At 44.1% G+C, this 144,179-nt stretch overlaps 1 protein-coding gene and 1 non-coding gene across 5 annotated transcripts; one reads left to right on the forward strand and one right to left on the reverse strand.

Moving 5' to 3' along the window:
• Window positions 1–2,484: 2,484 nt before the first annotated feature.
• On the reverse strand, window positions 2,485–119,237 carry Vrk1 (VRK serine/threonine kinase 1). Of its 4 annotated transcripts, none has more exons than XM_045155467.1 (13): window positions 119,129–119,237; window positions 69,284–69,448; window positions 60,620–60,675; window positions 56,746–56,815; window positions 55,888–55,975; window positions 51,251–51,359; window positions 51,030–51,122; window positions 45,599–45,731; window positions 44,825–44,945; window positions 44,415–44,473; window positions 39,372–39,550; window positions 6,256–6,340; window positions 2,485–2,924 (listed from the first exon to the last, which is right to left on the reverse strand). In XM_045155467.1, exons 2-13 carry the CDS (start codon window positions 69,441–69,443, stop codon window positions 2,893–2,895), a joined length of 1,185 nt encoding a protein of 394 aa, XP_045011402.1. In that variant the 5' UTR covers window positions 69,444–69,448; window positions 119,129–119,237; the 3' UTR covers window positions 2,485–2,892. The 4 variants fall into 4 exon arrangements, with proteins under 4 accessions (XP_045011402.1, XP_045011403.1, XP_045011405.1 ...); XM_045155468.1 differs by lacking the exon at window positions 119,129–119,237 and adding an exon at window positions 118,795–118,812; XM_045155470.1 differs by lacking the exon at window positions 119,129–119,237 and adding an exon at window positions 97,265–97,280.
• Window positions 95,302–95,428, forward strand: LOC123462631. Its single transcript, XR_006638417.1, has one exon. It is a non-coding gene; the product is annotated as a small nucleolar RNA SNORA18 (small nucleolar RNA).
• Window positions 119,238–144,179: the final 24,942 nt, after the last annotated feature.

A 144,179-nucleotide genomic window follows, 5' to 3' on the forward strand; every position in this document is an offset into this window, starting at 1 on the left:
GCAAACTATTAACAGATTTTTGCAAAAAATGTAATCATGTAAATATATCGCTATAGGGTGAACCAGCACAGTGACACTGCATTTCTTTGCCTGTGGCTGAGCAGTTCACCTCTGGAAATCTAACAAATTAGCCACACATTTTTCTATGTCCTAGGCTCTCTGATTTTTTTTTTGGGGGGGGGGGGCAGTTCTGAGGTAGGATTTTGCTCTAGTCCAGGTTGACCTGGAATTCACTAGGTAGTCTCAGGGTGACCTTGAACTCACAGCGATCCTCTGACCTCTGTCTCCTGAGTGCTAGGACTAAAGGTGTGCACCATCACACCCAGTGGTCTTGTATTATTAACACACTCTGAAACAATGCTCTAAAACAATGCCCAATGACACAGACACACATGAACAGACACACAGCAATGTGCACAGACGATATGTACAGACACACACCAATGTGCGTCACAGACATGCACAGACGCGTGCATGTGTACAGGCACATAGACACATGCATATATACACACACATGTAGATATACACACAGGCACATACATCTCCATCACTAAGGTATTGCTATGCAACTTGGGTCTTTGAGTGTACACTGAAAATAAAAATTGGGCTTCATGAATCCTGTGTGTTTCTATTACTGTTTTGTCATAAGAAATTGCTGTTGAAGAATACCAAGGGGTCATTCTCCCTCAGGGCTCAGTCAGTCACTGGCTGGTTTGTAGGAAACATACGGCATATGCAAACCCTTTTGTGTGGACCTGCCATGGCTGAGGGTCCTAGGGGAGAAGAGCCCTTGGCTCACTCACTAAGAGCCCGAGGAGAGAGCAGGGAGGGCTGGACCAGGTGCGAGCGTGCGCGTGTCACACTGGAAACTGGGCTGTGAAGGAAATGAAGATAGCAAATCCACTCACTTAGGAACTAGCAAGAAGGTAAGAAACATGGCCAGGCATGGTACTGCATGCCTTTAATCCCAGCTTGAGGGAGGCTGATGCGAGAAGATTGCCAGGAGTTTGAGGCCAGCCTGGGGTACAGAGTAAGTTCCAGGTCAGCCAGGTATATGGAACTGAAAAGAGTTAAAAAAAAAAAAATCTTAACTAAATGACAAGGAAGTTGCTTAACTATTTTTAAAAATGAAGGGTGTAGGAAAACCAGCACAACCGAGGGAATGCAAGCATAGGGGATATAGCTGATAAATTAGGCGGGCTACTTCTGGCTAGTAGCTTTTCATTAATTTCTGTAGTTCTGCCAACAGAGTAACATTTGAGAAAATGTCAGCATTTGTTTAAAACAATATGTGAGCAAACATTTGTTTTCTTAATATTTAACCAACAGGTTGTGCTGTTTTGTGCTTTAAAAAAATAAAAAAGCTAAGGCATAGAGACAAAAATGCAACACACACATTTTATCCTATTTTAAGCACCAATGTGTTTAAGACAGAACTTGAAGGTTGATTTATGTGTTACAAATAAACTTGGGACCATACCATTGATGTTTACAACAAGCAGAAGTCTTTCCCCAAAATTAAATTTTCAACTCTGTAGACATTAAGTTCAGAGAACACTGGAAGATGAACTTTTAAGGGAAAACCTGGGCATTTTCCCTATGACATAATTAGTGATAAACACTTTCCACGACAACTACGCCGCCACAGAGAGCTTCAAGTTACAGCTCTGTGTTGGTTGGGTTTCTCAAATTTGATGCCACCTTTAAGGTTTCCGCTATATTCATACCCACCTGCAAAATTATTTGCTTTCTTTAGAAACAGACATCTATTTTAGGCTTATCCTAAGTACTAGAGAAATCACTAACTATAATTTGAACACACATTAATAAGACTTCATCCACACACCACTGAAAGCACAGCTTATGCTGTAAATGTTCAATCCACTGGAAACTATGTCCAATTTCTCTAACAAAGTAAATTTTGAGGAATGTGTCTTAAACTTGTTCACAATTACATTAAAATCTTGGCTTTTAGTAGCTAAGCCAACTTAAAAACTCCCACATCTTAAATTTCTAATCATTACAACTCTCTAACTGGGTGTGGTAGTACCTACCTATAGGACTAGCACTTGGGGGGAGGACCAAGTGTTGACGGGCAGTCTGGGCCTGCCTCGCTACACAGACCCAACCTCACAGAACACGGAAGCAAGCAAACACACAGCGGACGCCCACAGCACTTGGTTTACTATACAGGTATCACTCGCTACAAGAATGAAACACCATGTGCATGAACAGGGGGCTCACAGGACGTCAAAGGAGCCAGGCCAGGCCGTCTCTGACCATGCCCCGCTTGATCACGTGACACCCATCTTCTTGTCATACAGCCTGCACAATGCTACAATCCTATGCTACCTACCTCTAAGATAGGCATACGTTTTTCTCTCATCTACACCATGTACCTATCCCACTTTTTTCCTTTCTTATTTCCTGCCTTATTTGTGTCATAAAGCAGGTCTTGCTAAGTGCTTGTGGAGAAATACAGAATCCATATAATCCAAACTTTATTGCCACAACGTAATGTGTATTTACACCAAACCAAAATTTATCTAAGTTTTGCATTTCCTTAAAAGTGAGGACTCTATCAAACACTTCCATCCTCTGAGAAGTTTCCAATGTTTAGGAAAATGCTTGTCAGAGTCATTTTCTTTGACATACTCCAAAGCCTCAAACACAGACTTGAATGGCTTCAAGTCCAACCTGAAGACTTGGGGATCTAACAAATTAGCTTTCAATAAACTGAACAAAGTATTCACTTTAATAAGGTTCGCTTTTCAAAAGCCTATCCATTTAATTAATACTCCCACCCCACAAGATTCACACAAAGAGAAGACAAGACAGAAAAGGGGAGAAAATGCAATGAAAAGGAAGAAATGTCAATTTCCAGCATCTGATTTACTTCCGGACTCTCTTTCTGGCTCTTGAACCTAAAAAAAGAATTAAAGAAATTTCATTTTTTGATGACATAGTATTTTTAAGGCTTTATTTGAGAACTTGTTAATGTCTACAAAAAAAAAATGAAAATACTGTCACTGTGACACTGGTGTAATGATATGATACTTCAAAATCAAGTGCATTAAACAATACTGTAGCACTTCCCTTTCAGTTTAAGTTTTGAATTTAAAGTCACATGAAAAAGATACAGAACTGTATTATAGCTACATTCAAATATTACTGCTCTGATAATAAATATCCTAATTGGATATTTAATTCTTAAACAATTTGCTTATGTTCTACAAGTTCAAGCTTCTCCCTGTAATTCAAAATGCCATCCATGAGCACTAACTACCTGGAGTCTGAGCTGTATGGATCAACTAGTATTTCCCCCAACCACCAACTCTGACTACTGTGAAACCAAGATCTATCTTCAAGTCTCTTTAATTTAAAATGTAACTATGTTCATAATACAATACTACTGGTAACAGGTTCAATCATAAACCCAATGTGTGAAATCTGACATTTGAAAAATCACATGCAAGTTTAGGAAACTCTTCCATCCTTTTTTTTTTTTAAAAAAAAAAAAAAAGGTTTATAAGCATGCAAGTGGAAAACTTTCTTTACAGGATGCTTATAAAAACATCCATTTCTTCACTCATGCTTTCCCAAAGAATCCCCGGGAATGAACAACTTGGTTTACTATGCAGGTATCATAATGAACAACCAAGCAGCCTCCTCTGTAGGCACAGGAGGGACACAATACATGAGCCATACATATCATGGCTACATTAACTCATTTTTAGTACAATTCCAAGACACTGGTATGGTTTTGAAATGCCAGAATATATGCTTTAAAAAAAAAAAAAAAGGCTTATCATTTTGTAAGGAGGAAAATCCCTTGCAGCAAATAACCAAATTTTCTCAATTGGTAAAAATTATGCCTTGCATAAAAATAAAAGGACTGGAGGCCTCTGTTCTCTAGAGCGCCAGCCTGCCACCGTCTCTTCCTCCCAGAAAGCCCGTCCAATACACACGCAGAAAGCTCTCAGAACGCGTGCCTGTACAATAGACCCCCAACTATTCAAAATGAGTTTAGGTATATCAAGAAAATTATACACGTCTTTAAAATGGTCTAAATAGATATTAAAGGAAAGTTGTTCCCATTTTGCTAGGCATAGCATTCTAAAAGATCACACAGTGAGAAAAATCTCTTACCATACTGTAACCCACAAATTGTGTTTGAAAATAAAATTGTTAATGAAGAAACTGACATTTCTTAAGCTGCTGTTCGGGGTAACCCTTCCTGAAACACATTTATGACACAAAACCTTAAAGCCCTAAATTGTAAAATTTTATGTTAAAAAAAAATCTAAATGTAATAATGTGCTTTCTTCAAGTTATTTTAAAGTGGTGAATATAAATAATGTGTACATTTTCACAAACCCTTGGCTTTTTTTTTTTTGCTAGAAACAATTACATTTTATCATTTCAGAAAATGTTTTTATGAATGTTTTGATAGCAAAATAACTACCTTTGTACATTAGAGAAAAACCAAACACAATGAGAAAATTTTTTTAATCTAGCAAGGCAATTCAGAGTATTATGGAAATAGAATTCAGGGCATGGATGGGTATAGGGAGTTCGGAGTGTACGTGAGTATTAAAGAACCTGTATCACAAAATTTGCTCTTAAATTATGTCTAGTTATGTTAATTATATTTTATTAATAAAATAAAAAACCAATAAACGTTTGTATAAAAAACTATGAAGAGTACAACCTGTTATCCAAATGGTGAGCACTAAGCACATTTTCTTCGTTAAAGCGCGACTCTAAAGTCACTCATCTATCAAAGCAAAAGCCTCTGGCGCTCATTAAACCGCTCTTACAGCAGTGCACGACCTGCAGGCAGCTGAGAGCCCAAAGGTGAGGGCCACCACGTGACTGGCCTGTCGGCCCTACTAGACAGTGCAGGGCTCCCTACACTCCAGCTGCTAGGCTGACACCCCAGGGATTTAGTTCCAAGCAAGACTATCACTATCGCTCCAAATGCTCCTTAGTTTTGTTCTCACTCACTGTCACAGCTGCTGCGCTAGCCTCTGGCTGAGACATGCCTCCATGCACTGCTCCTTGGGACTCCTCACTTCCTAATAACAAAATGAACAAGACAGAGGTGCAGGGAGTAAAGTAACAAAATGGCAAATGAAGACAGCGGCAGAGAAAGAAGAGTCACTACTTCAAAGCCCTTGGGCTGCAGAGTGAAGCACACACACTCCTGGTACGGTAAGCGCTCTTGGGTAAATGCAGGTAACCTGACCACCCATAGCATATAAGGAGAGATGTTACTAAAACCAGGACAAGGTGACTGTCTTCGAAAGTGGGATACCTGCCTTTCCACATACATAGGGCCGCTGTCAAACGGAAAGTAAAATATAGACCTGAGTCAGTAGGGTGTTATGCTATAATGAAGTTTTTATCAAAATAAGCCTTATCATTAGAAATATTTCCGGACCAACAAATTAATAAATAAACAGAAGGAAGTGGGTAGAAAAGAAATTTTTAAAAAGAAAACAATGCTGTGGACAGAAGTGAATCTCTCCACGGAGTCAGGAAAACATTTGTTATGGCACACAAGTCCACTTACAAATGCTGCCTTGGCGAGCATCCTTTCCAGAACAGATGCACTGTGGGCAATAATGTCAGGACCAGCTTACAAGCCACTTAAGAAAGACCTTGCTTTGTGCATCAAGCCCTTTAGAAAAGTGAAGTTTTTCAGCTTTAAGTCGTTGCCTCCTAAGTGGTTAGAGAAGGGCTGCACACCAGGGCCTCCCAGGCAAGTCTGCGCACAGCTAAGACCGCCGACCTTCGCCACCATCCCTGGAGTCGTGGGCTCAGTGTGGGGTGTGGAAAGCTGCTGACCCACTGGCAGGAGTTGTGGGTTCTACCATGCACCCTTTCATAAACCCTCTGCCGTTTGAATGCTCAGGTCTTGGCTTCCAAATCTACAAAACGAGGCCAACTCCCTAGCCCCAGCTCCATAATACTGTGAAGAGCAAATGGCACGATGTGTACAGAAGACACTCTGATGCATGCAAAAAAAACACAACAGCTTCTCTGTATGTTCTCCTCTTTGCTTCTTTTAATCTAATACTTTATCCTCTTTCTGTCTCTTAATCTAATAAAGTCTCTTTAAACCTTTTTTTAAAAAAAAAGATAACATCTATTTGCATGATATCTGATAACTAAATCAAAATGGCCAGTCCTCATCCAGTGACCAGGGCTTGCCTATGTATGAAAGAGGCTAAGCAAAGCTCATCAACTCACGTGTTTGTGCGGCTTCCTCTGTCACTGTACTTGAACATTCCATGTCTTCAACAGTAGACACTGTGCTTTCTTCTATCTTTCTCTTCTTACATATGAAAATTTTAAGAGAGAGAGAGAGAGAGAAGTAAGATGACCATGTAAGTAAGCACACAGACATAACATAGATTAGCATACAGGCAGGCCTCAAAGCAGACCAGAGCAGTCTTCACTTCAAGACAGTAGTTTTCTATGGGAAGGAATGGGAGCTACAGGAAGAGAACTTTCAGCCTGGACAGTGGGAATATCATGAATCAATATGGGCACTTTTCTAATATTTCCTTCATGTGATTTGTATTAAAAGCTTACATAAGAAAGCCATGAATTTTACTATAAATGGGTAACACTAAAAGTACAAAGCTCTCCTGCAGTCTGATTTTCTCCCCCTCTTAGGTCTGTCCTTCAGCCAGCTCCGTGTGACTCTGGAACCTAGGCTGCTCTCCCCGCGCCGCAGCCCCTCATCCAGCTCTGGCGCGGCATCCTCTACCTGGCCAGTCTTGGGCATGGTTCTGACTACTGAGCATCTCTCTATATAGGTATAATTAGAGGGGGACAAACTTTACGGCTTCCAATTTAATTATATAAAAGTCCACACTTTAGCCCAGTTTCTCAACGGTTCCTAAGAAGTTTGTATCACTTAGGAAAGCATCAGAAATGTCTGACATTTCACAGAACCACATGCAAGATCGTGTCCCCACTTATATTTTCTCATGTCCCCATTTATATTTTCCAACAATTAAAATTAAGGTAGACTTCGTCTGAGGCTGTTCCTTACTGTAGGCCATTCTGTGCACGGCTATAAGAGAATTCCTAGTGACAGCACACTGCTCTTTTCCCCAGTGGCAACCCTGGGCTCTGCTCCACAGAACTGCTGCAAAGCCAAACCTGAGCAACATGTTCTATCAACCTCACGGCCGTAAAGGGCGGGAACTGTTACCCATGCATCACAACCGACCTGACTGCTCTCACACACGTGAAGTGGCTGCACCAAGAACAGAACGCAGACAAACCCATCGTGTACCTGAAGAGAATGCTTCACATCCACAAAGAACAACCCAACTATAACTTAAGAAACTTTAAAAGGCATTCACTTAGCAGATTCGTCTATGCAGGTATTACCTCTCGAACTAGCGGAGAGTGGCTATAACTTCACATAACTGATGAGGGAAGGGGAAAGTGCCTTACATCTTTCTTTTCCAAAGTGTTGCTTCATGATTACCATCTAAACCCTGCTGGGCTGAACAGATTGGCTCGATAATTACATACAATAACTGCAGTGGGCAGGTAACCCTCAGCTGGCACAGGGCAGCTCCCCCGTGAGAACTTCCATATGCAAACTGCACTGATGGAGTGCATTAGGTACATCTTTGCTGCTGGTGCCCAGGCCTGATTAACGCAGCCAGGACTCCAAGGTTAGCATGTCAGCAGATTTGTGATGCATTAGGCAGGAATAAACACAGACACTTTTGTTCGCTCAGACCAAAATTAAGGAGGAGCATTTCAGTACTACGCTGCTTTCCATTCAGGAGAGAATGCATTTTCTAGGCTTGGGAGGGCAGGTTTTTAAGTACGCATCATACGGGAGCGATCCAATGTTTCTGCCGAAGAACCCAGTGCATTCATCTTGTTTCTAGGGTTATTTAATACAAAGGAGTGTCTTACTCTTCATGCAGGTAAATGACAAGGAATGAAAATCAGACAGCATTCAACCAACAAAAGGAACACGTGTGCTGTGAGTGGCACAGGTCAGGGAGCACCAGGTGACACAGTGCACACCACGAGCTGATCTCCTGCCTGACTTGGCTGGCGACGCAGGTCATGTGGAAGGGAAGGGTCCTTGGTCGAAGCACCACCAGCTAGCAGAACAAAACAACCTTCCAACTTCACAGGCACTGGATAAGGCAATGCACATAAGTCCAAACAATGCACTGCCAGGTTCTTTGGATTATCTTGGTGTCTGTCAACATCCTCAGGGCCTACGCTGAGTGCCTCTGAATTAAAAACAGCGTCGCAAAACTGACTGTGTGAACCTCTACCAGGTTTCACAGGTGCCTTTACTTGCATTTATAAATGAAAGCAAGATCTTGTGTGACACACAAAAAAAACTTACAAAATACACTTTAATTCAGCATAGCTAAAATATCCTGAAGAATTAGACTTATTTGAAAGAATATGTATGTATATATATATATATTATATCACATTGTTTTTTGAAGTATTCAGATATACTAGGTTACTTTAGTTAATTAGTTGTGTTTCACTTCCAGGCTGGACACAGGCTAGACACATCTGACTGGTAAGTCACTAGGGGTCTAACACTCACTGGAGCCCAGTCTCCCTGCCTCAGTGTGCCCAGTGTGAGAGGCGAAACCACAATCCAAGTTGTGGCTTCCAAGTCAGCACAGAATATTGAGTCCAGGTACATCTGCAGCCTTTAAGAAAAGCAATCAGACCCAGGGCTGTTTCCAAGAAGAGGCTTAGGCAATGCTCCGGGCCTTGCCCCTTATTACACACATCAGACATATTTATTTTTAAAACTGACACTATACAGCCTGAAAGGTCCAGGTTCATGGTGCTTATTACACAGGTCATAGGACCGCAAGCACACACAGACACGCATGCATGCAAGACACACGTGCACACATTGGGAAACTTCACTTAGTCCATCAAACCATTTACAGTCACCATATAAACATGCAATTGATAAATCACTACTGAATTCCTTAAGAGTAATAAAAAATAGGTTATTAGTTACATAAGAGCAATGGAGGGAAAGGAAGTAAAAGAAAAGCAAACATATGGCATATCACAATTATTTACGTTTTAGAGGATTTAGTTAGGATCTACTAGACCAACAACAACCAAAAGACAGTCATACGAGAAGAGGACTTGCCTAGTGTTTCTGAGCTAGTGGCAAAGACTAGAACTCAAGAGCCGCTGCTTCTCACAACACTTCTCCACAAAACTATGCTGTCTCCCCACGCAACTTTTTAGCATGAAGCAGCGTTTCTGTTGAGCTATGGTTCCACTGTGGTGTGTTTAGTTTCTGAAGAGGTACAGCGCACGGCATTGTGAACTTGGTGGACACAAGCCTCACGACCCTCTCTCCCGTGGGTCCATGTGCTCTTCCCGGCTTAGGAGGGACGAGGGCTGCATGCTCTCCCTAGCTCTACTTAGTGGCTCTGTCTAAGCAACGATCCAGTGACTCCAGGAGCAGGAGATTCTTTACTACCTCACTTGAAGTCCCTCAACAACTGAATAAAAAACTACCACAGATTTAAAAACAAAAACATGAATAATATTTAAATGGACATTAGATGACCAAACACGTTTTTAAAAGATCTGATATAATTACCTGAAACTAAGATGGGAAGGACGTTAGGAAATGAACAAATAACTTTTAAAGGGGACAGATGACGTTTGAAAACCAATTTAAATACATGGTTAGAATACATTAAAATGCTTTAGTATTTGAAGTGAGTGGAAGTGAGGAAGCTGGAGGAAGAAGTACTGTAACTTCTCCCACCACAGCCCCAACCACCTGAACATCAATCCATGGCACCAGCATGTCCTCTGCAAGCACCCACTCTGCGCTTGGCACTGGCACTGGCTTCATTCTCAATGCTGACAAACAGACCCCTCCCTTGTCTTTCTGAAAGTTGTATAAGAAATCCCCTTAGCATGACACAGGGGGTGTTCATGGGTGAACACTACAATCATGCTCACATGAAAGTTCATTTTCTTGAAGTTTTAATTCCTTTGTTTTGTTTCTGAGGTAAAGTCTCACTCTAGCCCAGGCTGACCTGGAACTCATTCAGTAGTCCCAGGCTGGTCTCAAATTCACAGTGTGGGCCACTAAGCTCAGCCTGGAAATATTAATTCCTTTAAAAAAAAATTTCACTTTAGAGAGCACAAGAGCGAGAGCAAGAGTGAGTTGGCACACCAGAGCCTCAGGCACTACAATCAACCTCCAGATGCTTACGCCACCTAGTGGGCATGTGTGACCTTGTGCTTGCCTTACCTTTGTGCATCAGGCTTATGTGGGGGATCTGGAGAGTTGAACATAGGTCCTTAGGCTTCGCAGGCAAGCACCTTAACCGCAAAGCCATCTCTCCAGCCCTAGAAATATTAATTCTTATGCAAATGCAACACATCCATGCTTCACAGTCAGCTCTTAATTTTGTTCAGTTTATATCTCTACCAACAATTCTATGATCTGCTTTAGAGGTGCAACGAAGAAATATAACTCAAGTATTCTGCTAACTATTAACAGCTCTGGGGTAATTTTAAATACATATATAACATAAAAATTTGGAATATAGGCAGCTATGGCGGCACATGCCTTTAGTCCCAGCACTTAGGGGCAGAGGGAGGAGGACTGCCATGAGTTCTAGACCAGCCTGAGACTACATAGTGAATTCCAGGTTAGCCTGGGCTTAAGGGAGACCCTACTTCAAAAAATAAAAACAACAAGTTTGGAATATCAATGATCTTTCCTAGGTCAAGCTATCCACTCTTGCAACACTATGAAAAACTAAGAATTTAAGTATCTGAAAAGAAGTACACCTAAAAATTCTCACTGATCCATTCAAGTGTGTCCAAAAATGCTGGCACTGTTTTTTTCTTTTTCTTTCTTTTTTGGTTTTTCAAGGTAGGATCTCACTCTAGCTTAGTCTGACCGGGAATTCACTATGTAGACTCTAGGTGATCCACCTACCTTTGCCTCCTGAGTGCTGGGATTTAAGGAATGCACCACCATGCCCAGCCTAAAAAAAAAAAAAAAAAAAAAATGCTGGTGCATTTATAACGTGGATCACAAGAAATAAAGGAGGGCTAGTTCAGCTGGCTGCTCTTAGAGCTGACCACTTTACTCATGGACACCACTGGCTAGCCAGAGCATTGCTCCAAAAGGGCGTGCCATCAACTGCGCACACCCATCTGCTATTCTGCAACATGTTCTTACCTGTTCAGTGGGGCTTCCACAGGGCCTAGAAAGACAGATACTTCCCTTCCATTCACCTTTATCCTAGAAAGAATCAGCCAGTGAACAGACAAACTGAGATGCAGCTAGAGGAGCACGGCACATACCAGATCCTACTCTCATCGAAAGTCCATGGAATCACTGGGCATGGTGGCGCACACCTTTAATCCCAGCACTCAGGAGGCAGAGGTAGGAGGATCACCGTGAGTTCAATGCTACCTTAAGACTGTAGTGGTTGGAGGACTGTTGCGCCAATTCTCTCTTGTGCTCTCTCATTAAAAAAAAGAGAGAGAGAGAGAGGAGGAGGGGGAGGGAGAGGAGGAGGAGAAGAAAGAAGAAAGAAGCAGCAGCAGCATGCCAATAAATTAAACTACCAAAACATAAAAAGGAGAAATTTATGAATATTTATAGCACATAAAAAATAGCTTAAGTGCCAGGTAAGGTGGGCAGGGTATGGCTATAATCCCAGCACTTAGCAAGCAGGAGGACCATAAATTCAAGGTCAACATGGGTTACAAAGCTAGTTCGAGGCCAGTCTGTACTACACACTGAGGCTGTCTTAACAATACCTAAATGAACAAAGTTGAAAAGTCTTACTCTGAAAGAACAATTATTCACAAAGGAACAAAATTTTGGAAAAGTTATTAAAAGTTAAAGAAAACAGATTTTAAAAGCTGATTTAAAAATAAAAACATTTTAAAGCATGGTTGTAGTGCTGGGAAGATCTTAGCAGTTAAGGCATTTGCCTGCAAAGTCAAAGGACAGAGGTTCAATTCCCAGGACCCACGTAAGCCAGATGTACAAGGTGGCACATGCATCTGGAGTTCGAGTTCGTTTATAGCGGCTGAAGGCCCTGGCGAGCCCATTCTCAATATCTCCCCCCCTTCTCTCCCTCTTTCTCTCCCTCTCCCTCTCTCTCTCTCACCCTCCCTCCCTTCCTTCCTCCCTCCCCCTCTTTCTCTCTCGTCCTGAAGTAAACAAATAAAATATTTTAAAACACGTTCATAATCTGAGCCCTCAGGGGTCAAGGGCAAGGAGGTTTCAGGGTGCCTTCAAGAGCATCCTTGGCTACTCTGCCTTAAGGAGGATCTTTATTGATAAAGGCAAACAAAGAAACTACTGAGCTAACCAAATCAAGCAGTAATTACTATGGAACTTATATATTAGAAATAACAAAGTCCAGCTGACAACAGAGTGGCATGAAGCAAAAGTTTGGGATTATCACAGGTGACAGAAAAGACAGAATCAAAATGGAGCCATCAGAACTAGAGCTGAGACAGGTATGAGCTCTACAAAGAGGAGACTGCAATGCACCTGAGATGGAGGAGTGACCGTCTAAATGAAGGTGGGTAGACTTTATTCGGAAAAGGAACTCTGTAGAGATGTCAGTTCTCCCGAAATTGGCCTCCTGAGTCAATGCAAACTCAATCAAAATCTCAGAAGTACTCCTGTGGAAATTACTGGTGTTTATAACAAGGGAAAAGTTTCAAGGGTCCCCAAACAAAAAAAAGACAATCTTGAGGACCAATGCTGGAAAAGTTACACTGTCAGATATAATCATGAAGCCGAGACCAAACAGGATGGCATTAGCACAAGAACTGGCAAGCAGGCCAGTGAAAACAACTGGGGGCCCACAAACAGTCAAAACCACACAGTAGGCTAGACATAGTGGTGCACACCTTTAATTCCAGCACTTGGGAAGTGAGGTAGGAGAATTGCCATGAGTTCAAAGCCAGCCTGAGACTACAGAGTGCATTTCAGGTCATCCTGGGCTAGAGTGATACCCTACCTCAAACAAACAAGCAAACAAAAAATCCTCTATAGTTACGTGACAGTACTGCCTGCAATACTGTGAGGACATTATGTTCTTTCCAATATACATTTCAGATCAAGCAGCTACCCAGAAGAAGAAACAATACTAACTGGCATCACATAAAATCTGTCTTCTACTGTTGTACACCTAAAGGCAATGGATAAAATTTCTATAAGACAACACAGTATCACAACTTTGAGGCAGACAAAAAAGTTCCTTAAATAAATATAAAAACATAAACCATTAACAGAAAGACTTATAAATTGGGCTCCATTAAAACAAAGAACAGTTCAATCAAGATATGCCATCTGAAAGTGATGGTACACACAGCGCACACACCGAATGCACACGCAGATGCCTTCCTGAGAGTGGCGGCACACGCAGTGCACACACCGAATGCACACGCAGATACCTTCCTGAGAGTGGCGGCACACGCAGCGCACACACCGAATGCACACGCAGATGCCTTCCTGAGAGTGACGCAGGTTCGATTCTCCAGGTCCCATGTAAGCCAGATGCACAAGGTGGAGCATGCGTGTTGAGTTTGTTTGCAGTGACTAGAGGTCCTGGTGTGCCCATTCTCTGTTTCTCTTCTTCCCTCCCTCTCTCTGTCTCTAATAAGTAAATTTAAATTAAACATTTTTTAAAAGGTGGGTGGCATTTCTGGAGGCGACACAGATGCTGTCTGGTCACTACCCCCCACACAAACAACAAACACTTGCACATGCATGCATACACCTACAGTAAATTTTAAAAAAAGGATAGCAAAGGAAAAACACTGTTAGCAAATACTGAGTTCTACAGAACTATGAGCAAAGTATTAGGGAACAGAAATAATCGGCTTCAACAATATACATTTATATGATTAAATTAAAACACAGCACATCTCTATGACCAGGCATGCTCAAATGCTGACAGACTTTCCCCCAGCTCAGTGACGTGCATGGGGCAATGTGACTTAAACTGTGGCACACGGTGGTGCACGTGGCCTGGCCACCCCCTCAGAGAGGCAGCTGCAAATCTGGGACAGGACGCTCTGGCCCTCTTCACCACCAGTAGCCTGTGGCCGAGGACCCCATGGCTAGGGCTCATGCAGGTAAGGGCCAGAAGGGAGTTATCAGTGGTTGGTGATTTTTTCAGAGAAACTGGAGAAAGAACAACTAGCATTAGCACAACCGAAAAAAAAGAAATGAACTTGAAATACTAGGAGACAAAACAGAAAGAAGGGTATGGGCATGTCATTCATATACTGTCAGAAACCGAAAAACCAAGCTAGGCCTGTTGGTGGGTACAGAACCCTAGCTTGCTGGGAGGCTGAAGCAGAGGAGCAGAAGCCCTGCTTATGCTCCACAGTGAGCTCAGGACTAGTCAAGGCAACTTAGTAAGACCTTGTCTCAAAACAGAAGTTTATTTAAATGGGGGAGGGGCAGTTAGAGAATGCTTGCCTAGTGTACATGAAGCCCTAGGTTCAATGCCCAGTACTATGAAAAGAAATAAAAATGAGACCTACTCAATGAATCCTTATGGGTGAGACACAGGCTATTCCAATCTGCATCTCTTTCTGTGGAGTTGAGAAGGCAGCTTAATCAAAACTCTACAAGATAATAGCTAATGGAGGTATTAATGGTCTTTTAACTTGCCAAGTTCCTTGTAGTAAATTAAGCTGTTCTTAACCCCGATGGGATAGGGAAGAATTCTTCACGGATGGGACTACACATTATTGATCTTTGAAGCCCCAGAGAGCTAGCCTAGACGAGGTATCTATATTACATCTTTTGCATTGCTATTTTATGTTGATTTAAGAGTGAGTGTGCACTAAATCCAGTAACTATGGGGATACGGTGCCAGATTCTAGTGAAAGGTTTCAGTCTTATCAACAAGGCACATTTTAACTCTGGTTTTGCTTTTATGTGTGTAGTAGTGGGAGTTGAACCCAGGGTCTACTGAATATTAAAAAGTGTTCTACCAGATAGCAAATCCTTAGCTGTCTTTTTACTTTTTATTTTTGAAACAAGGTCTTCCTAAGTTACCCAGGCTGGCCATGAACTCACTGTATACCCCAGGCAGATGCTGAACTTGTGATCCTCCCTTTCAGCTGGAGTTATAGGCCTGCATCAGGCCCAGCTAGCTTGACTTTTCAAGGACAGGTTTATATGCTTCTATTTGATCTCTTACTTCTTGAGCCTTAAACATTCTGAAGTGCTATGCCTTAAAAAAAAAAAAAAAAAAAACCTTTGGCTATTGAAAAGAACACAGTCCTAAGTGGGTAAATTCATATTTCACTTTTGTTTTCAAATATCCTATACCATAATCAAGCACGCTTACAAAAGCATGGAGAGAAACTTGCTTCATTCTTTCCATTCTTAACCAATTCATGTTAATTTTACCATAAGAGACATCTCCCGGGAACTTAAAGAGAAATTTATATTGAATTGATTAACTTAGCCCTTTACAAAAGATAATAGTCTGGTAGCTACAAGCACATACTTTATACTTCCAAAGAGAAAAGGAAGAGGGAGCAAATATGGTAATTATAAGAGTTAAAAGTGTTTCTAGAACTAAATGCCACACTTAGTTCTGAGCCTCCTGGCAACCAAAGCAAAGAAAGAAAACAAAAAAAAAAAAAAAAAACATGGAATTATAGACCTTGCTAAGAAAGTGTAACTGTTTCTCAAATGTTTTTCCTTGTAGGAATTCATCCCAACTTTTAGATGAGAATTTACAATTTGTATAGAAAAAATGTTTTGTGGCTTACAAAAAGAAAAGTCTTTATAAAAAAGTTGGTGGTGGGCCTGGTGACATAGTCTACAGTCACAAAGCCAGAAGGCTAAGGCAATAGGACTGTGAGTTCAAAACCAGTCTAGACTGCACAGTGAGTTCAAAGCCAGGCTGGGCAACTTGGCAAAACCCTGCCTCAAAACTAAAAAGGAAAGAGGGCTGGAGATAAGCGTTTAGGAGTACAGTGCTTGCTGAACACTTAAGAGCCAAAGTCCAATATCTAGTACTACCAAGAAAAAAGGAAAAACAATCGGTCTAGTTCAAGCATTTCACTTTACAAACAAAAGGCCAACAAAACTAACACAAATCATTTCAAATTATTGACCAGCAAACAGTTTCATAATTTTTTAAAAATTTATTTGCAAGCAGATGATAGACAGACAGACAGACAGATAGGCAGGGAATGGGCACACCATGCATGCGTCACTTTCTTACATGAGTCCTGGGGAGTCAAATCCAGGCCGTCACACTTTGCATGAAAGCGCTTTTAGCTGCAGAGTCACCTCCACAGCCCCAGTTTCACAATTTAACCAAGATCTGTTCTTAATTTTTCGTTTCTTTTCACTACAAAAATAGCCCTTGCAAGCAATGAGAATAGGAAAAATCAGTAAACTAATGAAATAAACCTTCTATTCACTTAACTAAACATGTATTTGTTTCTGCTTTAAATGAAGCTTTATACATGTATGTAACCCAACAGGAACATATGAGCCTTGTAAACCTCAAAGACACAGGAGAATGACAAGGTCACTGAGGTTAGCTCTGCAGCAAGCTGACCCATGTGGGTGTGAAGCCATCCTTCCGGCCTGCACATCTAAGCACCAGGAACTTGCTGACAACACAGTCTCACTGCATATCTTCTCAACCAACAACATTTTTGGAGAAGCATTAAAGAAACTAGCAATAAATATTCATGAAAGAAATGTGTGTGAGCAAAAAAGATGTGTATTGTATGCTAGCATAAGCGCAAACAGCTTAACGTCTCAGTGAATGCTTCTCAATGCACACCTCACCCTTACCATTTCAAACCTCCGTCTGGCCTTTAAGCACACTTGTGGACCACAACACTGGAGTAGATAAAATTATGTCAACCTTGTGAAGGAAAACGTGCACAAGTACATAGATATGTACACCGCCAGATTCTGTGACATTACTAAAAGCCAGCTTCCTTCCAAAGAAAGTATACTTTATAATCTGATCTTCAAGTACCTATTTCCTTTGTAAGTTTAGGACTTCATGAAAATCTCTGAGTAAGCTTTTCCAGATTTTACAGATTATTTTCAAATCTTTTTTCTCATATTTGGAATACAAGCAGTCAGGGAAATCTGAAATTTACAGAGTTAATTAACAACAGTAAACTTAAAAATGTGAAAAATATTTTTCTTCTAAAAGTAGATTTGCTCTCCAATACAAAGCCAATACATTAAATAATTTGAGATGATAAAGGAATAAACTTATCAATTATTATAAAAACTATTATAAAAAATAACCAATAGTAAATGAGCAAGTTAATGAAGACCTAAGAAACCTAAACTTTTTAAAGTGATACTAGGGATTCTTCACATGTTTATATATTATTTCCATCATAAAAGTAATTATTTACTAATATTCTACTCAAAAAAAATTCCATAAAGTGCCAATAAAACCAACAATTCTTTAAAGAGTAAGTTAATGTTTTAATATAGACACAGAAAGCCAACAAGAAGTTTCCATATGCCCACATATGTCACCGCATCCACCAACAAAGAAAGCCAACACCCTGAAGAGGTGGCTTAAAAGAAAACATAAATGATAAATTAAGTGTCCCATCAAAATCTCTGACAGACAACAGCATCGCAAATTAAAACCACTTTAGGTGTTCAACAACCAGCTGGCATGTGGAAGAAACACCAGGTACTTATCGTCCACAACCCTCTGCACACTGCTCTACCATCATTGAGAGACTGCCGTATACAGTGGTGACAACTATTTCCTTACTAAGGCATCGGTATTCCCTCCCTGAGCGGTCTTTCCTCCTAGCAGTGGTGGTCTGATTCAGGTGTTCCCCATAAACTTATGTGTCCTGAAGGCTAGGTGCCCAGCCAGTGGCAAGCTGGGAATTCGAGCCTCCTGGAGGTGATGCATTGTTAGGTGCAAGCTTATGGCTGTTACAGCCAGCTTCCCCTTGCCAGTGTCTGCACATTCTCATGCTGCTATTGTCTAGCTGGTGTTGGCCAGGAAGTGATGTCCACCCCTGCTCATGCCATTGTTTCCCCTTCCTCTCCAGTCTATAAGCCAAAATAGACCCTTTCCTCCCTCAGGTGCGCTTGGGTGTGTCCCTTGTGCGGCAACTTGAAACTGACTACTGCACTAGCACTATGCATGGTCTCATCATGACTACTGCACTAGCACTATGCATGCTCTCATCATGACTACTGCACGAGCACTATGCATGCTCTCATCATGACTACTGCACTAGCACTATGCATGGTCTCATCATGACTACTGCACGAGCACTATGCATGGTCTCATCATGACTACTGCACGAGCACTATGCATGGTCTCATCATGACTACTGCACGAGCACTATGCATGGTCTCATCATGACTACTGCACTAGCACTATGCATGCTCTCATCATGACTACTGCACTAGCACTATGCATGGTCTCATCATGACTACTGCACGAGCACTATGCATGGTCTCATCATGACTACTGCACGAGCACTATGCATGCTCTCATCATGACTACTGCACGAGCACTATGCATGGTCTCATCATGACTACTGCACTAGCACTATGCATGCTCTCATCATGACTACTGCACTAGCACTATGCATGGTCTCATCATGACTACTGCACGAGCACTATGCATGGGTCATCATGACTACTGCACTAGCACTATGCATGGTCTCATCATGACTACTGCACTAGCACTATGCATGGTCTCATCATGACTACTGCACGAGCACTATGCATGGGTCATCATGACTACTGCACTAGCACTATGCATGGTCTCATCATGACTACTGCACTAGCACTATGCATGCTCTCATCATGACTACTGCACTAGCACTATTCATGCTCTCATCATGACTACTGCACGAGCACTATGCATGGTCTCATCATGACTACTGCACTAGCACTATGCATGCTCTCATCATGACTACTGCACTAGCACTATGCATGCTCTCATCATGACTACTGCACGAGCACTATGCATGGTCTCATCATGACTACTGCACGAGCACTATGCATGCTCTCATCATGACTACTGCACTAGCACTATGCATGCTCTCATCATGACTACTGCACTAGCACTATGCATGGTCTCATCATGACTACTGCACGAGCACTATGCATGGGTCATCATGACTACTGCACTAGCACTATGCATGCTCTCATCATGACTACTGCACGAGCACTATGCATGGTCTCATCATGACTACTGCACTAGCACTATGCATGGTCTCATCATGACTACTGCACTAGCACTATGCATGCTCTCATCATGACTACTGCACGAGCACTATGCATGGTCTCATCATGACTACTGCACGAGCACTATGCATGGGTCATCATGACTACTGCACTAGCACTATGCATGCTCTCATCATGACTACTGCACGAGCACTATGCATGGTCTCATCATGACTACTGCACGAGCACTATGCATGCTCTCATCATGACTACTGCACTAGCACTATGCATGCTCTCATCATGACTACTGCACTAGCACTATGCATGGTCTCATCATGACTACTGCACTAGCACTATGCATGCTCTCATCATGACTACTGCACGAGCACTATGCATGGTCTCATCATGACTACTGCACGAGCACTATGCATGGTCTCATCATGACTACTGCACGAGCACTATGCATGCTCTCATCATGACTACTGCACTAGCACTATGCATGCTCTCATCATGACTACTGCACGAGCACTATGCATGGTCTCATCATGACTACTGCACTAGCACTATGCATGCTCTCATCATGACTACTGCACGAGCACTATGCATGGTCTCATCATGACTACTGCACGAGCACTATGCATGGTCTCATCATGACTACTGCACTAGCACTATGCATGGTCTCATCATGACTACTGCACGAGCACTATGCATGCTCTCATCATGACTACTGCACTAGCACTATGCATGCTCTCATCATGACTACTGCACTAGCACTATGCATGGTCTCATCATGACTACTGCACTAGCACTATGCATGCTCTCATCATGACTACTGCACGAGCACTATGCATGGTCTCATCATGACTACTGCACGAGCACTATGCATGGTCTCATCATGACTACTGCACGAGCACTATGCATGCTCTCATCATGACTACTGCACTAGCACTATGCATGCTCTCATCATGACTACTGCACTAGCACTATGCATGCTCTCATCATGACTACTGCACGAGCACTATGCATGGTCTCATCATGACTACTGCACTAGCACTATGCATGCTCTCATCATGACTACTGCACGAGCACTATGCATGGTCTCATCATGACTACTGCACGAGCACTATGCATGGTCTCATCATGACTACTGCACTAGCACTATGCATGGTCTCATCATGACTACTGCACGAGCACTATGCATGCTCTCATCATGACTACTGCACTAGCACTATGCATGCTCTCATCATGACTACTGCACGAGCACTATGCATGGTCTCATCATGACTACTGCACTAGCACTATGCATGGTCTCATCATGACTACTGCACGAGCACTATGCATGGTCTCATCATGACTACTGCACTAGCACTATGCATGGTCTCATCATGACTACTGCACTAGCACTATGCATGCTCTCATCATGACTACTGCACTAGCACTATGCATGGTCTCATCATGACTACTGCACTAGCACTATGCATGCTCTCATCATGACTACTGCACGAGCACTATGCATGGTCTCATCATGACTACTGCACGAGCACTATGCATGCTCTCATCATGACTACTGCACTAGCACTATGCATGCTCTCATCATGACTACTGCACTAGCACTATGCATGCTCTCATCATGACTACTGCACTAGCACTATGCATGGTCTCATCATGACTACTGCACTAGCACTATGCATGGGTCATCATGACTACTGCACGAGCACTATGCATGGTCTCATCATGACTACTGCACTAGCACTATGCATGCTCTCATCATGACTACTGCACGAGCACTATGCATGGTCTCATCATGACTACTGCACTAGCACTATGCATGGTCTCATCATGACTACTGCACTAGCACTATGCATGGTCTCATCATGACTACTGCACGAGCACTATGCATGCTCTCATCATGACTACTGCACGAGCACTATGCATGCTCTCATCATGACTACTGCACTAGCACTATGCATGCTCTCATCATGACTACTGCACTAGCACTATGCATGGTCTCATCATGACTACTGCACGAGCACTATGCATGGGTCATCATGACTACTGCACTAGCACTATGCATGGTCTCATCATGACTACTGCACGAGCACTATGCATGGGTCATCATGACTACTGCACTAGCACTATGCATGGTCTCATCATGACTACTGCACTAGCACTATGCATGGTCTCATCATGACTACTGCACTAGCACTATGCATGGGTCATCATGACTACTGCACTAGCACTATGCATGGTCTCATCATGACTACTGCACGAGCACTATGCATGGGTCATCATGACTACTGCACTAGCACTATGCATGGTCTCACCATGACTACTGCACTAGCACTATGCATGGTCTCATCATGACTACTGCACTAGCACTATGCATGCTCTCATCATGACTACTGCACTAGCACTATGCATGCTCTCATCATGACTACTGCACTAGCACTATGCATGGTCTCATCATGACTACTGCACTAGCACTATGCATGGTCTCATCATGACTACTGCACTAGCACTATGCATGGTCTCATCATGACTACTGCACGAGCACTATGCATGGTCTCATCATGACTACTGCACTAGCACTATGCATGGTCTCATCATGACTACTGCACGAGCACTATGCATGGTCTCATCATGACTACTGCACGAGCACTATGCATGGTCTCATCATGACTACTGCACGAGCACTATGCATGGTCTCATCATGACTACTGCACTAGCACTATGCATGGTCTCATCATGACTACTGCACGAGCACTATGCATGGTCTCATCATGACTACTGCACTAGCACTATGCATGGTCTCACCATGACTACTGCACTAGCACTATGCATGGTCTCATCATGACTACTGCACTAGCACTATGCATGGTCTCATCATGACTACTGCACTAGCACTATGCATGGTCTCACCATGACTACTGCACTAGCACTATGCATGGTCTCATCATGACTACTGCACTAGCACTATGCATGCTCTCATCATGACTACTGCACGAGCACTATGCATGGTCTCATCATGACTACTGCACGAGCACTATGCATGGTCTCATCATGAATACTGCACTAGCACTATGCATGCTCTCATCATGACTACTGCACGAGCACTATGCATGGTCTCATCATGACTACTGCACTAGCACTATGCATGGTCTCATCATGAATACTGCACGAGCACTATGCATGGTCTCATCATGACTACTGCACGAGCACTATGCATGGTCTCATCATGACTACTGCACTAGCACTATGCATGCTCTCATCATGACTACTGCACGAGCACTATGCATGGTCTCATCATGACTACTGCACGAGCACTATGCATGCTCTCATCATGACTACTGCACGAGCACTATGCATGCTCTCATCATGACTACTGCACTAGCACTATGCATGCTCTCATCATGACTACTGCACGAGCACTATGCATGGTCTCATCATGACTACTGCACGAGCACTATGCATGGTCTCATCATGACTACTGCACGAGCACTATGCATGGTCTCATCATGACTACTGCACGAGCACTATGCATGGGTCATCATGACTATGCACTAGCACTATGCATGCTCTCATCATGACTACTGCACTAACACTATGCATGCTCTCATCATGACTACTGCACTAGCACTATGCATGGTCTCATCATGACTACTGCACGAGCACTATGCATGGTCTCATCATGACTACTGCACGAGCACTATGCATGGTCTCATCATGACTACTGCACTAGCACTATGCATGCTCTCATCATGACTACTGCACGAGCACTATGCATGGTCTCACCATGACTACTGCACGAGCACTATGCATGGTCTCACCATGACTACTGCACGAGCACTATGCATGGTCTCATCATGACTACTGCACGAGCACTATGCATGGTCTCACCATGACTACTGCACGAGCACTATGCATGGTCTCATCATGACTACTGCACTAGCACTATGCATGGTCTCACCATGACTACTGCACTAGCACTATGCATGCTCTCATCATGACTACTGCACGAGCACTATGCATGGTCTCACCATGACTACTGCACGAGCACTATGCATGGTCTCACCATGACTACTGCACGAGCACTATGCATGCTCTCATCATGACTACTGCACGAGCACTATGCATGGTCTCACCATGACTACTGCACGAGCACTATGCATGCTCTCACCATGACTACTGCACTAGCACTATGCATGCTCTCATCATGACTACTGCACTAGCACTATGCATGGTCTCATCATGACTACTGCACTAGCACTATGCATGGTCTCATCATGACTACTGCACGAGCACTATGCATGGTCTCATCATGACTACTGCACGAGCACTATGCATGGTCTCATCATGACTACTGCACTAGCACTATGCATGGGGTCATCATGACTACTGCACTAGCACTATGCATGGTCTCATCATGACTACTGCACTAGCACTATGCATGGTCTCATCATGACTACTGCACTAGCACTATGCATGGGGTCATCATGACTACTGCACTAGCACTATGCATGGTCTCATCATGACTACTGCACTAGCACTATGCATGGTCTCATCATGACTACTGCACTAGCACTATGCATGGTCTCATCATGACTACTGCACGAGCACTATGCATGCTCTCATCATGACTACTGCACTAGCACTATGCATGCTCTCATCATGACTACTGCACGAGCACTATGCATGCTCTCATCATGACTACTGCACTAGCACTATGCATGCTCTCATCATGACTACTGCACGAGCACTATGCATGGTCTCATCATGACTACTGCACGAGCACTATGCATGCTCTCATCATGACTACTGCACTAGCACTATGCATGCTCTCATCATGACTACTGCACGAGCACTATGCATGCTCTCATCATGACTACTGCACGAGCACTATGCATGGTCTCATCATGACTACTGCACGAGCACTATGCATGGTCTCATCATGACTACTGCACTAGCACTATGCATGGGTCATCATGACTACTGCACGAGCACTATGCATGGTCTCATCATGACTACTGCACGAGCACTATGCATGTTCTCATCATGACTACTGCACTAGCACTATGCATGTTCTCATCATGACTACTGCACTAACACTATGCATGTTCTCATCATGACTACTGCACTAGCACTATGCATGGTCTCATCATGACTACTGCACTAACACTATGCATGTTCTCATCATGACTACTGCACTAGCACTATGCATGTTCTCATCATGACTACTGCACGAGCACTATGCATGCTCTCATCATGACTACTGCACTAGCACTATGCATGGTCTCATCATGACTACTGCACTAGCACTATGCATGGGACATCATGACTACTGCACGAGCACTATGCATGGTCTCATCATGACTACTGCACTACCACTATGCATGCTCTCATCATGACTACTGCACTAGCACTATGCATGGTCTCATCATGACTACTGCACTAGCACTATGCATGCTCTCATCATGACTACTGCCCGAGCACTATGCATGGTCTCATCATGACTATGCACTAGCACTATGCATGCTCTCATCATGACTACTGCACGAGCACTATGCATGGTCTCATCATGACTACTGCACTAGCACTATGCATGGTCTCATCATGACTACTGCACTAGCACTATGCATGCTCTCATCATGACTACTGCACGAGCACTATGCATGGTCTCATCATGACTACTGCACTAGCACTATGCATGCTCTCACCATGACTACTGCACTAGCACTATGCATGCTCTCATCATGACTACTGCACGAGCACTATGCATGGTCTCACCATGACTACTGCACGAGCACTATGCATGGTCTCACCATGACTACTGCACGAGCACTATGCATGGTCTCACCATGACTACTGCACTAGCACTATGCATGGTCTCATCATGACTACTGCACGAGCACTATGCATGGTCTCACCATGACTACTGCACGAGCACTATGCATGGTCTCACCATGACTACTGCACGAGCACTATGCATGGTCTCACCATGACTACTGCACGAGCACTATGCATGCTCTCATCATGACTACTGCACTAGCACTATGCATGGTCTCATCATGACTACTGCACGAGCACTATGCATGGTCTCATCATGACTACTGCACTAGCACTATGCATGGTCTCATCATGACTACTGCACGAGCACTATGCATGCTCTCATCATGACTACTGCACTAGCACTATGCATGGTCTCATCATGACTACTGCACTAGCACTATGCATGCTCTCATCATGACTACTGCACTAGCACTATGCATGCTCTCACCATGACTACTGCACTAGCACTATGCATGCTCTCATCATGACTACTGCACGAGCACTATGCATGGTCTCACCATGACTACTGCACGAGCACTATGCATGCTCTCACCATGACTACTGCACTAGCACTATGCATGCTCTCATCATGACTACTGCACTAGCACTATGCATGGTCTCATCATGACTACTGCACTAGCACTATGCATGGTCTCATCATGACTACTGCACGAGCACTATGCATGGTCTCATCATGACTACTGCACGAGCACTATGCATGGTCTCATCATGACTACTGCACGAGCACTATGCATGGTCTCATCATGACTACTGCACTAGCACTATGCATGGGGTCATCATGACTACTGCACTAGCACTATGCATGGTCTCATCATGACTACTGCACTAGCACTATGCATGGGTCATCATGACTACTGCACTAGCACTATGCATGGTCTCATCATGACTACTGCACTAGCACTATGCATGGTCTCATCATGACTACTGCACTAGCACTATGCATGGGGTCATCATGACTACTGCACTAGCACTATGCATGCTCTCACCATGACTACTGCACTAGCACTATGCATGCTCTCATCATGACTACTGCACGAGCACTATGCATGCTCTCATCATGACTACTGCACTAGCACTATGCATGGTCTCATCATGACTACTGCACTAGCACTATGCATGGTCTCATCATGACTACTGCACTAGCACTATGCATGCTCTCATCATGACTACTGCACGAGCACTATGCATGCTCTCATCATGACTACTGCACTAGCACTATGCATGGTCTCATCATGACTACTGCACGAGCACTATGCATGGTCTCATCATGACTACTGCACTAGCACTATGCATGGTCTCATCATGACTACTGCACTAGCACTATGCATGCTCTCATCATGACTACTGCACTAGCACTATGCATGGTCTCATCATGACTACTGCACTAGCACTATGCATGGTCTCATCATGACTACTGCACGAGCACTATGCATGCTCTCATCATGACTACTGCACTAGCACTATGCATGGTCTCATCATGACTACTGCACTAGCACTATGCATGCTCTCATCATGACTACTGCACGAGCACTATGCATGGTCTCATCATGACTACTGCACTAGCACTATGCATGGTCTCATCATGACTACTGCACTAGCACTATGCATGGTCTCATCATGACTACTGCACTAGCACTATGCATGCTCTCATCATGACTACTGCACGAGCACTATGCATGGTCTCATCATGACTACTGCACTAGCACTATGCATGGTCTCATCATGACTACTGCACTAGCACTATGCATGGTCTCATCATGACTACTGCACGAGCACTATGCATGGTCTCATCATGACTACTGCACTAGCACTATGCATGGTCTCATCATGACTACTGCACTAGCACTATGCATGGTCTCATCATGACTACTGCACGAGCACTATGCATGCTCTCATCATGACTACTGCACGAGCACTATGCATGGTCTCATCATGACTACTGCACGAGCACTATGCATGGTCTCATCATGACTACTGCACTAGCACTATGCATGCTCTCATCATGACTACTGCACTAGCACTATGCATGCTCTCATCATGACTACTGCACTAGCACTATGCATGGGGTCACCATGACTACTGCACTAGCACTATGCATGCTCTCATCATGACTACTGCACGAGCACTATGCATGGTCTCATCATGACTACTGCACTAGCACTATGCATGGTCTCATCATGACTACTGCACTAGCACTATGCATGGCTCTCATCATGACTACTGCACTAGCACTATGCATGGTCTCATCATGACTACTGCACGAGCACTATGCATGGTCTCATCATGACTACTGCACGAGCACTATGCATGGTCTCATCATGACTACTGCACTAGCACTATGCATGGTCTCATCATGACTACTGCACTAGCACTATGCATGGTCTCATCATGACTACTGCACTAGCACTATGCATGGTCTCATCATGACTACTGCACGAGCACTATGCATGGTCTCATCATGACTACTGCACGAGCACTATGCATGGTCTCATCATGACTACTGCACTAGCACTATGCATGGTCTCATCATGACTACTGCACGAGCACTATGCATGGTCTCATCATGACTACTGCACGAGCACTATGCATGGTCTCATCATGACTACTGCACGAGCACTATGCATGCTCTCATCATGACTACTGCACGAGCACTATGCATGGTCTCATCATGACTACTGCACGAGCACTATGCATGGTCTCATCATGACTACTGCACTAGCACTATGCATGGTCTCATCATGACTACTGCACGAGCACTATGCATGCTCTCATCATGACTACTGCACGAGCACTATGCATGGTCTCATCATGACTACTGCACGAGCACTATGCATGGTCTCATCATGACTACTGCACTAGCACTATGCATGGCTCTCATCATGACTACTGCACGAGCACTATGCATGCTCTCATCATGACTACTGCACGAGCACTATGCATGGTCTCATCATGACTACTGCACGAGCACTATGCATGCTCTCATCATGACTACTGCACTAGCACTATGCATGGTCTCATCATGACTACTGCACTAGCACTATGCATGGGCCTCATCCATGAACTACTGCACTAAGCACCTATGCATGGTCCTACATCATGACTACTGCACGTAGCACTATGCATGGTCTCATCATGACTAACTGCACTAAGCCCCTATGCATGGTCTCTCATCATGACTACTGCACTAGCACTATGCAATGCTTCTCTTCATGACTACTGCACTAGCACTATGCATGCTCTCATCATGACTACTGCACTAGGCACTATGCATGGCTCTCATCATGACTACTGCACTAGCACTATGCCATGGTCTCATCATGACTACTGCACGAGCACTATGCATGCTCTCATCATGACTACTGCACTAGACTATGCATGCTTCTCATCATGACTACTGCACTAGCACTATGCATGCTCTCATCATGGACTACTGCACGAGCACTAATGCATGGTCTCATCATGACTACTGCACTAGCACTATGCATGGTCCTCATCATGACAACTGCACGAGCACTATGAATGGTCTCATCATGACTACTGCACGAGCACTATGCATGGTCTCATCATGACTACTGCACGAGCACTATGCATGCTCTCATCATGACTACTGCAACTAGCACTATGCATGCTCTCATCATGACTACTGCACTAGCACTATGCATGGTCTCATCATGACTACTGCACTAGCACTATGCATGGCTCTCATCATGACTACTGCACTAGCACTATGCATGGTCTCATCATGACTACTGCACTAGCACTATGCATGGTCTCATCATGACTACTGCACTAGCACTATGCATGGCTCTCATCATGACTACTGCACTAGCACTATGCATGGTCTCATCATGACTACTGCACTAGCACTATGCATGGTCTCATCATGACTACTGCACGAGCACTATGCATGGTCTCATCATGACTACTGCACTAGCACTATGCATGGCTCTCATCATGACTACTGCACTAGCACTATGCATGGTCTCATCATGACTACTGCACTAGCACTATGCATGGTCTCATCATGACTACTGCACGAGCACTATGCATGGTCTCATCATGACTACTGCACTAGCACTATGCATGGTCTCATCATGACTACTGCACTAGCACTATGCATGGCTCTCATCATGACTACTGCACGAGCACTATGCATGGTCTCATCATGACTACTGCACTAGCACTATGCATGGTCTCATCATGACTACTGCACTAGCACTATGCATGGTCTCATCATGACTACTGCACTAGCACTATGCATGGTCTCATCATGACTACTGCACTAGCACTATGCATGGTCTCATCATGACTACTGCACTAGCACTATGCATGGTCTCATCATGACTACTGCACTAGCACTATGCATGCTCTCATCATGACTACTGCACTAGCACTATGCATGCTCTCATCATGACTACTGCACGAGCACTATGCATGGCTCTCATCATGACTACTGCACTAGCACTATGCATGGTCTCATCATGACTACTGCACGAGCACTATGCATGGTCTCATCATGACTACTGCACTAGCACTATGCATGGTCTCATCATGACTACTGCACTAGCACTATGCATGCTCTCATCATGACTACTGCACTAGCACTATGCATGGTCTCATCATGACTACTGCACTAGCACTATGCATGGTCTCATCATGACTACTGCACTAGCACTATGCATGGTCTCATCATGACTACTGCACGAGCACTATGCATGGTCTCATCATGACTACTGCACGAGCACTATGCATGGTCTCATCATGACTACTGCACTAGCACTATGCATGCTCTCATCATGACTACTGCACGAGCACTATGCATGCTCTCATCATGACTACTGCACTAGCACTATGCATGCTCTCATCATGACTACTGCACTAGCACTATGCATGGTCTCATCATGACTACTGCACTAGCACTATGCATGCTCTCATCATGACTACTGCACGAGCACTATGCATGGTCTCATCATGACTACTGCACTAGCACTATGCATGCTCTCATCATGACTACTGCACGAGCACTATGCATGGTCTCATCATGACTACTGCACGAGCACTATGCATGGTCTCATCATGACTACTGCACTAGCACTATGCATGCTCTCATCATGACTACTGCAACGAGCACTATGCATGGTCTCATCATGACTACTGCACGAGCACTATGCATGGTCTCATCATGACTACTGCACGAGCACTATGCAATGGTCTCATCATGACTACTGCACTAGCACTATGCATGGTCTCATCATGACTACTGCACTAGCACTATGCATGGTCTCATCATGACTACTGCACTAGCCACTATGCATGCTCTCATCATGACTACTGCACGAGCACTATGCATGGTCTCATCATGACTACTGCACGAGCACTATGCATGGTCTCATCATGACTACTGCACGAGCACTATGCATGGTCTCATCATGACTACTGCACTAGCACTATGCATGCTCTCATCATGACTACTGCACTAGCACTATGCATGCTCTCATCATGACTACTGCACGAGCACTATGCATGGTCTCATCATGACTACTGCACGAGCACTATGCATGGTCTCATCATGACTACTGCACGAGCACTATGCATGGCTCTCATCATGACTACTGCACGAGCACTATGCATGGCTCTCATCATGACTACTGCACGAGCACTATGCATGGTCTCATCATGACTACTGCACGAGCACTATGCATGCTCTCATCATGACTACTGCACGAGCACTATGCATGGTCTCATCATGACTACTGCACTAGCACTATGCATGGTCTCATCATGACTACTGCACTAGCACTATGCATGGTCTCATCATGACTACTGCACTAGCACTATGCATGGTCTCATCATGACTACTGCACGAGCACTATGCATGGTCTCATCATGACTACTGCACGAGCACTATGCATGGTCTCATCATGACTACTGCACTAGCACTATGCATGTCTCATCATGACTACTGCACTAGCACTATGCATGCTCTCATCATGACTACTGCACGAGCACTATGCATGGCTCTCATCATGACTACTGCACGAGGCCACTATGCATGGTCTCATCATGACTACTGCACGAGCACTATGCATGGTCTCATCATGACTACTGCACTAGCACTATGCATGGTCTCATCATGACTACTGCACTAGCACTATGCATGCTCTCATCATGACTACTGCACGAGCACTATGCATGCTCTCATCATGACTACTGCACTAGCACTATGCGTGCTCTCATCATGACTACTGCACGAGCACTATGCATGCTCTCATCATGACTACTGCACGAGCACTATGCATGGTCTCATCATGACTACTGCACGAGCACTATGCATGGTCTCATCATGACTACTGCACTAGCACTATGCATGGTCTCATCATGACTACTGCACGAGCACTATGCATGCTCTCATCATGACTACTGCACGAGCACTATGCATGCTCTCATCATGACTACTGCACGAGCACTATGCATGGTCTCATCATGACTACTGCACTAGCACTATGCATGGTCTCATCATGACTACTGCACTAGCACTATGCATGGTCTCATCATGACTACTGCACGAGCACTATGCATGGTCTCATCATGACTACTGCACTAGCACTATGCATGTTCTCATCATGACTACTGCACTAGCACTATGCATGGTCTCATCATGACTACTGCACTAGCACTATGCATGTTCTCATCATGACTACTGCACTAGCACTATGCATGTTCTCATCATGACTACTGCACTAGCACTATGCATGTTCTCATCATGACTACTGCACGAGCACTATGCATGTTCTCATCATGACTACTGCACTAGCACTATGCATGTTCTCATCATGACTACTGCACGAGCACTATGCATGCTCTCATCATGACTACTGCACTAGCACTATGCATGGTCTCATCATGACTACTGCACTAGCACTATGCATGGTCTCATCATGACTACTGCACGAGCACTATGCATGGTCTCATCATGACTACTGCACTAGCACTATGCATGCTCTCATCATGACTACTGCACTAGCACTATGCATGCTCTCATCATGACTACTGCCCGAGCACTATGCATGGTCTCATCATGACTACTGCACGAGCACTATGCATGCTCTCATCATGACTACTGCACTACCACTATGCATGCTCTCATCATGACTACTGCACTAGCACTATGCATGGTCTCATCATGACTACTGCACGAGCACTATGCATGGTCTCATCATGACTACTGCACTAGCACTATGCATGGTCTCATCATGACTACTGCACGAGCACTATGCATGGTCTCATCATGACTACTGCACGAGCACTATGCATGGTCTCATCATGACTACTGCACGAGCACTATGCATGGTCTCATCATGACTACTGCACTAGCACTATGCATGGTCTCATCATGACTACTGCACGAGCACTATGCATGGTCTCATCATGACTACTGCACTAGCACTATGCATGGTCTCATCATGACTACTGCACGAGCACTATGCATGGTCTCATCATGACTCCTGCACTAGCACTATGCATGGTCTCATCATGACTACTGCACTAGCACTATGCATGCTCTCATCATGACTACTGCACGAGCACTATGCATGTTCTCATCATGACTACTGCACTAGCACTATGCATGGTCTCATCATGACTACTGCACGAGCACTATGCATGGTCTCATCATGACTACTGCACGAGCACTATGCATGGTCTCATCATGACTACTGCACTAGCACTATGCATGGTCTCATCATGACTACTGCACAAGCACTATGCATGGTCTCACCATGACTACTGCACGAGCACTATGCATGGTCTCATCATGACTACTGCACGAGCACTATGCATGGTCTCACCATGACTACTGCACGAGCACTATGCATGGTCTCATCATGACTACTGCACGAGCACTATGCATGGGGTCATCATGACTACTGCACTAGCACTATGCATGCTCTCATCATGACTACTGCACGAGCACTATGCATGGTCTCATCATGACTACTGCACGAGCACTATGCATGGGGTCATCATGACTACTGCACGAGCACTATGCATGGTCTCATCATGACTACTGCACGAGCACTATGCATGGTCTCATCATGACTACTGCACTAGCACTATGCATGCTCTCATCATGACTACTGCACGAGCACTATGCATGGTCTCATCATGACTACTGCACTAGCACTATGCATGGTCTCATCATGACTACTGCACTAGCACTATGCATGCTCTCATCATGACTACTGCACTAGCACTATGCATGGGACATCATGACTACTGCACGAGCACTATGCATGGTCTCATCATGACTACTGCACTAGCACTATGCATGGTCTCATCATGACTACTGCACTAGCACTATGCATGGTCTCATCATGACTACTGCACGAGCACTATGCATGGTCTCATCATGACTACTGCACTAGCACTATGCATGGTCTCATCATGACTACTGCACTAGCACTATGCATGCTCTCATCATGACTACTGCACGAGCACTATGCATGCTCTCATCATGACTACTGCACTAGCACTATGCATGGTCTCATCATGACTACTGCACTAGCACTATGCATGGTCTCATCATGACTACTGCACTAGCACTATGCATGCTCTCATCATGACTACTGCACTAGCACTATGCATGCTCTCATCATGACTACTGCCCGAGCACTATGCATGGTCTCATCATGACTACTGCACGAGCACTATGCATGCTCTCATCATGACTACTGCACTAGCACTATGCATGGTCTCATCATGACTACTGCACGAGCACTATGCATGGTCTCATCATGACTACTGCACGAGCACTATGCATGCTCTCATCATGACTACTGCACTAGCACTATGCATGGTCTCATCATGACTACTGCACGAGCACTATGCATGGTCTCATCATGACTACTGCACTAGCACTATGCATGGTCTCATCATGACTACTGCACTAGCACTATGCATGGTCTCATCATGACTACTGCACGAGCACTATGCATGGTCTCATCATGACTACTGCACGAGCACTATGCATGGTCTCATCATGACTACTGCACTAGCACTATGCATGCTCTCATCATGACTACTGCACGAGCACTATGCATGGTCCTCATCATGACTACTGCACGAGCACTATGCATGGTCTCATCATGACTACTGCACTAGCACTATGCATGGTCTCATCATGACTACTGCACTAGCACTATGCATGGCTCTCATCATGACTACTGCACGAGCACTATGCATGGCTCTCATCATGACTACTGCACTAGCACTATGCATGGTCTCATCATGACTACTGCACGAGCACTATGCATGGTCTCATCATGACTACTGCACTAGCACTATGCATGGCTCTCATCATGACTACTGCACTAGCACTATGCATGGTCTCATCATGACTACTGCACTAGCACTATGCATGGCTCTCATCATGACTACTGCACGAGCACTATGCATGGTCTCATCATGACTACTGCACTAGCACTATGCATGCTCTCATCATGACTACTGCACTAGCACTATGCATGGTCTCATCATGACTACTGCACTAGCACTATGCATGGTCTCATCATGACTACTGCACGAGCACTATGCATGGTCTCATCATGACTACTGCACTAGCACTATGCATGCTCTCATCATGACTACTGCACGAGCACTATGCATGGTCTCATCATGACTACTGCACGAGCACTATGCATGGTCTCATCATGACTACTGCACTAGCACTATGCATGGTCTCATCATGACTACTGCACTAGCACTATGCATGCTCTCATCATGACTACTGCACGAGCACTATGCATGCTCTCATCATGACTACTGCACTAGCACTATGCATGGTCTCATCATGACTACTGCACGAGCACTATGCATGGTCTCATCATGACTACTGCACTAGCACTATGCATGGTCTCATCATGACTACTGCACTAGCACTATGCATGGTCTCATCATGACTACTGCACTAGCACTATGCATGGTCTCATCATGACTACTGCACGAGCACTATGCATGGTCTCATCATGACTACTGCACGAGCACTATGCATGGTCTCATCATGACTACTGCACTAGCACTATGCATGCTCTCATCATGACTACTGCACTAGCACTATGCATGGTCTCATCATGACTACTGCACTAGCACTATGCATGCTCTCATCATGACTACTGCACTAGCACTATGCATGGTCTCATCATGACTACTGCACTAGCACTATGCATGCTCTCATCATGACTACTGCACTAGCACTATGCATGGTCTCATCATGACTACTGCACTAGCACTATGCATGGTCTCATCATGACTACTGCACAAGCACTATGCATGGTCTCATCATGACTACTGCACGAGCACTATGCATGGTCTCACCATGACTACTGCACTAGCACTATGCATGCTCTCATCATGACTACTGCACTAGCACTATGCATGGTCTCATCATGACTACTGCACTAGCACTATGCATGCTCTCATCATGACTACTGCACTAGCACTATGCATGGTCTCATCATGACTACTGCACTAGCACTATGCATGGTCTCATCATGACTACTGCACTAGCACTATGCATGGTCTCATCATGACTACTGCACTAGCACTATGCATGGTCTCATCATGACTACTGCACTAGCACTATGCATGCTCTCATCATGACTACTGCACTAGCACTATGCATGGTCTCATCATGACTACTGCACGAGCACTATGCATGGTCTCATCATGACTACTGCACTAGCACTATGCATGCTCTCATCATGACTACTGCACGAGCACTATGCATGGTCTCATCATGACTACTGCACGAGCACTATGCATGCTCTCATCATGACTACTGCACTAGCACTATGCATGGTCTCATCATGACTACTGCACGAGCACTATGCATGCTCTCATCATGACTACTGCACGAGCACTATGCATGCTCTCATCATGACTACTGCACTAGCACTATGCATGCTCTCATCATGACTACTGCACGAGCACTATGCATGGTCTCATCATGACTACTGCACTAGCACTATGCATGCTCTCATCATGACTACTGCACGAGCACTATGCATGGCTCTCATCATGACTACTGCACTAGCACTATGCATGGTCTCATCATGACTACTGCACGAGCACTATGCATGGTCTCATCATGACTACTGCACGAGCACTATGCATGGCTCTCATCATGACTAATGCACGAGCACTATGCATGGTCTCATCATGACTACTGCACGAGCACTATGCATGGCTCTCATCATGACTACTGCACGAGCACTATGCATGGTCTCATCATGACTACTGCACTAGCACTATGCATGCTCTCATCATGACTACTGCACGAGCCACTATGCATGGTCTCATCATGACTACTGCACTAGCACTATGCATGCTCTCATCATGACTACTGCACGAGCACTATGCATGGTCTCATCATGACTACTGCACGAGCACTATGCATGGTCTCATCATGACTACTGCACTAGCACTATGCATGCTCTCATCATGACTACTGCACGAGCACTATGCATGGTCTCATCATGACTACTGCACGAGCACTATGCATGGTCTCATCATGACTACTGCACGAGCACTATGCATGCTCTCATCATGACTACTGCACGAGCACTATGCATGCTCTCATCATGACTACTGCACTAGCACTATGCATGCTCTCATCATGACTACTGCACGAGCACTATGCATGGTCTCATCATGACTACTGCACTAGCACTATGCATGCTCTCATCATGACTACTGCACGAGCACTATGCATGGTCTCATCATGACTACTGCACTAGCACTATGCATGGTCTCATCATGACTACTGCACTAGCACTATGCATGGTCTCATCATGACTACTGCACTAACACTATGCATGTTCTCATCATGACTACTGCACTAGCACTATGCATGCTCTCATCATGACTACTGCACTACCACTATGCATGCTCTCATCATGACTACTGCACTAGCACTATGCATGCTCTCATCATGACTACTGCACTAGCACTATGCATGCTCTCATCATGACTACTGCACTAGCACTATGCATGCTCTCATCATGACTACTGCACTAGCACTATGCATGCTCTCATCATGACTACTGCACTAGCACTATGCATGCTCTCATCATGACTACTGCACTACCACTATGCATGCTCTCATCATGACTACTGCACTAGCACTATGCATGGTCTCATCATGACTACTGCCCGAGCACTATGCATGCTCTCATCATGATTACTGCAGTAGCTCTATGCATGGTCTCATCATGACTACTGCACGAGCACTATGCATGCTCTCATCATGACTACTGCACTAGCACTATGCATGCTCTCATCATGACTACTGCACGAGCACTATGCATGGTCTGATCATGACTACTGCACGAGCACTATGCATGGTCTCCTCATGACTACTGCACGAGCACTATGCATGCTCTCATCATGACTACTGCACTAGCACTATGCATGGGTCATCATGACTACTGCACTAGCACTATGCATGCTCTCATCATGACTACTGCACTAGCACTATGCATGGTCTCATCATGACTACTGCACTAGCACTATGCATGGTCTCATCATGACTACTGCACTAGCACTATGCATGGTCTCATCATGACTACTGCACTAGCACTATGCATGGTCTCATCATGACTACTGCACGAGCACTATGCATGCTCTCATCATGACTACTGCACGAGCACTATGCATGGTCTCATCATGACTACTGCACTAGCACTATGCATGCTCTCATCATGACTACTGCACGAGCACTATGCATGCTCTCATCATGACTACTGCACGAGCACTATGCATGGTCTCATCATGACTACTGCACTAGCACTATGCATGGTCTCACCATGACTACTGCACTAGCACTATGCATGCTCTCATCATGACTACTGCACAAGCACTATGCATGGTCTCATCATGACTACTGCACGAGCACTATGCATGGTCTCATCATGACTACTGCACGAGCACTATGCATGGTCTCATCATGACTACTGCACTAGCACTATGCATGCTCTCATCATGACTACTGCACTAGCACTATGCATGGTCTCATCATGACTACTGCACGAGCACTATGCATGGTCTCATCATGACTACTGCACGAGCACTATGCATGGTCTCATCATGACTACTGCACTAGCACTATGCATGCTCTCATCATGACTACTGCACTAGCACTATGCATGCTCTCACCATGACTACTGCACTAGCACTATGCATGTTCTCATCATGACTACTGCACTAGCACTATGCATGGTCTCATCATGACTACTGCACTAGCACTATGCATGCTCTCATCATGACTACTGCACTAGCACTATGCATGGTCTCATCATGACTACTGCACTAGCACTATGCATGCTCTCATCATGACTACTGCACTAGCACTATGCATGCTCTCACCATGACTACTGCACTAGCACTATGCATGTTCTCATCATGACTACTGCACTAGCACTATGCATGGTCTCATCATGACTACTGCACTAGCACTATGCATGCTCTCATCATGACTACTGCACTAGCACTATGCATGGTCTCATCATGACTACTGCACTAGCACTATGCATGCTCTCATCATGACTACTGCACTAGCACTATGCATGGTCTCATCATGACTACTGCACGAGCACTATGCATGCTCTCATCATGACTACTGCACTAGCACTATGCATGGTCTCATCATGACTACTGCACTAGCACTATGCATGCTCTCATCATGACTACTGCACGAGCACTATGCATGGTCTCATCATGACTACTGCACTAGCACTATGCATGGTCTCATCATGACTACTGCACGAGCACTATGCATGGTCTCATCATGACTACTGCACGAGCACTATGCATGGTCTCATCATGACTACTGCACGAGCACTATGCATGGTCTCATCATGACTACTGCACGAGCACTATGCATGGTCTCATCATGACTACTGCACTAGCACTATGCATGGTCTCATCATGACTACTGCACGAGCACTATGCATGCTCTCATCATGACTACTGCACTAGCACTATGCATGGTCTCATCATGACTACTGCACTAGCACTATGCATGGTCTCATCATGACTACTGCACTAGCACTATGCATGGGTCATCATGACTACTGCACTAGCACTATGCATGCTCTCATCATGACTACTGCACGAGCACTATGCATGCTCTCATCATGACTACTGCACTAGCACTATGCATGGGGTCTCAGTCACGAGAAGCCCAAAGCCACCCACTGTCCACACTCACCTTTGAAACTGATTTTGCCTTCAACCCTCCATTCTCCACAGCACTGAAGTCCAGCCTGCCATCATCCTTGCCTCCTATAGCTTTTAGTCCTTGCGAAAGGATGTCACGTAGATTTTGATAAAGAGGTTTTTCAGTATAGCCCAGTAGTTTCACAGTTTCCATGTATTTAGCAATCTCACCTAAAAGAAGAACATCACTGCGTCACCTTTCATCACAAGTCTAATGTTTTCCCTTATTTCTCACTGATAAAGTTTGAGCACAAGTACGTGTTGCTAAGATATGGCTTTATTTTAAGAAATGTTTTTCAATCACTTGTCCAATCGAAAGCGTACTTTTAAACTTTATTTGGAAGCAGAGAGAGCTACAGAAGAGAGATATAGAGAGAACTGGTACTTCCGCACCTCCAGACAAATGTGCCACTTTGTGCATTTGGCTTTGTGTGAGTACTAGGAATAGAATTTGGGTTATTAGGCTTCGCAGGCAAGTACCTTAAACACTAAGCCATCTCTCCAGCCTGGAAAGTATGTTTTTACATTCAGACATTACTAGATAAGTAAAAATGACTTTCAGATAGAATGTAAAAGATATTTTATAATTATATACTTAAAATATATAAGCTTAAATTTTAAATGTGCATCAAATAAACATAAACTTCAAGATATAAAAATACAGAAGGAATTCAAAACAGAAAACATCCTTAAGCTTAATGACTGTGAAAGCCAATGTATATTGGCCACAGAAGGCAACATTCCATTGTATTCTTTGATAACAGAAACTAGAATACATGAGGAACAGGCTGAAGCAAAGAGCGAGCAAGGTCTGGTGTTTCCATAAAAGAACCAAATGAGCCTGTGAGTGACAAAGGCCGACTGACTACTTACTGCACACAGAACCAGGACCAGAACCAGGCCACAAGAGCCTTCCCGAAAAGACACCACATCTCAACACTACCACTCCCCTGGGCAGAAGAAGTTCAAACAGACCTTCCCCTGATCCTCAGACCTGTACCCCCATTGCCTCAGCCGAAGAGGCAGACACTAACCCCAAACCGGCTCCCTGTGGTTGTCCCTGTTCCCCGTTACTGAAATCCCATCTCTTTCATTCAAGCTGACATCTGAGCCAGTCTGCCTTGAATCTTTTTTCTTCCTACCCTACACCCAATAAATACACCAAGGCATCCTTCCTGCCCATGTTAGACCCACACAGACACAGACACAGACACACTCATTCATTCCAATACTGAAGTGCCACGACATCCCACTTACTATTATGGAGGCTTGGGGTGCATCAGGAGAAACAAAAACAAAAATTGTCAAGTTTCTGCTGTCTTAATCTGATAAAAGGGATCTACAGAACATCTGAAATAAATATCACTGTACTTGGCCAAATACTGAAAACTTTCTCAGAAAAGAAAACGGCAAGGACATTCACTTTCATCACGTTCCATTTGGCATCAGTGTAACCGCTTGGTCACATATGATCTTAGCCAGGTAAGACAGAAAGGGTTTTGTGTTCCATGTGGAGTCCTTAGTCACAAACAGTAGTCGTGCCTGGGCATACGGTGCACACCGCTACACCCAACTCTGAGAAAGCGAGGCAGAAGTCCAAGTTCAAGGCCAGCCACAGCTACATAGAGAAACCCAGGTAAGAGGACAAGGGCAGGGGAGAAGAGAGGAAATAAAAGGAAAGAACAAAGAAAAAAATTCTACAGAAACTACAAAAAAATCCTAAGAAACTCCTAGAACAAATAAGCAAATGGAGCACAGGCACAGGATACAAGGTAAAATATACAAAAACCCAGCCGGGCATGGTGGCGCATGAGTTTAATCCCAGCACTCGGGAGGCAGCGGTAGGAAAATTTTGATTAGTTCAAGGCCACCCTGAAACTACACAGTGAATTCCAACTCTGCCTGGGCTAGAGACCCTACCTTGAAAAACATTAAAAAGCAGGGGGGAGGGGGACAGGCTGGAGAGATGGCTTAGTGGTTAAGGCACTTGCCTGTAATGCCTAAGGTTTGATTCCCCAGAACCCACGTAAACCAGATGCACATGATGGCTCATGTGCCTGGAGTTAATTTGCAGGGTCTAGATGCCCTGGTATGCCCATTCTGTCTCTTGCTCTCTAATAAATAAATAAAAATAAAATACTTTTTAAAAGAAAAGAAAAAACAAATTCCTACACCTAATCTCTTTGTAGGGACAAGAAAGGATTTGTGAGAGCTACTTAAAGTATGGCTAAAAGATGGTTACACACATCAAATTGTCCCTACATTAACAATGCTTATTCCAGTTAAACTATGCTGACTTCACTCTCCCCTGGAGAATCTGTTCTCTTTTTTTCTTTTTCAGAAGGTGGCGAGACCAGAGGAGGTAAACCACCCCTCACACTTCAGCCAAGCCCAGCTGAGGGCAGAGGACCTGGGGAGACGAGCATGAGCACTGCCTCCAGGCAGAACCTGACCATCAGCGCCGGGGAGGAGACGGACCCTGAGGACACTCAGCGCCTACCAAAGCAGGGATCCACAGGCTCCAACGAGCTCACCACTGAAGTAGATTTAAAACTCATCCACCACAGCTCAGGGAATTTTGTGGAAGAGGGGGCGGAAAGATCATGCCCAGAGACATTCCGCCCTCCCGAAAATAACTGACTGCTGCTCCCATAATTCAAAACCCACAGCCCCATGGGAAATACCTACAACGCCACTGAGGAGTGTCCCCAAAGGAATGGGGGCAGGGACAAGGGAAAAGACAGTATCAACACATGATGTATCCACACGAAAAATGTTATTAATAATAATAATAAACATTTTAAAAGACAGTGAAAAATAAGTGTGCATGTACACACACACACACACACTTATCTTCATCCTATTTCTGTATCCTATCAAAAAGCAATTAGATTGATAAAAGCTTTAAAATAGGGCTACAGAGATGGCTTAGCAGTTAAAGGTGCTTGCTTGCAAAGCTTAATGGCCTGGGTTCAATTCCCAGTATGCATATAAAGCCAGATGCATACAGTGGTACATGAGTCTGGAGGTCATTTGCAATGGCAAGAGGCCCTGGAGCAGCCATATTCTCATTCTCTCTCTTTCAGATAAATACATAATTAAGGGGGGAAAGTCTAACTGAGATTAGGGGAAGAGATTGAATAAAGGAAAGATGGAGGGAGAGCTAATCAAAATGTAAGAGGATATAAATAAATCAAATGGAAACCTACTGTTTTGGACAATGGAATACTCAGGAGCCAAAGATTGTTAATAGAAAATTTTCAGTGCCAGGGATGGGATAACTTCCAGTGAGTTGTTGGCCAGGGAGGTCCCTGATGCCCCCAAAACATTACAGGCCATCAACGAGGCCCTTGATTTCCCACCAGGAATAGATGGTAAGACCCTACTGCTGAAGAAGACTCCCACATACTTGGGCTGCAAGGCCACAGAGACATCCTGCTGGAGCTGAGCTGATAACCTCCTCCATGTAGACCAGCTGACAGAAAGCTGGGAAAAGCCATGCTGCATGCAGTTCAATGGGAGAGAAAGAAATCACCAGTGAAGATACTCAAGAGTGGACACTGCAAGCCTTCTATTTGGCCAGCCAGGCCAAATGAGCCAAGAGATGCAATAGTGGCACATCTGTTATGGGGTAACCAACTGTCTTCTACTTTGACTGGAGGCCCACTCCATGGGAGGGAATATATCCCTGATACTGAAAACCTACAACACGGGTAGTCATGAGCCCTAGGGGTGTAACGTCTACTGCTGTCTGGCTAAATGTATATACTATGCTAATAGAACTGCCCAGTAAGCACTTCTCTTAATGTTCATACCCATATATTAATGCTACTCTCACTTTTGGTTAGAGTAGCTTCTCTTTTCAGATGGCAGTGACCTTGGGATGACTCAGAAGGCACCATGGTGCTGAGAAGGCTCAGGGTCCATTGCGGAAAAGGTGGCAGAAAGAATGCAAGAGCCAAAAGAAGGGTAGGACTCCTTACAACGTGCTCCTCCAGACACAAAATGGCCTGGATATCCATGACCTCACAATGCCTGACACTACCTACACAAGACTATCATAATAAGAGGAAAAGATCATGACATCAAAATAAATGAGAGACTGACTGAGAGGGGGAGGGGATATGATGGAGATATGATGGAGTTTCAGGGAAAGTGGGGGGAGGGAAGGATTCCTTATCTTCCCCAGACTTCCACACAGCTTATTCTCCCTCCTCCTTCCTACAAGTGCTCCAGTGTTCCTTCCTCAGAGGATGTCTTTGGCTAATCTGCCAAAAAAGTTAATTCTTACCACCCCTTAAGTTCCCTATCCCATTTTCAACCCCCCCCCCACATTCTCTGCTTTCTTATTTTCCACAGGACTAATGATGTAACATTCTATAAAATTCAGTTATTTAGGGCTGGAGAGATGGCTTAGTAATTAAGGTATTTGCTTGCAAAACCAAAGGACCCAAGTTCAATGCCCCAGACCCATATGAACCAGATGCACAAGGTGGCACATGCCTCTCTATCTGCACCCCACTCAAATAAATAAATAAAATATATACTAAAAAAAAAAAAGTTTAAAAAAATTCAGTTATTTATTACCTATACCTCCCAACTAAAATGCTAGCTAGCTTCCCTACAGCAGGAGTCTGTCTGTCTTTGGTTTACTGATATTTCCCCAGTGTTTTTAAAAGTCACTGACCTCCACTGGGTGTGGTGATGCACACACTTTAACCCCAGCACTTGGGAAGCAGAAGGAGGAGCAGCGCTGTGAGTAGGAGGCCACCCTGAGACTACAGAGCGAACTCCAGGTCAGCCTGGCCTACAGCAAGATGCTACCTCAGAAACAAAACAGAAAGTTCTGATTTCCTTTCCTAAAAGCAATGAATAACTAAGTGAGATTCAAATACTCATTTAACCACTCACTGGTGAAACATACTGTTTTTGAAGAGAACCAGCTTTAGAACAAGGATTAAAATAAAATGTCTAAGTTCAGATGTTAAGGGCAATTCATGGACATCATACCTTTCCTCTCAGAAGTTTTTCCTACCTGGTTTGTTTTTCTCAGGAAAACATTTCTCCATCAAATCTGCAATATTTTCTCTGTATCTGTTAAAAATTAAAGAATGAGACACTATTTGAAGCTTGTCACAGATCAGTGCTGAGTCACAGTACACATCACATGGAACAGCTCTGCATCAGTAACTCAAGTACCTCACAGACATTCTGCACATAAACTGAACAAAGTCTAATAATTTTACTCTTCAACAAGTACTTTCTTATTTCCATATTACCATCACTTAAAACTATAGTTCTGAGCACCCGGGTGGATAACCAAGAGAAACCCTGCCTTGAAAAAAAAAAAAAAATAGACCCACCATCAACAAAGCCCTGCAGTGTAGGTAACAAACAGAAGAACGCTACAGGCCCCACAGCCCTACCACTCAGGCTAACCACTACCTGATTTTGGAATCTCGCACATAGTTAGGGTCTTTCAAGTTATCATCCCATGGAAGACAGCCACTAAGCCACTGGATCATGCAGTAACCAAGGATCTCCAAATCACCACGTCGAGATGGAGCTACAAAGTGTTAAGCACACTAAAATGTGAAGGCATAATATCAAGTACATAGAAAGCAATAAGGTACAACAATACGCTCAAGTCAATCTTGCATCCTAAAATGTTTTAACATGTAACAGTATATTGAATACTGAGCTACATTAAAGAAATCTTTATCTCCAACTGTTATGCTTACTTTAACGTCCAAACTGGTAAGACCCAGGATTTCAAACTATGATGTCTAAGAAACAAATTAAAAATACTTCTCATATTTAATAATATCTTTGAAAAACCTGAAGATACTAAAACTGAGCATTTGACATCATTCACAGTGATGTGCACAAAAAAAGACTGCTAAAAATAAAAAGCTAACTTACAGATTTTGTAAAAGATACCTGTTATAAAGACTCCAGAAAAGAAAAACCAACATGCCAGTTGAGCTACAGGAAAGCGGCCCGAAATCCCAGCCGCGGCTGAATGAACACCTGCCACTGCAACCTTCCCAGTTGTCTTCAGGGCAGGAGACACACACAAGGACAGGGTCCCGTCATCACAAACAGCAGTCCAACCTCTGCCCTCTTTCTTCATGCTGCTTTGCCTCAACTCTTCTTAGGCATAAATCCAGAATCACAGAGAAACCCAGCAGAAAACAAGAGCATGTGCCATGAACATACCCACGCCATTGTGCGCGTCGATGCTGGTGAACTCGATTGTGCCATCGTGGCATCTTCTTGGATCTTCTTTGTATTCCCTGTGAACTCCATCCGGGCAGTACCGGTAAGCAAGGCCGTAGTCTACCAAGTACACCTGCAAAGGCGTCAGCATCCAATTAGAGCCAAAATCACAGATGCCACCTGGAAGCACCCAACACTGTCGCTGGCGGGTAGGTTCAATCCCACAAGGGCCAACAGCAGCTCTGCAAGTTAAAACTAAAATGCACACAACAGAGAGCACTCAATGCTAGCTTTCAACATTTTAAAGCTTTCATTCTGTCTGCAGTACTCGAGCTCAAACAGAACTCAGAGTCAGGGCCTAGCACGCGTGCGGTAAGCGTCCTGCTGCTGTGCTGGACTCACCCCAGCGTGAGAGTTTGTATTTTGGGGAACAGAGAGATGGGTTGGCAGTTAAAGGTGCTTGCTTACATGAGCTTTTATTTTATTTACTTGAGAGAGAGAATCAGGCAGGTAAAGAGAATAGGCACACCAGGGCCTCCAGCCACTGAAAACAAATCCCAGATGCATGCATCACCTTGTGCATCTGGCTTACATGGGTACTGGGGAATCAAACCTGGTCCTTAGGTTTTGCAGGCAAGTGCCTTAACCACATCTCTCCATCCCTAGTTTTTATTTTTGATGAAAATGTCCAACAGGCCAGGTGTGGTGGCACATGACTTTAACCCCAGCACACGGGAGGCTGAGGTAAGAGGAGGGCTATGAGTTCGAGGACAACCAGAGACTAATTCCAGGTCAGCCTGGGCTAGAACAACACTGTAGCTCAAGAACAAACAACAACAACAACAACAAAAAGCCAAGAGACTTACAGGTAGGATGGCAGCGTAGTAGCCACTCCAAAGCAGACAATGAGGGAAACAGCAGAAAGATAGCAAAGCACACTATTCTACCCCAAGCGAAGGAGCATAAGGATTTATGAACTTCAGCAGAGAAGCAGGAGAGCCAGAGCCTCCAGCAAGCAGAGAGGCAGGCAGAAGCGGCTCTGCAGGGCCGCAGGTCTGTGCGGGAGAAGCGGGGCAAGGGATTTTCCACTCACACCAGCCTCTCACAAACTCAAGACCCTGAAGGAGAGATAGCAAGGACTACCTGAGCGGCTTGTGAGAAACAGGACCATGGCGACCAGCTATGCAGCTCCAGCACAACTTCAGGTACCCTTCACAGCCTCCCCACCCGCAACTGCCAGTGCCAGCAACCACTGGAGACGTGGGGAAGGGAACTCAGCTACGCAGCACCCAGCACAGGTGATCAGAACAGTGGACCCCCAACCCAGCCAGTGTAGCCCAGCCCACAGTGCAGTAAAGTTGCACTTTACTGCAAGCAGGCACTTGGCATAGCTGAGACCAAAGTTATCCCAGAAAGTAACAGGGCCTTCTTACAACAGGTCAGTACTGGCCACAAAGCCTGGTCCATAGGTCTGCACTGAAAGTGCCAATTGCACCTTCCATGTCAGCACAGGTTATGTGTTAAGATTTCACTGATGGTCCACTTTGTCATTCTTAAATGAGCTGTCTTTTGGGGATATCCTTTGTTGCTTCCTGATTTATAGTGTCTTTGTCTTCTTCTGTCATTCATGGGGGCAGGGTCTCACTTGGCACCAGGCTAACTGGAACACTTTACAGACCAGAAATCTCAGCCTTCCAGATGACAGGATTAAGGGGGATTAGGGTGTGGGGCAATACGCACCTTTAGGGATTGTGACTCTGTTAGATTATCTTTTGGTTGAATCCCTACTCTCACATGTACCCATGCTAGGTTTGACGGAACGTAGGTATTGCTTCGCTGAATTACAGAATTCACCTGTATTTTGTCCCACCCAGCCTACTAGAATATTTGCATAGCGGGCAAACCCAACACCTAGGGTCACTTCTGCTGTTACTTTGGAAGTCATGTAAGAGCCACATCTGGCACCTTAAACTCCTACCCTGAAGATATGTAACATCAGATTTACATGTTCAAGAGTATGGCAGATAATCAGAAAGCCCAAGCATCAAATTAACCAAAGATGCAAAAATCTCTACATTATAATACAAGAAACACAAAAGTCAAGACAATACAGTCCCACTGAAAATTATAAATCCATCATAAATGTTCTCCAATGAGAATGATCTAGATGAAATGCCTGACAAAGATTTCAAAAGAATGATTATAACTATATTCAAAGGAATCAAAGAAGAAAACAAATTCTAAAGGAGAACACAGGAAACCAACCTTATAAAGTAAGGAGGCCAATACAAGACATGAGTAAGAAAACAGAAATACTGAAGAAAAACCAATCAAAAATACTAGAGATGAAAAGCACACTAAGTCAAATAAAAAAACTGTAGAAAGTCTCACCAATAAAAAGGACGAAGGAGAGGACAGAATATCTAAGCTAGAAGACCAGGTGGCAGATCTAGCAGAGCCCAACAAGGAGAAGGACAAGCTAATTGGAAGTATGACTGGGAACTTCAAGATATCCAGGACACTATGAAGACTAAGAATTCAATGTATAGCAGAGGATGAAGAATTTTACTCCAAAGGCACCGCAGGTGTTTTCAATAAAATCGCGGAAGAAAGGGATGCCACTGCAGATACAGGGGCCTGTACACCACCAACTAGACGAAGCCAGGAACGATCCCTTCTCCCATATTACAATTCAACTACCAACACACACAGCAAGGAAAATACATTGAAAGCAGTTAGGGAGAAATAGTAAGTCACTTATAAAGGTAAGCCCATCAGGATAACAGCAGATCACTCATCACAAACTTTAAAAACCAGAAGGGCTTAGAATGATGTATTCCAAGTTCTGAAAGATAATAACTGTCAACCCACATCACATTATCCAGCAAAGTTATCCATCCAAATTGATGGAGAAATAAGGACAAAAAAACAAACGAACAAACAAAAACCAGGCTAAAGGAATTTATGGCAACTAAGCCAGCTCTACAGAAAACACTTTAAAAAAAACACTTTTTGAAAAATTTTTATTTTTATTTGAGAGGAACAGACAGAGAGAAAGAGGCAGACACAGAGAGAGAGAATGGGAGCACCAGGGCCTCCAGCCACTGCGAACGAACTCCAGACACGTGTGCCCCCTTGTGCATTTGGGCTAATGTGGGTCCTGGGGAACTGAGCCTCGAACTGGGGTCCTTAGGCTTCATAGGCAAGCACTTAACCGCTAAGCCATCTCTCCAGCCCAGAAAATACTTTTTATTTAGTATTTATTATAACATATTTATAAATAAATGTATAGTATTTATATATAACTCTAAATACTATCATAGAAAAGTATGTGTTAAGTTTGTAATAAACCTTAGTTCCTAGAGATGAGCAAGGCTTACAGATCTTACACTCTGAAAATCTTAAGAGTCTAGAACAAAATTTTACCCAAAGTAAAATATCAACACACTTTCCAAAACAGAAAAGCAAAGAGTAAGCCCAACACAGTTAAGACATGACACAAGTTATTTCCAATCCTTGATTTTTTACTTGAAAAAAATTCAAATATATACTTATTTCATAAGAAATATCTCAAGGTTTATAAAAATGATCAAGACACTAGGTGTTATAGTGCATCCCTTTAATCCCAACACTCGGAATGCTGAGGTAGAAGGGTTACCATGAGTTAGAGTGAGTTCCAGGTCAGTCTGGGCTATAGTGAGACCTTGCTTCAGACCACACACCCCAAACCACCCCAACTTAGACGACATCCTTATCTACACAGTAACGCTGAGCCTTCATGATGAAGCTAAATCTGAGTACCAGATGCGTGACCACCTGTGGGACTCACGCTGTTCTGATGAGCAAGCACACGGCACTAACACACTCGGCTTCTAGTCTACAGCCACATACCACATCTCTCGTTCTGTCACATGTGCTCGTAGGCACGCGGAAACAAGGGGAACTGACATAGGAATATAGGATGGATGTAATACTGGAAGAGTACTCTCATCCCAAGCACACTCCTGGAAGAGAACAGCATGTGTTTCCACATAAACAAAATCAGCATGATGAAGTAGAGGGTAAGCTAATAGGAGATATTTACATACACACACATACATCACACGTGCATGAACATGTATATGTAGATGTGTGTGCCCAATGAGTGCCCACATAACACAAATGCCAGGAGAACAGCAGATTTCCTCATAGTAAATTTTCTTGAAAGTCTGTCTCTCAACTTGGAGCTGCTGTCCATCAGCGAGCCCCAGCAATTACCTGGTCCTGTCTCCTACCTCTCGCCTCTCCCACACCCAAGCAGACTGGGGTTACAGAGGTGCATGGCCACACCCAGCTTCTTACATGGGTTTTGAAGAGTCTAAGTGGGTAGTCTGGCCTGAGAAACCCTCATGCTTAAGTGGCAAGTGCTCTTAACCACCAAGCCATCTCCCCACCCAGGAGTTTTATTTTTATAATGTTATACAAATCCAGACTACTTCAGTTAATGGCCATTATGGTTCAGCACCTTAGTGATACTTTGGTTCTTTTACAAAGAAACATCTAAAAGTGGCCGGAAAGAGCTGAGATGAAGTCTGTCTGCCGTAAAGACCTCTCCATCAGCCCAGCGCGCGTAGCACAGAGCATTCTTGACTCCACCACAGCGACCCCTTGTAGCCATCATGGTTAATGTGACAGAAAGGGGGCAGACTTAAAGAAAGAAAAGCTAAGCAAACAACTGTACAACCCAAGATCCCCACTCACTCAAACATGATTCAACCTTCCTTTTTCATGTAACATAAAATGAACCGTGAGAACACATGGTAAGTAGCATCCTGAGTACTAAACAAGCCTGACTTTCACAAAAAAACAGAGAAATAGCTACAAGAAAATGTACAAATGTTCTACTCCAACCAAACTGACCCACATAACATTATACATTATTAGTCCACTCCTCTTAAAGCGTATAATAGTTACAAAAAGTAAAAAAAAAAAATTACATATTTGAATTCTAAACATTAAGCACATACAAATTTACAAAGCTCAGATATTTCTGTGAAGCAACTGATTTGAATAATCAACATGTTAAAGATCAAATTTTCCAAGAAACCGAACACTCACATTTGATGGATCTCTTAACAAAGGAAATAAAGAGTGACAAAGCAGACAGCAAATATAATTCACTGGTGTACTATGCAATTTTAAGCTGCCACCCCCAAACAGCTATTTGAGATTCATTTTGTATCACAAGAACTTCTTCTGAATATTATTTAGGGTAAAATAGCCAACTTGATAAAGTGCCAGCAAATTGTTAACAAGATAAAAGTGTCAAGATGAAATACTCCTACTGCCACGTCGACTTCAAACGGTGGGACTCCCGTGCGGTCGCAGAGTTCACGGCAGCCCTGTGTGTGTGCAAGCGCGCTTTGACCAGCAGAAGCAAGCGATAGCCAACCTGGTCCGGGCGCTCGCAGCTCAGGAGCAGGTTTGAGGCCTTGATGTCCCCGTGCACGTACTCGTGCTCGTGGATGTACTCCAGGATGTCCAGCTACGAAGGAAACACAGAGCACGTGAGTGCAGTGCCCAACTCCAGCCAGCAGAGGACCAAGCTGCAACATGCACAAGCCTTTGACGCACCAACCACGTTGAACAGCATGAGTAAAAGAGCTCACGTACAATTCTTAAGCTTAGCTGCAAGACTGTTTTCCGGGAAAACCTTTTGGCATTTGCTTCATATATTTTCTGTAGGTCACTTCCAAAGCGGTCCATGACCATGAACCTGTAACTGAAGACGAACAAGAGGCGTCAGTGACGGAGATGTAACACAGGGAAGAGACTCTGCCACGAGCACTCACCATGCAAAATGATTCTTTTCACAGTAATGTTTAAAATATTTTGAAAGGAGCCAGGGGTGGTGGCGCACACCTTTAATCCCAGCACTTAGGAGGCAGAGGTAGGAGGATCACTGTGAGTTCAAGGCCACCCTGAGACTACACAGTGAATTCCAGGTCAGCCTGAGCCAGAGTGAGATCCTACCTAGAAAAGCCAAAATAAATAAATAAAATACTTGTTAAAAAATATTTTGAAAGGAGAGAAAATAAAATCCCTCTACAATACAAACGCAGTTCTGACTAAGAATGAGGACACTGCCTTTCTCCTAAAGCTAGCTTATGTTTCTGGATAGCAGCTTCCTTCCTGACTCTGCCTCTGTTTTAAAGGTACATTTTAGTAGCATCAATATTCTATTAAAAACAAGGCTGTTAGGAAATGCTGAACTAGCTACATTCAATAAAACTGCTTAAGATATTTGATTTTGCCATCAATTAGCTATGTCACTTTGATCAAGTGATATTAGTTACACAGGCCATAACTTGTACAGAAGTCGTGAGCTAACAGGGACTCTTCCTTCCTAAGGCCTTTTCTAGCTCTCACATTCTGAGACAGACAGGGTACCCTGAAATATCACTGAGCATTACTGATTCGCAGAAGCGCTGTTCAACTTTTCTCTCCAAGTTTACCAACCTCTAACTTGTCTGGTTAAATCCCGCCGCCAAAAAAAAAATCAATAAACATGAAGAGCACATTCTAAGCTGGGTCCCAGCACTTTAGTCCCAGCACTTGGGAGGCAGAGGTAGGAGGATCGCCTTGAGTTTGAGGCCACCATGAGACTACACAGTGAATTCCAGGTCAGCCTGGACCAGAGTGAGACCCCACCATGAAAAACAAAACAGAAAAGAAGAGAAGAGTAAAGCAGAGCAAACTGTAAATGCATCAAACCCTGCAGCGGAGAAAACGCAGGAGCCACACTGGCAAGCATCCCCCTAGAACACAGTCTGAACGTGTTAGAAAGTCAAGTGTGCATAACCCTGCGATGCCCCTGTGACAGTCACTCGTAAGTGGCAGGGCCTTGCTTTTCACCACTTTAATCGAACTCCAGACACTTGCACCACCAAGTGGGCATGTGCGACCCTGCGCATGCCTCACCTTTGTGTGTCTGACTTATGTGGACTCAGGAGAGAGATCAAACATGGGTCCTTAGGCTTTGCAGGCAAGTGCCTTAACCACTGAACCATCTCTCCAGCCCTTGTTTATTTTATTTATTTATTTTTTTTTTTTTTGAGGTTAGAGTCTCACTCTAGTTTAGGCTTGCCTTGAACTCATGGCAGTCCTACCTCTACCTCCCAAGTGCTGGGATTAAAAGCATGTAGCACCATACCCAGCCCATACATCTTTTAATAAATAATGACTTTACAGGTAAAGTTATTTGTCCCAAGTCACCAATTGTTGGTGGCAAAATATATTTATTCATTTTTATAAAAATTCCTATTAACCTGATCTCTGAAATAAAAATTAAAACAGGGAGCTGGAGAGATGGCTTAGCAGTTAAAGCACTTGCCTGAAAGCCAAAGTATCTAGGTCTAATTCCCTAGTACCCACATAAAACCAGAAGCACAAAGTGACACATGCATCTGGAGCCTGTTTGACAAGGCTACAGATCCTGGTGCACCCATATTCATTCTTTCTTTTTCTCCCCCTTTCTCTGCTTGCAAATAAATAAACCATTTTTAAAACTCAAAATAGCAATTTTAACTTCCTGATGCCCTCTATATAGTAGGTTTTGAAGATGAGATATATGTTTGCTTTTACAAATAAGTTATGTGTGTAATTAGTATAATTATGTACCAGTGACAAAAAAAAACTCATGCTGACAGTCTGAAAAAGGGTTAAAACACAACTGATTAACTAAACACAGGATCTATTAGTAAATCATATAAAACAGGTCTTTGTTTTTATATATAGATCACCCCACTAGCTCTAGATAACCCTTTAATCGCCTCACCATTTCTAACCTATAAACAACTGAAGCATGATTCTACAAACTGCATACAAACCATTACCACATTCTCCTGGAAAGACAGCGCTATCATTCAATAGTAGAATGAGAGTCATTTCCAAGTAATTCCTCTGAAATCTTTGGTGCATACTTATCTGGGAACTTGGCTAAATAATTCTAGGATGGGGAAAGATAAACCAGCATAAATGACTTCAAAATGGTTGTAGCTAATATTTTACAAGCCTACTGTTCTCTAAGCTATATTTATCTAGTTATCCATCCATCCATCTTCCCACCCCCAATAACATCACAGGGAAAAGTAAGGGTTTCTGGCAGGGGAAGAAGCTGGAAGAGTATTTTGACTTTCTATTCTTTACATCTGATTTCCACTGATTATTCTGAAGAGCTACAACCTAGAAAGCCAGTCACTGCTTCACGTACGACTAGCCTAAGTCATTTGACCCTATGAAGTAGAGAGCTCTACCAACTCAGATTATGAAAAACACGAGCTGAGAGATGAGGTCACCACTAGCAAGTGGTAAATTAAGACACAAGCTGGGGCTGGAGAGATGGCTTAGCGGTTAAGCGCTTGCCTGTGAAGCCTAAGGACCCCGGTTCGAGGCTCGGTTCCCCAGGTCCCACGTTAGCCAGATGCACAAGGGGGCGCACGCGTCTGGAGTTCGTTTGCAGAGGCTGGAAGCCCTGGCACGCCCATTCTCTCTCTCTCTTCCTCTATCTGTCTTTCTCTCTGTGTCTGTCGCTCTCAAATAAATAAATAAAAAAAAATAAAAAAAAAAAGACACAAGCTGAAGATGTTCAGTACTAGCCACGGGACTCAAGTTCCTCTGAAGTGTCCCCTAGTAGTGACCTCATGAGGCAGATTACAGTCAGCCTTCAACGGTCCCCAGGTTCTGGTCACCTCACAGCAAATGTGTTTCAGCAAAACCACACACAGTATGCTACACGTGATTTCTCAGGGAGCCCCCACCTCTGACAGATGCACAATCTCAAGCAAGCAGTGCTGGTGGGCCTGCACCACAACCTCCCATTCTCAGTCTTTCCTAGCAGAGCACGGAGCTGGTTTTGGTATTCTATCCACTTCCATGTAATCGTATGTTTCAACAAGACAATCATTATGACCGCTTTGCTCTTGCCAGTGACTGGTTTCAGAATGAAAATAAAGTGGCACTGTGGTGCACACCTTCAATCTCAGAACTCAGGAAGCAGAGGTAGGAGGATCTCTGTGAGTTCAAGGCCAGCCTGGGACTACAAAGTAAATTCCAGGTCAGAATAGGTGAGAGTGAGACTCTGTCTCCCTCCAACACCCCCCCCCCCACCAAAGAAAAATAAAGTAAAGAAAACTGAGCTAGGCATGGTGGAGCACACCTATAATGCCAGAACCTAGGAAGCTGAGGAGGATCGCCATGAGTTCAAGGCCAGCCTGGACTACAAAGTGACTCTAAGTCAGACTGAGCTAGAGTGAGACCTTATCAGAAAACCAAGAAACAAACAATAATCAATAAAAAAAGAAAAATGAAAATGAGAAAATTTTGGTTTAAAAAAAGTCCTAAGAGGAAGTCTACTACAGGACTCCAGGAAAGGCCTCTGCTACAAAAAGACCACCTCTGCCACTGGGCACTGTTTTGGCATGTGAATTCTGGAAACAATACAGTCTCCCTACAATACACCAAAGTCAAGATGGTGGCAAATGCACCTGTCAATTAGAACTCAGGCAGTTCAGAATGGACACAGAGAGTTCAAGGCCAGCCCAGGAGAGGCAGCAAGACTCTATCTCAAAGCAGCACAAGGCAAAGGGTGACAGACTGCTTAGGACAGCTAAGTCAAAGTTTTCCTATACTTGCAATTAAAATCACTCTAACTTGCACACCTCACTTCTAACTAAACCTGTTCTTCATCTCTCTCCTACCAGTTTTACTCCATAAACTTCTATTCATTCATTCAGTCAGTCAGTCAGTCAAATATTTCAAAGAATAGATCCTGCATAAAAGTACGAGGAGTTTTCTCCAAATCTAATTTGCAAGGCACCAATTCCCAAGACAGATCGCACAAGCTTGCGTCTAGCTGTCTTCTAAATGCTTATACCTTAATCTCTTGTCACTATAGGACTAAAGGCCACAGGCAAGCTGTGCATTTAACTCAAAATGTACGGACTCTCTTTGGCATAAAGACATGGGAGGACCATATGGGTGCTGGTCACTTTTGGCTTTGTTCCTATTGTCAGTAGGAGCTGACACTGTTCCATGGGAGACTCCAGATTTGAGAGGCACCTCACTCTGACAAGGAGTCAGCCTGATGGTAAGGACACAAGGCCCCTCCTCTTTTGCAAATGCTCCACACAGCCCACACCACATGCAGCCCCACAGATACTGTGTGTACTCAGTTAATAATTCCTTAATAAACCTACTGGATAGGAAATGCTCAAAAAGAGAGACAGCAAAACAAACCATGCGGTTTTTACCTTTTTCCATTTTTATCATGCAGACCAGATCCCCAATACTTAGGAACACCAAGATACTTCAATTTATGAGTACGAATCCACTTCTGAACTGGAAGTTAAACAGAGGCTTGTGATTTCAACTGTCACACACAATATTCTTTCACAAGTCATCAGAAGCAGAATGTACCTACACACGTAAGAAAATCTCACCTGTACTCATCAGACAGGAACGAAAGAATTCAGTACAACCAATTAAGAAAAAGCACTTTCTGATCAAAACACTTTTATTATTACAAACCTGCTCTCCTACCTTCAACATTCTGCACAAAGCAAGGGCAAGTGCTGGGGCTGCAACTGGCCTCCACCTCTGTAGGTGGCCCCACCTCTACCCTAACCTACAAACGTGCAGGGTTTCATTTTTAATTGTTTATGTCTTTCCTCAACTAGCAAATTAAGATGGGGGAATGCAAGCTTTGCTCCCCGCACAGTAAGTTTGGGATCCAGAGAGGAGAAATAGGCAAGAGGATCAGAGCACTAAAGTAGTCCTGTTCTCCAGAGACACACACTGTCCAATGCTTCATATGCCCCAGCTGACAGGCCCCAGAATTCACTAGCATATGCACCAAAAGCTGGGGAGCCTGGAATCGAACACATGAGTTAAGGCTAATTCACTATACTTCCTGCACTGTCTTTATTTTATCAATAAATCTTACAACCTATTAAGATGTCAGAAGTATTTTATGCAAATACCACTTAAATGGAATTTATTTACAAAGTAAAAGATAACAAAGTAAAGATACAATGCTCTAATCTTGGCTCATACAAAACAAAATAAAGAGTTCATTTAAAAAATATAAACACATTCATTTTGTTTCTTACTTTGCTCTGGTTTAGCAGCTCGCTGGTAGAACTTTAATTCTGTAAAGAGAGGTCCGTTGTCACTGGGTTCCTTAAAAATGTAAGAGTTAATTAGTATCAGCTCTAGTTAAAACCGTCAAGTGCTTATCAGTGAACTTTCAAAAGCAAACTAACATTCACTTTCCTTTGATTCCTAAATTTAGCGCTATTGAAAGACTAAGTTCTCCTCTTTTAGAAATATTTTAGATGTTCTCACATTGGACTTCAAGCTTTGTATTTCTCTTACACTCACTTTTCTTAAGTAATAAACTATATAAAATTAGATATATAAATTCAATTTTTGCATAAGTTTAAGAAAAATGTTTAAACCAATTTTCATCCTTAGTAAGTTTTCTATTAATCAAAGACTAGCAACCAGTTAAGTGTACCACCAAGGGACTACAAGACATTTCTGAAATTTCATGAAATTCCAATGCCTGATTTAACCAATTAAATGCCAAATCTTTCTCCTTTCCGATTCCTCATCATTATTACACGTATGCCGTAAGGACCAGCAGGGATATTTCTGAATTTCCAAAGCAAGAGAACTTTGTCCACCGAACGGAAGGTGATATCCTTTCCTTCCTGTTATTCTACGTTTTCAAAACAAACCCTACAACATTTTAAAGTAAAAAGAAGTGACATTAAGTAACAGTTGTTTTTACCCAACTGTACCAGACAATATACATTTCACATTTCAAGGGATATTAAAAATCTGAATTATTTGTAAAGAGGCATACATTCGCCGGGCGTGGTGGCGCACGCCTTTAATCCCAGCACTCGGGAGGCAGAGGTAGGAGGATCGCCAAGAGTTCGAGGCCACCCTGAGACTCCATAGTGAATTCCAGGTCAGCCTGGGCTAGAGTGAGACCCTACCTCGAAAAACCAAAAAAAAAAAAAGAGGCATACATTCACAAAAAGGTATTTACACAACAATAAACATCCAGCATAAGGTTTCATCTCGTTTAATAAGGGAAAGAAATGGCTTACAATCTTATGGACTTTTAAATAATGAATTTTTGCTGATAGATAGAGTAGTTTACTTAGTGTTTTGATATTCTGTATTATTATCTTGTTTACTGAGAATCAGAAAAAAATTAACTGTGACAACTTCAAACATGAAAGCAAATGTTTCTAAACCAGCAGGAACAAAGTATTTTGGACAGAAAACCTGCCTAACTAGTGTTCAAAGTTCCATAGTATATTAAGAGAACTGATAAATGAGGCCCATGAGCATCAGTGAGCAAATCTTACAGACCTTTTGGCTGCTGGAGATACTTTTCCCAAATACTTCAAGTACATTCACCTTTCTTCGTAAGAACCTCAACTGCCACAGACATTAACTTGCTCCTTGAGGCTTTGATAAAATCCTTTCTCACACATACAGTTCTATTACCTCAGATTTCTAGGACTTCCATAGTAGGTAACTCCATTAAAACACTCACAGACGACTGCCCCATCTGTACGCAAGTAGTCCCTAGTCATGAACAAGTGCTTAACCACAACAGAAGACCTAGCCTTAGCAACATGTGGATCAGAGCTACACAGAAGCCTGTCGCATCTGTAAGGGCTACTTTGCAGCTCTGCGTCAGAACAGGAAGAGTGGTATACATGGGCCCAGCATGCCACCATCTCTGTCAGTAGGCTATGTGCCAAGCCCCTGACCTGTGTTCAACACATGCCTCTTCATAAACCATGGCCCATTCCTAGCAGCAACGGTTGCCAAATGTGAATGTCTCACAAGCCAATGACCAAGCAGGAGTCATACCATCTTAAGTAAAGAAATAAAAAAATAAATTAAAGAGAGGAGATTTGGGTTAACTTTTTACAATTGCTCATTAATAAAATTCAGGTTTAAAAGTGCTTTCCTAAGACAAATTCTGGCTTATTACCAACAGTAAAAATAATCTGATTTATTCAGTTCCAACCTATGCCATATCAACCTTAATTTTCAAGTTTTCCTTCAGGCAATAATTTATTAAACTTAAAATAATGAGAATCAACCATATAAATCAGGCCATTACAATAAAAGCCTCAGTACAATGAAGGTTCTTTGAGCTCATTTCATACTTTTTCTAATCCAATAAACTTCCATTATGACAAAATAAAGGAGACACTTCCTTGGTACTATACTCTAGCCAAAGCTAGCTATTTCTGTTGAAGAAAATACCTTAACTCATAACTAAAATTTTATTAACATATTTCAAATCTAAAATACTTTGCCAACTCTATAATGTACAAGAGTTAGAAAAGAAATTGGGACTGACATTTTAACTAGAATATCACTAAACGTTTCCTTAAGACTTGTAAGTGTCAAAATGAAGATGACAACAGAAAAAAAATTAAAATGTGATGCATTTCAATGGCACCATCTAAAAGCAACTGGCTGCCATTTAAAGAAGAAGCAGTACAGAGTTTTCCTTCCTACCAAAAAAGAATGACACTGAAGGAAATTCAATTCCCTTCTCATAACACCAATGAATAAAAATGGAACATCAGTCAGCAAGCTTCTTTAAGGGAACTCTGCAGTACAGAGTGCCACCAGTTCACACTGAAACACACCACCACTGAACCATCTCTCCAGCCCTTAAGATTTTATTTTTCTTAGTTTTTGTTTGATTTGTTTGTTTTTGAAGCAGGGTCTCACTGTAGCCCAGGCTAACCTAAACCTCACTCTAGCCCCAGCCTGGGGAGGTGACTCCGAGGGTAAGAGGACTTGCTGTGCACACCTGAGGACCTGAGCTTACTCCCCAGCACCTATGTGCGAAGCCGGGCACTGGCTGCATATACCCGCGGCCCAGGTGAACAGAGACAGGAGGATCACTGGGTCTCACTGGTCAGGCAGACTAGCCAAACAAGGGCGTCAACCCCAGTGCAGACAGACCTGTCATCACAAGGAAATAAGGCACAAGAGTCATAGAGAATACCCACTGTCTTCCTCTGGTCTCTGTACACATGTGCACGGGACAAATGCATCTATTCCCATACATGTGCATACACTGCAGAAACATACACACAACAATGCAAACAAAAAAGAAGATGCATAATTGACTTTTAAAGGGGGGGGGGGCTGGAGACATGGCTTAGTGGTTATGGCACCTGCCTGGGAAGCCTAAGGATCCAAGTTCAACTCCCTAGAACCCACATAAGCCAGATGCACATGGTGGCACATACATCTCAAGTTTGTTTGCAGTGGCTAGAGACCCTGGAGGCCCCATTTTCTCTCCCTCTCTGTCTATCTCAAATAAAATATTTTAAGAAAAATTTTAAAAGAGTAATTAAAACTTCTTTTAGTTCATCAACCTGAAAATGGTCCTAGCTATTTAATGCACTTCTGTCCCAGAGGATGACACCAGCCTCTACGCCCTGCAAGCAATCCCAGCCTCCGAACAGCAGAAAGGGCTCAGCAAACACAGAACTGACCCTCAGCTCATTGAGCAGGGAGGGGAAGGAAACCGAGAAAAGGCACCGTGGAAAGAGTTGGCCAGGAAGTCCAAGTAAATGCAAAACAAAACACAATGCAACTACCCTGGCAGGGTTCAGTCGTGCAGGATATAAATGAAGAGCATCTTGTCTAGGGTAAACAGCCAAGATAAAAGAGCTGACTATTGCTAGTCCACCTCTGCTACCTCTGTGCTCTCACGCACGTGTCCCCAAGTGATGCCACTCCAGTTCACAGGAGAGCACACTTTCTGAACTCAAGTTATTTGAAACTAAAAGGCTACTTTTGTGTCTCATTAAATATTTATTGAAAATTTAATGTCTTATGGTTTAATTAATTCTAGTTATCAAAAGATGTTTTGCACAATAAATACTAACATACTATGAAAAGAAAAAAATTAATGAAATTTCTTACCACTTTTACAACACAGGGTGCATCACTGCCAACCGATTTAGAAGAATTAGTATCAGCTGTTTGAACAAGTAAAATATTTAACATCAGAACAAGTAGCATTAATTATAAATTTTTATATCACTATTTAAATCTATCTGTACCTCTTGACAGAAAATTTCAATTCATAAAATATGTTTCAGGATCCTATTACAGTATACTTCATCTATTCTAAAAGACGTTTTTTGCATGTTTAACATGTTGAAATTAGAACGCATCTTAAACTTTTTGATTTCTTCAATTTGGTCATCCATTAACTACAGAAAACCCAAGTTACACAAAATTGTTTCTTTAACTCAAAAGTACTATAGTGTTTGATATGCTTTTATTTATATATATCAACTTCCCTAGAGGATGATAATTGGTGTAATTTCTTGTATCTAACAAACTATCCTTTTAGGAAAGAAGATCAGAAGGGCAAGAAAAGGAGCTGCAAAACAAAAAACCACTAGTTTGGTAAAAAATTCTCAGCCAGATCAGTCCTTCAGGGCACTGGCAGGAGAAACTTTTAACTACTTTCCAGAATAACCACATATGGCTGTTTGTATTTCATGCAGATAAAACAACGTAACTCAGATAGACTTAAGAATACAAAACTTAGCCGGGCGTGGTGGCACATGCCTTTAATCCCAGCACTTGGAAGGCAGAAATAGGTGGATTGCTGTGAATTCGAGGCCACCCTGAGACTCCAAAGTGAATTCTAGGCCAGCCTGGGCCAGAAGTGAGACCCTACTTCAAAAAACCAAAAAAAAAAAGAATACAAAACTGCCCATATTCATTAACAAATATTTACCAAATACATGATGCCATCTTCTCCACAACAGGAACTTAGTGAAAGACCCCCTTCCACCCCAAAGCCCCACTCTGAGTGACGCGAAGCAAAGCGTATGTCAGACAACAAGGGTAATGGAGGAGATGGAAAAAATAAAGATTAGGGCAGAATTAAAGAAATAGAAACCCCTCAAAAAAAATTATAAAAATCAATGAACCTAAGAGTTGGTTCTTTGAAAGGATAAACAAGATAAACACTTAGAAAATCTGAATAAAATAAAGAGGAAGAGACACAAATTAAGAAAAAGTCACCATTACAACAGTTACCAAACAAATTCAGAAAATCCTAAGAACATACTTTAAGAACATATACTCCACTAAGTTTAAAAATCTGAAAGAAATGGGGCTGGAGAGATGGTTTAGTGGTTAAGATGTTGCCTGTGCCCATTCTCTTGCTCGCTCGCTCTCGCTCTCTCTCTCTCTCTCTCTCTCTCTCTCTCTCTCTCTCTCAAAAGATAAAAATAAAGAAGAATCTGAAAGAAATGGATAATTTCCTAAATTTATATAACCTACCAAAATTGAATCAAGATGAGATACACCATTTAAATAGACCTACAAACAAGCACAGAGATCCAAGCAGTTATTTAAAAAAAAAAGAAAGAAAGAAAAGAAAAGAAAAGAAAATCTCCCAAGCCGGGCGTGGTGGCTCAGGAGGCAGAGGTAGAAGGACAGCCATGAGTTCAAGGCCACCCTGAGACTACACAGTAAATTCCAGGTCAGCCTGAGCTAGAGTAAAACCCTACCTCGAAAACCCAAAATAATAAAAAAATCTCCCAACTAAAATAAGTCCAGGCCCAGATGGATTCACTGCTAAATTTTACCAGTCCATCATGGAAGAACAAACACCAATACTTCTCAAACTTTTCCACAGAATAGAAAAGGAAGGAATTCTACCAAACTCCTTCTATGAAGCCAGCATCACCCTGATGCCAAAACCAGACAGATAGAAAAGCAGAAAATTACACAACACTCTCCCTCATGATCATAGATGCAAAAATTTTGAACAAAATATTGGCCAACAGAATATAAGAATATATCAAAAAGACCATTCACCCCAACCAAGTAAGCTTTAACCCAGAGATGCAGGAATCGTTCAACATACACAAATCAGTAAATAAAATAATATACTATATAAATGGAATGAAGGACAAAAATCACATGATTACCTCAATAGACACTGAAAAGGCATGACAAAATCCAAGGAACACATCAACATAATAAAGGCTGTTTATGACAAACCTACACCCAACATAATATTAACTGGGGAGCAACTTGAAGCTTTTCCACTAAAATCAGGAACAAGACAAGAATATCCACTATACCCACTTTTATTTAATACAGTAATAGAAGGCTTAGTTATAAGGTAAGAGACAAACATAAAAGGGATACAAATTGGAAAGGAAGAGATCAATATGAATGATCTATACATAAAGGACCCTAAAGGCTCTACAGCAAACAGTTAGAGCTGATAAACACTTTTAGCAAGTAGCAGGACGCAGGGTGAACACACAGAAATCAGTAGCTTCCTACACACTAACAACAAGCATGCTGAAGAACTCAAAAGAATCTCCCATTCACAGTTGCCTCCAAAGAAAAACAGAGTATAACAGAATAAAACTAACCAAGGAAGTGAAGATCTCCACAATGAAAACTTTAAAGCACTCAAGAAAGAAATTGCAGAAGACATTAGGAAATGGAAAGACATCCAAACCAATATTGTGAAAATGTAAATCTTACCAAAAACAATCTACACATTTAATGCAATCCCCATCAAAATTCCAATGGCATTCTTCACTGAAATAGAAAAAATCCTAAAATTCACTTGGAAGCACAAGAAGTCTCGAATAGCCAAAACCATTTTGAGCAACAAAAATAAGGCTGGTGGTATCACCATACCCAATTTTAAGCTATACTATAAAACCATAGTAACAGAAACAGCATGGAACTGGCACAAAGGCAGATACGTACATCAATGGAACAGAACAGAGGACCCAGATATAAATCCAGGCAGCTACACCCATCTGATTTTCAACAAAAATGCCTAAGACATTCATTGGAGAAAAGACAGTCTCTTTAACAAATGGTGCTGGGAAAACTAGATATTTATATATAGAAGGATGAAAACAGATGCATGTCTCTCTCCCTGTACAAGAATCAAGTCCAAATAGATCAAAGACCTTAATATTAGACCCGAAACTCTAAAACTGCTAGAGGAAAAAGTAGATGAAACACTTTTCAACAGATTAGCATAGGCAATGACTTTCTGAATATAACCCCAGTTGCTCAGGAAATAAAACCACTAACAACCACTGGGAGTTCATGAAATTAAAAATCTTTTGTACAGCAAAGGACTCTGTAAATACAGCAAATGGCAGCCTACAGAATAGGAGAAAACCTTTGCTAGCTACACATCTGACAGAGGGTTAATATCTAGGCTATACAAAAACCTCAGAAAACTAAATAATAAGAAATCAAACAACCCATTTAAAAACTGGACCATGGAACTAGAAAGTTCTCAAAAGAAGAAATATAGATGGCATATGAACATCCCAGGCATAAGGACTCATCGCACTACCTTAGAGATACGTGCTCAACCATGTTTATTGCTGCTCTGTTTACAGGAGCTAGGAAATGGAACCAGCTTAGATGTCCCTCAACTAATGAATGAATAATGAAGATGTACATTTATACTATGGAGTTCTCTTTGGCAGTAAAGAAAAATAAAATTATGAAATTTGCAGGGAAATTGATGGATCTAGAAAGGATTATACTAAGTGAGGTAATCCAGGCCCAGACAGCCAAATGCCACGTTTTCTCCCTAGCTACAAATGTGTAGACTTGTATGTGAGTTGAAATAAAAATCAGTAGCAGAGGGCCAGGAAGCTCGAGAAGGGCAAAAAGGAGGTAGGAGAGGGGAGGACTTAAGGGAATGGTATTGTACGTATGTAAGCAGATGAACAGATTACTAGGAGTGGAATGGACTAGGTGAGGCTCTGGGAAAGACTGAGTAAAAGTAGGGTTGGAGGAGGGTTAATCAAAATCTAAGATGTTATGAATAAGCCATATGGAAACCTACTTTTTTGGATAATAGCACATCCAGAAGCCATAGACTGTTACTAGAAAATTTTCAGTTCCAGGGATAAGATACCTTTCAGGGAGCTGTTGCCCAGAGAGGTCCCTGCTGCCCCCAAAAGACTCCACATGCCTGAGCTGCAAGATCACTGAGAAATCAAGCTGGAGCTGAGCTGAAAACCTCCTCACTATAGACTAGTTGACAGAAATACGAAAAAAGCTTCACTGCATGCAACCCTATGGGAGACAGAATTCATCAGCAGTGAAAACAGTAGAAGCAAGCCTTAAGGTTGGCCAGCTAGGCCAAATGACCCAACAGGTGCAATAGTGGCATGCCTGTTATAGGGGATACCAACTACTCTCTAAATGGGTTAGAGGCCTGCTCCATGGGAGGGAATACATACCAGGTACTGATACCTAAAAGCCCATGGCAAGCTGAGCATGGTGGCGCACACCTTTAAGCCCAGCACACGGGAGGCAGAGGTTGGAGGATCACTGTGAGTCTGAGGCTACCCTGAGAATACTGAGAATACTGAGTGAAGTCCAGGTCAGCCTGGACTAGAGTGAACGAAACCTTACTTCAAAAAAACAAAAGCCCATGGCAGGTGTGGTGGTTTGATTCAGGTGTCTCCCATAAACTCAGGTGTTCTGAATGCTAGGTTCCCAGCTGATGGAGATTTGGGAATTAATGCCTTCTGGAGGCAGTGTATTGTTGGGGACAGGCTTATGGGTGTTATACCCAGTTTCCCCATGGCAGTGTTTGGCACACTCTCCTGTTGCTATTGTCCACCTTATGTGAGCCAGGGGATGATGTCCACCCTCTGCTCATGCCATTGTCTTCACCTGCCATCGTGGAGCTTCCCCTCTTGCCTGTAAACCAGAGTAAACCTCTTTTTCCCACAGGCTGCTCTTGGTTGGGTGATTTCTATCAGCAATGTGGACCTGACTGCAACAGCAGGGGAGATCATGAGCCCTAGAAGTGTAATGCCTGTTCTTGTCTACTTAAACGCATACACTATGTTCACCAAACTGCCCTGTAAGCACTTTACTTAATGTTCATACCCATATATTAATGGTATTTTCACTTTTGCTTTGAGAAGCTTCTCTTTTCGGATGGTGGTGACCACTGGGGTGGCCCATAGTGGCTCCACAGTGCTGAGAAGTGACAGATGAGTCTTTAGAACTGACATCTCTATCACGCCTTCCAAGGCTCAAGGACCATTGCAGAAGAGGTGGAGGAAATAATGTAAGAGCCAAAGGAAGGGTATAGGACTCCTTATGATGCAGTCATTCACACACAAACTGGCCTTGATATCCATAACCTCGCAGTGCCTGGCACTGCCTTCACAAGACCTTCCTAATAGGATGAAAAGATGATGACATCAAAGTAATGGAGAGAGGAAGGGGATATGATGGAGAATGGATTTGTAAAGGGGAAAGTGGGGGAAGGTAAGGAATTTTTATGGCTTATTGTCTGTAATTATGGAAGTTGTCATTAAAAACAGAGTTAAGGGCTAGAGAGATGGCTTAGTGATTAAGCGCTTGCCTGTGAAGTCTAATGACCCCGGTTCGAGGCTCGATTCCCCAGGACCCACGTTAGCCAGATGCACAAGGGGGCACACGCATCTGGAGTTCGTTTGCAGTGGCTGGAGGCCCTGGCATGCCCATTCTCCCTCCCTTCCCCTCCCTCCTTCCCTTCCTCCCTCTCTCTCTCTCTCTCTGTCTTTCTCTCTGTGTCTCTCTCTCTCAAATCGATAAATTTTTTTTAAAATGAACAAAAAAATTTAAAAGAAAAAAAAAAACAGAGTTAAGACATGCGTGTTTCCAGGGTTTGGCCTAAGCAACCAGGGAGCAGCACACGCTACTTACTCCCAGGAGAAACCGCAGGGTAGCATCTCTTCCCTACCTGGTGGTAAGCTTTTGGGAACTTTCAGCAAGTGTGGCCTAACCAGTAGGTCACTAGCTAAGCCCCTTTAAAAGTGACAGTTCAAAAAAAAAAAAATGTAGAAAGAAAGAGACAGTCTGCTGCTAATTTTGACCCCTGTCCTCTGCTTCCTAGCCTACTGCACTGGAGCGGCTGTCCTGAGCCACACAGTACTGCCACCATCATGTTCTGCTCAAGTGCATGGTTTGCTTCTCAAAGCAAAGATACACCAAACTGCTGAAACTATGAAGCAAAATAAATCCTCCCTCCCTCAAGTTGTTTCTGACAGGCATCTTGGCCACAGCAACACAAGTGACTAATACAGATGTAAACAGGCAGTCCAAGTTAGGGACTGTTGCAGTCAGGTTCACACTGCTGGTAAAAATCACCCAACCAAGAGTAGCTTATGGGGAAAAAAAAAAAGGTTTATTTTGGCTTACAGACTCCAGGGGAAGTTCCATGATGGCAGGGGGAAACAATGGCATGAGAAGAGAGTAGGCATCACCTCCTGGCCAACGTAAGGTGGACAACAGCAATGGGAAAGTGTGCCAAACACGAGCAAGGGGAGCTGGCTATAACACCCATAAGCCTGTCCCCAACAAGGCACTGCCTCCAACAGGCAGTATAATCCCCAAATCTCCATCAGCTGGGAACATAGCATTCAGAACACCCAAGTTCATGGAGGACTTGAATCAAACCACAATAGGGACATACACAGACAACAGTTGAGAACACTGTTCAGTGTTAAAAGTATGTCCTACACACACAAGGCACTAGGTGCAGTCTTCGCCATAGGGAAACAAGAAGACAATTTATTTAAAGCCCTGAGACTGGGAGAGATCCTTTGGGGAATGAATATTGACCAGCACCTCATAAAATCATGACCTTGAAGAAACATGGGCATTTCCCTGTTCACTGACCAGTACATGCTGCTAAGAGATGGAGGCATTTCAATGCTCACCAACAGAGGGGTGAATACGTACAGAAAATACGGTCAATAGCATGCAACAGTGTTATGATTTGATCATACTCTAAAGGGCTCTTTTGTTTAAAATTTGGCCTCCAGGGCTGGAGAGATGGCTTAGGGGTTAAGCACTTGCCTGTGAAGCCTAAGGACCCAGGTTCGAGGCTCGCTTCCCCAGGTCCCACGTTAGCCAAATGCACAAGGGGGCGCACGCGTCTGGAGTTCGTTTGCAGAGGCTGGAAGCCCTGGCGCGCCCATTCTCTCTCTCTCCTTCTCTCTTTCTCCCTGTGTCTGTCACTCTCAAATAAATAAATAAATAATGAACAAAAAATATTTAAAAAATTTGGCCTCCAAATGATGGCACTGTTGAGAGCTGGTAGAAACTTATGAAGCGAGGTTTGGTGGAAAGAAATTAGGACATCAGGGGCTTGCCCTTGAAAAGTATTGGACCCCAGCCTCTTCCCTCTCTTTTTGCCTCTAGGCTGCCATGAGGTGAGCTTTGATGCTTTGATGCATACCATACTGTGATGCTGTTTCTCACCTCAAGCCTCAGAACCACAGAGCCTACCAGCCACACACGTGAGTCAAATGTTTTTATCTGCTGCTCTTTCTCTAGGGCATGTTGACACAGTGACATAAGTTCATTAACACAACAGAATAGAATTCTTATTAAAAGGAGGAAGTGGTCCTAGAGAACAGAAAGCTAGTCACAGGACAATGCTGCACAACTATAACCAAGCAAAGGTAGTGATGTGTTCACAGTGGCGGCTCCCAACGCCTGGGAAAGAGGACGAGGAATTCCTAACCAACAGGAGTAATTTCATTTACACAAGATGAACAAGTTCTCGAACCTATAATTCAACACAGTACCTGTACTTAACACGGTACATTGTTAACCTATAGTATTTGTTAAAAGAGACCCCAGGTATATTATAAGATAGGAAGAGGGGGAAGACAAGGGGTGGGGCAGGAAAGGATGATAACTCTCAGAGGTGATGGATAGACTTATTGCCTCAGTTGTGGAAATGAGTTTATAAGTCACAGACATCAAAACATTAATTATAGAAGCTGTTGTATAGCAATTATATCTCAATAAACTTACTAAAATGTTTTTGAGGCTCAATATAAAAAGGTAAAATATTTTAATAATTTATGTAGAAATGATTTATGTTGCATATAGTGTTCAAATAAAATATATCATCAAAATTTTAAAACACAAGCCGAGTGTGGTGGTGCACACCTTTAATCCCAGCACTGAGGAAGCAGAGGATTGTTGAGAGTTCAAGGGTACCCTGAGACTACAGAGTGAATTCCAGGTCAGCCTGGACTAGTGTGAGACCCTACACCTGGGGGGAGGGGATATTTTTTAAAGCATATCATATATCAAGATAAGAGACAAAAGCCGGTCATGGTGGTGCACGCCTTTAATCCCAGCACTCGGGAGGCAGAGGTAGGATGATCGCCATGAGTTTGAGGCCACCCTGAGATGGCAGAGTTAATTCCAGGTCAGCCTGGACTAGAGTGAGTCCTTACCTCGAAAAAACCAAAAAAAAAAAGATAAGAGACAAAGGGCAGCTTGATGGCTGAAGCACAGATTTTAAGGAGATAAGAAGGATGGAAATAAAAAGGAAGAGCAAGTTGGGAAACAAAAGCAGCTGATATGAATCATATATTCTACAATGATCAAATGGTGTGTTCTAGGTCTACATGAGGGACACAGTTCTGCTTAATCACATGACATCGGGTGGACCGCAGATTAGGAACATTGGCAAAGCTCACAAATGAGCAAGCACTTTCCTAAGTGCGGACTGGAGACTGGAATACATCAGGCACTTACCCAGATATATACAGCCAAAGCCACCTTGGCCAATGGGCAGCCCCAGCTTCCACTCCTTTTTTGCCATGTCAGTTATCACCTCCCCCGCTGCGAAGTGCTCGGCAAGCTGCCGCTCGGCAGGGCCCCGTCTTCGAGCCTGAGCTCCTTTCACACGAGGCATTTTCACTGGAACGCAAAACACAGCGGCGCTCACAATCTCAGAAGTGCTCAAACCGTCCCCTACAGAAGGCGTCTACGTGACACATGCTGCTCCCATCCCAAAACTCAAGTGAGGGCCACCTGCTAATTCTAGACCATAACAGTTCAAACCTATTTAATTATCTTGTTTTGAAGGAAACAATAAATAAAAAGTCTGTTAGTCTGGGACATAATTGCATAAATAGTTCAATTTTAACAACAGACATGCTAAATATATACAAATACATATACAAAAATATATACAAACTGTATTAGACTGGAAATTGTTAGAAAACAATGACCCATTATTACAGCACATATACAAATCCCACATATGTAAATAAAGATGTCTTATTAATTTACTGGGCATTTTTAAATTTAACTTTTCCCTAGAGAATACTTAGTGCACCTCCATAATCTCACACTTCTTATGGTAAAAATGCACCTTCTCAGCTAATGGTATTTCTTCCTGTCAACTATCTCTCAGTCTGTGAGCTTTAATCCAGGGTAAAGTCTTGCTCAGCTAAACTACACATAGTGCCAACCATGGTAACCCCAACTCAAAGCAGCACATGAGACTAACTTCTGCACCCATGGTGGGAGAGCAGTGAAGGAAGCGTGGAGATGCACATGGTTCTAAACAGGAATGGGGATTTCTTAAGAATTGTATCCACTACCACAGTAACCTTCTAGTTGATTTGTGGGCTAACCCACAGACTTCCAGAACACTACACAAAAACAAATCAACAGCTCTAAAGACAGACATCAGGGCACCTGGGCCACACCCACAACTAACTGAACACAAAGGACTACTGTTGTAGACCTCAGCCACGGAAGCGCCTTGTCCCACACAGTTGTAGTACACAGAAAATATCCCTTCAGAAAAACACTTATCAAACAGTATTAGCTATATAAAAATAAAATAAAAAGCCGGGCATGGTAGCGCACGCCTTTAATCCCAGCACTCGGGAAACAGAGGTAGGAGGATCACCGTTGAGTTCAAGGCCACCCAGAGAATACAGTGAATTCTAGGTTAGCCTGAGCTAGAGTGAGACCCTGCCTCGAAAAAACAAGAAAAATAAATAAATAAATAAATAAAATTTTTCTGCTGGTTGTGGTATTGACAGGGGATCAGATAACGTTGTTAGATAGTTTAGTGGCTGGGCACCAAAAGTAAAAAGCATTTCAGTGAAAATGCCTTAAGTCTGCCCTTGAAACCTCCACTTTAAGAGAAGGCTCTCTTCTCTCCTTGTCTCTGGATTAAAGGAGTTCCCTAGATCTGTTTTTCCATAAATATCCTGAGCCTCTCCCAGGAAGGGTGTGCCCCTTTCCTAAGATCTAAACTGATCCTAGCACTGTGGTTGGCTAAGCTCAGCCCCAAAACTTGGCACCATGAAGGCCTCTTCCAGAGCCTGCCCCTTGAATCCACACCATCAGCTCTCAGACTCACAGCGTTTCAGGGTGAAGCCCACCACGCTAAGATTATACACAGATCCTTCCAAGGTGGGCACGCCTGGTCTTTGCCAGCTGCTCGCCTCTCCTGAACGCTCAGGCCCGTCCCAGAAGCCTCCCGCTGGCACGGAGACCAAACTCGCGGCGTGTATTACAGCCCGCTGCTGTCTCTGCTTTATGCTTAGCTGCTGTCGTCATCACTCCACATCAATGCTCATCAGCATGTACGCATAGGTAAACATACAGTGCAGTTCTAGCCACAGTTTCAGAGCTCCACCAGGGCCCTTGGAATGATGCCTCAGAGAATAAGGGAGAGCTACTGTAATTAGATGATATCCTTAATCTATTATCTCCTTGCATCCTTAAAAATGACAAATATGGGCTGGAGGGATGGCTTAGCGGTTAAGGCATTTGCCTGCAAAGCCAAAGGACCCAGGTTTGATTCCCCAGGACCCACATTAACCAGATGCACAAGGAGGCACATGCGTCTGTAGTTTGCTTATAGTGGGCTGGAGACCCTGGTGGGCCTTTCTCTCACTCTCTCTTCCCTCTTTCTCTGTCGAATAAGTAAATAGATAAATACAAAATATCAAAAAAATGCTTATCTTTTATGAAAAGTATCTAAATAACTACACAAGCCTTTCTATTTTCCTACAGTCATTTAACCAAAAAAACGCCTGGAAACAATACCCAACTCAGTCAAAAGCATTCCAGGTGCATGGACTAATTCTTGAGACACTAGCTCCATTAAAGGAGACCAGGCTCTTTGATTGCTCTGGTCTAGAGCTGAGACTCTTTGTTTTATTTACTTATTTCACAGAGAAAGAAGAGGAGAGAGAGAGAATGGGTGAGCCAGGGCCTCCAGCCACTGCAAACGAACTCCAGACACCTGTGCCCCCTTGTACATCTGGCTAACGTGGATCCTGGGGAATGGAACCTGGGTCCTTTGGCTTTGCAGGTAAGCACCTTAACCACTAAGCCATCACTCCAGCCCCCAAGCTGAGACTCTTTAATACAAGCTTGGAACATCCTGTCACTCAAAACCTACCCATGTTTATGTCCAACACACTTAAGGAGAGAGCTTGGACAGTGCTCCCATGGAGCAAGGTTGGTCAATTTGAGCAAATAAAAGATAACCACACAAAACAACCACAATTCATGGTAATAACCACAATGGATTGAAGCAAATAAAATGGGTAAATGTAAGAACTCATAAAGGAAAACCTAAGTGGATAAGTACTGAATAACAGGAAACTACTCCATGATAAAATGTGGTGAATAAAGAAAGAGAAAGAACCAAGCATTTATTCTTTCTTTCCTATGAATTATACCACTGGGTCATCACACAGAGGATGACTTAAGAAATGTCTTCCTACAGAAATGTTTTCTGTCAAGCCAGGCGCAGTGGCATATACCTTTAATCTCAGCACTTGAGAAGCAGAGGATAAGATGGCTGTGAGTTCGAGGCCATCCAGAGACTACATAGTGAATTCAGGTCAGCCTGGACTACAGTGAGACCCCACCTTGAAAAAAAACAAAAAAAAAGTTTTCTGTTGATACAAATATGATTTTGGGTTAGCAACATTGTCACCAATTCCATCTGCACACAAATCAAAAGGCCTAGGCATTAAACATTAAGACACGAAAGATACCTATTTGCTTCCTGATCAAAGAACATACCTGTGAGGGAGTCATGCCAAAAAAAAACAAGCATGAAGAAACTGAATCTGGTCTAGCTACCAACATGTAACAGGAAAGTAGAACAAACAAAGGAATGCAATCAGCAAACTTGGGGAAACTCAGAAGGACAGACAACCCCGGTCCTTCTCAAAGAAAGGGAGGGCATGGAAATGCGGCAGAAGAGAAGCTACACATTAGTGCAGTGCCTGGGCAGGGGACATAAAAGCAAAGCACCTGCTACACACACACAGGTGATGGTGCCATCATGAAGCCTGTCGGTCTATACAGCACTGTAGAGAATCTTAAGAGCTGGAGGAATGGCTTAGTGGTTAAGGCCTTTAGCTGCTAAGCCGTCTTCCCCAGTCCCAGGTTTTACTTCTCAACAGAGATGATGTGCATGAGAATACTTTATAATTCATTTAAGTGTGTATTTTAAAGTTTTCTGTAGTGTGTAATTGTTGGACCCTGAAAGGCCCAGGCATGAGGCCTAGTGGAACTTCCTGAGCCTAGCTAAAGTTTGGCAACCTGTCTCTGGCCAGCTAAGACTCAGCAAGACGCCTAATGGCTTCTGGCCTGCTACCTCCGCATGGCAACTGTAATTACCATTTCAATAGTTAAAGTTTACTATTGGCCCTTACCTCTTCCCCCATCCTAAAATCCCTGCCTTCATCCCCAACATGATGTAAGCAACTGCTCAGAGTAATAAAGCGAGTTGTTTTTGTGAGTTCCTGCATCGAAAAGACTCCCGACTCAGTGTGGTTTTTCTCCGGTGGCCAGGAGAGGTTTCTGAGTCGTCGACATTCATCGTCCTCCTCAATCTCTATGGAGGAACCAGCCGGCCTGGTCCTTCCCTCAGCACTACCTGACCGGGAAGGAGCCTGGCATCTGGCGCCCAACGTGGGGCTCTGGGACCCCAGCAAACTAGTGCACCCCATGAGAGGCAGTCGTTGAGGAGGTACTTGGTGTGTGCGGGTGAGCATACCCTCATGAGTTAGGAGGCAGTCTTCATATTTAGTGCACTAAACTTTGCTTCTATAACCTGTACTTGTCGACATCTCTTCGTTCCCTTTCTCTTCCCCTTCACCTTCGGTTTGCTGGCGGCTTTTGTATTTCTAAAGGCTTGTGCTTCTCTCTCTCTCTCTGCTTGGGCCTGTGAAGGCAGGCCAGCTTTGTCTGTCATTATGGAACTTCCCCTGGATCTGTAAGCTTCAATAAATATTCCTTCATCCATAACTGTACCTGGTCTGGAAGTTTATCTCAGCAAACCTAAAGCTGTCTGATGAGCTGAGATGAACCTGACCATGTGGATGTTAATCTTTTGGAACCTCTGCTTTAAAAAAATAGACATAAACTTGATGCTTACAACTAAAGGTGTCTTCTGGAGTGGTAAGCCAAATTTTATGGACTATTCAGATGAAAGTTTAAAAATTCTAAGTACAGACAGCATTAAACTTCGAGGCTTAGCTTATAAGCTTTGTAAGAGGAAAGAAAGACTACAAGGGAAATTCGTCGGAACTGGGCTACTGGCATAACGGCTGGCTACGTCCTGCTGCCCAGGCCCAGAGAGTTTAATCAAGGTTAAATTTGTAATAGACTGATATGCTTTGCTAGAGATATTGGATTAAAAAATTTAATATTTGTTTTTTCTTTGTTTTGGTTTTTCAAGGTAGGATTTCACTCTAGCCTAGGCTGATCTGAAATTCCCACCTCAGGGTGGCCTAGAACTCATGGTAATCCTCCTACCTCTGCCTCCCCAGTGCTGGGATTAAAGGCATACACCACCACGCCCGGCTAAGACGTAAGATTTTAAGCTAAAAAAAATCTCAAGCAAGTTAAAATTACAGGCACTGAGACAAATTTTAGGTTATGATGGTTAGTTTACATTGTTTTAGTCTCTCCTTGCTATTTCCTTATACCAGTTAAAAATGTTTACTCTATGCCTTTAAGTGTTTAATTTGTTTAATTTTACAGATCTTAATATCTTAAATTGGTCAAGACTGTGGAGACCTTTAAAATTAAACTAAGTACAGTTTATAATATATGATAGTTTTAAATCTATTGGGAGCCAGGGGGGACATTTGGTAATTTAAATAGATGGCTCCCCTCCTGGCAGCTTGCGCCTGACCCTCCCCTACTGGGAAATGGCGGGCAATCCACTTTCTAGGAGACTGACACGTGGCCCCCTTGGACTGACCCAGGTGGGGACAAGGGAGACATCCGCCATCTCGTGGTGACTGGGTTCACTGACCTTTTCCCGCGCCTACTGGGCATTGGCACATGCCGGAAAAAAAAAAAAATCTAAACATGCCATTAGTTATATGCTTCAATGTTTCGCCACTCTTGGGCTGCCTGATCAAATTAAAACAGATAATGGTCCCTACTTCGTAAGCAAGGCCTTTGTAGATTTTCTCCAGACCTGAAAAATCTCACATTCCACAGGCATCCCATACAACCCCTGGGGCCAGGCTATTATTAAAAGATATAATCATGGGCTGGAGAGATGGCTTAGAGGTTAAGCGCTTGCCTGTGAAGCCTAAGGACCCAGGTTCGAGGCTTGACTCCCCAGGACCCATGTAAGCCAGATGCACAAGGGGGCACATGCGTCTGGAATTCGTTTGCAGTAGCTAAAGGCCCTGACATGCCCATTTTCTCTCTCCCTGTATCTGCCTCTTTCGCTGTCTGTAGCTCTCAAATAATTAAATAAAAATATTTTTAAAAAAGATATAATCAAACTCAAGTCTCAATTACAAAAACAAAAGGGGGAATCCTTACCCCCACACGACCAACTAAAAAGGGCCTTATTTACCCTAAATATTTTAATTTATTCTAACAATTTATAATGTGTGATGGTTATAAATCTACTGGGCTCCAGGGGTGGAATATGATAATTTAAATAAATGGCCCCCAATATATTCAACTGTTTATCTTAAGGTGTGATGGTGGGTTTCAGATTTCAATCTAAAGATATACAAAGTGTGCCTAGCAGGAGTTCCTAAAATGTGTTGTGGTTTTTGGCTTTAGGCTGTACTTTTAATGTCTAACTATCCTTCATACTCACAGCTTTAAAGTAGTTCCTGAGAAAGTTCAACCTGTACCTCCCTTTAAGATCTTGGGCTTGATCCTTACCATAGATATATACATAGATACCTGTTAGATGCTCTCTATATAGGGTTAAAAGTTAAAACTCGTTTGGAGTGTCATGTAGATTTTCAATGATTTGTGTTACTTCTAAAAATATATAATAACAGCTAACACCGTTGGGAAAACACATTAAGAGATATTTGGCACAATGATAATATTTCCTTAGATCTAATTCAGTTACATTCAGAGATTTTGTCTTTACAAAATAATCATCTTACTTTTGATACAGCTAAAGCTGCTGATGACTTAATATCTACTTTTAAGTCTGCCTTGCCTAGATAAAATTCTCACTTCTTGGATGGGAAACTTTGCTGCTACAGGTGTTTGTCTTTTGCTCATTCTGTGTCTGCTGCCCATACTCGTTAAATGCCTTTTAAGATCCTTTATGGATATCCATACAGAAATACATGTGATACAGCTACAGACCCGACCCCGGCTTCCTGAGACATTATCTTAAAGCCCCTGCAGAGGCTGGTAGTCAAAGACAGGTAAGATTCTCTCGAGTTAGGTCAACCTAAGACAGGGCATGAATGATAGAATTCATGTACCGATGACAGGCAAGGCCTAAATATCGTAGAGAACAACCTGAGACAGACACAGTCTTTCTACACCGAGGCCCGGAGGGGCCCGGTTCATAAAAAATAATAAATAAAAAGGGGGGAATTGTTGGGAGCCATTTTGGCTGGACTTGTATCCATAGCTCTGGGCTTTCCACAGCAACACTTTAGCAAAACTATAGCAAGGCTTTAGCAAAACTATAACACCTACAGTAGGCAAGATTATGTATATTCCGTGTCAGAAAGCTGTTCTGGCAGCAAGACATTAGCACCTACATGTAAGCAAGATTATGTATATTCAATGTTGGAAGCCATTTGGCTGGCTTTAATAGTCTTTTGTACTGAGAAGTAATTAAAATACAAAAACTCTGTAACAGAAAGGAGTTTTTTGATAGAAATTTATGTGAAGCTCATAAAATTTTTGTCCATGAGAAAACTTTGTAAAAAGAAAAAGACCCATTTGGGTACCAGTGAGAGACCTAAAATATTTGTCCCAACAAGGGGACACTGACAATCACTTCTCTAGGGAGTGTCCCACCCCTGAGGACTGTTCCTAAAATGGTCCTTCACCATGCTAAACTAACTCCCTCCCTTGCATAGGATTGCGGGCTTTGCCTCTGTGGCTAATTACAGTACAGTTGTCCATATGACCTAAAAAAGCTGCTCAGCCACCTTCCCCAACCCTGTCCAGCTTTTCCCAATGTTTCCTCTGGGCATTTGGGCCCCGCCTTCCCCTAATAATTCCCATATAGATGTGGGATACATTCATCCTTCCTTAGCACTTTTTTTTTTTAATTTATTTATTTGAGAGCGACAGACACAGAGAGAAAGACAGATAGAGGGAGAGAGAGAGAATGGGCGCGCCAGGGCTTCCAGCCTCTGCAAACGAACTCCAGACGTGTGCGCCCCCTTGTGCATCTGGCTAACGTGGGACCTGGGGAACCGAGCCTCGAACCAGGGTCCTTAGGCTTCACAGGCAAGCGCTTAACCGCTAAGCCATCTCTCCAGCCCCTCCTTAGCACTTTTAACACAACTGAGCCCAGTTCTCAAGGCTGCCCGCCTTCTGGAATGGCTTGTATTTGTGGAGGCGAGATGGCCTGTAACTTTCTGCCCACCAATTGGATGGGCCTTTGGGCCCCAGCCACCTTAATCCCAGATGTAGATATCATTCCTGGAAGCTAGCTTCACTGGCTGTGGTAGTCCTACAAAACAGGAGAGGACTAGACCTACTATCGAAAAGGGAGGCGTATGTTTGTTTTTACAGGAAAAATGCCACTTTTATGCCAATAAATAGGGAATCATCCAAAACAAGATTAAGAGGCTCCAGGAGGACTTGGAGAGGAGGCAAAGGGACCCCCAGGACAACCCGCTGCGGACGGGCCTACATGACTTCTTACTTTACCTCCTCCCTCTACCTGGTCCCCTCCCCCTCCTTCCCCTTCTCCTTATCCAGTCGGGCCTTGTGTAATTAACAAAATTACACAATTTATTCACCAGCAGCTAGAGGCAATAAAACTTCATCAGGTCGAGATATCACAGGCTGGCAACTCAGGAATTAAGTTCCTCAGATGACCCACTGCCACCTCCCCTGCCCTCCATGTGACCAATGACAGGTAAGATCCCCAGAGGGGGACCACCTAAGACAGGCCATGGAGTGGGTACTCAGCGAGCTAAACACCTGGTACTCAATGACGGGTAAGATCCCCAGAGGGGGACAACCTAAGACAGGGGCCACGGTAACCAATGCTCTTACAAAAACAAAAGGGGGAGATGTTGGGCCCTGAAAGACCCAGGCTTGAGGCCTAGCGGAACTTCCTGAGCTTAGCTAAAGTTTGGCAACCTGTCTCTGGCCAGCTATGACTCAGCAAGACGCCTAATGGCTTCTGGCCTGCTACCTCCGCATGGCAATTGTAATTACCATTTCAATAGTTAAAGTTTACTATTGGCCCTTACCTCTTCCCCCATCCTAAAATCCTGCCTTCGTCCCCAACATGATATAGGCAAGTGCTCAGAGTAATAGAGAGCTGTTTCTGTGGGTTCCTACATCGAAAAGACTCCCGACTCATTGTGGTTTTTCTCCGTTGGCCAGGAGAGGTTTCTGAGTCAACCCCTAGGGAGGAACCAGCAGGCCTGGTCCTTCCCTTGGCACTACCTGACCAGGAAGGAGCCCAGCATGTAGAAATTTATCATTTTAATCATTTAAAAATTACTGCCTGGCCCATAATTAACAATCCCCACAGCGTCAAAACTGGGGACCTTATCACACGTAATGGGCTTGTCTTACCTTCATGATGATAACCATTCCTAGAGAAAAAATTTAACGCTTATTGATGATTTCCCATGAGCTGCTGGATTTTATTTTGCTAACATTATATAGAAACATAACTCATAAGCCTGACATGTACATATTAAACTTTTTTTTAAGTTAGGGTCTCACTCTAGCCCAGGCTGACCTGGAATGCACTATGTAGTCTCAGGGGGCTACAATCTCACGGTGATCCTCCTACTTCTGCCTCCTGAGGGCTGAGATTAAAGGTGTGTGCCTCCACACCCTTTAATGTTTTTGTTTTGAAATCAACATTATACTCACTTCACACACATGCAAAGTCCTTGCGAGTTTTTCTTTTCCCAAAATCAAAGATATTAAAGTAGCAAGTGAATGATCCAGTTCTTAAGTCTTGCAGATCTCAGTGGTGAATCTGACGACAGCAGTGCTGGTAAGAACTGTCACATTCATACTGCACGTACACGGTCGCAATTAAAGTCTGGCCGACAGCATGCCCACTTCCACATGCATCCATGAGCCAAAGGAAAATACACCACCACAAGACAGTGCAGGAGTAACAGCAGATTTATTTGCAAGAGCCACTGACTAGAATCCCACATGCCCATCGAGAGAAAAATGGGGAACAAGGGAGAAGTGGACAATTTAATAAGATGGATGAACCTCCTCAAACACTATGTTGAGTTAAAGAAGACACAAAATAGCATATTTTATGACTTTCATTGAACAAACTAACCACTGGTGACATCAGGTGACCACCAGTGTTGTGAACATCAGAACCTGGGCCTTGGCAACTGTAACAAGCTAGGGTCACCCACCCATCCTCAACAGGCCAATTAAGCAGATAAGTAATAGTGAAAAGCAAAGAAATATTTACTCAACATGGCCACAATGGGGAAAGGTTCAAAAAAGAGATTCAGTGTCACCCTCCCCCCATAATCTTTGGGACCCCAACATGAAGTTTAAATTTAAACAGAGGACACTGACCCAGTCCACTCCTGACACACTGTCAGCGCTGTGTATAGTCTCTTTTCAGGAGACAAGTTCCCCTCTGGCTGGAACCAGGCCTTTCCTTCTTCAAGCATGATATTTCTGGGGAAATTCCAATTCTTTGGCGACCTTGATTTCAATAGTCTGAGAGCTAATGAACAGGGCACAAGTGTCTCCTTAAAATTCCTTCATCTGCCAACTGTCAGAACCCCGAACCTCCCGAGAATGCACTTAGCCCCAGCAGCAGGGCATCCAGCACAGCAGGTCAGAACACCAGATTCACAGCACAACAGAAAGGGGGTCGAGAAGGGCACTCAGCATTGGTGAGATTTGAAGCCACCCCAAAAGGTAACAAGGCCGACTGACAAAAAGTCAGGTACACAGGCCTGCACTCAAAGTGCTAATAATCTCTCTTTCCATGTCAGGAAGGGTACGGTTTACATATTCGTGATTGTCTTTACCATTTTCAATTAAGTTGTATTTGGGGACTGGCTATTATTGCCTCTAATGCTTTTCCATTCATAGGGCCTTTGTCTTTTTCTTCTGTCATTATTGGGGTCAGGGACTAATTCAGACCCAGGCTAACCTGGAACCCATTTCAGAACAGAAATCTCAACCTCCCAGCAGACTGGTATAAGAGTAGAGCAAAAAACGCCCTTAGGGATTTTGGCTTTATAAGGTTATCTGTTTGTTTCAATCCCCAGACTTGCATACTCTGTGCTGGTTTTTAATTGAATGTGTCTATTGCTGAGTTGAATTTTAGAATTTTGCCAGTAAATTGCTCTACCCAATAGAACACTTGAATAGCAGGCAAATTCAACACCTAGGATTACTTGTACGGTTGGACTGGAGTACAAGAGCTACACACACTTGGCACCTTAAACTCCTACACTGAAGGAACATAAAGTTGGATTTCCAAGTATAAGAGCACCACAGATAGTTAGAAAACCCAAGCGCCAAATCAACTCAGGATGCACTACATTATAATACAAGAAACACAAAGAATCAAGACAATACAACCCCACCAAAACTATAAATCCATCAGAAGTACCCCCAATGAGACTGCTTTAGATGAAATGCCTGACAAAAATTTCAAAAAAAAAAACAAAAGATTTCATTTATACTCAAAGAAATCAAAGTACTCAAAGACAAAAACAAAGGAATTAAAGAAGAAAACAAACTCATGAAGGAATTCCAAGAGAACAAAGAAAACCATCTTAATGAAATAAGGAGGTCAGGGCTGGAGAGATAGCTTAGCAGTTAAGCGCTTTCCTGTGAAGCCTAAGGACCCCAGTTCAAGGCTCGATTCCTCAGGACCCACGTTAGCCAGATGCACAAGGGGGCACATGCATCTGGAATTCGTTTGCAATGGCTGGAGGCCCTGGCATGCCCATTCTCTCTCTCTCTCTCTCTCTCTCTCTCTCTCTCTCTCTTTCTGCCTTGCTCTCTGTGTCTGTCACTCTCAATTAAATAAATTAAAAAATGAACGAAAAAAATTTAAAAAAAAAAAGGAGGAGGTCATTACAAGAGTAAGGAAATAGAAATACTGGAAGAAGAAAAACAGGCAGAAACTCTAGCACTGAAAAGCACGGTCAAATAAAAACTATGGAAAGTCTCACCAGTAGAATGGAGTAAGGACACAACAGAATATCTAAACTAGAAGACCAGGTGGCAGATTGAATACAGTCCAACAAAGAGAAAGACAAGCTAATAGGAAGGTATGAATGGGAATTTCAAGATACTCAAGACACTATGAAAAGATCAAACATAAGAATCCAGGGTATACAAGAAGGAGAAGAATTCTAACCCATAGGCTTAGTAGGCATTTTCAACAAAGTCATAGAAGAAAACTTTCACTAAATTGGGAAAGAAATGCCAGTGCAGATACAGGAAGCTTTTACAACACTCAACAGACAAAACCTGGAAAGAACCTCTCCTCTCCATGTCATAACTAAACTATTAAACACACAAAACAAAGAAAACATATTGAAAGCAGTTAGAAAAAGCAAGTCACCCATAATAGCAAGCCCATAAGGATCACAGCAGATTACTCAACACAAACTTTAAAAGCCAGAAGGGCTGGCTGCAGTGGCACATGCGTTTAATCCCAGCATTTGGGAGACAGAGGTAGGAGGATTGCCGTGAGTTCGAGGCCACCCTGAGACTCCATAGTGAATTCCAGGTCAGCCTGGGCTAGAGTGAGACCCTACCTCAAAAAAAAAAAAAAAAAAAAGTAAAAGCCAGAAGGGCTTAGAACTATGTATTCCATGTTCTGAAAGACAACAACCAAGATTACTTTATCTCACAAAGCTATCTATCCAAATTAATGGAGAGATAAAGACATTCCATAACAAAAACAGGAATTTATGACAACTAAGCCAGCTCTACAGAAAATACTTGAAGGAATCCTTCAGACTGAAGAGAAAGCAAAGCATACACGTGAGGAAACAGGAAAAAATAAACCATACCCAAATAACAATCAAAACAAACGAGTAAAGAGAAATCAGAAAGCACTACAAAATAAGAAGAATGGTAAGAATAAATACATACCTTTCAATAATAACTCTTAATATCAATACCCTCAAGGTCCCAACCAAATGACACAGGCTTGCAGACTGGATTAAAAGTCAGGATCCTGCTGTTTGTTGCCTCCAGGAAACTCATCTCTCAATAAAAGATAGACACTGTCTGTCTTAGGGTGAAAGAATGGGAAAATGGTATTTTAAGCAAATGGGCCTAGGAAACAAGCAGAGGTTGCTATCCTAATATCTGACAGGATAGACTTCAAACCAATTATTTGTGAGGAAAGATAAAGAAATCATGCTATACTGATTAACACTCCAACAGGAGGCCATTACAATCCTAAACACAGATGCACCTAACATGGGGACTCCCAATTTCATCAAATAAACACTGAAGAAATCAAAAGGGAAATCAATAAATTCATAGAATCAAATGATGATGAGAATACAACATACCAAAACCTGTGGGACACAATGAAGGCAGTCATAAGAGGGAAAATTATAGCTCTAAGTGCCTACATTAAGAAATTAGAGAGTTCAAGTAAAGACTTTAATACTTCCCCTGAAGGCCTTAGAGAAAGAAGAACAAGGCAAACCAAAAATCAGTAAGTGGGAAGAAATGATAAAGATTGGGGCAGAAATTAATGAAATAGAAACCAAAAAAAGCAATTCTAAAAATCAATGAAACAAAGAGTTGGTTCTTTGAAAGGATAAACAAGATTAATAAACCCTTAGCTAATCTGACCAGGAGAGAGACAGAAGAGAGAAAAATTAATAAAATTAGAAATAAAAAGGCACTATTACAACAGATAACAAAGAAATGCAGAAAACCATAAGGACATACTTTAAGAATATATACATCTTTAAGTTTGAAAATCTGAAAGAAATGGCTGATTTCCTTGATTTATATGACCTACCAAAGTTAAATCAAGATGAGATAAACCGTTTAAACAGACCCGTGACAAGTACAGAGACCCAGGCTGTCATACAGTCTCCCAACTGAAAGCGCTCAGCCTAGAAGGACTCACGGGTGAATTTTTACCAGACCTTCATGGAAGAACTAACACCAGTGCTTGTCAAACTTTTCCATAAAATTGAAAGGGAAGGAATACTACCAAACTCCTTCTACAAAGCCAACATCACCCTGATACCAAAACCAGGCAAAGACAGAACAAAAAAAGAAAATTACAGACTACTTTCCCCCATGAACCTAGATGTAAAAATTCTCAACAAAATATCAGCAAACAGAATACAAGAATATATCAAAAGAGATCATTCACACGTAGGCTTTATCCCAGAGATGCAGGGATTGTTCAATATATGCAAATCACTAAATGTAATACACTATATAAACGGACTAAAGGACAAAAATCACATGATCATCTCAAGGGATGCAGAAAGGCTTCTGACAAAATCCAACACCCTTTCATGGTAAAAGTCCTCAAGAAACTGGGAACAGAAGGAACATATCTCAACATAATAAAAGCTATTTATGACAAACCTATAGCCAACATAATACTAAATGGGGAAAACTTAAAGCTTTTCCAATAAATTCAGGAATAAGACAAGGGTGTCCACTACCCCCACTTTTATTTAATATAGTACTAGAAGTCTTAGTTATAGCAATAAGGCAAGAGACACTCATAAAAAGGATACAAATTGGAGCCGGGCGTGGTGGTGCACGCCTTTAATCCCAGCACTCGGGAAGCAGAGGTAGGAGAACTGCCATGAATTCGAGGCCACCCTGAGACTACACAGTGAATTCCAGGTCAGCCTGGGCCAGAGTGAGACCCTACCTCAAGAAAAAATACAAAAAAAGAGGGGGGATACAAATTGGAAAGGAAGAGATCAAATTATCATTATTTACAGATGATATGATTCTATACATAAAAGACCCTAAAAACTCTACAAGCAAACTGTTAAGAGCTGATAAACACTTTCAGCAACATAGCAGGATACAAAATACACAGAAATCAGTAGATGTCCTACATACTAACAACAAACATGGGGAGGATGAGATCAGGGAATCTCTCCCATTCACAATTGCTTCAAAATAAATAAATAAATAAAGTACCTTGGAAACCTAACCAAGGAAGTGAAGGATCTCTGCAATGAGAACTTTAAAGCAAGAAAGTGCAGAAGACACTAGGAAACGGAAAGGCATCCCATATTCTTGCATTGGAAGAACCAATATTGTGAAAATGTCAATCTTACCAAAAGCAACCTACACATTTCATGCAGTCCCCATTAAAATTCCAATGGTTGGGCTGGAGAGATGGCTTAGCGGTTAAGCGCTTGCCTGTGAAGCCTAAGGACCCCGGTTCGAGGCTCGGTTCCCCAGGTCCCACGTTAGCCAGATGCACAAGGGTGCGCACGCGTCTGGAGTTCGTTTGCAGAGGCTGGAAGCCCTGGCGCGCCCATTCTCTCTCTCTCTCTCTATCTGCCTCTTTCTCTCTATGCCTGTCACTCTCAAATAAACAAATAAAAAAAAAATTTAAAAAAATAAAATAAAATAAAATAAAATTCCAATGGCATTCTGAAATAGAAAAAAAAAAGTCCTAAAATTCATCTGGAAGCACAAAAAAAAAAAAAAAAAAAAAAAAAAACTCAAATAGCCAAAACAATTTTGAGCAACAAAAATAAGGCTGGCAGTATCATCATAGCTGATTTTGAGCTATATTACAAAGCCATGGTAACAAAAACAGCATGGGACTGACACAAAGACAGACATATAGATCAATGTAACAAAACGGAGGACCCAGATGTTAATCCAGGCAGCTATGGCCACCTGACTTTTGACAAAAAACACCAAAAACATTCATCAGAGAAAAGACAGTCTCTTCAACAAGTGGTGTTGGGAAAACTGGACATCTAGAATATGTAGAAGGATGAAAATAGATCCTTGTCTTTCTCCGTGTACAAGAACCAAATCCAAGTGGATCAGGGACCTTTATATCAGACCTGAAACTCTGAAACTGCTAGAGGAAAAGGTAGGGGAAACCCTTCAACATATTCACATAGGTAATGACTTTGTGAATATAACCCTAACTGCTCAGGAAATAAAACCACTAATCAACCACTGGGATCTCATGAAATTACAAAGATTTTGTACAGCAAGGGACACTGAATAGAGCAAAGAGACAACCTACAGAATAGGATAAAATCTTTGCCAGCTATATATCTGGCAGGAGATTAATATCCAGAATATACAAAGAACTCAAAAAAAAAAAAAAAGAATAAGAAGCCAGGCATGGTGGCGCACGCCTTTAATCCCAGCACTCGGGAGGCAGAGGTAGGAGGGTTGCCATGAGTTCGAGGCCACCCTGAGACTCCATAGTGAATTCCAGGTCAGCCTGGGCTAGAGTAAGACCCTACCTCAAAAAACAAAAAAACAAAAAAAAAAAAAAGAAGAAGAAGAAAAGAATAAGAAACAACCCAATTTTAAAAATAGAAAAAAAAATAGGGTATGGATGTAAACAGAGTTTTCAACAGAAGAAATAGAATGCATATAAATATGATAAAGTGTTCTTTAGCCATCATAGAAATACAAATTAAAACTACTTTGAGATTCCATATCATCCCTGTCAGAATGGCTATCAAACAAATGACAATAAATGCTGGTGAAGATGCAGAAAAAGGGGAACCCTTCTACACTGTTGGTGGGAATGTAGTCTGGTACAGCCATTGCGGAAATCACTGTGGAGGTTCTTGAGACAGCTAAAAGTAGATTTGCCATATTATCCAGCTATAGCACTCCTAGGCATATATCCTAACGACTCTTCTCACTACTTTAAAGATACCTGCACAACCATGTTTACTGCTGCTCTATTTATAATAGCTAGGAAATGGAACCAGCCTAGATGTCCCTCAACAGATGAATGGATAATAAAGATGTGGTACATTTACACAATGGAGTTCTATTCGGCAGTAAAACTGAAATTATGAATTTTGCAGGGAAATGGATGGATCTGGAAAGGATTATACTAATAACCCAGGCTCAGAAAACCAAACGTCGCATGCTCTCTCTCATACGTGGATCCTAGGTACAAATGTGTAGACTTGTGCGTGAGCTGGAACCAAAAATCAGTAGCAGAGACCAGTAAGGTAGAAAAAGGCTATAATGGAATGAGAAGAGGGAAGGACTTAAGGGGATGGTCTTATATATATGTAAGTAGAAGAACCGAGTACAGGGAGTGGAATGGCCTAAGTGAGGCCAGGGGAAGACACTGAGTTAAAGAAGGGAGAGGGTCAAACAAAATTCAAGATAGTCTAAATAAGATATATGAAAGTCTACTTTTTTGGATAATGGCACATCCAGAAGCCATAGATTGTTAGTAGAAAATTTTCAGTGCTGGGGATTGGATATCTTCCAGTGAGATGCTGGCCAGGGAGGCCCTTGTAGCCTCCAAAACACTACAGGCGATTGCCAACGCCTTTGGTTTCCTACAAGAAACACATGGTGAGACCCTATTGCTGAAGACGTCACATGCCTGGGCAGCAAAGTCACTGAGAAATCAAGCTGGGGACTGAGCTGAAAACCTCCTCCTTATAGACCAGCCAACTGAAAGCTGGAAAAAGCTGCACTGCATGCAGCCATATGGGAGACAGAAGTCATCAGCAGTGAAAACAGTGGACAGTGGAAGCCTCAAGTTTGGCCAACTAGGCCAAAAGACCACATGGGTGCAATAGTGGCATGTCTGTTCTGGGGGAAACCAACTGCTCTCTAATTGGACTAGAGCTCTGCTCCATGGGAGGGAACACATGCCTGGTATGAAAAACATAATCAAAAGCCCATGGCCGGGGAGGTCATGAGCCTTGGGGTGAAGCCCGCTCTTGTCTGGCTAGGTGCGTGCATTGTGCTCACCAACCTGCCCTCCAAGCACTACACTGAGCGTTCATATTCTTACACCAACACTACTCTCACTTCCGGTTAGAGAAGCTTCTCTTTTCAGATGGCGGTGACCACGGGGGTCATTCAAAAGGCAACACAGTGAAGTGACAGCAGTGTCCAGCACTGAAACATCTCTATCACACCCTCCAAGGCTCCAGGTCCATTGCAGAAGAGATGGCAGAAAGAATGTAAGAGACAAAGGAAGGGTATGACTCCTTACAATGCTACTGCCCAGAAAGATGTTGGCCTCGATATCCACAACCTCAGTGCCTAGCAATACCTTCACAAGACCCTCTAATAGGAGAAAAAAACAATGACATCAAAATAAAAGAGACTAACAGACAGAAGTTGGGGATATGATAGAGAGCAGAGCTGTGAAGGGGAAAGTGGGGGAGGGGAGGGGCTTCTTGTCTGTAAGCATAGAAGTGGTCAATAATAAAATTATATATTAAGAAAAGAAAAGGGAAAGGGGAAGGAAAGGAAAAGAATATGGAGGCAAGAGTGGGCATGGCAGTGCACGCCTTTAATCCCAGCACTCAGGAGTTAGAGGTAGAAGGACTGCCATGAGTTCAAGGCCACTGTGAGGCTACAGAGTGAATTCCAGGTCAGCCTGGACTAAAGCAAGACCCTACCTCAGAAAAACAAAACAAAACAGTAACATGGAGCCAGGCATGCAATGCACAGTCACCATGCCCAAGGCTAAGGCAGTGCTTCCAAAAGAGGAAGGCTTTACTAATAAATAGACTGTGTCAGCAGCTGGAGCTGCTCCACTCATATCCACCACTGTAGTCCTCACTGGAAGAACAAGAAGCTGCCCACAGCAAAGTGAAGGACGATCACAGGCAATATAGGATAGCTGGCAGCCACACCTTAAGAAAGAAAAACAAACCAAAAAAAAAAAAAAAGGGCACTCAGGAACTAGAGATGGCTCAGGGGTTAAGGTGCTTGCCTGCGAGGCCTAACAACCTGAGTCCGATTTCCTCAGGGCCCACCCAGGTGAAACCAGATGCATCTGCAATGGCTGGAGGCCTGGTGCGCCCATTCTGGTTTGTTGTTGTTCTCTCTCTCTCTCTCCTTGCAAATAAAAAAAGTAAATCATTAAAATGTCAAAATTTTAAAAATTCAAGATATTGCAACAGCAAGAGAAGTCCTTTCTCTATAATGACTCCATCTTTTATTAAGAAACCTAACATCTGGGCTGGAGAGATGGCTTAGCAGTTAAGGTGTTTGTCAGCAAAGCCTAAGGACTGAGGTTTGATTCCTCAGAGCTCACATAAGCAAGATGCACATGATGGATGCACCTGGAGTTTGTTTGCAGTGGCCAGAGGCCCTGGCATACCCATTCTCATTCCCTCTCTTTCTCTCAAATAAATAATTAAACAAACATAAATAAATAAAATATTTTTGAAAAGAAACCTAATAATGTCAGGGGCTGCGTGTAAGGAAAGTTTAAGAGAAAAACAAAACAAACACTGGACTTGATCTCTACAGACAGACTGTTTATTGAGAGGTACAGAGAGGGGCAGCAGCAGAAGTGGCTCAATAGTTAATTAAAGGTACTTGCTTATTTACAAAGTCGGCCCTCCCAAGTTCAATTCTCCAGTCTCCACGTAAAGCCAGATGCGCAAAGTGGCACATGTGTCTGGAGTTTATTTGTAGCGACAAAAGGCCCTGATGCATCCATTCCTTCCTCTCCCTAAGTAAATAAAACATTTTTAAAAAGAAAGGAAAAATGAAACCCAACATAATTCTAAAAAGGTGAAAGTGTTTGTAAGCTCTAACTCAAGCATCACAGTGAGAGAAGTAACAAGTGTGGAGTTGAGAGAAAATAAATTGATAATTACTCTCTTGTCTACATTAACAACTTTGTTTCCTAATGACTGAACTTCTTCCTGACATCACAAAGCCCCTAAAGCCCTTTCTGTCAGTACCCGCCATGCTCTTCTCAACAAAGACTCGTTACAGGTGTGCCTCTCAGAGCCGTGTGCCGCTTACTGCGCTGTGCACACTACTTTGCCAGCTCTGTCTGATGTCTATGTCTAGACCTGAATGTTCTTGTTAACATTCTCCCATATCCCTTTCTGACTTTCAATGCATTGGAGATTCCTCCTATTTTCTGGTAAAGAGTTCCAGGAAGACACCAGACACGGTAACACATACCTGTAATCCCAACACTCAGGAGGTAGAGGCAAGAGGATCAGGAGTTCAAGGTCATTTTCAGCTATACAGTGAGTCCGGTCTATAAGACCCTATCTCAAAAAGATAAAAATAAATAATAAGGGCTGGAGGGATGGCTTAGCAGTTAAGGCGTTTGTTTGCCTGCAAAGCCAAAGGACCCAGGTTCCATTCCCCAAGACCCACGTTAGCCAAGGGGGGCATAAGGGGGCTCATGCGTCTGGAGTTTGTTTGCAGTGGCTGGAGGCCCTGGTATGCCCATTCTCTCTCCCCCTCTTTCTCTGTCAAATAAATTAATTAATTTAATTAAATTAAAAAGACTATCTAAAAGAAAGGGGGGAGAGGGAGAAAGAGAAGACGCCTCCTAGTTTCTGAGAATAGTTTCTCCATCGTGTTGCTTTTCAGACAATCTCAGAAAAGGAGAACTGTTAAGGCAAAAATGTACTCACAAAACTAACACAACCACAAGCACTTGCCTTAATAAGTTAATGAGTGCTCTAAAGAACATAAAACACTAATTTGAATTAAACAATTGTTTTAGAACATTTTATAAGTTTCTTCTAATAATAAAACTAATATCCACATTAAGGCTTCTTAAAGAATACATGGAAAGGTCACCCTGTACTAAATTTAATCTCTCCGCATAATTTCAGGATACATGGCTCAAATCTATTATAGTAGCCAGTGCAACAGAGGTTTCAAAGAAAGGACGCTGGCATCCCATCACATAATTCATTGTGTAACCTGACCACCTCTGTGCCTTTTTCTAAATGAAATGCAGATGCACGGGGAAGCACATCAGGATGCAAATCAACACTGCCCTTTGCTGAAATCATTCACTGGCATAGTCTCTATTAGCATATTCACCAAAATTTAATTGTAAACAGAGTAATTATGGTACTAAAGTTTTTAAATACACAAAGCAAGCTTGGAACGATACATATTCAAATAGAATTCCAGTGGCAGATCAACTTTTATTTCTGAAACAATACCCTAATTAATAGTCAGCTCTGATGATAAAATGGTCCTCTGTTTTTCAGATAACATTCCAAAAAAGTTTTGCTATGAATATTAAAATAAAGTTTTATGAATAGATTTTGAAATTTTAATGGCTATATTTATCACAATACGGTACTGTATTTAGACAACTGGCATTTTCTCAAGTCCTGGATTCAAATTTGGTGTATTTTTTTTTCATCTGCTGAAGAGAGGAAACAAGCTTGAATGAATCACAACAATGACACTTACATTAATGAGCTCTAGGAATTCATCATCCTCACCCGGGGAGTGACAGTGCAGTTAAACTTGATTACATACTAGATAACTGACAGACTCCTCATACTGTCGCCCTAAAATAGGTCAGCGTAAGCTCCTTTAGAGGTTGTGTAGTTCTATGAAATTTCCTTTAAAGTCATAAACTTCCCTCACATGTTTCATAGCACATAGAATTAATGTGCTTATCTCTACTCTTTGTACTAGCCTTATCTCCCACACAACCCTATGCATACGCTTCTGAAATCTTTCCCATTCCCAATGATGTATCTCTTTGTCCATCAGATATGACTTCTGAAGTGGCATCTCTCTTTTTATTAATACTTTATTTGCTTATTTGCAACCAGAGAGAGACACAGAGAAAGACACACACACACAGAGAATGGACGCACCAGGACCTCTAGCTGTTCCAGACACATGTGCCACTTTGTGCATCCGGCTTTACGTGGATCCTGGGGAATCTAACCCAGGCAAATGCCTTAACCACTGAGCCATCTCTCCAGCCCTCTATCTATTATTAAACATGAAAAATGTTCTATGTTTACAAGCTCCCCGGATACAGGAACTACCTTCTTCACAATACATGATACTTTGTGGGCATTCAATACATTTCTACAAATAGCAGCATGTCACTGACTATTTTATACAAGTACCTGATGAAAAACCTTCTGCTTACTACACCAGAGTAAAGTGCAGTGAATACCACCACTTCTTTTAAAAGCTCAGCTACCACTCTGTATGTGACCATGTCAAGCCTGATTATTTTTCCTCAAAACTGTAATTCCCCTCCCTAACTCACAATTCTCAACAGATGACACAATAAACTACTTTGAAAAGAATATAGAGGTTTTAGAAAATCCTGTATCTTTCCAAGACTCAAATCTACAAACCACTTAGACCCACTTCAAGCCCAAACTCGTATTTAGCCGTGGCTTTCTCTTGGCACCATGCAATGAGACTATTCTCCTCTAACCAAGCCTCAAGTCCTTTCCCTTCACCTCACATTCCATCCCCCCTTCTCAAGACTAACACTACGATCAACCCTTTGTTCACACTCACTGTCTCTCCACCGCATCCTGCCCATTAGCTTCCAAATATGCTCAAGGCTTTCCTCTTCAAAAAAGCAGAAGTGTTTTTAATCCCCTCTTTCAATGCCAAATGTCTCCATAACCACCTGTACTTGCATTTCTTTTCTCCTCACTCACTTCATTCCATCTGGACTGACTCTACCTGCATGACTCTTCCTCACAACTCTTGCTAAGGTCACCAGTGACCTCCACAGCCCCAAATACAACTTCCACCTAGATCATCTCCCGTTTCCCTGCTCAACACTAGTATGCATATTTTCTTTTAACACTCTCTTCCTCTTGACTTCGCAATACAACCCTATCTGGGACTCTCTGTAATTTAGGTCACTCAGTTCCAGATAGCTGGGATGCAACAATGAGCAGCAGCTTGTTCTCTCAGGGAGCTTGTTGGCTCAACTTTTTGATATGCAGTTTTCCAGGGTCTTGTCATGTATAAAAAGCTTACCACCTACACTTCCACAGCTTATACCAAACTACAAAGTTTATCAGAATAAACCATGTAAAGGAAAAATACACTGCTAAAAAAGTAAACACTCCGGAAATAAGGGCAGAGGAATATTCAGAAAATGTAACTGATAATTGATACATGTGTTCTTTTAAGCACCTCAAAAGCAGTGTTCACAGTGTTAAAGAGATTATTTGCATACACAAGTTCATAGCAGCACTATTTTGCTGTTGTTTCTGCAAGGCAGAATCTCGCTCTAGCCCAGGTCAACCTGGAATTCAATATGTAGTCTCAGGCTGGCCTCGAACTCAGAGATCCTCCTACCTTTGCCTCCCCGGTGCATAAACACCAAGAGCTACAGTGTGGTGGAGCACATCCATAGTCCAAGAACTCAGGAGGATCTTGAGTTCAAAGCCAGCCTAGACTAGCTAATGTGATCCTGTCCCAAGAAAACAAAAACATGGTAATTTACAAACACACTTATTACATAATCCCACCAGTTATGACAGAAACAAACATTAACTGTGAATTATGTAAATGTATGAAGAACAGTTATGACATGACTTGTTCATCCATTTACTCTACAGATGTTTATTGATTTCGTGCCCTGTGTCAACTGCAGTTCTAGAAACATTCCATCCTTTTGACACACTCTAACAAAGAACAGATAAAAACAAACCTAAAATGCAAATCAGTGAACATAGTTGCCATTTTTTTTTTAAGAAAAAGGGACCAAAGACAGGGAGAGGAAGGGCAGAGGGCAACATGCACTATTAAACAGAGCAGCCAAGCTCATTGGGAAGGACTTTAAGATAGGTCCGGCAGCAAGGAAGAGCAAGGGGCCAGCATGGCTGAGCCGGGGGAAGCACGAGGACACTGCTAACAGGGTGGTGGGAGCAAGGGGAGGTGGATGACAACATGGTGTGAGCATGGGGAGGAGGATGACAGTGGGGTGTGAGCAAGGGGAGGTGGATGACAACATGGTGTGAGCATGGGGAGGAGGATGACAGCGGGGTGTGAGCAAGGGGAGGAGGATGACAACATGGTGTGAGCAAGGGGAGGTAGATGACAACATGGTGTGAGCAAGGGGAGGTAGATGACAACATGGTGTGAGCAAGGGGAGGTAGATGACAACATGGTGTGAGCACGGGGTGGAGGATGACAGCGGGGTGTGAGCAAGGGGAGGTAGATGACAACATGGTGTGAGCATGGGGAGGAGGATGACAGCGGGGTGTGAGCAAGGGGAGGAGGATGACAACATGGTGTGAGCAAGGGGAGGAGGATGACAGCAGGGTGTGAGCAAGGGGATGAGGATGACAGCGGGGTGTGAGCAAGGGGAGGAGGATGACAGCGGGGTGTGAGCAAGGGGAGGAGGATGACAACATGGTGTGAGCACGGGGAGGAGGATGACAGCGGGGTGTGAGCAAGGGGAGGAGGATGACAGCGGGGTGTGAGCAAGGGGAGGAGGATGACAGCGGGGTGTGAGCAAGGGGAGGAGGATGACAGTGGGGTGTGAGCACGGGGAGGAGGATGACAGCGGGGTGTGAGCACGGGGAGGAGGATGACAGCGGGGTGTGAGCAAGGGGAGGAGGATGACAGCTGGGTGTGAGCAAGGGGAGGAGGATGACAGCGGGGTGTGAGCAAGGGGAGGTGGATGACAACATGGTGTGAGCACGGGGAGGAGGATGACAGCGGGGTGTGAGCACGGGGAGGAGGATGACAGCGGGGTGTGAGCAAGGGGAGGAGGATGACAGCGGGGTGTGAGCACGGGGAGGAGGATGACAGCGGGGTGTGAGCAAGGGGAGGTGGATGACAACATGGTGTGAGCACGGGGAGGAGGATGACAGCGGGGTGTGAGCACGGGGAGGAGGATGACAGCGGGGTGTGAGCACGGGGAGGAGGATGACAGCGGGTTGTGAGCAAGGGGAGGTGGATGACAACATGATGTGAGCACGGGGAGGAGGATGACAGCGGGGTGTGAGCACGGGGAGGAGGATGACAGCGGGGTGTGAGCAAGGGGCGGTGGATGACAACATGGTGTGAGAATGGGGAGGTAGATGACAGCGTGGTGTGAGCAAGGGGAGGTGGACGACAACATGGTGTGGGCATGAGGAGGTGGATGACAACGTGGCATGAGCGAGGGGAGGTGGGTGACAGTGTGGTATGAGAATGGAAGGTGGATGACAGTGTGCTGCGAGCACAGGGAGGTGGATGACAGCATGGTGTGAACATGGGGAGGTGGATGACAGTGTGGTGTGAGCACGGGGAGGCGGATGACAGCGTGGTTGTGAGCACGGGGAGGCGGATGACAGCGTGGTGTGAACATGGGGAGGCGGATGACAACATGGTGTGAGCATGGGGAGGAGGATGACAGTGGGGTGTGAGCAAGGGGAGGTGGATGACAACATGGTGTGAGCATGGGGAGGCGGATGACAGCGTGGTTGTGAGCACGGGGAGGCGGATGACAGCGTGGTGTGAACATGGGGAGGCAGATGACAGCGTGGTGTGAGCACGGGGAGGCGGATGACAGCGTGGTGTATGGGGAGGCAGATGGGGGTATGGTGTGAGCACGGGAGGCGATGACAGCATGGTATGAACACAGGGAAATGTATGACAGCGTGGTGTGAGCACAGGGAGGCGGTTGGCAGCATGGTGTATGGGGAGGTAGATGGTATGGTGTGAGCACGGCAAGGTGGATGACAGCATGGTATGAACAGGGGGAACGTATGACAGCGTGGTGTGAGCACGGGGAGGCGGATGACAGCATGGTGTATGGGGAGGCAGATGAGGTATGGTGTGAGCACGGGTTAGGCAGCTGATAGCATGGTGCGAACCAGGGGAAATGTATGACAGCGTGGTGTGAGCCCGGGGTGGCGGTTGACAGCGTGGTGTATGGGGAGGCAGATGGGGGTGTGGCGTGAGCACGGGGAGATGGGATGCATGGCATGGGTGCAGCAAGTCAAGCAGAATTCTAAGGTACCAACAGGACTTGGATGAGGCAAAGTGTAAGTCTAACTGTAGTAAGTTTTGGAACATGCATTTTAAGTCACATTTCAACCAAAATATAAATAATACTCCGAACACCTGATCAAATGATCTTTGGCGTGGAGAGATGGCTTAGCAGTTAAGGCACTGCCTGTGAAGCCTAAGAACTCATGTCCAACTCTCCAATTCCCACGTAAGCCAGATGCCCAAAGGTGAGGCAAGCACAGGTCGCACATGCCCACTCAGTGGCACAAACATTTTGAGTTCAATGGCAATGGCTGAGGCCCTGCCATGCCAACTCTTTCTCTTTCTCCCCTCCTCAAAATTAAAATAAAAAATTTTTTAAAAATAAAAAAGATACTGAGGTCTATCCCAATGGGGCTTTTCCAGTAGCCACATGTCGTTGGAAACGCCTCATATGGTAACTGTGGTTTTCCTTAACTCAAAGGACTTCTTGAGCCTGTGTGAAGGAACCACAAAGCAATTAATAAAGTGCTACTTGCTAATCTTTCTTTTTATCCATAGGTGTTGGCATATCCTAAAGAACTGTAGTTTTCCTGGATGTGATAGCTTAGGAATGAATGGACCTGAACATGTTTACATTAAGAAGTGTAGGGTGGCAGCAGTTAAGAAGCAGACACATCAGCTGTCCTACATCAGACCTAAAGTAAATTGCTTCTAGGAATTAAATGTCAGAGGTCTCAGAAACTTTGTCATTCAACCAGAGGGAGACTCAGGAAATTATGGTATATGTCCAATTCATTGTTCAACTGGATCAGTTTTTGCAAAGACTGAGCAGAACTAAGGGGACCACGATGGACAATGAAGGAAGCACATGGGAAATCTATTAAATAAAAGTTTATTGGAAAAAAAAAAGGAAAAAATAGCTTATTGGCTTTTCACATAAAAAAACAAATGAATAAAATTTTTTGATCTAGATCTTAACACTTAACAGTATTTACATTTTTAGTTAACATGTACCAATTTGTATTCAAAATACAATAGTAGGCCTGGAAAAATGGCTTAGCAGTTAAGGCACTTGCTTGAAAAGCCTAAGGATCTAAGTTTGATTCCCCAGTACCCACACAAGCCAGTTGCACAAGGTGGCTCATAGGTGTGGAATTCATTTGCAGTAGCTAGAAGCTCTAACATGCCATTCTGTCTGTATGCCTGTCTCTCTGAAATAAATAAACAAATAACATGAAAAGCTTCATTTAAAAAATATGATTCTATAATGTTATTATCACAAATTACATCAAGGTAGGAAGAGGTTTATAATGGATTAAATTCTATTCCTAAAAAGTAGATAGAAGTAGACACTATTCTCTTTTAACGTAAATGTTAGTAATTGGATAACAAAACTAGAATGAATGGTTTGCAATTTTTTGATAAAATAAATATTCTTACCATGTTTTGGATCACTTTAAAGTTTAAAATTAAAAATGCTATTACTATTGTTACATTATATTTATGTTAGTTGGTTATTTTCTACTTCATTAATTTCTTTGCTCAACAAAGAACTGTTTTATTTTTATTTGTTTATCTGACAGAGAGAAGAGGAAGAGAGACAGAGAGAGAAAGAGAGAGAGAGAATGGGTGCTCCAGGGCTTCCAGCCCTACAAACGAACTCCATATGCATGTACCACCCTTGTGCATCTAGCTAATGTGGGCCCTGGGGAATTGAACCTCGGTCCTTTGGCTTTACAAACACCTTAATCATTAAACCATCCCTCCAGCTCAAGAACTCTTTTAGATAAAGCAACAGCAAAAGCCAATTAAGCCATTAAGCCAGACAAGGTGGCACACGCCTTTAATCCCAGCACTTAGGAGGCAAAGGTCAGAAGATCACCGTGAGTTTCAGGCCACCTTGAGACAACATAGTGAATTCCAATCAGCCTGGGCTAGAGTGAACCCCTACCTCGAAACAACAACAACAAAAAAAAAAACATAATTTTTTTACAAATTAAAATGTCATGTCCAAGGGTGATCAGAGCAAAGGAGAAGGGGACCAGTGACTTCCCAGTGAGGGTAGGGGAAGGAATGGAATTTAAAACATGGCATGATAAGCCTCACAAGAAACTGGCATTTAAGCAAAGAAAATCAAGTGAGGGCAGTAAGCCACACAGATGCTCAAGAGGACTCCCACATGAAGGCAGGAGCAAGGGCCAAGGTGGCAAAGGCCAGAACACAGCAGCTCGTTCCACACACAGAAGGGAAGCCGTGCCATCCTGCTGGAAAGTAGGCGGGGAAAGCACAGGCTGGAGTCAGGCAGGGCACAGGGCAGAGAACGCTCATACTAGGGCCACCGCCCGCACTCACTACCTTCCTGGGAGAGGTGGCAGAGCACAACAGGCGCTCTGCTCCCGCGTGTGCTTCGAGACCGCGGGCAGATCCGCCAGGAGCACGCTGTAAGGAAGTTAGGCAGGAACGGCCACCAGTTGTCACAGTAGAATTCCTACTGGACCAGCCAATGAGCACATTCACCCTGTTAAGAAGAATGTCTGTCAGAGTTTAAAAATTACTTCACTGACTTTGTCACTAGACAGGGATCTAGAATAACTTGTTTTGTTCTTGTTCACTTTATTCAAGTTACTCACCCCTCAAGTACAAGTCTCTGTGGACGTGGTGGTGCATGCCTTTAACCCCAACATTCAGGAGGATCACTGTGAGTTCAAGGCCACCCTGGGACTACACAGTGAATCCCTGGTCAGCCTGGGCTACAGCCAGACCCTACCTCAAAGAAACAAACAAACAAACAAAAAGTCTCCAGTGCCAAGCAGGAACAACTGACATTAGTGACAGATGGTCTATGAAACATGCTAACCTAACTATCTCGTATTCCAGGTTCCTGAACTGTAGCACTAATTAGGCATTCATAAAACCTCCAAACAACTGCGAGGGGGTAGGTCAGACATGAACACGAGCAACTCAGGCTCAAGAAGCCGCACTTAGCTTCATGAAGAAACACCACACAGCAGCTGTGAGTTAACACTGCTCCATCAGCTCAAGCAAAGGTCAGTAGAAAGTCTCCCAGGTAAAGAACATTTCTGAACCCTGGGACAAACTATCAGACAGCCGTTGGAGAAATGAAGATGCCACAGGCTAGGATCTTACATGTTTGCACACTGCCCAGAGGAATGAGGCGCACAGACTAGCCCCGGCCTAGGTATCTACGACATCCTCCTTCCTCCGTTCCTCATTCACTCTCAGGTAAACTGCTGCCATCTGCAAGTCTACTGTGTCTGAAGAGTTTAATAAAAGCTCCCTCTAGTGCATCTTAGAAATTCTGTTAATAATATAAATTAGTAGATGAGTGATTTCAGAAAAGCAAAAAATAAGGTTTTATCATACCCCATCATATCCCTAGGCCCAAATAGCTCACCTATATTTCAAATTTATTTGGGATGAAGAAGTAACTACACATTTTGGTGTAGATAGCTTCCTGACAAACTAGTCAGTCAAACATAAAACCAAACAACAGATAATCAGTTAACAAAGAACTCTATCACCTCTTGGCTAAATTACATCAGGAATAATTTGAAAGCAATACATCTAAAGACAATTCTCCCACAAATGAACCAGCTAATCAGAAGTTGATTAATGCATCTGATTAGTGCTAAAAAATCATCTGAAAAGTAAAACACAGAATCATGAGTTTAGCCATTTCCCAAGAATACAGAGGGTTTTCATATATTTCTTCATTTTGTTCCCTCAAATCGTACAATTAAAACCACAAGAATGTGCTTGTTACCAATACCATCTCACATGAAAACCTAAGGAAAGCCTGGGTTCCTCTGAGAGACATTCAAGCAGTCCCCTAGTTTCATGGAAGAACCATGCATGTCAGTCAAATAAGGCAAGTATTCATGGCTGTGAGGTTCCTTTTGCAACATTAACCAAGAAAATGTCAAAACATAACACGCCCTAAGAATATATAAGCTAACCTCAGAGATAATGATCTTAGAAACCCATAGATTTGGTCCTCAAAGGCTAAATTGAGTTACGCTCAAACTGTGACAGTCTTTAGCAACAATTGTCTCACTGGTGTTCTCACACCTAAGCTAGAAAAAGTGAGGTGAAGCCCCAGGCCCCAAACTCAGACAGCAAGTGGATTATGTGCAGAAGAACAGCGCTCTCCTAGTCTCATTTTCCTCACCTGGACTGAACACTAACGCTAGACTGCCAACGGCAACATTTTGGTGGAGTAAACTGTTGACAACATAGGATGACATGGACTTCCTCAACAGTTACCTCCTTAAATGACATCTAGAGTCTAGACTGCACAACCAACCCCAGACACAGTAAATTCATGTCCGAATGCATGCTCCAGAATCCCTGTCACCACTCCCTCAGAAGGAACGACCCCAGGTCTCCCAGGTACTTCTCGTTCTGACTTTGGATACAGGTGTACATGATCCATCCTGAGGTGCCAATAAGTCTCCCACAGCCAAAGTGAAAAAGGCACAACAGTAGCATTCAACTGTTCCCACCGAGGTCAGAAATTAAGACATTTACTTCCCTACTCATCAAGGGACGAAGAGCAAGGAGTGGGAACGGGCCTAGAGACTTTGCCTTCAAAGGGTACCAGACACCTGGCTCTGACCCTGACCTCAATCCCACGGAAAAGAGCTCAAAAAAGCACTTGTTTATGTAAAGCAAATGCTTTTCCCAAATCTGAAACTTTTTAATGGCATTACTAGTATTTTACTGTTACTTGCACAATCTTAGACATGATGGATTTTTCATTAATTCTATGTGAGGCACTAAAATTTATGAACTTCACTTAGTTAGTCTCTGAACATGCATGATTGTGTCCATTAACATACCTCACAAGACCTCACTGAACATCCTTCCTGATCTATTCTTGGGGCAGAGCTCTAAGAAAACCTTCCAAAATGTGCTGAGCAAATTGGAATGATCCAACCATAAAAACAACAGCAGTGCACTGGAGACATGAAAAATCTCAAGAAAACATGAAAAAATGCTTCAGAATCTCAGGAAAGCTTATAAAAGCTTTATAAAAACAACAACACAAAAACGTTAAGCCACGGATGGAGAGGTAACCCCGCAGTTAAGGCGGGTGCCTGCAAAGCCAAATGGCCCACACATTCAATTGCCAAGACCCACACAGAGCCAGGTGCACAAAGGAGAAAATTCATCTGAGTTTGTTTGCAGGGGCTAGGGGCCCTTCAATGCCTATTCATATTCTCTCTGTGCCTCTCTCTACTTACAAAGAAATAAATAAAAATATTTTAAACCCTTAGGCCATAAAAATTAATAAAGTGACAAGATGTAAATTAACACAAAGGTTATCATGAACTCAAGACAAAAAAAAAATCTACAAACCATGATAAAAGGCTAATTTTCCTTCTGAAAGGCTAAATTATAAGCAAAACTAGACAAAAACTCAACAAAAAACAAAAAAAATGACACAGGCAAGTTCATAGAAAAAGAACAGCTTTAAACAAAAGCAAAAGTTTATTACAGGGATTTTCAAACTGACAAGAAGCAAAGTGATAATACAACAAGCACCACACATATCACCTATTTCTGCAACTGTCAACACATGGCCAGTTTCCTTAATCCCAGTCCACTTAACCCCAGCCCCACATTTTTTCCTATGTAAGTACATCTAACAACAGCTCCTCCCCTCCCCCAAGCCGACCTGAAATTCACTATGTAGTCTTAGGGTGGCCTCAAACTCACGGTGATTGTGCTACCTCTGCCTCTCGAGTATGGGATTAAAGGCGTGCGCCACCACACCCAGCAACAGCTACTTTTTAAAATAGCCTCCATGCATCATTGCCTAACCAAGCTAGTAATTCCGCTAATATCATTCAGGGGGTGCGTAAATCTCCCCAACTATCTTTTGTGCTCGGGACTGAGGATGAGGCCTGACTCTCTGCATGAACGGCACCTCCCCATTGGTCGCCGGCCTACTGCTACTTGTCCTGTCAAAGCCCAGGCGCTCTGAATGTTCCTGGGGGAGGCCTCTTAGGCGGCCTCTCCACCCTCTGCAGTGGTCCTCTGATGCTGTGTTTCCAGCTGTGCTGCCTCTGGAGCTGCCCTTCACCAGAGAGGCCAGCACACCCTGTGGTGAGGAAAGAGAGCTTGTTACTCCTCGCGGGGAGAGCACACCACAGGGACCACAGGGACCACAGGGACCACAGGGACGAGCGAGCGGGCATCTCAGCAGAGGCTACTACACTCTGCTTTAGGACCTGGACTAGTTTGTGATTTGGGGACAAGCCTAGGGGGGCAGGAGCTTCTGTATCGTGGATGCTGTCAGGAAGTAGTCCTATTCTATGACAGAACTTGTCACGGGATGACACAGCCGCCATCACTCCCTCTGTGCAGAGGGCCATGAGACCTGTTTTCACAGATAAAGCATATCAAGTTTATGCTGGCATTTTGGGTTCCAATTTAAGATTACAAGGATTTATGCAACCTCTGGATTCACACTGGCATTACTCTTTTATGAAAATCCCAGTTCCTAATGGTGTTAACCTGTAATACATACTATGATAATGGATATATATATATATATTCTCCTTGAATTTTCACAATTCTATAAACTTGACTGGTTTTCAACGGCCAAGCAATGCAAAGCATATTCAGGAAGAATAGCCACCTCTTCTTCTCTCCCGGTTCTCTCCTGGTAAGCAATGCTTTCATTACATTTCGGGCTGTCCTTTCTGCCTGCTCTGCACTCCCCACCAGCTAAGGGCTGGAATACTACACACCTTCAGCTTCACCAGTACTTTGTTCATCACCAATATGTCCTGAAATAAACGTACATAGACACAGTTCCACTCATTAATAAAATGCAAATTAAAATGGCTGTTAAGTTCACCATCTTCAAGGCTGGAAAGTATAGTGGACTGGGAAAAGACTGACGAAAGGTGCATTATTGGCTATGGTCTATCTAACCCTTAAGTGTGTGCACTCTTCAGCTCACCAGGTCCTCTTCCAGCAATCTATGCTCCATACGATGCCAACAAAAGACTTGGGACATCTGCCGCAGCGTTACATACCACAGCCAAAGACCACAAAGATCCTCAACTGCCATCACAAGGGAACTTAGTAAATGATGGCACAGCAACAGACTACCCTTTTTTAAATAAAGCAGATTTACTTACACAGGTGTTGAATGGTCTCCAAGCTGAACTGTTAAGTAAAACAATGTAAGAAAAACCCATGGGTGCAGCCATCTTACTCCTAAAACACAAAGAGCTCTATACCAGTCTTGGAGGTCCACGACTGACATGCACCTGCATGTGTGTGCTTACATGAAGCTACATGATCCATTAGCAACAGCGATGCCTGAGGACGGAGAAATTTATTTTTCATTCTTTACCCTTTTGTAACTTAAATCTGTTGTGTGTACATGTATTAGATTTTACAATAAAGTTTATAAATGTCATTAATGCTTTCCAATGTTCTTAGTCAAATTTGCCAGTGCTTCTGTGCCATTAGGCTCCCTACAAGTCAGCCCAACCAACTGCCTCAAACAATACCACACTCAGCTATGTGAAAACAAGACTCACCCAGTGCCTCTGTTTACAGACCCACTCATGTTCTGGTGCTCTATCTTTAAAGAACAACACAGCCTCTGGTTTGCAAACATAATATATTTCAGGAAGGGTAGAAACTAAACATGAATATTGACATAAAGTTGCTGCATTAACATGATCACTTATTTTTGTTCAATTAATCCCAAATGAATAAAAGTATGAATGAATGTACACTGGGAAAAATCAGTCAACCATTAATTATAACACACAGCTCTTACATGCAGATGAATAGCACAACTGATACTATCACCGTTAAGCAACTACATAGCAGGCTCTTCACTGAATAATTTTTTTTTAATTTTATTTATTTATTTATTTATTTATTTGAGAGAGACTGACACAGAGAGAAAGACAGATACAGGGAGAGAGAGAGAGAATGGGCGCGCCAGGGCTTCCAGCCTCTGCAAACGAACTCCAGACACGTGCGCCCCCTTGTGCATCTGGCTAACGTGGGACCTGGGGAACCGAGCCTCGAACCGGGGTCCTTAGGCTTCACAGGCAAGCGCTTAACCGCTAAGCCATCTCTCCAGCCCTTCACTGAATAATTTAAACACACTCTCTAATTCTTGCAATAAGCACAAAATCTTGTACATAAGGGAAACTAAATAATTTGTTCATGCCTCATAACTGAGCAGCAAAGCTAAGATGCAAGAATCGGGTATGAAAAGTTCAATCTTTGAAAAAAACACTCACTCTTCCTTTCCTTTCCTTTCCTTTCCTTTCCCTTTCCCCCTTCCTTCCTTCCTTCCTTCCTTCCTTCCTTCCTTCCTTCCTTCCTTCCTTCCTTCCTTCCTTCCTTTCTTTCGTTTTCTTTTTGGTTTTTGGAGGTAGGGTCTTGCCTACACCAGGCTGACCTGGAATTCACTCTGTAGTCTCAGGGTGGCCTCAAACTCATGGCAATCCTCCTACCTCTGCTCCCAAGTGCTAGGATTAAAGGTGTGTACCACCACACCCAGCAAAAAAATGCTTTTTGTTAATTAAAATATAGCACATATGGCAGAATCTCCATCATCTGCAAAACAGTCTTAAGATCATGAAATACTCCCTTCAACCCTTCAATGATCACTAATATACCTATAAGTATAAATGCCACTGAAATAGTATACAGACAGACCCACATATTGCTCTAAATATATATTCTATAGGCTAACTCTGTGACATAGAAAGTTGTTTGACTTTGAAAGAACACAAAAACAAAAGCAGCAATGAAATAAATAACAAAGACATATGTCTTCAGAGAGACATCTTAAGTTGTTTCATAAAACATTTGCCAGGCAAGGGGAAAGGGAGTATAGTGCCAGATACTTGGAAGGCTAAGGGAGGAGGATCACTTGGACTTGGGAGTTGGGCGTTAGTCGGGACAACACAGCAAGATCCCCATCTCCAAAGAAAAATATATGTGTACATGAACACACTGACAAAGTCAGCTGAGACAACTTAATGTGATAAACGACGGCAGGACGTAAGAAAACAGCACATGCATAGTGCACTGGGACTCTTTTCTGGGTTCCAGTGGAACATCTTTAAGAAGTCAAGTGTCTAAGCCAGGCGTGGTGGCACATGCCTTAAATCCCAGCACTTGGGAGGCAGAGGATCACTGTGAGTTCAAGGCCACCCTGAGACTACAGAGTGAATTCCAGATCGGCCTAAGCTAGAGTGAAACCCTACCTCAAAACAACAACAACAAAAAAAAAAAAAAGGCTGGAGGAATGTCTTAGCAGTTAAGGTGCTAGCCTGCAAAGCCAAAGGATGCAGGCTTGATTCCCCAGGACCCATCCATGTTAGCCAGATGCACAAGGGGGCGTATGCATGGGAAGTCTGACTGCAGTGGCTAAAGGCCTTGGTGCGCCCATTCTCTCTCTCTCAATCTCTTTTTCTGTCAAATAAATAAATAAAAACAAAATATTTAAAAAAAGAAGTCAGGTGGGCATGGTGGTGCATGCCTTTAATCCCAGCACTCGGGAGGCAGAGGTAGGAGGATCACCGTGAGTTCGAGGCCACCCTGAGAGTACATAGTTAATTTCAGGTCAGCCTGGGCCAGAGTGAAACCCTACCTCGAAAAACCAAAAAAATAAATAAATAAATAAGTCAGTATCTTCCACCATCTCAACATTAGAATGATAGTATCTTGTTACCATTTCTTACTAAATAGTCCAGACAAAATCAACTACTTCAAAATCTTGTCTGTTTCACGCCAAAGAAAATAAGGGGAAAGTCCCACTAAGCAGCGTGACGAGCACTGGGTGAGACACACCGGTAGGATTCTGGAGCATTCATGACACGCACTGCTCTGGTTGTGTGCACATCAGTCTCTCCGAACCTGTTCTTGAGAATCTGGAAACCAGGACGCTGACTTACACAAGCTGGCACCCCTGAGCACACTCACTCAAGCAACACGCCTGCCACTCTACCTACTATTCACAGGGGAGCAATCAGGTCATTTTAGGACACGCATGAACCACAAAGGATCCAGGGCACATATGTCTGGAGTTCCTTTGCAATAGCACTAGTCCTGGTATGTCCATTCCTTCTCTCTCTACCTCTCTTGCACATGCAAATATAAATAAATATATAAATTGCCAATAAATAAAATTATTTTCACAAAACAAAAGCAGGCAAAATACTTGAGCAGGTATTTCCTGATCACAAATAAGCAACCCAAACATCTTCCTATTGATAAGTGGAAAAAATAAAATATCTTATATCCAAACAGTAGAATAATATTCACTAAGAAAAAGGAAGGAAGTGTCAATATGTGGTATACGTGTATAAGCTTGAAAAATGCTAAGTGAAAGAAGTTAGTCCCTCAACACCACAAAGTATATGATTCCAATCATGTATATTTACAATAACTGTAGAGGCAAAAGTCTGACTCATGGGTTCTTAGCTAAGGGTAAAGAAGAATGACTATTAATGAATAAGGATTTCTTTCAGCACTGACAGACATGCTCTGAAACTCATGATGGTGGTAGCTACAGCCCTACTCAAACAGCAAACACCACAGGACTGCACCTTCAGTGAGTAAGCAATTCGATGCATGAGCTCTATCTCAGTGTTTGTTAAGTTGGAGAGAAGGAAAACACAGCAGCTCCCTGCACTGCACAAGTCAATGTGGGGTGGAAGAGAGGCAGGAAGGAAGCTGGTCAACCCTGACGTCTGTGGCAGTTACCCTCTCGTTGCTGGGACACAACACCCAACCAGAAGCTTATGGGAGGAAAGTGATTATTTCACCCTGATAATTTCTAGAAGCTGTACCCTAGTGGACACAGCCTGGCAGAAAATGGCAGGAATGAACAGAGCGCTGGCAAGCAGGGCTGATAAATGTCAAGACACGACCCCATAGCCTCCTCTAGCAGGGCTCCATCTCTCCAACTGCCAAGTATTCAAAAGACATGAATCTACAGAGGACATCTCAAACTGCTACCACATCTGCTTCACACCTCACAAAATTCTGTTCTTAGGAACTTAGATCTAAATGTAAAAGGCACAATAGCAGAACTTCTAGAGAACGTTGTAGGAGTCCCTTCATGACCAAAAGGCAGAAAAACTGCTAACGAGCACACAAGACACAGTGACTATGAAGGAGCTGATCAGCAGGCATTAGGATTTCTGTTCATCCAAAATATATTACAAGACAGGCGTGGTGGTACATGCCTTCAATTCCAGCACTTGGGAGGCAGAAGTAGGAGGATCACCATGAGTTCAAGGCCAGCCTGGGACTACACAGTGAATTCCAGGTCAGCCTGAGCTAGAGTGAGACCCTATTGGGAGGGGGGGGAGTGTGGTAGAGAATTTTACACCAGATATTTGACAATAGAGCCATAGAGCCATATCCAGAATACACACCTCCAACATTTCAGTAAGAAAAAGGAAATACAACCTAACTCAGTAAAAATGGGCAAAAGACATGGGTATTTTCTGAGAGGCTAAGTGTCTAACAAGCTTTGCTATAAGGTGCACAAACCATGAGTCAGGAAATGCCGAAGAGCCACACACTGGGTCCTTCTCTTCAATCACTGAAATAGTATTTGAAGTGTAACTGCCTGGCATGGGGGCTCAGGCCTATAAGTCCAGCATTTGAAAGCTGAGGTAGGAGGATCACCACAAGTTTCAGGCCAGCCTGGGCTATTGAGTGAGACTATTGTTTCAAAACAAGCTTCACGGCCGCGTGAGGTGGCGGGAGGCTGAGGACAAGCACAGCACCCTGCAGTGGCGGGGGTAAAGCTGCTGCGGGCTGCCAGGCAGTGAGCGAGTATGCGCTGAGGCCAGAGGCTCTGCTCCGCTCCTCAGGGCACCACCCAAAAGATGGCGCACTCCCAGGACTCCATCCTCAATCCTTCCATTTGCACATGAACACATGGCATATGCTTTCTTTCCCCTTGTACTTCTAATCTCAGCTAAAAGCATTATCACACACTTGCCCTTCGAAGGCAGAAGCTTCTGGTTTGATCAAGAATTAGGACTCTACCTCCGTAAGACTTACACATTCCTAAATTTTTATCATTATTTTATCACACATGGAGGAGAAAGAAGACATCCAAAGAGGAGGGCGAATAGAAGGAGTCGGAAAGAGGAGGGAGTTCAGTGAAACAGGGGCAAGGAAGGGGAAACAAGAGAAGACAATGGAAGATGATTATGACCAAATTATGGTATGTTCATATATGAAAATTATCAATAAAAAAAATGAAAGAGCCTTTAACCTCTGCACTTGGGAGGCACAGGTAGGAGGATCACCATGAGTTCAAGGCCACCCTGAGATGACATAGTGAATTCCAGGTCAGCCTAGACTAGAGTGAAATTCTACCTCAAAAACAGTAATAATAATAATAATAGAATTAGCACTCTAAAGTATATTAAAATGTTGAACTTTGCTAAAATCAATAAAATAAATTTGATAACACAAAATCACCCCCCCCACACACACACACAGCAATTGCAGCCCAAAACTAACCCAGAACAGAGGAGAGAAGAGCTATCTAGGCACAGGTCACTCTGCTCGAGACAGTGCAGTACGGCCACCAGAGCGTAAAGCAAACACTAACAAAGGACAGCAAGCAAAAGACTCTTCCTCTGCTCACGACAGGCCTACCTCTACATGAGACACTGCTTTCTCTGACGTTGCATGCCTGTAGTGACAACTGTCAGCACTGCAGCTTACAGATGGAATGTCAGCCAAGGAGAACCACCAGAATAGTGAGCTGACATGGAGCCATGCCTCCAAAAGGCACACTAATGAACCAGAGACGGGAAAGCATTCCAGATACTCTTGAAAGGGGGTTACGTGGAAGAGGGACCCAGCTTGTTCTACATTACTCCAAAGTCAGAACAGAATAGGAACAGGCCTCCATTCATGATATGGACTTTCTAACCGTTAAAATGTAAAACACTACAGGCTGTCTCCAGAGTGGGGGTTCTCCACCATGGATGACTTTGTGCCCCTTGCTAAGCACCCTACCATGCAGAGAGCCCAAACCACAAAGAACAACCCCTCTAAAGGTTGAGAAACCACAGTGGATGTAGTGTGCTTCCTGCCATTACCCACAAGTCTGAAGAAGGCCCAACAAATGGTGTGTAAGGATGGAAAGACTCTTTGTGAAAACTTTCCACAGAAAAACTACCTTCAGGCATGTCAAAGTAATGATGATAAGGAGAATGGCCAACACTGAGCTAACACCTACTGTGGGTCCAGACATTACACTGATGTGTGTACACACATTGTCCCTAATTCTCACAACACCCCTGCAAGACAGAAATGTCTTATAGCAGTCAATATCAGGGCTCAAATGTGACCCCACTATTTGTGTGTACACCCGTCTGTACATATGCATGCATGTACACATGTATGCATGGATCACTGTATAAGGCATAAGCATTTAATGAATCTGAAGTGTTCATATTCTAGAAAACAAAGCAGTACATCTTCCAGGAGTATCGGGACAATTCTAAACAGGCTTATCCTTCTTGCAAACCTAGCTGGCTAGGAAAAACAAAAGGATTATTTGAAGTGGTCTTGTGATGAAGGAGAGAACAATTATCCTGATTGTCCCCGATTGCCTACTTCTGAAACAGCCAAGGAGCTCTTACACACCCGTGGAATCTCAGTCAGAGCTGGGATTAATGATGACATCCCTTTATCCACAGGCGTGCAGGCTCAGGATGGACAGACGTTTGAACATCCCCGACTGGGAATCCTGCCCTTAACAAATACACTAGATGCAGATACATGGTTTCTTGGCTGCCTGAGCTCACACCCATCTGTCAGCATGGCAGCGTGCCTGCTCACATGTTGGTCAAACTGTCAGTAGGGCATAGGTGCCAAGCAATGATGGTTTAAGTGGGCAGCTTGCACAGAACTGTAAGAGCTTGCTCTTCTGTAGGAAAAAAAAAAAATGCTATGATAATAGTGAAGGGCTGCAATCACAAGTGAAATAATCTTGATCAGTCTCAACATTTAAGTGGAAAGAGATCTAGACTCATAGAAAAGAGCAGACTGAGTCAGTTACCAAGCAGAAAGGTGCTGAGACAGGACGCACTGAAGCCGTCCACACTGCCCATGCAGTCCACATCAACACACCCGGCCTGGCCTCCAGCACTGCAAAGGCTCTTCTCGACAAGTCATCGCTTTTGTAAAACATGGGATGCTGCCTTCCATATTCTAAATGAAAACAAAAGCTGCCTTGATTTCTAGCAGTTTGTCTAATATTATTTAAGTGCCATTAGTAAGCTGATTATTTTAAAATGTCTAATCTATATCTGCCATGATTTTTAAATGAAAAGAACAAATGAGATTCTCATAGATAAGAAAAAAAAATCTGTCATTTGTATTGGCAAAGAAATCAAAAACTAAAGTAGGTAATAAAAAATAGAAACCCAGTTTAAGTCACAAATTAAAAACTTACAATTCAAGGTCAGAATTACAGGACCTGTGCCACCTCCTCCCAAAGACAAGGCAAATGTCCCTAAACTTCAGTTCATTATTCTACTCATAAAAACCTTGATTATGGCATGAAGTGCCTCATTCCTTTATGTAAAAACTCTTCCTAAGACCAAATCCCCATTGTTGCAGGGTGCTCAGTGACCTTGAAGAACAGCTGGTCATCACCACTCTCTGAACAATTCTTCATGTATCAGTGTCTGGGACACCGATTAAATGCCCCAGCTCCTCTCTTTGTCATAGTAAATAATCCGATTCCACTAACTTTTCCTAGTGGATCAATTTATCTACTTTGTTTTTATCCTTTCAGTTACTCAACTCTTGGACACTTTTCAAGCTTGATAAAAGCAAGCTGTCAATCCAAGTCAGCAACGAGCCAATAGAAACTACTCATCTTCCTCCCGCACAGCTGGAGTGTGAAGGCCCAGCAGAATCCCTGAAGATGGCACAAGTGTGAGATGCGCCATTCTTCTGGATCAACGACCCCAGCAGCCCATGTACTGAAGACTTAGTTGTCAGCCTGTGATACTCCTCAGAGGTGCTATTGGAAGGGAGTACCCAGCAGAAATAAGTCAATTAAGGAATTGTTGGGAGGCCAGTCTCTTCCTATGGTACTGTGCTTCCTGGATGTCATGAACAGCTTCCTCCATCACACATTCCTGCATTTAGTTCTATCTGGCCATGGGTCCCAACCCATGGGCTGAGCAACCATGACCTCTCAAACTGTGGGCCAAAATTACCTTTCATCCTTATAAGGTGATTACACAGGTATATCAGAGTGACAGAGAGCTGACCAACATGGGCTTTTGGGAATTACTACAGAAATACTCTGAAATTACATTAGTATCTTTAGCTTTCTAGTCAACCTTTGTGACACAAAATGGTAAGTCTTGATTATAACCTGTTCTTCCTACTACTTTCTAATATAGCCCTAAAAAACTTCTGAGCCAGGCGTGGTGATGCATCCCTTTAAATCCCAGTACTTGGGTGGCAAATGTAGGAGGACTGCTATGAGTTCAAGACCACTCTGAGACTACACAGTGAATTCCAGATCAGCCTGGGCTAAAGTGAGACCCTACCTCAAAAAACAACAAAAATAGTTCTGCCACATCAGTTTGATGCTCAACATACAGTACCTTCCTCAAAGCCAATGAACCTGGTTATAATTACTCTCTAGAAAGCCATTTCTATATGCATGAGTTAATTATCCTTTCCTTCATGACTCTAAAATACCTTCTTCTCATCTATGGCATGTCTTTGTTCATGATATTCTCAAAAGCACTTTTCTCCTTTTCTCAAGACTAGAGTAATGCCTTACCTTCACAAATCTATATTCACTGTTGTGAAACTGCTCATCCAGCTCTTCCCTCAATTTGGAACTCAATCCCCAGTAGGCAGCCAACTATTTGGTAAGCAGTTAACAAGTTAATTCTTTGGAGGAAGGGTATTCTTTTCAACAGATGATTTTGGAATAACTGGGCATCCACAGATGAAAGAAAAGGAACCAAAACCTGAAACTCATAGTGTGTGCAAACCCTAACCCACAACGGACAAATGGATCACAGACATGAGTGAACATCACATGACAATCCACGGAGGACATGGTGGATCAAAGACATGAGTGAACAGCACATGACAACCCACGGCGGACACAGTGGATCACAGACATGAGAGAATATCATATGACATCCCACAGCAGATCACAGTAGATCACAGATATGAGTGAACATCACATGACATCCCACAGCAGACACAGTAGATCACAGATATGAGTGAACATCAGGTGACAACCCACAGCAGACACAGTGGATCACAGACATGAGTGAATATCACGTGACATCCCACAGCAGATCACAGACATGAATGAACATCACATGACAACCCACAGCAGATCACTGATGAGTGAACATCACGTGACATCCCACAGGACACAGTGGATCACAGACATGAGTGAACATCACGTGACATCCCACAGCAGATCACAGATATGAGTGAACATCACGTGACATACCACAGCAGACACGGCGGATCACAGACATGAGTGAACATTACATAAAACTGTGAAACTTCTAAAAGCAACCATGCTCTCAATCTCTGACACAAGACACAAATCCATATAGTAGTAAATATACTTCTGCAAAGTCAGAAACTTTTGTGCTGTGAAAGTCACTGTAAGAGAATGGAAAGACAAGCCAGTCACTGAGAGAATATACTTGCAAATCATATATCTGGCAAAGATGCACCCAGAACATATTTAAACTGCTCTAAGAAAACAAACAATCCATTATAAAATGGGCAAAAGCCTTGAACAGTCAAGTCATCAAAGAAGATGAATGGCAAATCAGCACATGAAAAGATTAGCCATTAAGGAAGTGCAAATGAAAGCAGAGAAACTGGATCTCTCACGCAGTGATGATGGGATTATAAAACGGTGCGGCTACATTGGAAAAGTCTGGCAGTTTCTTACGTTAAACACATACTTATCATACAACCCAACAGTTATACTCCTGGGCATTTATCCTAGAAAAAATGGAAACGTACACTCACACAAAAACCTGAAAATGAATACTCGCAACAGCTTTATTTGTCATCACCGAAAACTAGAAACAAGCCAGGGCCTTGGCTGGGTGAACGGTTAAAGAGAAGGATGCACATCCACACAACAGAGAGCACAGTATGACCAAAACCAGGTAACGGACAACGGTGCAGTATCGGTACACTTATCCAAATTTCAGCTTCTGGATCCTGTGTTTCTGTAACATTTTATCCTTTTCACACACCATTCCTGTAACCACTACCACAGGCAGGACACAGCACTATTCCATCATCCCAAAGAAGTCAGCCTGAACCCAAGCAAAATAGCCTGGCTTTCATTTCAACAGTGTTGTCAGCCGCCTCTTGTAAATACAAGCTCCAGTACTGTCCGGCAGGAGGGGCTGCTGCTCCTTTTAAAAAAGTTGCTAATAACTACAAAGTTTACTCAGACTCCTTTGTAGGTGACCTAGAGTAAATTTTGCTCATTATAACACTGAATTCTCTGCTGAGAGATAGCATGCCTGCCGTTTTCTGAATGTGATTATGATCTAAACCGAGCATATTTGTGACTGTGCCAACTCTGTTGGTGACGAGTCCCCCTATGTGAATGTGTGTACGACTCCTTAATAAAAGTTCTTGCTTTCTTGGGGAGAATTTAGCTTTGCAAATGAACTCCAGCACTCTCTACCTGCTGCAAGTAAAAAGCCTCTTTTCACTCCTTCATCTCCTGGCTATGCTCCCTAGCCCTACCCTCACCAAGAGGAGATGCCACTGCACTCAGTTTCAGAATCACATAACCTGCGGAGATTGCTTTTTCTTAGTACAAAGCCTGCAGCTCTGTCCAAACTGCTGCGTCTCTCTTCCTGTTTGCTAGGGAATGGTGCGCCACAGTACGGCTGTACAGCACTGTACTCACTGTGATCCACAGGACGTGCAGGGTCGCGTGGGATTTCATCTAGTTTAGGGCTATGAGAAATAAAGTTGCTATGAGCACTAGCCTTAAGGGAATTTTTTATTTAAATTTTTTACAATTTTAATTACGTACTGATTACAAGGATAAAGAATGAGGATGGATGCACCAGGACCTCTACCCACTATAAAAGAACTCTAGACATCTGTGTCACCATGTGCATCTGGCTTACATGGGTTCTGGGGAATCGAACCTGGGTCCTTAGACTTCACAAGTAAGTGCCTTAACTAGTAAGCCATTTCTCCAGCCCACATATAGTTTTTTATACAAATGAAAGTTTTTATTTCTCTAAGATGAATACCAAGAGTGTAACTATCAGGTCACAAAATAAGCATATGTCTAACTTTTTGAGCTGCCAAACTAAATTTGAGTGGGTATACCTGTACATTTTATATTCCCACCAGCAACGTATAAATAGTATAAACTTAGGTCATGATTTCTAAAACATTTCTACAAGCCTGAAAAAAAAAAAAACAGTAAATCTCTTAACTATTATAACATGTACTTACTTTTTATAAAAAAAAAATTAAAACCTTTCTGAGGTGCTGGGGAAATGACTCAGTGGATATGAGCATTTACCACACAGTGTGGGGGTTTGAGAGTGCCTGTGTCTGACCCCCAAGCACCCACATAAAGAGCTGAACATGGGGCTACAGAGATGGCCTTGCTGCTAAGGCACCTGCCTGTGAAGCCTAAGGACCCAGGTTCAACTTCCCATAACCCACATAAGCATAGGTGGTGCACACATGTGGAGTTCATTTGCAGTGACTAAGGCCCTGGCGTACCCATTCATTCATATTCTCTCTCTCTCTCATAAATAATAAAATAAATAAACTTTTTAAAACAGCTGTCATAGCAGTATATGTGTGTAAGCCGTGCTGTGAAGCACAGAGGCAGACCAGCCAAGGATCATCGCTGGTCAGCCAGTCTAGTTGAAGTCCGCAGTTCCAGGTTCAATGAATGACTCCATTGAAAGGACACAACACAGGTCAATCACGGAGGACACCCCACATTCTCCTCTGGCTTCCACATACATGCACACGGGCATGCAAATCTGCATTTGCATATCATATGTTATATACACACATACATGGCAAAAAAAACTTTTCTGGGGCTGGAGAGATGGTTCAGTGGTTAAAGTGCTTGCCTGCAAAGCCTAAAAACCTGGGTTTGATTCCCTAGTACCCAAGGAGGCACATGCATCTGGAGTTCATTTGCAGTGGGTGGAGGCCCTGGGGGGGGCATTCTCTATCTGCCACTAACTCACTCTCACATACACACACAAACACAAATATATAAATAAATAAGAAAAAAATCATATTTAAAAAACTTTGGGGCTGGAGAGATGGCTCAGCAGTTAAGCACTTGCCTGTGAAACCTAAGGACCCCTGTTCAAGGCTCAATTCCCTAGGACCCACATTAGCCAGATGCACAAGGGGAAGCATGCATCTGGAGTTCATTTGCAGTGGCTGGAAGCCCTGGCGCACCCCCTCCCTCCCTCCCTCTCTCCCTCCCTCCCTCCCTCCCTCTCTCTCTCTTTCTCTCTCCCAAATAAATAAAGAAAATGAACAAAAAAAATTTTTTTAAAACTCAAAGCTGAAATAAAACCTTTAAAAAAAACTTGGGGGGGCTGGAGCGATGGCTCAGTAGTTAAGGCACTTACTTGCAAAGCCTAAGAACCCAGGTTCAATTCCCCAGAACCCCCAGCTGCACATGGTGGCACATACATCTGAGGTTTGTTTGCAGGGACTAGAGGCCCTGGTGAGCCCATTCTCTAATAAATAAAATACTAAAAAAATTTTTTGAAAAACAACTTTCCAGATTCCCAAACTTTGTTTATTCCTTCTAACAAAGGATTTATAATCACACAAATCTGTATACTGAAGTTTGTGCCTGTGTTACACAATAAATGGCAAAAAAAAAAAAGAAAGAAATTGAACACTGAAGTCTATAACAGGAATAATAAGTTTGTCTTATTCCAGAAGTAGTCCATACAGACTAAAGGTTTAATAGCACTTTCTAAGTAATCAGTATTGCGAATATGGTCACAATGCCTTAGTATACAGTGTCACCAGAAGATGACATTTGCTCAGAATAAAAACAACCTGAAATGAAGCTGGCTATCCTGACTTTAAGATGTCTGTCTTCATGCTTGGTTTCTGTAACGTGACATGAAATTGACAAGTATGTAAGCAGGCTCTTTTGGGTTAGTAAAATAAGGAACTAAGCCAGAGAAGGTATGTCTGCTCATCAAGCAGCAGCAGCTTGATGCCAACCCACAAAGAGAACCTAAAGCACAAAGCTTACAAGGCCCCAAGAGGGAATATGGTTGCCTTCATTCCTAACACCTTTCCAGCTCTCATTTTTAGTCCCTCGTGCATTCATTTTGCTCCTGGTATCGAGCAGTGAAGATGTATTTCCTTCTAAGTATTAGGTTTACCTTAAAAGTATGTGACAGAACAGCCTCAAATCTCAAACCAATTACTTTGCAATTTAATTATATAATTTCCATTTAGCTTATCTTCCAACTTAATGCATCTAGCTTATTGATTTATTGATTTTTCATGCATATATGTTTAAGATTCATTCTGAATATGTACAGTGTACAGTGCCTATTTTAATATTCAAATCCCAGAGCCCTGGTTCCTATCCTTTGGGCCAGAGACTCAGGGAAAGGACAGTCATATGCCACCTAAGAATCTTTCAGCCAGCAACAGCACACAGAAGCAGCGGTCCCGTAAGATGCAGCCATCCAGACAGGGCAGCAGTCTGCACACGCATACTCTAATGCCCCACAACCTTGCCAGTGTACTTCCCATTACTCGGAACATCTGTTGTTCAGTGACACATGACTACACTTCCCTAAAGACTAAATGACTCACAGCATGAGTTTCTCCAAGTTGACAAACAAGTGTACCTAATGAAACACTCAGATGCACTGAGTATTGTTAGTAAAAGTAGGTTCTTGTCACTGGTATCTGACGACAAACTTAATGCCTAAATAGAGGCAAGGGCACACCTCAAACTTAATGCCTAAATAGAGGCGAAGGCACACCTCACACCTCTCTAGGCTCCAGACAGCTTTTTTATTTTAAAGCATAACCTAGCCAAGTATGGTAGTTCACTCCTGTAATCCCAGCATTTGAGAGGAGCCTGGAAGACTATGGCAAGTTCAAGGGCAACTTGGGCTACAACAGTGACTTCTAGGGTAGCCTAGACTCTAGAATGAGATCCTCCCTCAAAAAACTGAAGTATGGCTGGAGAGATGGCTTAGCGGTTAAGGGGCTTGCTTGCAAGGCCTAAGGACTCAGGTTTGACTTCCCAGAACCCACATAAGCCAGATGAACAAGGTGGTGCATGAATCTGGAGTTTGCTTGCAGCAGCTAGAGGGCCTGGCACACCCATTCTCTCTCTTTCTCTTTCTCTCTCTCTGTCTCTAATAAATAAATAAGTAAAAATAAGATGAAAAAAAAAACTGAAGTAAAAATAAAGTGCTGCCTATGTCACCCAAAAGGTGGATGTACTTGAGCTTGAGTAAAGATCTAAGGCAACATTCAGAGGGATAGAGGCAGAATAATCAGTATTATCACTCACACAAAGCAGCAACGTGTTATTCCCATTCGGCTCACTGCCTCATAGATAAGAATGTTTGCACATGCGCAGACGCTCAAATGTCATCATTTGCTATGAGGTAAACTTCAAAGCTATGTCTCATTTCCAAATAATTTTATGTTTCAAATCTAAAGTATTTTTCAAGTTTTATTTTGCAAATCAGAATCCAATTCAGTCTGGATATTAGGGATGTCTTTAAGGAAAAAAATTATCAACATTTAAATCTTGCTGGGTGTGGTGGCATACATCTTTAATACTAGCACTTAGGAGGCAGACGTAGGATTGCTAAGTTTGAGGCCAACCTGGAGCTACAAATTGATTTCCAGGTCAGCTTGGGTTAAAGTGAGATTTTACCTCAAAATTTTTTTTAATTATTTATTTTTTAACAGATTATAGTCTTTTATTCCCTCTCCCTTACTCCCACTTCCTTAGGGCCCTCGTTTCTGGGGTTAAGGGATTTTTAAATCTTGGGTTGTTTTTTTCTAGATGTCTGGGTCATTCATTTATTTTTTTTTAAAGCTTTCTTTTAATATTTATTTGAGGGGGGGAAGGAGAGAGAATGGGCGTGTCAGGGCTTCCTGCAACTGTAAACAAACTCCAGACACATGAGCCACTTTGTGCATCTGGCTTTACTTGGGTACTGAGGAATTGAACCCTGGTCATCAGGCTTTGCTATTAAGCACTTTAACCTCTGAGGCATCTCCCCAGCCCTCATTCATTTGTTATTACTTTATATTAGCTCTCAAACTTAAGGTGGCCTATTTCCCTTAAGAAATTTAATTTTAGGGTCTGTCAACATTTTTAACAGATGGGTTAAATATATTTAAATATTAAATATTTATTAATTATATTAATTAAATATTTAAATACACACATGCATACATAAGCTTTCCATACAACCATCCTGGGCACTTACTAACTTATTATCTGCCAGGCTCTATTCTATGCTCAGCACACCACTCCATCATCTCATCTGTTTAACAAATATACTCTCATTTCTGCAGTATTGAGCAAAACGAGAAGCCCTTACACTATAAAAAACTTGTACCAGATCAGTAATGCCTCACACAAATCTGTCATTCAGCTCACCTTGTATCACAGTATCTGATCAGCAATATGGATGGTAGTACCATCAACACAAAAAGCTATTAAGTGTCTTCATTTAAGTTACATCTCTTTCTACAGGGGGCTGATGAACAGCACCTTCTCTGTCCAGAAGTCTAATTCCATTTTATAACCGAGTAAGTTATCACCCAAAGTACATCATTAAAAGTGAAGTGCGTTGGGGCTGGAGAGATGGCTTAGCGATTAAGGCATTTCCCTGTAAAACTAAAGGACCCAGGTTCGATTCCCCAGAACGCAAGAAGCCAGATACACAAGAGGGCGCATGCATCTGGAGTTCATTTGCAGTGGCTGGAGGCCCTGGCGCGCCCGTTCTGTCCCTCTACCTTTCTCTCTCTCTGTTTCTTTCTCTCTATCAAATAAATACAAAATATTCTTTTAAAGTGAGGTGCCTTGATTCTGAACTCTTAAAAATAAGTGCCGTTCTACCTTTTTACACTTCTGAATTTCAGACTCAACAAATGAGAAATTCCCGTTTAAAAAAAGCCTAGGGCTGGGGAGATGACTTAGCAGTTATGCCTGCAAAGTCAAATGATCCCGGTTCAATTCCCCAGGCCCCACATAAGCCAGATGCACAAGGTGGCACATGCATCTGGAGTTCCTGTGCAGTGGCTGGAGACCCTGGTGTGCCCATTCCTCTCTCCGTTCCCCACCCCTGACTCTCTCAAATAATCAAATAAATAAATAATAAATAGAATTAGCTCTGAGAGTTTCCTTTTTTTTTTTTTTTAGGAAAAAAAGGCGCACTTAATGAGGTGATTCTACAGTTCACTAAATTTAACCACCACCCCACTCCCAACAGCAAAACCGGCATTTGTGCATGGGTCCCAAAAAGGTACATGGGGGAGGACAAAGAGGAGTCCAAGCAAGAAAAAAGAAAAACGGGCGATTCCAAAGAAATCAGAAGAATGGGCAGCCTCAACGGGAACCTTGTCTGTCTGTCTGTCTCTCTCCCCATCTTTAACTTCCTCGACTTTTACCCGGATCTCCTAAGAGTTTTTAAAGAGTGCAACCCAAACTAGCCGCGGCTCCGCCAGAGAGCAGTGGGGACCCTCAGGAGGGGACACCAAAGACCCCGACAGCCACCCGCGCGCGGCCCAGCGACCTTCTCGAAGGCTCCGGGGCGTCGCTGCGCAGGGCAGGTCAAGACAGCGGCGGCTCGGGGCGCAGCCCCGCCCTTCACCAGCTACCGGCCCCCCGGACCCCACCGCCGGGCCCCGTAGGAAGAGGCCTCACGGCGCGCACGGCGGCCGGAGGGCCCGAGCCCCGCGGCCGCGCACCCGAGCCCGCCGGCCCGCCCGCCGGGACAGCCCCGGGAGCCGGCGGCGCCCGCGGAGGCCATTAAGGAGCCGGGCCCCGCTGGGGGCCGCAGCCCCGGGGCGCCCCGCCGTCTGACCCCAGCCCCGAGCCCGGCGACCGCACCGCGCAGGTCTTCCTACCCCAAGCCGCCAACCCGCCGCCGCAGGCTCAGTACGAACTTCCCGCCGCTTTCGCCCACTAGCGACTCGGCGGCGGCGCCGTCCCCCCTCCGTACCCTGCAGTACGGAGGTCTCCCATTGGCTCTGCGCGACGAGGGAGGCGGAGCCGGAGGTAGACGGCAGGGCGCAGCCGCACGTCGCCTCCGGCTCCTCGGGCATGCCGGGAGTTGTAGTCCGTGCGCTCGCTGCATGCTGGGAATGGGAGTCTTTTTTTTTTTTTTTTTTTTTTTTTTTTTTGGCTTTGCTTTGAAGGAGGTCTGGCAAGACTCTCTGGCCCCAAGGACTTGTGAGAAGTGTGGTTTACAGCCTCTGACTGCGACCGTCACATCAGACACTTATAACCGTCGGGTTGTAGGAACCGAAGTAAATATTGCCAGTGTTCAGCGGAGCTTGGTTTATTAACTGTGTTAACAAAGGCCTGGGCGCGTAAGGCTTGTTTGTGTTCCTTGTTCAAAGCCAGTTTCGGCGTCTAACCGAATCCCTCTGTAGTATTTTAGCTGCTATTCTACGCCCACTTTGCTTTGTATCACGTGTCTTCCTGACTGGTGAGACAGGAAGCTTAATGAAGACTGGGAGGCTCCCTCTAGGTCAAAAATCGTGAAGCCACAGGCATAGGGAAACGATACTTTGGACTAGCACCTTCTGAAACCCTGGAAAGATCCTTAACTGTGTTTACAGAGCTTTTCGATGGTTTTTTTTTTTAATTTGCATGCAGAGAGAGGGAGGGAGGGAGGGAGAGAGAGAGAGAGAGAGAGTGGGGGGGGGCATGCCAGGGCTTTTTGCCACTGCAAGATGCATAGAGTTAGCGTCTGGCTTTACATGGGTACTGGGGAATTGAACCGGGACTGCAGGCTTTGCAAACAAGTGCTCCTGAATACTTACTTGTTTGTTTGGTCAAGGTAAAATATTGTTTGTGGATTCTAAAAACATAAGGTGTGAGCTTCAGTCCCCACAAAACCTGAATCACTGTACAGTGGACAGTGCAGCATTCACCTGATGTCTTAACATTTATGCTTCCAGATACCTCACCTGCTCCAAGACCAGATTCTGGCCTCCACAAAATACTTCAAGGTGCCAGTGCTCCTTAGCTCCCCTACTGAGTACAAAGAGCTGGAAGTAAGAAGAAAGGTGGGTTAAGGTGGTGGTTCTTCTTGGCAAGGGACTTCCAAGCACATGGGTCTCTCAGATGAAGGTCGCAGCTTTCTGGACCTCCCTCCAGTGTGCAGTGAACGCAGCCAGCCCTCTGTGTGTAAGGGCTGAAGCTGGGGACACCATGGCTGCCACTGCTGGGGAAGATACTGTGCCATCCGGTATGACTGCCACCTCACACCTTTCTAAACAGTCTCACTGCAAATAAATCCTCTTCAGAGCATCCTGTCTGCAGTGTGTCATCTGCTTTCTGTAGACACCCTGATGGAAATGCAGGAACAAGGTGAGCACTCGATGAGTATGTGTCAGCAGAGGAGTCTCAAGATTCACACGTCTCATGAGTGTGAAGTCCCACAGCAAGAGTCTGTGGCCAAGATCCTTTGAGTGAAAAACATTCTGCCCACAAACATGCACACGTACGTGCAAGGAAGGCTTGGAATAGGATGTGTCTGTTACAACGTGACTATCTTCCCCTAACCTCACCATAGACGTGCAGAAGAAAGGTGCCTTACTTCCACGCTGGGCTAACAATTGGCAGGCCTTACAGTACAGTTAAGTTAGCAACAGTGCGCGGATGGCTCCCAGGTGAGGAGAGAGTATTTATTCAGAGCGCACAGCTCAGGCACCCTCGGCCGGATGGCTCTCATTCAGCGGAGTGCTGCTGCTTTGCAGCTATGTTCCACAGCAGTTGCCAACACCTCCAACACCACCCACGCGTGCTGAGAAGTCCTGCCCGCGCAGAGTGTGGCAGGAGACAGAATGTCTGAAATGCCATCAGTGGGGAGGCAACTCCTGGTACACAGGAGACCCTCCACAAAATTTTATGAGTTCATGCCATGGTATCAAAGCCAGCACTGTGCAGAAGACTGACAAGTCAGGACCTGCTGTTCTTGGGCATTTGAAATTAATAACTGGGGACTAGGGAGATCACTTGGCACGTAAAGCATCTGCCTTTAAATGGTAAAGTTGGTATTAGTACCTGAGTTCAATCTCCCACACCCATGTGGAAACCGGGAACGGCGGTGCATGCCTGGCATCCCAGTACTGGAGAGGCTGAGACGGGATGACCCCTGAGACTCATCATTAGATAGCTGTGCTAGCGGAATCAGTGAGTTCAGTGAGAAACGCCGTCTCAAAAATAATAATGTGAGGCTGGAGAGATGGCTTAGCAGTTAGGCACTTGCCTGCAAAGCCAAAGGGCCTCGGTTTGATTCCCCAGGACCCACATGAGCCAGACACACAAGGTGGTACATGCATCTGGAGTTCGTTTGCAGTGGCTGGAGGCCATTCTCTCTCTGTGTCTCTCAAATAAATAAAAATAAACGTTAAAAATATATAATGTGGAGAGAAATTAAGGAAGACGGGAAATATCAACCTCTAGCCTATACATGTGTCACACATGTTCACTCACACATATGCAGATACACAAAATGCATACACAAAGGATGGTGAGAAATACTGTGAGATGCCATCTTTGGACAGAACATGACTGCTATGCTCATGAACTCAACAACAGCTACGGTTTCAAGCACAAGATTGAACCTGTTGACATTCTTTTAAGAATGGGGACACCATGGCTGCCACTGCTGGGGAAGATACTGTGCCATCCCCATTCTTTTAAGGGGGTAGGGCACATGAGACCCTCACAAGTCCCAGAGGAACTATTGGCAGTTAATGGTTGTGAGGAAGAGGAGTCCTGTTCTTCAGTGATATGGCCACTGGTAAATTGCCTAAAATCCATTAAATAACCCCCACAACACACACCCATGCTCATGCAAGCAACCTTCATTTAACTCAGTCCATCACAAAAAGACATGAAAGTAGGAATGGAATTAAGTGGGAATAAGGGGTTTACCAAGAGTGGGGAGGAGAAAAATGCAATTAAAATATGTTATGTGTGTGTGAACTTATCAAAAATTAAGTTTAAAAGGGACGGAATATATAAATAAGCAGAATAATACATTCCAAGAATAGCTGTGCATACATGTTGTTCACACGCATACCACATACACATGAAAAAAAATGGGGGCTGGAGAGATGGCTTAGCAGTAAGGCACTTGCCTGAGAAGCCTAAGGATCCAGGTTCAATACCCCAGTATCAGATGCACATGGTAGCACATGCATCTGGAGTTCATTTGCAGTGGCTAGAGGCCCTCATACATCCATATTCGTTCATTCCCTTTCTCTCCCTTCCCCTCCCTCCCTCCCTCCCCCCCTCATAAATAAATAATTTTTAAAATATTTTTTTTTATTTATTTGACAGAGAGAAAAAGGGAGAGAGAGAAAGGGAATGGGCATGCCAGGGCCTCCAGCCACTGCAAATGAACTTCAGATGTATGTGCCACCTTGTGCATCTGGCTTACATGGGTCCTGGGGAATTGGACCTGGGTTCTTTGGCTTTGCAGGCAACTGCCTTAATTGCTAAGCCATCCCTCCAGCCAATAAATAAATTTAATATTTTTTTTAATTTTTGTTTCATTTTTTATGTATTTATTTGAGAGTGACAGAGCAAGAAAGGCAGATAGAGAGAGACAGAATGGGGACACCAGGGCCTCCAGCCACTGCAAACAAACTCCAGACGCATGCACCCCCTTGTGCATTTGGCTAACGTGGGTTTTGGGGAATCGAGCCTCAAACCAGGGTTCTTAGGGTTCACAGGAAAACGCTTAATCTCTAAGCCATCTATCTCTCCAGCCCTTAACAAATTTTTTAAACACAAAAAATAGCTGAGGATATAGCTCATGGTAGATCCCTTGCATAGCATGTGTGAGGCCCTAGCATCAATCTCCATTACCATTACATAAAAGGGAAAAAAGTGGGTGAACTAAAGAGAAAATAACTAGTAAATGTATTCCACCATGTTTTCAAAAAATCCTGCTGTCCAAATAAGAATTAACCAAGTATAGCCAGGTGTGGTGACGCACCTTTAATCCCAGCACTCGGGAGGCAGAGGTTGGAGGATCGCCATGAGTTCGAGGCCACCCTCAGAATACAGAGTGAATTCCAGGTCAGCCTGGGCTAGAATGAGACCCTATCTTGGAAAAAATAAAAATAAAAGAATTAACCAAGTACCTAATGTGAGAGGTTTAACCAATCTCTGGTCATGCTAGCTTAACGAATATTTAAAGAGGCCCTCACGGGGACTGGAGAGAGAGGTCAGTCAATAACCCGCTTGCCTCCTTTTGCAGCCAGCTCCTTATTGCTGAAATGAACATCCAACCAGACACGGTTTATGTGAGGAAGGGGTTTAGTTCAGGCTCACAGAGTCCAGGAGACACGGTCAGTGGTGGAAGAAGCTAGCTGCCTTTCGTAGATCCAAGCAGAGACACCACCAGCACCAGCACCAGCACCAGCGCCAGCACCAGCACCAGCAGGCAGCAGGCAGCACTCACACTGCACTCCACGTACCTAGTAGGGCTGGACTGAAGAGCCAACCCCAGATGCTCCCAGCGACACAGCCCCTTAGAGCAGAGATCTGCCTGATGGGGGCTCCAGTAGAAAGTTTAAAGTTTTTTTTATATGCCTAATCCAGGCTGGAGGGATGGCTTAGTAGTTAAGGTTCTTGCCTACAAAGCCAAAGGACCCAGGTTTGATTCCCCAGGACCCACGTAAGCCAGATGCACAAGGTAGTGTGTGCAACTGGAGTTCATCTGCAGTGGCTGGAGGCCCTGGCATGCCCATTATCTCTCTCTCTCTCCCCACCTCTCTCTCCCTCTCTCCCCACCCCTCTCTGTCTCTCTCTCAAATAAATATTTTAAAAAATTAATGCCTGAGTCTATGGGGCCATACATTCAAACTACCATACCTTCCAAGCATGAGGACCTGCGTTTGATCCCCAGCATCCATATAGATGCTGGCCACGGTGACACGTGTCATCGCAGCGGCACAGAAGCAAAGGCAGGAAGACCCTTGAGGCTCACTGGCCAGCCAGCCTCGCCTAGTTGGTGAGCTCCAGGCCAATGAGAGTCTGTCTCAAAAAGAGGTAGATGCATACCTGAGGGTAACTCCCAAGTTTGTCCTCTGGATCCACAAATGCACACACACCATATGCATACACATGCAATAAACAGATAAATGGGCTCTACTCTTTATTAGACAGGCAATGTACTTTTTCACACAGTACCTCCCCAACTCCTACAGGGAAAAACGATATCAAAGAATTTAAGCTCTTCAGTTTCCCTGAATCTCCTAGATTTCACCACCCGCTTATACACAGCCTCAGAACGGGAACACAGTCCTTGTAAAGAAATCATTTCAGCATAGTGACAGATACCTATGCAGAGTAAGTTGTAGCTAAGTGACTTGTAGCTTTTTTCTTTTTTGTGGTACTGGAGATTGAATCTAGGGCTTCACACATGCTATGCAAGGACTCTACCATGAGCTATATCCTCAGCTATTTTGTATATCTTTTCTAATTTTTTGTTGATTTAAAATCTGGGATTTCTGGTTAAGGGGTCATGATAGATAAAGCAGGGTGATTCATAAGAGGGTTGGTTGCCGTAAGTAGTTTCTAGGGCCTGTAGATATGGCTCAGCCTTTAAGGTGCCTACCTGCAAAGCCCACTGACCCAGGGTTGGATTCCTCAATACCCACAGAAAGCCAGATGCACAAAGTGGCGCAGGTGTCTGGAGTCCATTTGCAATGGCTGGAGGCCCTGACATGCCCATTCTCTCTCTGTGTTCCTCTTCTCTCTACCTCTCTCTGCTTGCAAATAAATAAATAAATATATTATACTTTTTAAAAATTTTTCTGGAAGAGACAGCTCAGCCAGTCAAGTGCTTGCCTTACAAATGTGAAGACCTAGTTCAACCCTCAGTACCCACGTAAATAAATGAATGAATAAATCTCCCTCCTCAAATAGAACTTCATGATTCCCGGAAATTAAGGGCTGGGAAGATGGCTCAGCAGGTAAAAGGAACTTACTTGTAAAGCCTGGGGGTCTGGATTCAATTTCCAAGCCACCCACATAAGCTGGACAGAAAAAGTGGCGCTGCTTGTTTGCAGAGACAAGAAGCCATGGGGCACCCGTATACACATACCTGTGCAAGTAAATAAATACATGTTTTTTAAGTTTCCAGCCTCCCAGCAAGGGAAAAGCAACTAAAACTCTGTAGACTCTGCGCTGGTTTGCCACGGAGTCTTGTCTATTTCTGGAGGCCTGCTGGCCTGTTCCTGAAGAAGGAAACATAGTGTGAATCACTGGGAAGGAGGGGCGAGGTTAGCATACTCTTCCTCCAAGGTGGAAAGCCCACTTGGGAAGTCTGAGCAATCAGGATGGTCATCAGGAAGCAGAAGAGCCACCAGGAAGCCACAGCGCCCTGCAGGTGCCCTGTGGGCGCCGGCTCCCCCCGCCCCCCCCAGTCACTTCATAGGGCCTGGTTCTTAGTTTCATCTGTAGAGTGGGAACAGTCATCCTGCCCCAATAAGCAGTTTGCCTCTCCACACTAGTGGGAGGCAAATGAAGAAAGACCTGAGGAAGACTTTGATCTATCTGGAACAAAGCCACTGCTTGCTAATTACAGCCTCCGCAAGGAAACATCACCTCCTGCCAGAAGGGAGAGGGAGAGGAGCGCGGGTGCACCACTGTCCTGGCCCCGGTTTGTGCTTCCACAGCCCTTGGATTTTGGGCATCTCCCACGTGACCTTCCGACAGTCACATCCAGTGGGAGAACCAGACATGTCCACAGATTCCAGGAACGAAGACTTTCATGAGCACCTTCTGAGAGAGTCACCCTGAGAGGCCGGTGATGGAGGACATCTGTGTGTGGACTCAGCATTGTGGAAATTAAAAATCGCATCTAGATAAACAGACCACGCTCCAGAGCTGTGGTCTGACCTTCATCTGACGAAGGTCACCCTGCTAGCACCCAGCAGAGCTTTTTGCTCCAAACACATCCTGATACCAGTCACAGCAGCTGCTGATGGAGGGTGTAACTGGAGGCATGTGGACGCTAGGGACTTCTGCAGTGTTCCAGCCAGTACCTGCTTCCCAGCATGTTTCCCTAGTTTCTCTCTCTCTCTCTCTCTCTCTCTCTGTTCCCAAGTCCCTTTATGTTTAAAATTCCTAGAGGATTTGCTGCACCCTGTGGTAAGCTTAGCTACCAGGAAGAGGCTGGGACTATAAATAAATCTCTGATCACTTCACATTTTAATCCCTCGGAAATCAGGATGGGCCTCACAATTCATGTCTGTTGGAAGCAGTCGTGGTCATATGGTTTCTTCATCAGTACACAGAACAATCAGGCTTTTTACACATGTTGTGGTCTTGTACCTGGTACTTGGCTTTACTCCATAGACATTCTCTCCAGATCAAGCTCCTCTTCATTCTGCTTCCCAGATTGTGACCCAGATGTGACACTTTCGAACTCTGCTGGACCTGGACCTTTCTGAAAGTGAGAACAAGCATCTTTAGAGAAAGATAGACGCACTGTGGTGATAGGATAAGACATGGGTTTGGGAACCCTCCTTCTGCTCCTTGTATAAATGAGTAACCCTGCTGATCCCTTTTACTCATCTGATCTGTCAATGAGAGAATAGCTCTTGAGATGGAATGAGATAGCATATGTAAAATTCTTGACCCAGCAGATACTCAGCAAAGGGGGAATTCTCCTCCTTGTGAACTCCATAAGGCCCCTTCACCATCACTCCATCTCCAGGAGCCAAGCAGCAAGCAGCTGTCATCACGTATCCTCGGAGGCTAGATGCAGACTCAGGTCAGATCCGTGTACACGCTCATATCCAGCTGCCAAGTTGCAAACCGGGAAAGGAAGGCGAGCTTGTTCAAAAACAAAAGCAAATTGTCGCTTTTATTTTTGCAACCCTCCAACTCTTGTCATGTTTTGATTTCAGGGCTGCTCCAAGCTTCTGGGACAAAAGGCACTATATATAAGCATTATTGTGAGGCTCAAAGGGGTTCTGAGCAAAACAAAATCCTTTTATTACAAGAGAATTGGAGAGACTTGTTGCTAAATATAGTTACTGCAAGGAAAATGCATTTTTCCTTTTCCTATCCATCATCATTCTCCCTTCCCAAAAGATTACTGCGTGGTAAGATAGACCTGGACTTTACAGTTAACACCTGCCAGGCCTGGTCCTAAGTACTTTGGAGCTATCTTACTCAGTCTTCCCAGTAACTCTGTGAAGAAAGGTACCATTGCTAGCCCATTTTAGAAGTAAAGAAATGGAATTCTTGGAGAACTCAGGCTACTTACCCCAAACTATAGAACAGATAAGGTGTGGAGCCAGGGTTTCAGCTCATCTGCATGGTATCAATGATTGTGATCGTCCTCTGTGCCAAAGGAAGCATGGTCCCTTGAGATTGGCAGGAGTGAGGCCACTACTGAGGCACCTGGATGTCCAGATAAGACTTAGGTTTCAGTTTCCCTTTGGCCATGTGAGCTTTTACCACTCACCCCAGAGGTCCCCATATGTTAATGAGGTATCAGCCAGCAGCCTTCTCACAGCCAATCCCCCTGTGACCTGTACCCGTACCTTTTCCCACCACTACAGGAGCACTTATAAGCCCATCCCCCTAACAAATAAGCTGTCCTCTGACACTTTCTCCCAGGTGTTTCTTCCTGTCACACTCACGGCCACTCAAGACCCTGCTCTGCAGGTGCCTGAATGCCCCTGGGAAACCGATGTGCAGCGGCCCCAGGGTGGCCAGGAACCACAGACAATGAGCTGAGAGCCAGGGCCCATGCTCTCCAGGAGAGATGATTGGAGTCTAGGCCTGCTGCAGCCTCCTGTGGCCGGGGGCCCCAGCCGTGCCCAGCAATTGTTCACTGCTTTTCCTCTGCCCATTCCCTTTCCCTCCCTCTTGCCCCTTCCCTCTTTCTTCCCCCTTCCTCCCTGTCCGTTTCTCCCTTTCTTCCTCATCTCTGTCCCTCTCCCACTACTCTCTCATCTTTCTCATGTTTCATAGTAACCTGTTTGTGAAGCAGGTCAGGAATCCTTTCTTCACTTGGGCTGTAGGGAAGCTTCCACGAGACCAAAAGTACGAACTGAATGGAAGACGTGGGTACGAGGGCACTTTACATTGTTGAGCATAATGACGGAATCCCTGGGAAGATAGTCAAGGGGACAGGAATGAAACTGTTGCACTTCCAGCCCAGGAGGCCCTGTGGAGGATGTTGACGAATCCTCACTATCGGCTGGGAGATACAGGTCTTACCACCATCACCTCATCAACGAGATGGACCCCTAAGTGGCAATTGTGGTTCAGTTCTGAGTCTTGAGTGTGGCTCATCCCTCAAAGGATCACTGATAGCAATTTGTCCCCAAGAATAGCACTGTAAAAGATGTTGGAGGCTGGCTGTGGTGACACAAACCTATAATCACAGCACTCAGGAGACTTCTACAGGAGTGGCTCAAGTTCAAGGCAGCCCAGGCTAGAGAATGGACACACAAGAGGATTGCTAGACCTTCTCACTCCCTGGCTCGTGTCTCTTCTTTCCACAAGCTTTCACCATGATGACACTACCTGCCAGGAGATGAAGCAGCCAAAGAGGCCCTCACCAGAACTTACCAGAACTGAACTGTCAGCTCCCAAAACTGTGAGCTGAGTAAGATTCATTTTTTTTCTAAGTTATTCAATCTTGGGTGTTCCATTACAATAACAGAAAGCAGAAAAAATGTAGCTAGTTAGTAACAGGGTAGTTTTTTTTTTTTTTTTTTTAAAAAGCATTTTATTTATCTATTTTATTTATTTATTTGAGACAGAGAGAGGGAGAGAGAGAGAGAGAGAGTGAGAATGGGTGTGCCAGGGCCTCCAGCCACTGCAAACAAACTCCAGACTCATGCGCCACCATGTGCATCTGGCTTACATGGGACCTGGAAAATCGAACCTAGGTCCTTAGCCTTCTCAGGTATATGCCTTAACCACTAAGCCATCTCTCCAGCCCCAGAGTAGGGTTTTATACCCAAAATTACGTTACTCTGAAGTCATGACAACACGCTGCCTCCTAAAACTGGGTAAGTGGCTCATTTTCCTGGCCCTGTTCCTGCACAAATGTCTTTGGCTAATACCTGGAGAGAGAATGAATGATCAGCAAGTTGACAAATTACACTCAGTTCAAACAAACAAGCCAGTTGTTATTTTGCCTCTTACAGGTGTGGCTTGATTGCAGACAATTAGTGACCATTAATAAAAGAAGCCCAGGTTACTCTTCACAGGTAGGTCTGAATTTCCCAGGACTTGCATTTCACACCAGGGAGCTGAGCTCAGCCAACATTTCCATATGCTAACACCTGCAACAGAGACATAAAGTGTAATTTAACTGTGGTAACATTTTTTTTTCTTTGGGAATTTAAATATAAACCAAAGGATCATTTGCAAACTTGATCATTTCTTCTCATTCACTGTCATTGGTCTTAGCTTAATGCAGAGATAATCCCCAGGGGTTTTGAAAATCTGTTAAGCATCTTGAAGATGTTTCAGAACATGTTGCAGGCTCCTTTGGTTCTTCTTGGGGTTTAACCTAAACTTTATTCATTTACTATTAAACAAGTACTGGCTGAGCGCTCATTATGCACCCTTGGGCCAGGATCTCAAAGACGAACAAGATAGGGTCGCTGTCTGAGAAGTGACTGGACATAAACTGACAGTTACAGGACAGGGGGCTGGTCACATCATATGAGGGGACAGCTGGTCCCTCCTGCCAGTTTCTATACAAAAAATCCCATTCCACTCAATTCTTTTGGAAAAGAATCTCAGTCCCCCTACCACTCACTCCTCCCTAGTAAGGAGTGATTGTATTGATAAGACTAATAGGAAAGAAAAAAGAAACTGAATGATCTGGACGTGGTGGCGCACACCTTTAATCCCTGCACTCGGGAGGCAGAAGTAGGAGGATCACCATGAGTTCGAGGCCACCCTGAGACTACATAGTGAATTGCAGGTCAGCCTGGGCTAGAGTGAGACCTCAAAAAAAAAAAAAAAAAAAAAAAAACCAACCACAAAAAGAAAGAACCCAGAGAACCCAGGCTGAGGCTAAGTTCCCTCCCCACCTGTGTTAGTTACTTTTCTCATTGCTGTGACAAAATAGCTGATGGAAGCAACTTAAGAAGGAAGGGTTTGTGTTGGCTTATCGGTCCAGGGACGCAGCCCATCGTGGCGGGGAAAGCGTGGTGGCAGGAGCATGAATAGCTGGCTATACTGCATCCGCAGTCAGGAAGCAGAGAATGAACAGGGAGTGGGGCCCGACTCTAACCCTTCAAGGCTCACCCCTAGTGACCCACTTCCTCCAGCAAGGCTCCAACCCCCAAAGGTTCCAAAACCTTCCCACATAGCACCACCAGCTGGAGACCAAGTGTTCAAACACACGAAGCTAAGGGGGGCAGCTCATATTTAAGCCACACCACAGTCTCGTATACTTCTTTACATAAGATGGGGTGGGGTGGGGAGATGTGATAAGATGAAGCAAGGTGAATGGGGCAGGCGCCGTGACGTGGCTATCTGACAGGGTGTCAGCAGGATCGTCTTTTGCTTCAGGTGGTCCCGGATCATCCATGGCATGGAACAAGTAGCGCAGAGTGAGGAATTGCTGGTCAAGGGATGCTTTGTGGCATAGGAAGAGCAGAACTGGGCATCTAGAGGCTTGGTCACAATACACAGCTGACTCCACACAATTGAGTGTATGAACTGTTCATTCATGAAATTTGCCATTAAAGGTTTTTTGAGGTCTGTGTGTGTGTTCGTCCTCATAACTGAGGGCACATGCATGCCATGGCGTGTGTGTGGCGGTCAGAGGACAGCTCCGGGCTCCAGGCCCTGCCTGCGACCTTGTGTGAGGTGGGTTTGCTCGTTCACCGCTACATTCACCAGGGCAGCGGCCCCCAAGTGTGCAGCAGATCCTGTGTGTCACCTCCCGCTTGCTGTCACCATCCGACACTGGCACTGCAGATACTTGCGCTGCTATGTCAGCTTTAGGAAGGTTCTGGGCCCCAGACTCAGGTATGCGAGCTCGTGGGGTGAGGGCTTTACCCACCAAGCAGCTCGGCAGCCCCCCGCTGACTGTGGGTACCTGCGACCTCAGAAAGCGAAAGGGAGGGGCTGAGGAGATGACTCAGCCTACAGTGCAAACAGGAGGCCCTGAGTTCAATCCCCAGGAGCCACATTGGGCACTTTTAATCCCATTGCTGGGGAGGCGGAGACAGTGGATCCTTGGGACTCACTGGCCAGCCAGTCTAACCAAATGAATGACTTTCAGGACTGTTAGAGGTCATGTCTCAAAAAACGTGGACAGTGGGCTGGGGAGACAGCTCAGCAGTTAAGAGCATTTGTCACACAGGCATGAGAGAACGGGAAGGGCCTGAGACCCAGTTCAACTCCCCAGAGCCCACATAAAACACTGGGCATGGCCACACATGTCTGGAATCCCAGTCTGCCAGAGGAAGAGACCAGAGAATCCCTGGAGCTTGCTGGCTAGAAACAGCAGCTCTGGATTGAGAGAGACCCCATCTCAAGGGAGTACATGGGTGATCAATAGAGAAAGGTGCTCCATTCTCTCCTCTGCCCATGTGCATGCATTTGCACATGCAATCATGCGTGCATTCACACACACGCATGCACACACCATATATCACACCTAATACCACATGTACTCTACACACACATACACACATGCACACATATGTGCCCAACATTTTACAACATGGATAGTTCCTGAGGCAAACACTTGAGGTTGCCCTCTGGCCTACACATGCACGTGTGCACATGAACATGAAGACCCACAAAGGGGACCAGTGGGGCAGTGATGCTTCATCTGTAGGGGACAACTTACCCAAGCAGCTTTAGAATCACCATGGAAACAAATCTCTGGTCTTGTCTATGAGGGATTTTTCTAGATTAGATGAGTTGAGTTGGGAAGAGCTATCCTAATTGTGGGTGGCTCCATTCCATAGGATTGTATAAAAAGGAGAGCTGTCTTGAGCTGGATAAAAAGGGAGAAAACTGGCTAAGCACCGACATTCCTCACTTTGCTCGATTCACTTCCTGCCGATATGACCGTGTGACACCAGCTTCTTGCCCCTGACATGCTTTTTCCACCATGGACTTCCCCTCAAAACTACAAGCCAAAAATAAACCCCTTTCTTCTTATGCTGCTTCTGGTCAGGTATGTTGTCCCAGTAATGAGATAGTGACTAATAAAGAGGACATCAAAGAATGGGGGGACCCGAGAGAGACAGCCCTGAGTCCTCTAGCTGCTAAAGTCCCCAGCTGACTAATGAGTTGTATGTACAAATGCAAGATTTCTATTTATTTATTTATTTAGTTAGTTAGTTAGTTAGTTAGTTAAGAGAGAGATAGAGAGAGAGAATGGGTGCACCAGGGCCTCAAGCTGCTGCAAAAAACTCCAGACACATGTATCACTATGTGCATCTGTCTTACATGAGTTCTGGGGAATCGAACCTGGGTCCTTAGGCTTCACAGGCAAGCACCTTAACCACTAAGCCATCTCTCCAGCCCCCAAAACTAAGATTTTAAAGAGCCCATCTGGGTGCATGGCAGTTAAAAGGTTAAAAGAACCTGGTCTGGGGTTTTAGTTGCAGTCCACTGCCAAGGACTGTACTTGGGGTTTGTGTTAGAGAAGTTGAATAAGCATTTCAGGGGATGTGGTTTGGTCATAGAGTGCTTACCTGGCATGCATGAGCCCGTGCGTTCAATTCCCAGTACTGAGATAAATAAATAAATAAAACAGCCAAACACACACTGCAGGTTGTTTCTTGAAACTCAACAGCAGCAACAATCATTATCAGCGTAATAAGACCATGATCTAAGATAACGATACTCTTAACGTCTACTAAGCAGGACTCAGTGGTGCCAAGGAGCTCGTCTTACACGTGGTGTAGGCCTGGGGTTCAGAACCCAAGCCCATGCCCTCTCCCACCGCACTCAGCGGCCTTTCTCGCGGCCTTGTGAACCCTACCTCAAAGCATTTGTCACCAACTTGAATATTCAAATGAAAAGTGTGCTCAGTTAACCTCTGTACTAGATGGAAGATGCACAGGGCAGGACCCTTGCCCGCCACCTGGTTCACAGGCCACGCTCACTAAATATCTAGCCCGAGCATGTGTAATGTGTGTTGTCTTTCCTATTAGTTAGAAACGTATCATTAAAACCCCATTCCTACCATCCGACTTCACCCTCATGCAATCCCGGAGTGAATTAAATCACCGATAATCACTCCATGTGTAGTTGGGTCTATTTGTACGTATCTGTTACCAACTATTTTTAAGCATGATCAGGCATTTCGAAGTGTGGTATGAGTGACTCAGTACTTTGATTAATCAGCTCAGTAGGGAAAATTTCCATGGGTAATCAGACTGAACATCAATTTAGGACACATGCTGGGAGTGAATGGAGGGTGGGGAAAGAGGGAGAGAGGGAGAGAGAGATAACAATTCCTCTATAAACAGCCAGGCAGCTTGAGACTGTGCTGCAGAACTCATTTCTGCTTTGTCATGAAGTTAGGTGGCAGTTGTATGGATTTCCTGGAGGTGCTGCAACAAACTGCCACAAACTCAGTGACCTTCCGCATCCTCCGCCCGGCCCCCCCTGCCCCCCCCCCGCCCCCCGCCACAGCCCCGAAGGAAGCAGGATGGTGGCTGAGCTGAGCTCACTCCCTGGCTTGTGGCCTAACTTCTGCCTTAGTCATCTCATGCTCTTCTGTGTGGCTCAAATCTCCTTTCTCTTTTCAGAACATCCAAAGTACGTACACTGCAAACCTAAAGTGATTTCATATCAAAATCCCCCACGGCATTTCATCAGCAACATCCTTATTTTTCAGTAAAGTCGCACTCACAGAAACTTGGAATTAGAAGTTGGGCACGGGCGGGGGCCTCGCCTCGCTCACCAGCAGCAAGGGAGCTGTAGTTCCCTCCAGTGGGACCAGAGAAGCACGCCGCACATTGCTGTTCTCGGCTCCAGATGGGGCTGGACACCTCCCCTGCCGCCATCTGCTTTCCCAAGTTGGAGCTGCCCCTGGCTCTAAAGAGGGAAGTATGGGATCCAGAAGGTTAAATCAGCTGCTCAAGGTCATGTCCTTGCAGCTCTGAACCTAGGTGTGCTTTCAAAGCCAGGGATACGGTCACCCCTCACTTCTCAGAATACGCCTACTGTTACAGAAATGCTGTGTTCTCCAAACTCACTTGCTAAAATGTAATCGTGGCCTGGAGAGGTTACTAAGCCTTCCTGGAAACCCAGACTGCAGAAGAATAAGAGTAACAGAGACCCAAAGGTGTTTATGCGGGGGATGGTGGGGAGCAAAAGGAGTTAATATAGAGGTAAATTCATAATTTACAAATATAAAATTATAATTTATACACATAAAATATAGTAAATATAAAGTTATAAAAGGACACACAAAGATACAGTTATAACTTCAGAAACTGTACCTAGAGGAAAGATTAGTGTCTCCACCGTTTCAGAATGAGAAGTCAGGCCTGGAGTCCTGCTCTACTTAAGGACACTTGGACGACATCAGCCCACTGACACGCCTTCAGCTGGCATCGGGATTGATCGACAGAGCCGCAGCCAGGTTCTGCCGTGGGCACCCTGCGTCCGCTCTTCCTGAGCTGGCCGTTCAGAGGGGAGTCAACAGCGCAAGCTCATTGAGACACCAGAGTCTGGGTGACAGGCTGCTGCTAAAGACCCAAATGACCTTGAACGAGTCACGTCCCCTCTTTGAGCCTGTTTTCTGATCTTTAAGCAGTGAGTTTGCGTTTGATCATCACAAATGCCTCCAGCACTAAGTATCTTTTATGCCTAAGCTTGCAGAGCCTTCGCATGCCTCCCCTGCACAGCCAGACGGTGGTCCAAAGCCCGAAAGGACGGCTGCTTTGGTGTGGCCCTTGGTCTTCCTCGCGTCCTCTTGACTCCATCAGGGGAGCCATCGTCTGTGATGCTGACACCGTGGTTCAAAGGGGCTGACCACTGGAGCGACGGTGTGACCGAGGGCTAGCTGACGCATTTGAAGACGGTGAGTTGTCCAGGGACAGACATGGCACATGATCCCATCTGAGCCAAAACAGTGGGAGAAGGCAGTTCTGTTCTGCTGGCATGGCAAAGCAGTGAGGGTTTCACTGTGGAAGGGAAGAAGGGCAGTGTGAATGGGAGGCTAGTCATTCCCCAGGGCAAATGAAACCACGTCCTGCTAACACTGGCCTGGCTTGAGGCCCTGGTTACACCCCCGGGAGAGCTCCCGTTCCTGGGATGGCTGAGTTACATGAGGCAGGAGCCAGAGAGCTGCGTCTCCTCCTTCACTTCAGCCACCTTAAGTTACCATTCCGACTCAGAGCTTCCCAACTGATGCAGAGGCCCTTACTTAAGGAAGAAGGAATGGACTCTCCCGGTACAAAGAGCACTTCTTTTTGCTGGTGGTGCTTGCGTGCTCCTTGTGGTGTTGCCTGCTGGTGGTGGAGTCTGTCTGTTTGGATTTATGAATGGGAGCCAGCTTCTGCCATTGATGGAAGTTCCCCAGGATCTGTAAGCCTGAAATGCATATAAACTGTATCTGGTTAGGATATTCATCCCAGCAACATGAAACTGTCCACTACATCCATTAAACCCAATTCCCAGTACATAAAGTATCCAGGGTCCACACATGAATGGCTTGTTGTGTATACCCAACATGCATGTTCTCTCTCTCTCTCTCTCTCTCTCTCTCTCTCTCTCTCTCTCTCTCTCACACACACACACACACACACACACACATACACACAGAGAGAGAGAGAGAGACAGAGCCAAGAGTCACCTTATTACAGCGCGGAGAAACTCTGTTTATCATCAAACATTTCATACATCCTATTTCACGTGAGAGAATTATTATCTAGGCTGGTAGCGCGAAATGCTTTTTCCCATAATGGAATTTTACTCTGCCAACGTATTTTGGTATTAAAAGGTTCCACTTTATAATGTCGATGGTTCAATCTGTGATCTAAAAGGCACTTAAACGCTTTGAACAAGAGGCATAAGAGGCTTTTACTGAGAAAGCCTTGCTTGATCTACAATTTTGTCATTGATCCCTTTTCCCAGAAGGCCTTTCTAGAAGCAGCTGTGAAGAAGCCCGTGGAGGGGCGGCATCCCCCGTGGGTGGGCAAGGCGCTCGTCGGCAGGCGGGGTTCCTGTGTGTCCATTTGCACAGAGAAAAATGTTATGAACAGATCGTGACTGTCGTGAGAACACAACCGAGCAAAGCCCAGGAAGTTTGAACTTAACTTTCCCTCTCCTCCCAATGCACCTTTCCCTTATGCCTAACACTTGACCCTACTTCCGCTTTATTCTTTTTTTTTTTTTTGGTTTTTCAAGGTAGGGTCTCAGTCTAGCTCAGGCTGACTTGGAATTCACTATGGAGTCTCAGGGGTGGCCTTGAACTCATGGCGATCCTCCTACCTCTGCCTCCTGAGTGCTGGAATTAAAGGTGTGCGCCACCATGACCGGCTTCCTCTTTACTCTTAATACTTGAACCTACCTCCCCTTTACTCCTAACATTTGACCTTACCACCCTTCACTGCTATCACTTGACCCTACCTCCCTTTACTCCTAACACTTGACCCTATTTCCTCTTTACTCTTACTACTTGACCCTAGCTCCCCTCTATTCCTAATACTTGACCCAGTCCCCCTTTCCTCCCAATACTTGATCTTATCTCCCCTTTACTCACAATGTGTCTACTTGGTTGGATCACCTCATTATAAATGAGCGAACTAACCCCAGTTCCTAGCAGCCTTAGGAGTGGTTGGTTTCAGTTCCTAAGATGCCCCCCTTATACCTGTGGGGGCTCCGGGAATGCAGTGTTCCTGGTCTCTGTTGGCATGCTTCTTGGGGCCGGGGCCCAGGCATTCTGGTCTCCCACTGAGAGCAGTGGTATCTTGCAAAGAGGCCACACTTAGACCTGAGCCGCCCCTGTTCTCTCAGCTCCCAGGGCAGCGTGCTCACCTCTGTTTCTTCCTACTATATTCACACACTTATGCATACCACACACGCCTATATGCACCAAAAACAAAAATCCCTCAAAGAATGTACTAGCGATCCAGCCAACATCCCAAAGTGCACTAAGCATGAGGCAGGCTGCAACCACACTCTCTGTAAGATGTCCAATCCTCATCAATGTATTTAACTCCCATTGCCAAAGAGGGAACACAGTCTTGTTTAATCTTAGACCTCCTTAACATATTTCATCACAGAACATTCTCCCCTCAAGCAACCTTTATCACTGCTTCACAGTACTAAAGAAAGGTAGAGCACACTTGAAGGAATAGGGCTAGAAGGTTCCAGAAGCTTAAGTGGAACTTCTGAGCTATATCTTACCTCTGCTATTCCCACTGACATCTCTGTGTGGCTTCATTTGGGTAATCCAGTGTGAAGTCACCCTTTAGTCCACACCACCCACTGTCCTCAAGTCATCTACACGTGTGCATGGAGTTCCCATTGATCAAATGCACCCCACTTCCCTGTTCTCTCCTGGACAAAGCACCTCGGAAAATACATGACTGATGTCTGTAAGGAATACATCACTTAAAAGGGAAGACACACGTGTGACATACAAGAGCAAAAAGATCTGTAAGACAAAGTGCCCATGTGGGACTGAACGGGGTACAGAGGAGCCTTCTATGGAAGAGGGGTTGCTGCCTCCAGGAAATAGTCAGAAGGTAGAAGACCGTGGAAATAGGTAAAGACTCGAGAGGAAGACAGAGGGTGTATCTGGAATCACAGATTCGAATGGAACGAGAATAGGGGTCAAGGGGCAGAAGGTGAGTTCCGTGGGCCATGCATGTCACGTTCTGCAGAACGATGCGGCCGGTCTGGTGGGTAAGTGTAAAAGTCCTAAGACCCTGTGGAGAGCGTTTGGAGAGCCCACTGGACAGCTGATCATGGGGCAGAGTACGGTGTGCCACAGGGTTCAAGATGATGCAAATTTCTTGTCCATCCCATTGAAACATGCATTTTTTTTGGCATGTGTGTGGATAGTATTGTGAGATTGTGTGTGGTATATGCATGCATGTGTGAAGACATGCCTGGCACATGTGTGTGAAGGCCAAAGAATATCATGTGTCTTCCTCCATCACTCATCCATCCATGTCCTTGAGATGGAGTCTCGTCTCTGAACCCAGAGCTGCTGTTTTCATGAGCCCTAGCTATTCCCCAGTCTCTGTTCCCCACAGGACTGGGGATATAGGGCTGTGTGGCTATGACAAGCTTGGGTTCTGGGGAACCAAACTCAGAGAGTTTCAGGCCCCCACAGCCCCCCATTCTTACACTCTGAGCCAGCTTCTGGTCTGACCTTCGTGACTTTCTTGGCCAGTGGAATGTGAGTGCAGAGGCTCTGCGTGACTCCCAAGCTTAAGACAGAAGCCCTTACAATTTCTACCTAGGACTCCCGGAATACTCGCTCTAGGGAGAACCAGTTGTCCCATTCCCCAAGCCCACTATACTGTAAGGAAGCTCTAGTCAGCCACATGGTGAAGGATACCTCGAGAGAGAAGTGTCCAGCCAGCTGCCCCAGCACAAGCCCCAGACATGTTGGTACAGTCGCCGTCTTGGATAATCCAATCCTAGCGAGCGTAGCACGAAGCAGCAAGCCCAGCCAGCCCCTGCGACCGAGGGTCCAGGCATCTCCAGGTGCTCAAATCTTCCTCCCCGAGGGTCCAGCCACTGTGGAGTAAAGACCAGCGCTTTTGTGTGCCCTGCCCCAAGCCCTGCTCCACAGAATTACACACATAATAAATCCGAGATGTGTGAGGCCGGGGAGCAGGTGCAGATGGTAACGTGCTTGCTGCACAGGCTTGAGGACCTGGCTTTGGATCCCCAGCACCACATGAAATGCTGGGCATGGTGGTGCAGGCCTGTAATCCCAGTTCTGGGGGAGGCGGGCGGGGCACGGAGACTGGGAATCCCTGGGGCTCACTGAGTACCTAGTCTAGCCAAACTGGTGAGCTTAAGTACAACAAAAGACCCTGACTCAAAAAATAAAGTGGAGAGTGATTGAGTAAGACATCTGACATCAACTTCTGCCCTCCAAGCGCACGCACACGCACACGCACACACACACACACGCACACACACCATACTTACATGTACATGTAAAAAAGCCCACTCACATCTAGGGTGGTTTGGCACTCAGCAGGATATTAACAGGACTCTGATCAAGGTCAAGGCACCAGATTGAGCCTAAAACGTACATGAAAAGGAGTTGTTGTTTAATGTCACACACACACACACACAATGTAAGTAGCCTCTGTCCTTGGTTCAAGCTGTCAAAGGTCACCGGGGAGTGGAGGATGACGTTGTCCCTGCCTCTAATCCCACAGGCTCCTCTAGCGAAGACTATGAAAGATTCCTGCCACCAGGTGCCTCAGCAGGTTGTTCCACAAGGACATAATGGAAAAGCAGGGAGATCTTGGCAAACTTTAAAGAAAACACAGTTCACTGCCACTGCATTCGCTCGTTGCAGAAGCAAGTCCTAGGCTTAATCACATGCATTATTGTAATCAGCCTGCCAATCACATTGTGAAATATTTCATTTTTGACATAATTACAGTAGAATACCATCAACCCATCAATAACATGGATAAGGCAAGATTGATACTGTGTTTCCAAATGGGATTTGACAAAGCCACTGTGGCTTTTGTTCAGGAAGACAGGCAGGAGGGGCCGCATGTCCCTCTCTTTCGGAGACGGTGGAGTGAGGGTGTCTGGAACGTCACTCACAGGAGGCGGGGAACCCCACGCATCCCACTGCAATTGGGAATTTTCAATTATTCAAGCCTCATATAGGTTATTCTTACAGAGCAACAAATCCAGAATGAATGCTATAACCTGGGGCCTTTGTACTTACGCAGCACTGTGGAATGGAGGCCTATTGTGAATTGCTCTTTTATGTTAATTTACCTCATTTTACTTATTAGTTCCTCGCTGTAGACCCGTTTGTTCGTGTGCTCGTCTCACAAGTAAAGCACGCCAGTGAGCGACGGTACAATTTGGACTTTCAATTTTTCTAGGCCGTGACTCCCCCGCTCCACACATTATCTTTTGTCTTTTCAATTCTAGGTAGAGCTTTGCAGAAAGTCCCATCAGTGAGGACTAGATCCACAGACAAAGCCTCAGACAGTTTGTTCAGAGACGGGCTTTAAAAAATATATGGAGGTCTGTTATTTTCGAGTAACCCTCCCCTCCACTTAGTGGGTGCTGAAAGTGGGAAGGAAGGGAGAAAGTTCAGCTCTGACTAGAGCCAAGTCTTCCCCCGAATCTACCTTCTAGACTCTTGCCCAAGAGACTTTTTTTTTCACAGTGAGGCCTCTGCAAATGCTGGCCCACAGGGCAGACATCACTCCTGGCCACAGCAGGAAAAGAGCAAAGTCCTGGTACCCTCCAGGGCCCACAGTAATGTTTGCCTTTTTAAAATTTTGTTTTTATGTTTGCTTAAAAAAAAATCCTTTAGGTTTGTACATACCATGTTAATATATGTCTTTATATAAAAACAGTAGATATAGTGTCTAATATTTATATATTAAAACATACATAACAACATTTATCATTACAACTATTTCTTTTTTGTTGTTGTTGTTCTTTTTTATTTATTTATTTGAGAGTGACAGAGAGAGAAAGAGACAGAGAGAGAGAGAATGGGCGCGACAGGGCTTCCAGCCACTGCAAACGAACTCCAGATGCGTGCACCCTCTCATGCATCTGGCTAACGTGGGTCCTGGAGAATCGAGCCTCAAACAGGGGTCCTTAGGCTTCACAGGCAAGCGCTTAACCACTAAGCCATCTCTCCAGCCCAACTATTTCTTCTTTAAAGAAATATTTTATTCATTTATTTGAGAGAGAAAGAGGAAAATAGAAAGAATGGGCATACCAGAGCCTCTAGCCACTGCAAACGAACTCCAGACGCATGTACTACCTTGTGCATCTGGCTTTTTGTAGGTACTGGGGAATCAAACCTAGGTCCTTTAGCTTTGTTGGCAAGCACTTTAAGTGCTGAGCTATCTCTCCAGCCCTCTAACCATTTTTAAAAATATTTTACTTATTCATTTATTTGACAGAGAGAGAGAGAGAGAGAGAATGGGTGCACCAGGGCCTCCAACTACTGCAGATGAACTCCAGATACATTCCTTGTGCATCTGGCTAACATGGATCCTGGGGAACTGAACCTGGGTCCTTTGGCTTTGCAGGCAAACACCCTAACCACTCAGCAATCTCTCCAGTGCACTAACCATTTCTTGATGTGTGTGTTATATGTGCATGCTCACATGTGCAGGTGTGCATGTGGAATCCAGGGGACAGCAATGTGTGTCGTTCCTCAGGAACACCAGCTACATATTTTTAGACAGGGTCTCTCACTAGTCTGGAATTTAGCAGATTAGGTTAGACTGGTTGGTCTGAGTCCTAAGGATCTGCCTTCTCCAAGTTCCCAGCTCTGAGATTATAAGGACACCACCATGCTCAACTTTTGCATCAGAGCACTTTGTGTGTGTGTGTGTGTGTGTGTGTGAGATGTAGGTGTGTACTTGTGTGTATGAGGGCAGACATGCGCATGCCACGTGAAGGTCAGAGAGGACAGCTTTCAGGCTCTGTCCTCACCTGCCACCCCACCTGAGGAAGGGGTTCTCACTGTTCACTGTTCGCAGCTCCGTTCTTTAGGCTGTCTGCCCCACTGGCTCCTGGAAGACTCTGCAGTCTCCAGCTCCTGTCTAGCCACAGGAGAGCCGGGGTTACAGAAGCCCGTCGCAGTCTCTATGTGGGGTCTGGGAATCAAATTCAAACACTCACGCACTTGCTCAGCCCCTGAGCCAGCAGCAAGCCCGTAACCGTCACTAGTGGTGACCACATTCGCATGGTCAAACAACCTATCTCCACAGCACTTCTAATCTTGCTCCACTGAACCTCTGTACCGCTAAGCAGCACCCCCAACCCCTGGAAACCACCATACTTCCTGCGTATGACCCACACCTGGTACAAGTGAGCTCTGCAGTGTCCATCTTCGTGAGCTTGGTTTATTCATTCCATGCCATGTTCTCAGTGTGGGTCCATGCTGGACCGTGGGTCAGAATCCCTTCTCTTTCCAGGCTGAGTAATGTCCCAGTGTAGAGATAGGGCACATTTTCTTTACCCATCTTTATCCACTGAGGGATATTTGGGCAACTTCCATCTTTTGGCGCTGTGAATAATGTTGCTATGAATATAGGTGTGTAAATATCTCTGCAATTTTTCCATGTACATACCAAGAGTGGATCCCATGATAATTCAATTTTTGATATTTTGGGGAAGAGCCATATTGCTTTTCATGGTGGCCACACTATTCTACATTCCCACGAACAGTAGCTAAGAGTTCCAAGTTCTCCACAGTCTCACTTGCACATGTTACCTTCTGTTTGGTTTGATTTCTCTAATGGCAGCCATCCTACTGAGCATACAGTATAAGTTTCTGTAGTTTTACACAGGGGAAAAGGCCCAACGAGGCAAGGGGTCTCAGGCTCATGAGGATCAGAGTGTGGCCCCACTGGCCTCCAAGCTCCCTGACATCTCGGGCAGCCTGGTGACCTCTCCAGTCCTGCTCTGACCATCTCACCTCTGCCTTCTACTCATTTACGGCACTTCCTATAGTCCCAAGGTGGATCTGAGTCCCTGCTGTTACGAGTATCACTGTGACAGGTATGAAAACACTGGGCAGGGAGAATGAGAGAGAGAGGGAGAGAATGGCAAGGGAGCGGCAGCCAGGAACACTGCCTGAAGAGCGAGCGGATGCTGCTTCCATGCACGCACTCATGCATGCCGCGAGCGCACACAGTGCACATGCGCCCTAAGCAGGCCCTGGGCACCTCACCGGGGCTGTTCCGGTTACCTTTGTGCTGCCCTCCCCTCCCATGGCCACTGTAACCAATGACTACAAGGAAAGCAGAAGCGATACACAAGGCTTCTCAAGGGCAACCACAGCCACTCAGCCTCCAGCCCCCCCATCTTCAAACCCTCCACTCCTGTCCTCATACTTCCGACTGTTAGAGACACCCAGCCCCGAGTGAGGCCCAGCCTTCTCAAGGGCCAAGATGCTCGCACCATGCTGGAGAGCCAAGATGTTCTCATTTGTTTTAGGAAGAGTTTCTGGAATCAAAGCAGATGTCTCCAGATCTCATGTGAGCCAAACGCACAAAGGTGAGGCAAACGCAAGGTCGCACACACCCACTAGGTAGCACAAGTGTCTGGAGTTGGATTGCAGTAGCTGAGGCCTTGGGGCACCAGTTCTCTCTCTCTCTCTCTCCCTCTGCCTCTCTCTCTAAAATAAAAAAGTTAAAAATTAAACAACTAAATAAAAAATAAAAATGGTTTCCACATTACCCAGTATGATAGATTGAACTGTGTTGCCCCCAAATTTTACACGTTGACATCCTAGCCCCCCAGCATCTCAAAATGTAGTTTTACTAGAAACAGTCATTGCAGGCATCACTAGCTAAGATGAGGTTGCAGTGGGATTTGGTAGGGCCCTAATCCAATATAACTGATGCCTCTATAAAAAGAAGAAAATGGGGGCTGGAGAGTTGGCTTAGCAGTTAAGGCACTTGCCTGCAAAGCCAAAGGACCCAGGTTCAATTCCCCAGAACCCACGTAAGCCAGATGCACAAGGGTACACATGTATCTGGAGTTCATTTGCAGTGGCTGGAGGTCCTGGTGCTCTCTCTCTCTCAAATAAATAAAGAAAAATAAAACTATAAAAACAAGTTTAAAAAAATAGCAAGAAGAAAATGGGCCTGGACACAGAGAGAACACCAGGTTCGGGCCGCAGTGCCACTACTGCAGCCAGAGAGCAACTAGCAGCCGCGAGCGTGGCCTTGGACAGACCCTTGCCCAGCACGCAGAGAGAGTGTG

Source organism: Jaculus jaculus, chromosome 7 (genome assembly GCF_020740685.1).
Source record: "Jaculus jaculus isolate mJacJac1 chromosome 7, mJacJac1.mat.Y.cur, whole genome shotgun sequence".
Classification (NCBI taxonomy): Eukaryota; Metazoa; Chordata; class Mammalia; order Rodentia; family Dipodidae; genus Jaculus; species Jaculus jaculus.

What these genes read in the sequence shown, in the direction of transcription:
- Vrk1 (XM_045155467.1), bottom strand. Translation starts at nt 69,443, where the DNA reads ATGCCTCGTGTGAAAGGAGCTCAGGCTCGAAGACGGGGCCCTGCCGAG. An exon ending in CGACGCGCACAATGGCGTGG is followed by an intron (nt 44,946 to 45,598) that starts GTATGTTCATGG and finishes AACACTTTGTAG; the next exon opens with CTCCATCTCGACGTGGTGAT. An exon ending in TCCTGAGAAAAACAAACCAG is followed by an intron (nt 39,551 to 44,414) that starts GTAGGAAAAACT and finishes TTCTTCTTTTAG; the next exon opens with GTGAGATTGCTAAATACATG.